Below are 137,683 nucleotides of genomic sequence, written 5' to 3'. Positions count from 1 at the left end.
GAGATGATGATAATAATACCTGGATCTTATCTAGTGCTTTTCATCCATAGATATCAAAGTGCTTTACAAAGCAGGCCAGTGTTTTTCTCCCCATTTTACAGATGGATAACTTGAGGCACAGAGCGGGTAAAGTGACTCGCCCAAGTAGACCAGTGGCAGAGCAGGGAATAGAACCCAGGTCTCTTGGATAAACAAGATAAAGCTCCTGTTTCTGCCTCTGCAATAACATGACATAATGGATTTTCAAGGCATAACACTTTTAGGTGTCATTAGGCTGGGTTTAAATTTTTTTCATCTTGGGCAGGTGTAATTTGTGGGGAAAACTTGGGTAAGGAGGAAGAAATATTTTTGTCCTAAATTGACTTAGTGTAAACTCTTCATCCCAAGGAATCTGTTTGAAACTGCTCAGTGGGTTAGGATGATAAAAGGAGTGCTAGAGAAACATGGAGTAGTGGGCAGAGAGCAGGTAAGCTAGTCAAAGGTGCATGATAAATTTATTTGCATAATAGCTCTGCAGTTTATTAAATGGATAAGAACCGCATTACTGGTCAGACCAATGGTGCATTTAGCCCTGTATCCTGTCTCTGACAGTGGCCAGAGCTGACAGAGCTTCAGGGGGAGTGTACAGAACTGGGCAGTTCTGGAGAGATCCATCCCTGTCTTTCCCTTCTAGCTTCTGTCAGTCAGAAGTTTAGGGTCACCCCTAGCATGAGGTTTGGGTCCCTGATGATCTTGGCTAATAGCCATTGATAGACCTATCCTCCCTGAACTTATCCAGCTCTTCTGTGAACCTAGTCATTCTTTTGGCCATCACAACATCCCGTGGCAGAGTTCCACATGTTAATTGTGTGTTGTGTGAAAAAGTATTTCCTCTTGTTCATATTAAACCTGCTGCCTATTAATTTAATCTGGTGACCCTTGGTTTTCGTACTGTGGGAAAGGGTAAATAACATTTCTCTCTCCACTTTTTCCACACCATTCATGATTTCATAGCCCTCTATCACAGTGGTTCTCAACCAGGGGTACACATATCCCTGGTGGCAGGCAGAGGTCTTCCAGGAAGTACTTCAGCTCATCTGGATATTTGCCTAGTTTTACAACAGGCTACATAAAAAACACTAGTGAAGTACAAACTAAAATTTCATATAGACAATCACTTGTTTATGCTTCTCTATACACTATACACTGAAATTTAAGTACAATATTTATTCCAAATGATTTATTTTATAATTATATGGTAAAAATGAGAAAGTAAGCAATTTCTCAGTAATAGTGAGCTTTTTCATAGCCTCAGTCTCCTACTGCCAGCAGCTGAGAATCATTATGGGACAGATTCAGCTGCCCTTACTCAAGCCAAATAATATCCTAATCTGGGAGATGTCCCATTGATTTCAATGGAACTATTTGTAGATAACGGTACTAATCAACATGAATAAGGGTGGAAAATCTGCCCTGCTATGTTACAGTAAATGATCATGATGATTCAGAAGGGGTGCAGTATGACACGACAATTCTGGTGCACCATACATCTAGTTTTGGAGATTTCTTCCATTGCCTGCCGAGCTGTCTGTCCTGAACCTTATACTTGGCTCTCTATGGCTTAGTGAACAGTGAATCCTAGTTTGATTTTTGTATTCTTTATACTAGGAACACCATCAGTCTCTTCAAAGGGCGCGGCTGGGAGATTGGAAAATCATCTGGGTACAATGCTAGAAAGACCATGAGTACTATAGATACTTCTTCCAAAATGCCCCTTTCAATCATTTTTAACTCCAGAACTAAACAGAAATTCACACAAAAAAAATCACAAAACATGTTGGTCTTTTATTTACAGAGAAAAGGGATTGAAAAATATTGAACAAATCATTAACATAAACAATGGAAGTCCATAATGTAAACCAGTTTTTGGGGAAGAAGGGATCTGGCCAATGGATAGATGCAGCGGTAAAAATGATGTCAAGATACACATTGACTTGTGTTTCCTAGGGCTATGGGGGGGGGGGGGGGGAGCTACAAGGGCAGCTCTTCACTGGCCATATTGTTTTCTCCTGGCCCTTATATACCTAAATGTTCCTTTTAATGTATTTTCTATTTTTTTTAGCTGTTTGTTCTCTCTTTCTCCCATCGGAGGCTAGACCTGGTTTTTTTAATTACATTAGTTGAAAAGAGATTTTCAAAAACATAGGTGGTTATGGTTAGGTTCCCAAGTAAGAGGCCTGATTTGCAAAAGTAATGAGCACCCAGCAGCTCCCAATAGCTTTCACGGTGCCTCAGCACTTTTGATAGACGGGCCACTCAATTAAGTGCCTAAATATAGATTTAGGAGCCTAACTGTAGGGATCCAATTTTAAAAATCTTGGCCATTATTCTCAGAGAAACTTTGTATTCCTTAAACTATCATAGCTAACTACTATATGCTTTCTTTTTCCTCTTTTAAATTAAAAATATATCTGTGTCATTTTTTCAGTAAAAAGGAAACTTCTTACATATATATGGTGAAAATGTATATGGCTAGCAAAAGTTGAAGAAACGACTATGTTTAAGAGGATAATGATCACAGATCATAAAAAGGCATTTAAATTCATTACCTTTTCCAAAAAGTTATTCAAATAGTATATTTGGGGGGGGGGGATAGCTCAGTGGTTTGAGCGTTGGCCTGCTAAACCCAGGGTTGTGAGTTCAATCCTTGAGGGGGCCATTTGGGGATTTAGTTGGGGATTGATCCTGCTTTGAGCAGGGGGTTGGATTAGATGATCTCCTGAGGTCCTTTCCAACCCTAATAATCTATTTTAAAAAAAAAAATTCATTTAAAAAAATGTTTTAAGAGGTTAAAATAAAATGCTGTTTGTATACATAAATGCTTGCCTGATCTCTGGTATTTTCTTTTAGATTTAGCTTATTTCTTGGGATTACACAGTGAAGAGAAGTGTGTTGATCCAGAGGAGGAAGGCCTGGATGGGGATAGGAGACCAAAAAGAATGTAAGGAGGTAGGAGACTGAGACTTATAGGGAAGGGGGTATGATGAGATGGCAGGGGACCACATGGAACATGGATTTTTCCTAGGGGTCTAGGGTGCATGTGGCAGGGGATCTAGTAGGACAACAGACTGGCAAGGTGTGGAAGGAGGATGAAGTGGGTACTGGGATATTTCCTATATACTGCAGTGATTGGAGCTCTGTACATAAGTTAGACATGTGAGTGATCTTGAAATGGGAGCATGGGATAAAGGGCACGGAGGGAGTGCAGAGGATAGGGGGAGGTTGGGTGGGGAGATAGAGAAATGCATGGAAGTTGGAGAATGGAAGGCAGTACAAGGTCTTGGGGGGAATAGAGGGGAGAGTGTGAAAAAGGGATGGAGGACATGGAGGTGGAAGCAGGAGACAGAAGGACATGGAATGGGCTTGCAGGAGACTTAGGGGGCATGGGCAGGGATTTGTAAGGCCTGGAGGGAGTGCAGGGCGCCATGGGGAGTAGTAGAGAGGACTGAGAAAGGTTTATCTAAACTTTATATCTTTAAATGTTCTAGATATGGGGTAAAATTTTCTAAAGCACATAACTAACTTAGAAACCTAAGTTCTATTTTTTCAAAAGTCACTTGGGCACATAGGAGAATCAGTCCCATTGAAAGTCATAAATGCTTTTGAAAAAGTTACTCATCTTTAAGAGTAGGGTTAGCTTTGCTTTGGTGGGCTGGATAAGATTTGATGGAGCATTGCTTATCTCCTTTTGGTACTCTGTGAGTTTTCCTGGAATTTACTAACTCCTCCCCTCAGCCCCGATTTAAGGTTACAGGTGTGATTCTATTAGTTCAGCTAACATCATAAATTCCTTTCTTAAAACAATCTACAATTTCAAAAACAAAAAACCCTGTTAATGCTAAAAAGTCTTGAAATGAGCAGTTAAGAATTCCAGCCATTCCCCACTGCCATATAATCCTCTGTCACTCACTGTCACGCCACTCATCTTGAACGCTGCATCCTAAAATTTACGAAAATATATGCAAAAATCAAAACAGCAAATTAATGGATTATAAAATCCCATTTCCTCTTCAGGGTGTCCATTTCAGATATACCATAAAACTAACACATACAACAATTTACTGATGACAAAATACTATACATATTTGTTAACAGAATTGAAAATACAAACTTTCAAGTTGTACATACGTGTACATAAACCTGCAACAGCATAGAATCAACACAATTCATAACACCAAATCAGGTCTATCATTCCATTTCTATACACACAAATATTCTCCTCCTCAACCAGTTTCATCACAGTACAGGAAAACTGAACTTAATGTAACCTAGGACTGCATTTCCTGTCAACATCTACACTCTACATAAAATATAAAATCAGTTTTATACATTTTAAAACATTGTTCCACTACAGAAGAAAACAAAGGGGAAAGTTCAACTTGGGTGAATGATATAAGCAAAGTCGGATGATATAAAAAGATGGAGGATGAAGAACTTTCCCAACAATGGCAAAAGTCCATCTTGAATTGCATTCCTAAGCAATGAATGGCAATCATGAGAAATCTGTTTACAATGCCTGTAAAGCATAGATCAATGCTCAGGACAGGAATCTTTACAACTATCATCACAGTAAAGAGACTTGAGCAAAAGGATGTCTGTCCCAAGACCCAAATAGTATTCAGAAAAGGGATGGAGTTTTTCTGAATGAGTTTGACTATGAAGTGACCTCCCATCTTTGTTTCTAGAAAAGAATCAGGAATTACTCCAACTACTGCAGCCAATGTGATTGCCATTTTCAGGTACATATTTATCTTTGGTATAGTTCTAGGTCTGGCAGTATTACAAGCCCTGAAGTTGTTCAGTGTGGGAAGTTTATGAACAGAGACTATTGTACAAATGACTAGAATCTGAACCTTGGATGGTGATTGAAGTCGAGCACCAACTTCCCTACAAAACACAGGGTCACATCATGTTGCAGACCTGGGAGGGAAGAGAAAGGTAGCAGGAATGATCAAGGCCCTAGAAAATCTCTCTCATGAAGAGAGATGGAAAAGATTGGGAATGTTAATGTAGAAGGGAGACAAATATAAAAGGGTCATGATAAAACTATATAAAATAACACATGGTCTAGAGAAAATCGATCGGGAACTTGTATTCTCCCTGTCTTGTAACAAAAACAAGGGGACATGGGTGGCAGATTATCCCACATCTGCCTAATGCAGTGTTCTTGCAGCTTCCTCTGAAGTTGTTGGAGACAGGATACTGGATTAGATGCACTTTGGCTCTGATCCAGTATGGCGATACATTCATTTAGCACAAGTCCATTTTTAATGCCATTGGGCAGTTAAGTGCATTAAACAAATATTTTGTAATTAAGTTGTTAATATTTTCATTCCATAAGTAGTACACTTGTGGGATATCATTATAGATCTCAAACAGTTGCTTCTTTCTCCCAAACTCTGAAAAGTGAAAGTAAAAACTAATCCTCAAATCATGTTCTTGCTCCCCTCTCTTATATATTTCTCATAGTTTAATTTTTTTTTAAACAAGAAATAAAACCACCCGTGGGGTTAGCCTTGTAACAAGTTTTTCCAGTCTTTGAAACAATTACATCTTTGTTGATGAGAAAGTTAAATCCAATACCCATAAGTATTTATTTTCATGTGAAGCCGATTAACTAATGATGCTGAAGTCTAAATTTCTTAACACAGCTGATGCCATGGACTGATCAGATTGACCTCTGAGTCATGTGTCTTGAATTTTCAAGCTGCTAGCATTGGGCCAAATATTCATGCCCCCAAAAATAACTCTTAGCAATTGTATTTTTTAAGTCTTCCACAGCACAGTCCTTTGCATTTAAGATTAAGTGGGAGTTTGAGCCACAGGGGAGGAAAATATGAGTGTACTGTAATAATGCACCTGTCCTTTTAAATTTAGAATACGTATAATTTATGCTAGCTTCTTCATTTGCTGCAGAATTCAGTAATTGATCTGACTTTTGGTAGGAGCCTCTGTCTTTGTTAAAGTCATCTTGCACTATGCTCCTGGTCTCAGATTATAACTGGAGGCAGCAGCATCTAAGGATATTCTTCCAAAGCTTACTTTTATTGGTTGTGAGAGAACTTTCTCATCTTTCTTTTTGACGATTAGTTAACAATGTATTCCTCCTACTCCCTAGCGCAAGATGGCCTGGCTGTGTGACATTTTGTACCTGCCACTGCCAGGAGCCGAAGGGGGCTGTGCTATGCCCAGCTTGCTGTGGGCTCTGTAAATCTAAGCACTGAGACTCACTTAGGTACCTTTATATTATTGGCTTCATTGGTTGTATCTGCATTGCATAAATATCCGCACAATACTGAGTACACTTCCAAAGTTCTGTCCTGGCAAACCTTAGCCTGATTGTAAAACCTGGGAAGGATTTAATGGGAGCAGGTTGCTCAAAAATCCTGTTGCACCTACTTTGCATCTACGTTTGCATTATATACTTTTTTAAAATAAGTGCACAGAACCACAGCATTTGCTTGTTCTTAAGTCTTTGCTAGCTGAACTGACATGTGATAGAAGAAAGTGACTTGTTCTGTGATTCTTTACCACTATTACCTGACACAGTGTCAGAAGTTGACTGAATTTGAACCAGGGTTAATAAAAGATGTTCCAAAACTTCAACCCTCCACAGGCCTTTCAGTTTGATGAGGTGGAATTTTGAACCCAACAAATCTTAACACAGCAATGAAGTACAGATCAAGTCATTAGTTCATGCAACAAGGAATTAAGCTGGAACCTGGAGATATTTAAAAATCATTTGCCTTCATTGAGAAAGGAGAAGAATAACCATGAAATCATTCTTAGAGAGTTTGATCAGCATTTTGATGCTTAAAATAATGTAATACTCAAATGGATGTTCTTTTATGAGCGTGCAGAGGCTCAGAGACTTCATGGAAGCCTTAATAAAGGCACAATATGAACAAGCATAAGAACATATCAAGGATTGTCTAATAGTTGGAATTTTAAACAAGGTAATTTCAGAAAAATTAATTGTGTCTGAATTCACTCTGAAATAGGCCATGCAGTTGATAGTCTGATCTAGGAAAAGTGCAAGTTAATAACAAGGGTGTCGTGGACAGGGCCGGCTCCAGCATTTCTGCCGCCCCAAGCAAAAAAAAAAAAAAAAAGCTGCGATCGGTGGCAGCAGTTCAGCAGCAGGTCCTTCGCTCCTAGAGGGAGTGAGGGACCTGCCGCCCCCGAATTGCCGCAGGTGCCGCCCCTCTCCCTTGGCCGCCCCAAGCACCTGCTTGTTAAGCTGGTGGCTGGAGCCGGCCCTGGTCATGGAAGTGTGGTACAAGAAGCAGCAAAGAAAATATTCCCATAGGGAAGAGAGAAGTACAATTAAAAAATACTGCTTAGAAGCACCGAGTCCCTGAAAAGTGGGAGGTATAATGAAGAACACATCCAAATGAGGTGTACCCAACCAGCAGAGGCATGTGCAAGAAAGGTAAGAGAGAAGGACATTGGGACCATGTCAGAGGGATGAAAATGATAGCTCAAGCAAAGATGAATGATGCTTGTTTCCTGGCATCAGCATCCAAACACACCATTCTTGAACAGGATTTGTATGCTAAATTTAAAATTGATTCAGGTGTTGAGGTGTAACACAGGTTTGTAAAGAGACTTTTTAGGAGGTGTTCACCAGTCATAAATTGGAACAGCTCTGGGTAGTGCTCAATAGACCCCATGCACAGATAAGATATTTGGTATAATTTAAAGTCCATACTACCTACAAAGGCAAGGAAGTATGTGTTTGACGCTTTGATTATTAATGTGGCCACTGCAAGTTACTACAATCATTGAGGTGGGCCTCATAAAACACAAAGTAAAAGCTGGAACCATGTTTGGTGAAAACTACCTGCTTAAACTAGTGTGGATTGGACTAAAAAAAGGGCCTTTCCTTGTGTGTTGAATGCAGTCTGGAGGGTTCCAATCTGCCTTCTTTCCACAGTACAGGAGGGACTGGATAGGAGAGGAAGGAATAGTGTACTTAAAGCACTGACAGAGTGATGTGCTCCTATGGGGTCTGTCAGTGTCAGAGAAAAAAGGACTATACCATATCTTGAAGGTGATAGAAGCTGTTTGACACAAATAAATATAGAAAAATGTATGCTACAAGAAACCCCACCATAGTTCAAAGAGCATGTGATTGATAAAGAGGACTGGGGGCCAGATCCAGAGGAAGTTACAACTATAGTTGAAATACCGTGATCTGAAATGATGAAATTTATTCTTCCTCTGGTAAATTTTTGGAGCACATTCCACAAAAGCCCAGTCTCCTTATTAACTATTTCAAGCAGACTCTGTGTGGATTTGGGAGAAAGCACACGAAAATTTGGTGGATCTAAATTATCTATTGACCACATCCCTGGAACAGGCATTTGATGATGTTTCCAATTCTACAGCCGTTTCAACAGATGCCAGCAGTTAGAGTTGTTGGCGTTCTACTCCAGTTTCAGTGAGATGTTTAAAATCCTGTCGCATGTTGTTCCAGACAGCTTTCTGACGCCGAGATCAAGTACGCACAACTAGAGAGAATGATTGACAAGTCTATGAGCATGAGAGAGATTCACAAAATGTTTGCAAGGTTTTGATAGCTTCAAGATTGTGACAGATCACAACTTACATGTTCTATTAATAAACAATAAAGATTTCGATATGATGCTCCTTAGATGTCTAAGACTGCTCATGCATTTTATGAATTTCAAGCCTCTTTCTGAATATGCACCAGGGATGTCCTTAGGGGTGGCTGACACCTTATTGAGGAGCCCTATTAATCACCCATATTCTCCGGAGGCTTGGTACGATTCAGTGGCATCTACCTGTGCTCCTGTATCTCCTGCTAGCCTCAGCATGTGAGTTAGGACTGATTAAAATATCCACTAATGCTGATACACAACTGCAAACTATCCATGATTTTAAGAGATAGCCCAGCCTGTGATTTTTATGCAGAAATTCTAATTACCTATGGAAATCTCATTGTAGTCCTACATTCCTTGCAGAATAACATTATTAGAAGCACCAGGACCTTACAAAAAGCTGGGAGTGAGCCTGAATTTCCTTGTAATAACTCAGCATAGAGCAGGACCTAAAATACAAGGTGGAATTCTGTAAGTCTTGCCAAATGACCAGAGACACAGCTCAAAGGACCTCTCATAACCACCACTTTGCCAGATAGACCTTGGGAAAGGATAGCACTGGGCCAATGGGAAGGAGGAGGCATGCTTTTCTGGCATTGACTTTTTCTAGATTTGTGGAAATTCTGCTTCTTAGTAGACTCATAAGTCAACTGGGCATGGAAAAGTTCTCATTTTGACATTCTGGAAGAAATAGTCCCTGACTCTGAGCTGCAATTTGCAGGGTCTGAATTCCACACTTTTGGGATGCAATATGATTTCAGGCATATTATTTCCAGTCCTTACCACCTATATGGGAAGAGGCTGAGCAGTTCAGTTTGCCAAGAGAATTCTAAAACGAAAGGACTCCACATGATCTTGATTGAACCATAGGGCAACTCCCCCTTCAGGAGTAGCCCAGCTCATTTGTTTATGGGTTGAAAGTTCAGAACAATTCTGCCACCTTCAGAGATAAATCTTCATTATGTGTGGCCCTGCATTAAGAATGTGAGGCTGATATGCCAAGTCTAGGAACTCTACCTTCTTTAACCATCTGAACGTACCCCAAAGCCTAAACCAGGGGATCCAATCCTGATCCCAGTCTGATGAAGAAAACTATGGACAACAGCAGCTGTTATTACTGGATGTAACTGCAAGCTCAGAGCCTACTAACCACTCAGCATTGCTACACAAACAGCTTGCTCCACAACACTTCGGATTGCTTTCTGGTTTTGAATTCTTCCTTGTTTAATGGAATTTTCCCTCTCCTTCATTTTATGGCTGAGGTGCTGGTCACCGTGAGGCTGTACTTGATCCAAAATAGCACTTGTCAATTTAAGATAATATTTTCACCAGCTCATGTTTCTGAAGAGTAATCTGCATGTTAAATAACACGTGATTTTATTGGTAGCAGGGACTAAACATTTTGACCTCAATTGCTTGCTGCTGTGGTCATTGAACCCTCCCATACAAATGAAAGAGACATGCAGAAATGGCTACATGTTATGTCCTAATCCCTGACCGCCTAGAATGGACTCAGGTATAAAATAATATACAGTAAAGGCCAAATCCTAAAGTTTTAATCTGGTTTTATTCAATCCTTACTCAGGCAAAGCATGTTTTGACTTCAGTAGGAGTTTTGACTCTAAGATGGAATAAGGATTTTAGATTTAGGGCAAATACATTTTAAATTATGAAATTAATAATTAATAAAAAAACAACAACGTGCAGAACATAAGACTAAAATATCCTGTTCTCAAAAGACCCATTGTCATCCTGACAGATTCACAATACCATTGAAAAAACATTTACTTCAGTGGAGCCACACTGATTTACACTAGCTGAGAATCTGTCCCTTTGCTGTAGATAGACTTAGTTTTCTGCTTATTGAAATCCATGGGAGTTTTGCCGTTGACTTGAGCATGATCAGTTCCTATATGCTGTATAGCTAGAGGGGAAGAGCTGTCACTCCAGATCCTTAATCCTAGAACATGAAGAAGAGCATGTGTTCCAGCAACATGATGAGAGCCCACGCCCAAGGGTCCACATGTTTGTAGCATCAAGAGATTGTGAACACTGAGAATTCACACAGGAATTGGTTTGTGACTTTCATGCCAACATGCTTAAGGTAGGTCCTGAGATGTCTGTCTATGGATATTGAGATATTATTAGAATTTTACTATTTGATCCAGGTATTTTAGGTATTTAATCTTTTTTTTTAACAACATGTTCTGCATTGCCTGGGAGCCAAGCTCCAAATAAGGCAGGCAAACTCCATACACACAAATGGAGAGGTTTCAGTAGCATTTGGAAACACATGCAATCTCTCAGAATAGAATTCACCCGCCCCTCTCCCCTTACTAGAGTCTTGTTTCATTTTGGAAAAGTGGACACAGAGGGTTAATTTTCAAAGCATTGCCCGAGAGGTACACCTAACCTTTTCCAACTTTCCTGGCAGAGAAGGATTTGGGTGTGTAACTCCATTTTGAAACTGTACCTCATTGAGCATGACTGTAAATACTATCATATATTACAGAACAGCCCCAAACACTCTTGTTTGTAACAGTGATACTACAGTATTTGGAACACTCTTAAAAACTGTAGCTACTGTACATTGGGGCTATTACAGTAAATAAAACACAGTAATTTTTAATAGAGGTATCTAATGAAATGACACAAGAGAATGAGGTAGCTTTCTATATAGTGTACAAGCCAGTGATCACTGAGAAATGTTACCAGATTATTTTTGGCTACTTTGGTACTTTTGTAGAGATGTGGTCTGCTAGATTTAGGGTATGTCTACACTACGAAATTAGGTTGAATTTATAGAAGCCGGTTTTATAGAAATCGGTTGTATACAGCCGATTGTGTGTGTCCCCACATAAAATGCTCTAAGTGCATTAAGTCGGCGGACCGCGTCCACAGTACCGAGGCTAGCGTCGACTTCCGGAGCGTTGCACTGGGGGTAGCTATCCCACAGTTCCCGCAGTCTCCGCCGCCCATTGGAATTCTGGGTTGAGATCCCAGTGCCTGAATGATGCAAAACAGTGTCGCAGGGGGTTCTGGGTACATGTCGTCAGGCACCTCCCCCTCCGTCAGAGCAACGGCAGACAATCGATTTGCGCCTTTTTACCTGGGTTACCTGTGCAGACAACATACCACGCCAAGCATGGAACCCGCTCAGCTCAGCTCACCGTCACCATATGTCCTCTGGGTGCCGGCAGACGTGGTACTGCATTGCTACACAGCAGCAGCTAATTGCCTTTTGGCAGTAGACGGTGCAGTATGACTGGTAGCCTTCATCGGCGATCTGGGTGCTGGCAGACGTGGGGCTGGCAGACGTGGGGCTGCATTGCACACAGCAGCAGCCCCTTGCCTCTTGGTAGAAGATGGTATATTACGACTGGTATCCGTCGTCATCGTACTGCAGTGGCTGTCAATCATGGGCACCTGGGCAGACATGCTCAGTCCTATCGAACTGTCTTGATGATGATGGCTATCAGTCGTAGTATGCTACTTTCTGCCAAGCGCTCAGTATTTTCTGCCAAGCACCCAGAAGATGTCAAGGGCTATCAGTCATGCTGCACCGTCGTCTGCCAGCTTAAGATGTAAAAAATAGATTTGTTCTGTATTCATTTGCTTCCCCCTCCCTCCGTGAAATCAACGGCCTGCTAAACCCAGGGTTTTGAGTTCAATCTTTGGGGGGGGGGGCATTCTGTGTGACAGTTGTTTGTGTTTCTCCCTGATGCACAGCCACCTTTGTTGATTTTAATTCCCTGTACCTGTACGCCATGTCGTCACTCGACCCTCCCTCCCTCCCTCCGTCCGTCAGATACTAGTTTCGCGCCTTTTTTCAGACCAGATGCCATAGCACTGGGATCATGGAGCCTGCTCAGATCACCGCGGCAATTATGAGCACTATGAACACCACGCGCATTGTTCTGGAGTATATGCAGAGCCAGGACATGCGAAAGCAAAACCAGGACCAGCCGAGGAGGCGATTGCAGTGCGGCGACGAGAATGATGAGGAAATTGACATGGACATAGACCTCTCACAAGGCACAGGCCCTAGCAATGTGCAAATCATGGTGTTACTGGGGCAGGTTCGTGCCATGGAACGCCGATTCTGGGCCCGGGAAACAAGCACAGACTGGTGGGACCGCATTGTGCTGCAGGTGTGGGACGATTCCCAGTGGCTGCGAAACTTTTGCATGTGTAAGGGCACTTTCATGGAACTTTGTGACTTGCTTTCCCCTGCCCTGAAGCGCCAGAATACCAGGATGAGAGCAGCCCTCACAGTTGAGAAGTGAGTGGCGATAGCCCTGTGGAAGCTTGCAACGCCAGACAGCTACCGGTCAGTCGGGAATCAATTTGGAGTGGGCAAATCTACTGTGGGGGCTGCTGTGATCCAAGTTGCCAGGGCAATCAAAGACCTGGTGATATCAAGGGTAGTGACTCTGGGAAACGTGCAGGCCATAGTGGATGGCTTTGCTGCAATGGGATTCCCAAACTGTGGTGGGGCGATAGACGGAGCCCATATCCCTATCTTGTCACCGGAGCACCAAGCCACCGAGTACATAAACCGCAAGGGGTACTTTTCAATGCTGCTGCAAGCCCTGGTGGATCACAAGGGACGTTTCACCAACATCAATGTGGGATGCCCGGGAAAGGTACATGATGCTCGCGTCTTCAGGCACTCTGGTCTGTTTCGAAAGCTGGAGGAAGGGACTTTCTTCCCAGACCAGAAAATAACCGTTGGGGATGTTGAAATGCCTATCGTGATCCTTGGGGACCCAGCCTACCCCTTAATGCCATGGCTCATGAAGCCGTACACAGGCAGCCTGGACAGTAGTCAGGACCTGTTCAACTACAGGCTGAGCAAGTGCCGAATGGTGGTGGAATGTGCATTTGGATGTTTAAAAGCGCGCTGGCGCAGCTTACTGACTCGCTCAGACCTCAGCGAAAAGAATATCCCCATTGTTATTGCTGCTTGCTGTGCGCTCCACAATATCTGTGAGAGTAAGGGGGAGACATTTATGGCGGGGTGGGAGGTCGAGGCAAATCGCCTGGCCGCTGATTACGCGCAGCCAGACACCAGGGCGGTTAGAAGAGCACAGCAGGGCGCGGTGCGCATCAGAAAAGCTTTGACAACGAGTTTTGTGACTGGCCAGGCTATGGTGCGAAACTTCTGTTTGTTTCTCCTTAATGAACCCTCCGCCCCCCCCCCCACCCGGTTCACTCTATTTCCCTGTAAACCAACCACCCCACCCTCCCCTCCCCCCTTCGAGCACCACTTGCAGAGGCAATAAAGTCATTGTTACTTCACATTCATGCATTCTTTATTAATTCATCACACAACTAGGGGGATAATTGCCAAGGTAGCCCGGGATGGGTGGGGGAGGAGGGAAGGAAAAGGACACACTGCAGTTTAAAACTTTAACTCTTATTGAAGGCCAGCCTTCTGATGCTCGGGCAATCATCTGGGGTGGAGTGACTGGGTGGCCGGAGGCCCCCCCACCGTGTTCTTGGGCGTCTGGGTGAGGAGGCTATGGAACTTGGGGAGGAGGGCTGTTGGTTACACAGGGGCTGTAGCGGTGGTCTCTGCTCCTGCTGCCTTTCCTGCAGCTCAACCATACGCTGGAGCATATCAGTTTGATGCTCCAGCAGCCGGAGCATCGACTCTTGCCTTCTGTCTGCAAGCTGACGCCACCTATCATCTTCAGCCCGCCACTTGCTCTGTTCATCCCGTGATTCAGCCCGCCACCTCTCCTCTCGTTCATACTGTGCTTTTCTGTAGTCTGACATTGACTGCCTCCACGCATTCTGCTGTGCTCTTTCAGCGTGGGAGGACATCTGGAGCTCTGTGAACATATCATCCCGAGTCCGCCGTTTTCTCCTTCTAATCTTCACTAGCCTCTGTGAAGGAGAAACATTTGCAGCTGGTGGAGGAGAAGGGAGAGGTGGTTAAAAAAAGACACATTTTAGAGAACAATGGGTACACTCTTTCACGTTAAATTTTGCTGTTCACATTACACAGCACATGTGCTTTCGTTACAAGGTCGCATTTTTCCTCTTATATTGAGGGCCTGCCGGTTTGGTGTGAGAGATCACTCACGTAGTGCCAGGCAACAGATTTCGGCTTGCAGGCAGCCATGGTAAGCCACAGTCTTTTGGCTTTTTTAACCTTCTTAACATGTGGGAATGGTTTCAAATAGTAGCGCCCTCATTTCCCATACCAAGCACCCGTTGGGTTGGCCATTTAAAATGGGTTTGCAATGTAAAAGGAGGGGCTGCGGTTTCCGGGTTAACATGCAGCACAAACCCAACTAACCACCCTCCCCCCACACCCAATTATCGGGGATGATCACTTCATCCCTCCCCCCCACCGCGTGGCTAACAGCGGGGAACATTTCTGTTCAGCAGAGCAGGAAGGGGCACCTCTGAATGTCCCCTTAATAAAATCGCCCCATTTCAACCAGGTGACCGTGAATGATATCACTCTCCTGAGGATAACAAAGAGCGATAAGGAATGGATGTTGTCTGCATGCCAGCAAACACCGGGACCATACGCTGCCATGCTTTGTTATGCAATGATTCCAGACTACGTGCTACTGGCCTGGCGTGGTAAAGTGTCCTACCATGGCGGACGGGATAAGGCAGCCCTCCCCAGAAACCTTTTGCAAAGGCTTTGGGAGTACATGAAGGAGAGCTTTCTGGAGATGTCCCTGGAGGATTTCCGCTCCATCCCCATACACGTTAGCAGACTTTTCCAGTAGCTGTACTGGCCGCGATTGCCAGGGCAAATTAATCATTAAACAAGCTTGCTTTTAAACCATGTGTAATATTTACAAAGGTACACTCACCAGAGGTCCCCTGTGTGCCCTCAGGGTCTGGGAGCACGCCTTGGGTGAGTTCGGGGGTTACTGGTTCCAGGTCCAGGGTGATAAACATATCCTGGCTGTTGGGGAAACCGCTTTCTACGCTTCCTTGCTGCTGTGAGCTATCTACATTATCTTCATCCTCATCTTCCTCGTACCCCGAACCCGCTTCCCTGTGTGTTTCTCCAGTGAGGGAGTCATAGCACACGGTTGGGGGAAGTGGTAGCTGCACCCCCTAGTATGGCATGCAGCTCCGCGTAGAAGCGGCATGTTTGCGGCTCAGCCCCGGACCTTCCGTTTGCTTCTCTGGCTTTGTGGTAGGCTTGCCTTAGCTCCTTAATTTTCACGCGGCACTGCTGTGCGTCCCTGTTATGGCCTCTGTCCTTCATGGCCTTGGAGACCTTTTCTAATATTTTGCCATTTCGTTTACTGCTACGGAGTTCAGCTAGCACTGATTCATCTCCCCATATGGCGAGCAGATCCCGTACCTCCCGTTCGGTCCATGATGGAGCTCTTTTGCGATCCTGGGACTCCATCACGGTTACCTGTGCTGATGAGCTCTGCGTGGTCACCTGTGCTCTCCACGCTGAGCAAACAGGAAATGAAATTCAAACGTTCGCGGGGGTTTTCCTGTCTACCTGGTCAGTGCATCTGAGTTGAGAGTGCTGTCCAGAGTGGTCACAATGAAGCACTGTGGGATAGCTCCCGGAGGCCAATAACGTCGAATTCCGTCCACACTACCCCAATTCCGACCCGCTAAGGCCGATTTTATCGCTAATCCCCTCGTCGGAGGTGGAGTAAAGAAACCGGTTTAAAGGGCCCTTTAAGTCGAAAGAAAGGGCTTCGTCGTGTGAACGTGTCCAGGCTTAATTCGATTTAACGCTGCTAAAGTCGACCTAAACTCGTAGTGTAGACCAGGCCTTAGTAAAATCACAGAGGGCTCCTTTGCATGTTGCCTTATCTCGGTGTATATAGGGACTTTACATAGTTAACCCATTTTGCTCTTAGCTTCCTATATACAGTGTAGTGATTTCAGTATGCAGTAAAAATATTTACATATCTCAAATGAAAAATTAATATACTTTACCATAATGTAGACATTTATATTCAAGATACTTACTGTTAAGGGACTTTAAATAATATTTAGTAGTTCTCAGTGACTTACAGAAATGTTATGATAATACCATATCATACTCATTGTACAATTCATCAGTACTTTTCCCAAATGCAAATATTAATCCTAACTGGATCTTTTTTTGTTTGTTTCCCCCCATATTTGTTTTCTCTATGTAGTATACTGTTAGTAGTAATACATTATAACAAGTGCTTTGCACTTTTGAATTGCGTCTTCCATCTGAGCTCAGTGCACTTGACAAATGTTAATGAACTAAGCCTCAAGCAGTCTTTTGAGGGAGGGGAAGTATCATTATCCCCCTTGTATAGGTAAGGAAACTGAGATGGGGAGAAATTGTGACCTATCCAAAATCACACAGGAAGTCTGTGCCAGAGAGGAAAACAGAACGCAGGCCTCCTTGATGCTCAGCATACATACAGATGGAGCAGGCTGAGAACTACATGTTGTAGACTTTATTTTTTCCCTTTCATTTCCGTATATAATGGCTGAGCAGTGCCTGATGCCACCTTTGCCCTCCCAGGGCTGCCAGATGCTGGGTTAGACCCTTGTGTAAGTTAGAGGCTGCTCTAACGCTCACTGGCTGGATACAGCCCCTAAAGGGCTGCTTTGCCAGCTGGGGATTGCCAGAATACAGCAGCACTCCAGCTATGCCTGCTCTCTCCTTGGCTTGCTCCTGAGATATCTCCTACATTGTGGGAGGGGGACAGAGTGGTGCAGATCCAACTCTGTTAGCTGAGTATCACCCCCCCCCCACGCCAATCAGGAGAAGCCTAATTTGCCCAGAGGGGCACAAAGGGGCCATCACGTGGGCCAAGTTCTGTCCCAATGTGGCTGATAAAACTGTGCATCCAAGCATAGTCTATGCAGCTAGTATACGTTGCCATATAACTGAGTAGACCGTTTGTAGGTATGCTGCTGATTGATTGTTAGTCCTGTACACCAATAAAATAATCACTCCACTGCTGGATTACAAAGAAATGATTTCCCAGAGCCCTTTAATGCTGAATCCTCTGCATCTTGCTCCCTTGAGTAGTTTCCAATGAAGTCAATGGACCTATGTGTGGGAAACCAAGCAGGAGTTGGCCCCTAGGATATTTAGTTGCATGAAAAGCACTCTGGTAATAGTCAGTGACTGAGTCAGGTGTTGCAGTTGGGTGGGTGATGGGTCTTTGGTGGTGGTTTGAAGAGTGAACCCTCCCCAGACTCACCTGGCAGCGTCAGCTCCTGTACCACGGGGCGTGGCCTGGCCCCCCACTCTGGGCATTGAGACCTGGTGTATGGGTTCACAGCACCATTCAGGTTTGATCCCATGACAGAGGGGCAGCCGGGTCAAATTTGAGTGAGTGGCATTGCATCCTGGGGTCACAGTGCCACATGACCCTGTGTGCCATGCTGCAATGCCCAGACTGGGGATCTGGGCCAGGCCCTATAGGACAGCAGCTGCTGCTGCTGGGTGAGTGCGCAGTGGGCTTGCTCTCCAGCCCTTTGTGAAAATTTGTATCTTACACCTCCTTTTGTCAGTTGCACAATATGCTTGACAAGGTGCCTCTCATAGACCTAAAGGCTGTGGCGGGAGGCAAAAAAGTGAAAGCGGTTGGCCTCCGTGCCCTCCATTAGCTCTGCCTCTGGGAATAGTAATGTTGCTGTCTGCTGCCTACTAAAAACACACTCATGATTACTGCATCACACAGATCCTGTCTTGGAGTAGCAGCAAACAAAGTAGCTTTACTGCTTGTTTGTTCTCTTCTGAAAACCTTCACATTCTGGCTCCAAGATGGTGCACCCACTCAAGCCCGAATTTGAGCCTCCATATTCAAAAAACTCACTTCTTCCAATAATAAGATGCCTGTCTGCAGATTTAAAATAAGCAGCAAGTTTATTTGATAAACCATCAGTGCCCTTTAAAAATCAAGTATAAGTTGTGCCTGCACCAAGTACTGCAGCCTTTCTTCCCACCCTGCTCTCTTTTTCTTGTCTTTCCCCACGAGGAGAATTGACAGCTGTGGCCTCAAACAGGGTGTGTCTTGGATGCCAAGTTCCGGGATATCGTTCTCACAGTGGCATTTGAGGTCCGTGATAGGCTCTTTGGCATTGTCTCTTGGCAGCTGTGAGGCTGCCTCTGAAGTTGTGTCAGGTCAGCCTGCTTTGTGTATGGCTGGGCCCCTTGCCGATGAGATGCCCCTTACCCTACCAACTGTAATTACTTCCTAATATGGTATAGCAGATCCCCATACGAGACTCTGATGATCAATAGGGAAGGATCCAAATAGCCATATATGTTTCACCTTAGATCTATTCAGTGCTTTTAATGTTACTTCAGATGAATGAATTGCCTTGCAGCTAGCTTTGCTCACTTTTCAGTGCAAGACTCTGCCTTAAGTGGATTCTACAGGAGGTTCTGCAACTCAAATATTTATTCATTAGAAATTTTCTGCATCCCAAGATCACCTCACTGTTTACTCAATACACAATTAAAAATAGATAAATAAATATTGCCAGCAATTGGCAACACAGTTTATTAAGCCTGCTCTCTGCCACCCCCCAAACTACCCCCCAAACCAATCCCTTCTGCCCCAGCTGAATGCCCAAATAAGGGAAATGCTAAATTAAATGAATGGAACTTTCACTGTGCTCAGAAAGTCATCAACAAAGGCTCTGCTTAACTGTAGGAGGAAGAGAGTGCCAGAGTTGGCACCCTTCACTAAGAATGTCTTGCTATCTCCCCCTAAGGAGTTCTCAGCAAGTCGCAGCCACGACAATGGAAAGAGGCGCTGTTTATTTTTTACTCTGAAAAACTGGCCTACAATGATGTTTGCGTCTACAACTGTTCATTTGTAATCCGCCATAGTATTATGGACAGTATCTGATTTAACTAGACATAAATTAGGAACCCTACAGGATCCTTTTGTAAATGTGTGTATATACATGTGTATCCTCATGTGTGTTTTGATTCTCCTCTCACACCAGTTACACACAAACACACATTTACCTGTGTCAAGCTGGTGTAAGTTAGCCGAGAATCAAGCTAGCTGGAGATATGGGGGCACACAAACTTGTCAGAATAAAGGGAGCTAATTCATTAAACTAATCAAGTGATACTACTCCAAATTTCTCAGGAAGTGTTTGTAAAGAAAACCTTAGAATAAACTCAGACATTTATTTACTATAGAGGAACAAGCCTACAGATGAGGAGAGAGAGAAAGTGAGTCATCTGCGGAGGTTTGCAATCCACAGACTGAAATTGACTTTAAATAATTATGTAGTTCTGTTAATTATCCATCTCCCCAGCCAGAACTCATGGGGAAAAAAGGTGCACACACAGAGTAGCAATGCATCTGATAATTTGCCTACAGAATACAAACGTGTCCTGATAGTCCAAAATTCTAATCACTGCAGCTCCCATTGACTTCAATGGAAGTGCTGAGTGCTCAGCTGCTCTGAAGCTCAGTGCCAGATTTCATCCCGAAGGATCTCGCAGCATGTCTGTGTTCAGATACATAGACTAGGAATCATTTTACTACTATGGGGGAGGATACATTTTTGACCAAGGACAGTGAGACAAGGAAGAGTGCTGTCAGCCACACAAGCAGTCCTATACTCAGGTTTTAGGTCTCATCCTAAATATCCTCACATGGTAAATGGTACTGAACTTTAATGTATCTATAGCAACTCAGAATAATGAAGGTCTGCTTCAATTTGAGCCATTTGGTTCCAGGGAGTGTTGGTATTCCGAAACCTGATGCTTAGCTGATATAGTGTAGTCATCTAACAGAGAGATCTAAAGCATCACCGGACAAAATAACCCAGTGGGCTCTACCTATATCATAAATAAGCAGATCACTAAATTGTTTCTCTAGAATGTTAATATGGTGTTCTATTAAACTGTCTAGCTATTCTATTACATTTTACAAAAATTATAACTTTCAGAAAATGACACCTCTTTGAATTACTTGTGAATTCCTTTGAATATCTTCTAGTTCTCAGGCATCATGTGAAAGCCTACAAGTTAAAATTAAAAAAGTGAAAGTGCCTAAAGTGGATGATGCAAGTTACAGCTAATGCTGTAATTGCTGTTAGTGTAAGAGCTTTTTCATGGCTTTTTTGCCTTAAAAAATCTTAACAGAAGATCCTATTAGTAATAGGAATTTTTTAAATTATAACAGAAAAAATATAGAATTCAAGCCAAGAAAACCAAATCAAGTGAGGTATTTGGCACATGAATTATTGCGAAATAAATAGTGAGGACAGGAAGCATAATAATACTTAGTATTCCTGACACTTTTCATTATTAAAGTCCTTTACAAATATCAATTAATTAAGCTTCATGACATCTCAGTATTATGACAGTAAGTATTATCCCCCATTTACAGATGAGGAAATTACAGAGTTCTGCCTAAGGCCACAGAAAGATCCATGTGATAGCCTGGCTTAGAATTCAAAAAGCCCTGGCTTTCAGTTGTATGCCCAGAGAACACTAGAATATGCGTCTCACTCTGTGCCCCTCCTGCTTTGCCTGTGGTGTATGGAATAGCATACAGATCTATATTCCTTGCATCTGCCCCATGTTAAAGCTGTCTGACATACACTTTTCAGCTTGTTGATCATATGACCAATAAGTGTGAGAAGGTAGTGTCTTCAGCACAGTCATGGTCATTGGAAGTATTTTCCACTGGGGTGGTAATTCCAGAGATCCAGATAAGCTCTCGGTGGGTAGGAAATGGCATGTTAACAAATACATCACCCATTTTTCCTGGAGGTTAGCAGAAAACCTCATTATAGTGAGGTGCACTTGAATCCCTCTGCTACTGTTGTGAAGTTGATTCCCTGGCACGACCCTGACTGAGAGAATTCAACTTCAATAGGCATTCTGTACCTGGAGCTTCTACAACTCAGGGCCACTGGGGAGGAACCAGAAGCTGGCTTTTGGGCTTTTCTGTCCAGGACTGTTCCTCAGTTCCTCACTGACAGTCACACTATAAACAGCCACTATATGTTTTGCATCCTTGCCCATATGGAAGTAATGGTCCTGATTACAACATCTCAGCTCCCTTGTTGCAGCATTTCTCTCCTAAGCACTAAATAATAATATTACCACCTCTCTCTTATATAGTACTTTTCATCTGTATATCACAAAGGTGGTCAGTAGTCCTATTTCTATTTTACAGATAGGGAAACTGAGGCATGGTGAGGCTAAGGCCCAGATTTCTAAAGGTATTTAGACATTGCTGCACTCAGCCTTGCAATGCTGAAATATCATTTAAAAAGGGATTTAAGCACCAAAGGAGCCAAAATCCCATTGCTAGCTGATGGGATTTAGGCTCTTATGTGTCTAAATCCCTTTTGAAAATAAGATTTAGGCACCTAAATCAGGCACTGCAATGCTGAGTACAGTGGTGTCTAAACAGCTTTCAAAATCGGGCCAGACTGAATTGCCTAAAGTCACTCAGCCGGTCAGTGGCAGAGACAAGAATAGAATCCAGGTCTCCTGAGACCCGGTCCAGTGCACTCCCTGTATTATGACAGACATTTTAAAATAAGATGCTGTAGCAAACAGCCCATGCTGCGTTTGGAAAGCCAGCATGTTCAATTTCCTCTCTTTCTTGGAAATTCCTACTTTGGACTAAGGAAATGAGGCATGATCTCTTTTATCCAGATTTCAGTAACTAATATTAGGTATTCACTTCTGGTTTTGTCAAGTCTGAGGTAGATCTAGCTTTTGGAGATGGAAAATGCCACCACTGAGAGAGCTTCTCTCCAGTTTTTTGGGATCCTCTATGTTTATAAGACAGTGCTGAAATTAATGGGTGACTGGAGGTCTGCTGTTGTCTGACTGCACTGAAAGGGGCTCTGCCTAAGGTAAAGGTTATTCTGGTGTTGGCTGTTCAAACGTTCTCCTTTCTCCCACCCACTATCTGGGATCTGAGATGGAAGGGAAAACAAAAATCCATGGGCCTCCTTCTGAGCATGTTTTGGGTAGAGGGAAGACAGAGTAAAGAATCAGGGTAAAAGATGGAGGAGAGGTTGAATAGAGCCATGTGTGGGAAAGGGGAGATTGAGAGAATGAGTGTCCTAGGAGTAAAATTGGCCCTGGTTCTAAGGAAAAGGGAGAGATTATTCATTTCCCCCCCTCCTTTTTTGTGGGATTGTGTGAGCCTGACCTGGAGGAGGTCAGCACTCTTTAGGGGAGGCCTGCCGCACAGTTTGGCAAACACTGCCTGGTGATTACTCACAGAGAAGTGAGGCATTCCTTTAGTGCTGCTCAGGCACTATCCCCCCACCCCCCAACTTGAACTTAGAAGAGAATATGGGGGAAGAGGTGAGGTAAAGCCATGACCCAAAGTCATTTTGTTAGTGAAAATGTACTAATGGGTGAACATCACAATTTACAGCAGATTCTGCAAACCCCAACCAGTGAATACCTCTCAGTCACACCAGTAGGCCCGTTGAATTCAATAGGGCCTTTTGCATGGGTGAGTGCTATTCAGCAGGAGTCGGGGCTGCAGTTTGTGGCCCTTTATAATTGACATCACTTTTGGGTTATAGTGCACACAGTTGTGAGTCCAGTTCTGAATGTCTTACAGGAAAACAAGGTTTGCATTGGTCAGTAAAGATTTAATTAGTGGCTTTCCCCTGTTCTTGCAAGGAAGGCAGTGGATTAAGCAAGCAGAACATTACTGTAAATGGATATCAACATCAAGAAACAGTTTCACACAGTTGCTCTTGGCAGAGAGTTGCACAGCTTAAAATCAATGTTTCATGGTTCTTATTTTCAATCAGTACAAGTCCACACGTTTTGTCAATTCAAGCAAATATAAAAAAAATTCCCAGGGATGGACTAGCGTACAGCTGTGCTGGGTTCTGGTGCTGCCAGTGTTCCCAGCTGCTGCTGCATCAGAGTATTTATTCCAAAATAATGCCGTAAGAATAATATAAAAACCAAACACCGCACAATAGTTAGTTTAACAGGCCCCAGTTCAGCAAAGCACTTAAGCAGCTATTTAAATTTTAGCGCATTTAAATCCATCCATAGTCAGCAAATCACTTAGGGACGTGTTTAAGTACTTTGCTGAATTGGGTCGATAATGCTTATATGTCGGGGATTTTTGGAGCAGCAGGAAGAAAGTGAGCCTGATTCATCACTACCTAGCATCTTGTAGTCATTTACTCCTGTGAAAAGTGGGTGTAAAAGGCCACTGTGTCAGAATGGTAGCCTCTGTGCACAGATATCGATGACTACAGCAGGTGCAAAACAGGGCAGAATCAGACCACACATTGTCTCAGTTCCTGACAGTAACTATCTGCCTGTGATTGTGAAAGAACGATTGGCCAAATTCAGACTGATGTAAGTGGTTGCCAGTTCTGAATTTGACCCTAATGTAATCCAACTTTCCAGGCAAAAATATACATCAGGGAAACTGGAAGATTATATTTTTTTCTGTTTATGCACAAATATGTATTTAGGATAAAGTTTCTGGTAATGAAACACATGATGTTATTAATATGAATGACTAGTTATTCATACACTATGCTATGTACAGTCATGATTAAGTCTGGATACAGCTGCTGAGAAGCTAAAGTACAGCCAGTGTTAAGCAGGTACTTGCTAGGCACCAGGGACTGCTTTTTTACAATACTGATTATTTATTATGCACGGTGGGATATCTGCACTTTGGCTGGCTTCCCTGTAGTACAGAACTGACAACATTACTATTTGCAAACACAGGCTTCACTCAAGTGGCACTAAAAAGAGAAGAGGTGGGGCAAGCACAGCTTTAAAAAGGAATGGGGAGTCATTCCCAGTTTGTATATAAAGAGAAACTATGTTTTAGGAGGGATAATACCTATAGATAGCTACCCCCAAACTCATTTAAGGTCCGTGGTGGGCACTTTCACAGCTTTTCTGTTTTTAAGATTTATTCCACAGCTTTGCTTGTTGCAAGGAAATTTGCAGTGATCCTCGTGAGCTTTGCTTTTAAGCTGTGTTAAATTTGTGGCAAGGGTGTCAGGCATTTCATACTTGACTTAAAAAAAAAAAAAAAGAAGAAAAGCGAGAGAGAGAGAGAGAGGAAACATTGTGTGTGTGGAAGAAATCTTGCTGGAATTTCCTCAAAGGTTGTAGTAGGGACTGAAGTGACAAGAAAAGCAAGACAGGGATAAAAAACTGTGGGGGATTGTGAAAAGATGTCCCATTGCATAAAGCTGGCTGTTGTAGAAACACTCTGGGAATACACATGTTCATCTTGTCGTGGATATGACTGAGTACATGCAAGTTGCTCTCTATTGACAGTTCAAAAAGCATAAGATTATGTTTCTCGTACTTACTGCTTTTTTGCCAGTATTTTTCAAAATTGATTTTGTTAGCCTCTCAGCTTTACAGCACTGGAACTGTCCCAGGGGATACCGATTGGGGAATGAAAACTCCACTTGTATAGGTAAGTAAGTGACTTTTACTTTAGACCATTCAAATGTTAAGGGAAGCTGCATTTTTTTATCCTCTTACTTGAGTTTCATGTGCTTTTGGTTTTTACGTAATGTGTATGCGTTACTATGATTGGCTCGATAAATCAGCTTTTATATATTTTTGTTTCCCACAACTAACAGGACTGCTATTCCTTTATTTTTATACCAAAACTAGCCAATGCCAATTTAGCTATCTGAAAGCAATCTTTAAGAGAAAGATTAATATTATTAGTAAAGAGATTTGAACTGTCCCTGGTTACCCCGTTCTGTTTTTATATGTGTCTCTGTAATGTGTGTGTATATCCACACACACACACACACACACACACACACACACACACTGATACATATATAGACAAATACATATGTCTATATATGTATTATTCGGTGTGTGTGTGTATATATATATATATATACACACACACATACATATATAGAGAACTTTTTTTAAAGATATCTAGCTTACATCTCATGCTACATGAGTCAAGGACCTATTTGGTATCATGTTATGCTAAAAGGCACTGGTAAAAATGGATGTCATGGTAATATTAGTTTCATCTTAGTGAAATTAAGATTTATGAACTGGGAGCCCTTTCTCCTGACAGCCTGAAGTTGAGGACAGAACTTTAAGATTGTGGAAAGGCAGAGCCATTGCTGTATTGGGCTATATGGCAAGGGAGGGAGGAAAAATTCTGGAAGTTTTCAAGGAGGGAACCCAAATATTAGAAGCTAACCCCTTTCCTTGGTTTTCTAACAGGAGTATTTGTGGCACCTTAGAGACTAACAAATTTATTAGAGCATAAGCTTTCGTGGGATGCATCCGAAGAAGTGGGTTGTAGCCCACGAAAGCTTATGCTCTAATAAATTTGTTAGTCTCTAAGGTGCCACAAATACTCCTGTTATTTTTGCGGATACAGACTAACACGGCTGCTACTCTGAAACTTGGTTTTCTAGTGTGTCAGAAGCTCTGACTCAGTTCTTGACAAGATTCCAGTGATTTAATAACAGGTGCCTCTTGGTATGTTCTGCCAAGAAATGGCAACTTGTAAACAGAACACAAAAGCATTCATGCTAAATGTCTTACTGTTAAGAGAAAAGGAGCAAGGCATACAAGTACAAGGTATACAAATAATAAACTTACCTGAAGGCTTTTCAGAGACTGAGGTGCATTTCATCACTCCTTTGGGAGTTCAGTATGATGCGTAAACACATTGTATGGGCCTTATTGTGTTCTCACTTACACGAGAATAACCCTATTGAACTGAAGGATGTTTCCTGGGTATAATTTAGAGCAGACGTTGGCCATTGAAATTTAAAAGTCTATAAAGATGCATTCTTTCTTCTTTTTCTTGCAGTTGACTCAGTTGCACCTTTACTTTATATTTATTAATCTCCAGAAAAGTGAGAAATGCTTTGCTATCTCCTCTTCTCTATAGAGAATGAGAGACACTCCATTCTATTTTTCATACTGTACTTGGAGAGATTTCTTTTTTAAACACCTCAACCACCAGAGCAGCTGGCGAGTAGCTCAGCAAGACACTGAGGAAATAGTCATACAATCTGTAGCTATAAAGTAACCTGGTAGAAGTATGTATTTTTTGCAATAGCTAAGCCTACGAGTAGATTATGTGATCACGGGTGTTGTATGATGTCAAGTAACATGTTGCTGTTCAGAGTATATGGAAATTGAAATGAAATGGGCTGGAATCTGCCCTCAGTTATAGCCTATTGGGGTTGCGTGGGTGTTATTGAGGGCAGAATTTGGCACAGCGCATAGCAGTGAAGAACAACACTTATGTGGAATGGCTTTTGATCTTTTAAATCCCTCTCTTTATTTTCTTCTGACACAAGATTTCAGTTGTGTGACTGTAGAACTGTTAATGTTTGAGTCCCTGCAATAATTACACAAATCTGATTAGCAAATAAAAGGTGCTGTGCAAACATGTGCCGGGAAGCTGAGGGCGGATGCTGAAGGCAACTGAGGGGACAAATGTGGAGAGTGGGTCTCATGACTCATACTGGAAAACTGTGAACAATGACAATGCTGGATAGGACTCGACAAACATCTTTGTCATCTGTAGGTCATAACAAATATACCGATTATTAATCAGTGCTACTGACATTGTCTGTTTTCCTGTTAACGTATCAGCATCACATCAGCCATAAAGGCCTTCACCAAAATGAGAAGGCAACAACTCTATAATTAGTGGTTTTTGCAACAGCTCTCTCTTTATCAGAAAGAACACAGGCTTTTCTAGATTTGTTGTTAAATTTTATTACTACTGATTCGGGGCTAGCTTGGGATATCCTTATTCACACTGTAGTACTTTACTCCTTGAATTGTTTCGTTGATTTCAAGGGATGTTCAAAGATCAAGGTGCTACTTATTATAAAGTTATCATAATCTGGCCCTAAATATTTTAAAATAGCTTTGTAAGGCAGTTTATTTGAATCCACCAAATCAATGAATGGCCCTGCCCCCTCAAGTGAGGGAGGGGCCACAGAACCCAGAACTCCATAGATTATTGGGAACAAGCAATAAAAAACCAGGGACACCAAAACAAGGGCTTATTCGGTCCCTGGACCAAATCTTCTGAACTGTAGGGGAGGAAGAGGAAGTTATATACTTTATTCTGTAATTATAAAATTATATCACCATTTACAAAAAATTAATGGTTTTAGGCCCTGAACCCTTGTGGGTAGGGAAGCACCTAGTCAGATTGCAGGACTGGGGCTTTAGTTACCAGTTGGTAACTCATCTGTCTCTCTCCTAGATCTTAGTGAATACATGTAAACTTTCACCTGTACAGGAAAAGCAGTTTCAGCCATATAGGCGTTGTGCTCCTTTGTACCACAGTCAGAATGCATACCCAGTGTCAGGTTTCTAGAGGAGCTTTACTTCCCAGCACAGTAGACGATCATTTACCTGCATCACTCATATTTTTGAAAGAGCTGCAGTACATATGCTTCTACAGTTGTTTGCTTATGTTTAGTAACCTTCTGCCAGCCATGCTAGTTAAACATTTCACCTTCATAATGCATGATAGGACATTTGATGGGAATCTTGAAAATACTCAACAGAAGATATTTTCCACAGGGGTCTTATCCAAAGCTCAGTGAAGTCAACTGAAAGACTCCCACTGACTTCAGTGGGCATTGGATCAGGCTTTATATGAATAAATACCATCTTTACGGATTAAAATTTGGAGCATCGTTGAAAATTGAGGTATGAACAAGAAGTAACCAGGAAATATTGACAAAGTGTCCTGTGGCACCTTATAGACTAACAGAAGTATTGGAGCATAAGCTTTCATGGGTGAATATCCACTTCGTCAGACGCAGTGGGTATTCACCCACGAAAGCTTATGCTCCACTACTTCTGTTAGTCTGTAAGGTGCCACAGGACACTTTGTCGCTTTTTACAGATCCAGACTAACACGGCTACCCCTCTGATACAGGAAATATTGGAAACTAATATCACATCTCTCATGGGGCCTTCTCCTGGAAGGTGCCAAGTGCTCTCAACTTGCATTGACTTCAAGGATAACATTTCTTGTCTAAAGGAACTTTGGATGGTGTTTTACTAGGGACAGGTAAGTCAGGCTGATAGAATGAAGCTATCTTAGCTTTCCTTATCAGTATTTTGTTTGGTGAGGAGTAGCAGGCATTAGTGTTGTGTCCAGTTTTATGTTAAGATTTTCAGAAGTGGACAGTGATTTTGGGTGCCTCAGATTTTAGGTGTCAAGCTTGACACACTTTAAAAAGGCCTGATTTTCAGAAAATGCTGAGCTCTTTCAAAAAAAAAGGGGCAAAAATAACAATGAGATTTACCTTGGAAAAAGGCAAGCTAATAATAATAATAATAAAATTAACAATGCGTTCAGTAACAGAGAAATAAGGGAAGTAATGATTATTGGGTGAAATTTTTCAGACAATTTTTTTTGAAGAAAAATGCAGATTCAGGTTGACTGAAACATTTAGTGAATTCTTGCTGAATTTGCCAAATTGTTTTGGTCAAAATTTTTTTTTTTTTTTTAAATTGACACAATTAGTTTGTGTTTTTGAAATTAAGTATTTCGATTCAGAATAACTTTTTTGTTTTAGAATGGTAGTTCAATTTTATTTTAAAAAATAAACCCTCAAAAATAAACCTGCATTTTGGGTTGTATGAAATGTTTTTTGTTTGACGCCAAACAATTTTTTTTTAAAAACTTTTTTGGCTGGTCAAAACATTTGAAAAAATTTCATTTCATGTTGCCCTGAAATGATTTTTTTAAATTTTTCAGTTCAGCCAGTGATCCAAAAAATTGATTATTTGCATAGCTCTTGTAGAGATGCATCAAAATTGGATGTTTGATTCAGAACACCTATAAGGACTGCGTATCTGACTCTCTGGATACTAACTTGCCCTTAGAGTTTATTTTCCTGATCCATCCCCAAATTGAAAATAGCCTGTTTGCCAGTTCTGGCCCAGACATGGCCACGCTCTTGAGATTTGGGTCCAAGATTGAAAAAGTTTAATGAGTACAGTTTCTCTCTGTGAGATTTCTGCCATTTTCAGTTGATAGCCCTTAAGAGCAGCTTGAGAGATTTTGCACCATTGACACTGAGCCCAAAATCTGATTCAGTTTCATACCCAAACCACAGCTTAAATTCACTCTGCTTTCAGATCCAAAGACCACCTCCTTGGCCCTACTCCACTGAAAAAGTCCAAGGATCGATAATCTCTGTATCATACTTACATGGCTCCTGTTATCATAGTATATCAGAACCTCCTGATCTTTAATATATTTATTCTCACAACACTCCTGTGAGGTAGGGCAGTGCTGTTATATCCCAGTTTTACAGATGGGGGCCTGAGGCACACGGAGACTTAGTGACTTGTCTATGGTCACACAAATAGTCTATTGCAGAGCAATATAATATATGCATGTAGTATAAATGCATTAAACCTGGGTCTCACTGGTTCCAGGCTAGCACCCTACCACTGGACCATCCTTCCTTTTGGGAGCAATGGACAGGTGATATACATGTTTGCAATTATTATTATAGCAAAATCAGGATTCCTGTAAGTGTGTTAGGTGCTTTAATGGAAAAGATATAAGCTCATTGGGGCAAGAATCACCAGGGTATTGCTCATGTCTCTTAGATTGGCCACAAGTACTTTATTGCTGTGGGTGCTGTAGTAGATGCAGTCTAGATGTACAGTTAGCAGAACTATCAAGCTTATCACAGCTCACTGTGTTATTGCATATATTTGGAATAGCCTTGGACATGTGGTGTATCTGTCAAGAGAAGCTGGTCAAGGGTCCACATGTCAGAGGAAGGTTAAGAAGCTGACTCTTGGGGTCTTTTTACCAATGCCCAGTAGAAATATTAGCCTTGATCCTCCACTGCATCTGAGCTCATGTGTAGGGGGGTGAACATTAGGGAGCTCACTATGGCTCCCTGATTCTGGATTGGCAGACTACAGCATGAATTAGAGAATCTAGGGCGACTTATACCAATAAGGTTCCCAATGGAGCTGGGGAGGATCGGCAAGTTGCCTGTTTCTTTCCACTAACCAAATGTCCTCCTCTGCTTTGCCAGTGTCTTCTCCCCCCATGCTGAGTGGAGGGCAACTTGTGCAGCTTTATGCCAGTGGGGAGTCTCCCTTCCACTGGAGATTTCTCTGTGGGTCTGAATGGCACACAGTAACCCAGGTAGAACTGAGAATCTGGCCCATAGTCTTTTACAGATGGACAAGCAGCACGCTTGTTTGTTTTGCTTAATTAGCTCATCAGAATTGATTTTGACACCTGCTCCTTCGATTCCACCAGCCTAAGACTCAAGAGGTCGGTGTTACAGTCTCAGATTGGCATGCCAGTTTCTGCTGCTACTTCATAGTAGTGCCATTTCTTTTTTCATTTCTTGCTCTCCTTAGGCCTTGAAACAGTACAATTTTAGCCTAAGAGGTCACCACTGGGATTTTCTTCATCCTTCAAATGAATTTTATGTTTTTGCTTGTTGATAAAATTGTGGTGGTGACTAGATATAATGGGCTGAATTAATCTCGGGTGGAACTCCACAGGAGCCAAACTTCAGTAAGGTCGCATTTGTAAGTAAATGAAGGCAGACTGACTCACAGCCTTCACACACACACACTGCTTCTCTGCATCCCTGCCAAGCATGCTAATGCTTCACCTTCTCTGAGCAGAGCATTTCTCAGGACTCTCAATAAACTGGAATATTTGTATGTAAGGGCATTGAGCACTGCCAGCATCACGATGACATGATTCATCGTTTTCACCGATTCTCAAGGCATTCTCTGCATAAAGAAGTCTTTGACTACAGAGCAGCACCTCATTCTTCTATTTAGAGCTGCCTGTCAGAGCACTGCAGACAGCCTTTGTGTTCACTAAGCCCATTTCTTTCACAGGGAAAAGTTCTCATTAGTTGTTGCTGGGATACATAAAGCAGCTCCGGCAGGATGTCAGCTGCATTTCCCTTTGGCACAAATAGTGCAGGTGAAGGAGAATATGTATGTTGCACCTGGTGGGCAGTTTTAGGATCAGTTTCTCCCAGAGTTTAAGAAATAACCTTTTTACTTCTTAAACTTTGCACAGAGAGGAGCAACCATATTCAGTATTGGGCTATCGTCTGTTTTACTGCAATACGCTGAGAACATACACAGAGACCCAATACATTCAGTAGTACCCCTGTGTACTACTGGCACCTCATCTTTGCCATTGTAATAAACGTTCTCTGATCGCAGAAGTGGGTTACTAATATGCCTCTGATTTTATATTCAACAATTATTCTTTAACTATAGCATGCTTTCAGTTAAGGTGCTTGTTCACTCATCAGGGGGATTTTCTTTTTCATGTGAACTTTGGTGGCGATGAAAGGTGCCAGCTTGACAGGCATAAATTCTGAAATTCCCTGTCTGTCCGCAAAACAAATACAACAGAGGGAAGTGTAAATTCCCTCACCCTGACCAGCCAGTGTGCCCTTACCTGGAGGAACTATTTCTTAGGCCTGGTCTACACTAACCCCCCCACTTCGGACTAAGGTACGCAAATTCAGCTACGTTAATAACGTAGCTGAATTCGAAGTACCTTAGTCCGAAGTTACCGCGGTCCAGACGCGGCAGGAAGGCTCCCCCGTCGATGCTGCGTACTCCGCTCGCCGAGCTGGAGTACCAGCGTCGAAGGCGAGCACTTCCGGGATCGATCCGGGGCACTTCCGGGATCGATCCGGGATCGATTTATCGCGTCTTAACCAGACGCGATAAATCGAACTCAGAAAGCCGATTGCTTACATCCGGACCCGGATGTAAGTGAAGACGTACCTTTAGATTCATCGAGTTTAAGGCCAGGAGGTACCAGTAGATCATCTAGTCTGGCCTCCTATATAACACAGGCCATTACATTCCACCCAGTTACCCCTGTTTTGAGCCTAACAATTTGTGTTTGACTAAATTACATCTTCCAGAAAGGCATTCAATCTGGATATGAAGGCATCAGCAGATGAAGAATCCACCACTTCCCATGATAGCTTTTTCCAGTGGTTAATCACGCTCTCTGTTAAAAAATTGTGCCTAATTTCTAATTTTAATTTGTCTGGCTTCACCTTCCAGCCGTTGGTTCTTATTATCCTTTCTTTGCTAGAGCTAAATGGTCCTGTAGCCCATTAGCAGTCCCTCAAATGATCCAGTCCTTGCAGATGGGAGTTACAAGAGTTGCTCTCATTAATACTAATGAGAGTGACACTCACCTATACTCCCCACCCCCTCTAGTGCTCCTGTGAGAGAATACACCACCAAAAGTCGATTCCTTGAAGAACAAGAGGATAAGTTCCATTCATAGTGCTGGGATGAGTCATCAATTATATGGTATACATGTCAGCTGGTCATGTCCGATAGAAACACTGGTTTCTGGGAGGGCACATTAGTACCAATTTTTTTTGGTTGTTGTCTTATCTGTTGCTCACAGGTGCTTTTCACTGGTACTTAATTTGCTATGTCTGGTATATGATGTAGTTTGGCTCTTAACCCTCTAGACTGAAAGTGTCCAGTTAAGTGGTTACTCTGATAAGACAAATTACTGCATGATTCAGAGGGTTTTGGAATAGATATTTGATTACTCAACAAGAATTTTAAATCAGCTTTTTGCTGTGTATTCTCAGACTCATACAAAGCTTGTTTTTACATTGTAGTAGTGTGGCATTTTATTTAATGTCAAACAACATTATGTTTAATGACTAAAGGCTTGTCTTTGCTCTGTATATTTGATGGAAAATAATATTGAAATTCACTGTAGCTTAGCTTGTAAACATTCCTCTTTGAAACGCTTTCTCTCCTTTTATTCTCTCTGCATCAACTCCTTAGCCAATCTCAGGGCTGCAGGCAATATGAGATTGCAGGGTGAGCCCCCCTCAAACCCTCATTCTCCTTTGGTATACACGGATTACTCCCTCTTTGCCAACAAACAGGCAAACATTTTTCATGGCAATAGGCGGCACAGCCTCAGAAAAGCTATGACTGGCTGCTGGCTACTTGTAGGGTGATTTACTTCACTCAGGAATGGAAAGGTTGCAGCAGAACAAATAGGAGCTGCTGCTTGGATCATCAACCTTGGGCAATTGAAAATGCGTTGCATGCAGCCTTTATCCACCCCTCTTGCCCACCTTTATCCACCCCTCTTGTGGGGCCCAGCTGAGTAGAGCTTGGTAATGCAGGACAGTTGCCATATTCTTGATCCCTGTGTGGCACAGGGTGGCACAATAAACCCATCCGAGCTAATGTATCCCTCGTTGCTTCTGTTTTAAATAGAGACAGGTAATTAAATCACAACAAGTGAAAAGTACTTCACTTAGGAAGGAAAAATCAAATGCACAACTACAAGACTGGGAATAACTGGCTCTGTGGTAGCACTGCTGAAAGGGATCTGGTGATTATGGTGGAGCTCAAATTGAATATGAATCAACAACGTGATGCGGTTGTGAAAAAAGAAAATATCATTCTGGGATGTGTCATATGTAAGACAAGGGAAGTAATTATCCCACTTTTCTCAGTATTGATGAGGCGTCAGCTGGAATACTGTGTCTGATTCGGGGTGCACACTTTAGGAAAGATGTGAATAAATTGGAAAGAGTCCAGAGGAGCGCAACAGAAAACACCATCTTGGCCACTATGGATGTAGAAGCCCTCTACACCAACATTTCCATACAAAGATGGACTACAAGCCGTCAGGAACAGTATCCCCAATAATGTCACGGCAAACCTGGTGGCTGAACTTTGTGACTTTGTCCTCACCCACAACTATTTCACATTTGTATACCTCCAAGTCAGCAGCACTGCTATGGGCACCTACATGGCCCCACAGTATGCCAACCTTTTTATGGCTGACTTAGAACAACGCTTCCTCAGCTCTCATCCCCTAACGCCCCTACTCCACTTGCAGTACACTGATGACATCTTCATCATCTGGACCCATGGAAAAGAAGCCCTTGAGGAATCCCACCATGATTTCAACAATTTCCATCCCACCATCAACCTCAGCCCGGACCAGTCCACACAAGAGATCCACTTCCTGGGCACTACAGTGCTAATAAGTGATGGTCACATAAACACCACCCTATACTGGAAACCTACTGACCATTATACTTACCTATATGCCTCCAGCTTTCATCCAGACCACACCACACGATCCATTGTCTACAGCCAAGCTCTAAGATACAATCGCATTTGCTCCAAACCCCTCAGACAGAGACAAACACTTTATCAAGCATTCTTACAACTACAATACCCACCTGCCGAAGTGAAGAAACAGATCGACAGAGCCAGAAGTCACCTACTACAGGACAGGCCCAACAAAGAAAGTAACAGAACGCCACTAGCCGTCATCTTCAGCCCCCAACTAAAACCTCTCCAGCGCATCATCAAGGATCTACAACCTATCCTGAAGGACGATCCCTCATTCTCACAGATCTTGGGAGACAGGCCAGTCCTCGTTTACAGACAGCCCCCCAACCTGAAGCAAATACTCACCAGCAACCACACAACAAAAACCCTAACCCAGGAATCTATCTTTGCAACAAAGCCTGTTGCCAACTCTGTCCACATATCTATTCAGGGGACACCATCATAGGACCTAATCACATCAGCCACACTATCAGAGGCTCGTTCACCTGCACGTCTACCAATGTGATATATGCCATCATGTGACAGCAATGCCCCTCTATGTACATTGGCCAAACCGGACAGTCTCTACTCAAAAGAATAAATGGACACAAATCAGACATCAAGAATTATAACATTCAAAAACCAGTTGGAGAATGCTTCAACCTCCCTGGTCACTCAATTACAGACCTCAAAGTTGCAATACTCCAACAAAAAATCTTCAAAAACAGACTCCAACGAGAAATTGCAGAATTGGAATTAATTTGCAAACTGGACACCATTAAATTAGGCTTGCATTACACAAAGTAAAACCTATTTCCCCATGCTAATTTCCCCCCCCCCCACTGTTACTCACACCTTCTTGTCAACTGTTGGAAATGGGCCATCCTGATTATCACTACAAAAGTTTTTTTTCTCCTGCTGATAATAGCCCACCTTAATTGATTACTCTTATTATAGCTAGTATGGCAACACCCATTTTTTCATGTCCTCTGTGTATATATATATATCTTCCTACTGTATTTTCCACTGCATGCATCCGATGAAGTGGGTTTTAGCCCACGAAAGCTTATGCTCAAATAAATTTGTTAGTCTCTAAGGTGCCACAAGTACTCCTCGTTCTTTTTGCTGATACAGACTAACATGACTACCCCTCTGAGAAATGATAATAGATTTAGGAAATCTGGTCTATGAGGAAAGGTTAAAAAGGCCTGTTTAGTCCTGAGAAAAGACTGAGGTGGACCTGTTAACAGTCTTCAAGTATGTAAAAAGGACAGTAATTGTTCCCCATGTCCGCTGAAGGTAGGACAAGTAGTAATGGACTTAATCTGCAGCAAGGGAAGTTTAGGTCAGATATTAGGAAAAACTTTCTAACCACAAGGGTAGTTAAGCTCTGGAATAGGTTTCTAAGGGACAGGTTGGACAAACACCTGTCAGGGATGGTCTATTTGGTCCTGACTCAGCACAGCAGGGCTGGACTTGATGACTTCTCGAGATCCCTTCCAGCCCGACCTTTCTATGATTCTATAATTTGATCCTCCCAAATGGCAATACTGCTGGCACTCAAATTAAAGGTCCAAATCCTGCAGCCTTTATTCATTTGAAACTCTCACTGACAGTGATGAGTGTTTTGACTGACAAAGAGCTGCAGGGTTTAGTCCCAAGCATCCTAGATGCAGCTTCCTAATAGCTATAACTATCCTAAGGATCTGCTTAGCAACATGTTGGAAGGAAACTTTTGTTGAGGTTGCTCTTTTGTCTAACTTATTTCAATGCATGTACGCCATGAAGGGACAATGAATCTGCTTGACCTGGCCTAACACTGACGTTTAGGGGACATTCACTGTAGCATTTTGCAGAGTTCAATGTGGTAGGCTAATAACCTTCATGTAGAGGTTTAGGAAGAAGGAAAGGAAGGCTTTCTTTGCAAAGGATGCATATTGAAATAAATGATATACAAAAGGACAGCATGGTAGGAATCTGTCTCAAAAGACTGCTATCAAAATCAATCATATAACTGGATGTTTCAAAAGAAAACGTTTAGAAGAAATTGAGGAGAGGGGCTTGATATATAATAATTATTACTAAGCTTTCTGAGGAAGTAGCTGTTTAGCTAGAGACTTATGAAGTCCCCACTACTGTAGCATGTGAGCACCTCACAAACAGTAATGAACTTATCCTCACAACAAACCCAGGGTCTAGGAAAGTTATTATTCCCATTTTGCAGTTGGGAACTTAAGGAACAAAACAGCAGTACTTCCATTGTATAAAGATGGCATAGAGCCAAAGTAGCAGTTCTGTGCCTCTTCCACCCAGCCCCTAGCAGAGGGGTCCTGTCTGAGGGATGAGTGGCATGACCAGGGTGAATCTTTGCTCCAGCTATCTCCAGTTGCCAGAACAGCATATTTGGGCATCTGGGTGTAAATTAGAGCAGTCTTTAAGCGACTGTAACTACGCTAGGGAGTTAACAGGCCTCAGAATCCAGGGGGATCATAAAAGTGGTATAAAAAACCATGTGTGCCCCATGCCTTCTAGAGCTGTGCTAAGCACATTTCAAACACTGCTCAGAAGCTGGATCAAAATTTGCTGTTTATTTTCCTTCAGTGTGCAACATATTGAGAATGAAATAAGATGGGGCACTTTTGCTCATAGTTCCTAGATCTGAATGCCAGGGCTTACTTAGTAGAGTGTCCCTGGCTTTGGAATTCAGTTCTCCCATTGGTCTGACAAAGTGAGAGTCCATTCACCTACAGGGCAGAGTACGTTGCTCATCTGTTTTTCAGACTTTTCCCTAAGTGCTTATGGTGATGGCTGGATTATCTTTAGGGCTAATGTCATCCAGCATAATATTATGCATAAAATATATGTAAATTTGTCCAGTGACTGATGGGCAGATTTCATGAATTTAAAATAAAAAAAATGATGCCACTGATTCTGTCACTAGATTTTGTTTGGTAAAGAGTAGGAGGAAGTACGATTTTATGGTTCTCTTTTGTTTTATGTTGCAGAGTTCCTCTGTGTAGCCAGCTAAACATGTTGGCAATCCGCATGTCAGCTCTGAACAACATACTGCTGTGTGTTTCACTGTATATTTGAGTAAAAGGCTTATACATGGGTAGAAGGCATTTCTTGTTTTTCTCTATACTGGGCAGCTACAGAACTTTTGGGGTGGGCTTTATGTTCAGTTATTATTATTTGTCATGTACATACTGCTGTACGGCTCATGCTGTCTAACTTAGGGAAATATAATACACCGAATAACAGTTTAATAAACAATAGGTGCAGATGTTGGAGCTCTATGCCAGGAGTTTTTTTAAGGAGAAAGGGAAGTTGCTTGTCACAAGAGAAGTGGGAGGCAGTTCAAACATGGGGGCAGGATGGCATGATAGAAGGTGTGAAGCAGAGATTGAGGGAAGAGAGTTTGAAGAGAGCAAGGGGAAATGAGTTTAGATCTGGGCTATGTTTTCAAAAGTCTCAATTCAGCCTTCACTTCTGCGCACAAACACTTGTAATCACCCTTTTTGATGCGTTATCCCTTATTCGCATAAATTCTAGAACTTACAAATGCAAAATCCAGTTTCATGAAGTCGGTGCTTAGTTTGCACACACAGAGGGGGTTTGTATTTGTAAAGTCTGTTGTTTTTGCGCTAAAGTGATAGTGTGAGAAACCTGTGCACAAAAATGATTTGTGCACACACAGTAGTGCACGTCCCAAGGGAAGCCACATTTCAAAATGTAAACCTGATTTATTTTACCCACTGAGGAGCAGCTTTTCCTTCACAGCCCAGCAGCTAAGAAAAGGATTGGAGCACCTCCTGACATAGTTACCTTATACTGATGGTTCTGATTCATACATATCTGAAGCACTGAAAGTTGCTGCCTCTATGGTATCTGCTGTTGGTGCCTTTGTGCTTGAAGACATTGGGGCAGAGATTACACTCTTTAGTGGCTGAAATGGAATTACTGAGGAAGGGGAATGTAGAAGCCAATAAAAGTGGAAGTAAGATCGCCTGTATTGGATCACTTCCACGTAAGCGAGGCAGTTTATTTGCAATTAAAAAAAAGATAGATTTAATGCTGGGTTTGCTCCACCTAATTAATTGGAGAAATTGTTCAAGAACAGCTGAGTTTTGTGAAAAACTTGAACCTTTGTTATGGTGCAAGGATCAAGGTCAGTTTCTTGAGCTATCTGGAGAGGAAGTGCAATAGCTGTGTCCCTGATTATCGAAAGCACCTTAAATCAAGTCTCTCTACAGGTATACTGCGATGCATGACTAGGAGTGTTCTTGATCATATTTGAACTAGAGGAGTATTCACACAGCCTTCAGTGAATTCCCAAAGCCCTCTTTCAATTTGCACTGGGCTAAAATTAAAATTTGGGGTGGGTTCTCCAGGTTTTCTCTTGTTTGGTTGTTGCAAAGTCTAGGTCAGGAATATAGAAGGAAAATCCTCAGCAACCTATGCAGTGACTATAATTCTCTGAACTGTATTCCTGACTTCTTAGGAAAAGATGAGTTCAGGAATCAGTGTCCTTTTTGTCTTGCAATCAATTGCAACCCTTTTCAAATGCTCTCTTGCTGCATTTTCTGTTTGTGTACATTCTTGTACTTACCGTGTTGATAAATTGCCAAAAAGAAGCCTTTGATATGCTTTTTTCTCCCTTCATAATGGACAGAAAAATGGATTTTATGCAGGGTAAAAGTCATTAATTAAGAGCACCTTATATGTCTGTACCAGTTAGCTTCCTCTGATGTACGCTAACAAATACATAAGACCCTGATGGTTCTAAGCGCTGAACACCTAGTGAGTGTTGCCATCAGCTGCATTTGATTTCAGTTGGAACTGAGGGCTCTCTGTATTCTGTGGATGTGCTCCTCACAGGAGTGGTCCCTAAGTGTTTAATTCCTTTTCCCATATATACCCCCAAATAAAACCTGCTCTTCAGGAATGACCTTATTTTCCAAAAGTCCTTCACTCTTGTAGCTGTTGCGTCAAGTCCCGATAAAACAGCATAAATACATCAAGCATTTTGTTGATTCCTGAAGGCTCTAGACTAATCTGTCAGTTAGAAGTCAGCGTTTCTAACTGATTCACTGGTTGCACTGGACTGGTGTTTGGTTTGGGCTTGTTGCTCTCAGAACTCAAAGGGTCTGATTTTTCTATGCAAGACTCAGCTGAATCCCAAATGTACTAGATGCAGTTTGAAATGGGAATGCCTTGACATTCAGGCATGTTTTACGATGCCTACTGCAGAAGGGGAGGTTGTGGGGGGAGAACTGGCAGGGAGAAGTCAGGCAGCTGCAGACCGAGGTAGTGTGTCAAAATTCATTTAGCAAATTATAATGTCAACCTCAGAAACAAACAAGAGCAGGGGACAAATACATTCCTTTTTGCCTGTGAAGCTACTGAACATTAGTTTAGAATGGAGAGTTGTTAGTTACAATGGATAGTCATTAGATAGAAGGGGGATTTCCCTGGCTTGTCCCTTACAAATAAATCACTGAACAAACCCCTTGTAGTAACAAAGAAGCTATATAATATGATTAATGGAATGTCATTCTGTGTGGTCACTCTGAAGCCTAAAATGTCTGAGTCAGTGTGCAGAATGAAAATAGCTGCAAGTACGGGTTAGAGTTCTTTTTGTTCAAAATATCACCAGGTTTCATGGCCTGTTACTGTCCAATTTTGAAGTTCTCAGCCATTTTGATTACGAATTACACCTGTGCAGCGTACAGCTAGAGAGAGGCATGTATCTATGCCATGCCAAGAGTCCTCTAGACCATTGTGATAGCAGAGGTAACAACCAATCACCACCCTTATTCTACGGCTAGTTTGCATTTCAACAATTTCAGCACAACACAACCCACTCACAACAACACAACCGGTACACACAATAACCCCAAATACACACATGCCCTCTCTGCACTACACACCCTTCATTTGCCTCCATGCACTCCCAGCACAACACAATCCACACACAAATCAACACAACTCTCTCAGCACAACACCCACAGTCTCCCACCTCACTTATACTTACCATAAGCTTGACTGACAAAGCCACAGACCCATTGCTAATGATACCATATAGTCATCCTACTCTTTTAATAATGGGAGATTAAAAATCTGTAGTTAACACGTTATAGTATTGACTAGCTGAGTCATATACATGCTTTCTTTTAGTATTTTGTTATGTTTTGCTTGCTGAATTCTCCTGTATGTACTTGTATTTCAGATATTGATGAATGCCTTGAAGGTGGTCTAGGTACCTGTGGCCAAACCTGTGTCAATGTTCCAGGGTCCTATCTGTGCTCCTGTTTGCCTGGCTACACTCTGGATAATGACAAGTGGTCCTGTTATGCTGATGGTAAGATAATATTTTTAAATGGCTGAAAGGAGCGTTAACATTTTATCTATCAGTATCGCATCAGTTCACAATGTGAAAACATTCCAGGCTAGTCTGCTCCCAGCACTGACTTGACATAACTCAGCTACTGGACAAGGAGTGGGAAAAAGTCATGTGCTGATTAAACAACTGCCACAGCTAACATAAAATTGAAGTGGAAAGTGAGCTTATTGGAATGGGCCCCTGCTCTGGTGTTAGCGTGACAGTTCACACACAAAACATAAAGTGTAGTTGTGGTAAGAAAAATGAGCATGTAAAAATGAGTCCTTCTTACTTAACAGACCAGCTCCCTGTCTCTGTGCAGAGTCATAGCATCCATCCATTCACGCATCCCTCTCCTAACTAACCCTCCTAATATTATCCCTCCCTCCCCAAAATCATGGCACTAACATGACATTTGCTGCCATCACATTGTTCACTGTCTGTATGTTCTACCCCTTTCCCTTATACGCTGTCTGTCTTGTCTATTTAGAATGTAAGCTCTTTGGGGCAGGAACTGTCTACTCTTTTGTTTGTAGAGTCCTAGTTCAATGGGATCCCAGTCTTGGTTGAGCACTGCCTTAATAAGCATGATTAATAATAACTTCTCTCATGTCCAATACTGTAGTATCTGAGCACTTGTGACCAAATCAAGTTTGAATACATTTTACTCCTGGTAACTTCCCAGTGCCAGTATAGCTAAGGAAGACTGAACTGGATTGGGTCTGGCTCACAAATCAACAACAGAATTGTTAGCTCTTTTCTAGCTTTAGCATCTTCCTCACACTATTGATGAAGTGTGAGCCAGAAAGAAACAAGCTTGACTTTTGGATCCCAGGCTGAGGTCACAAGGCTACAAGCAGCACAGACAGTTTAAAAGAAGCATTTTTATCTTATATTTACTTGTCCAGATCAAATGTACATAGTTTACACCAAGGAGAGGAAAATAATGTAGCCTCACAATGCCATTTGTGCACAGATGCTTTTCGGAGAACAGTCCCACATTAAATTGAAAATGATACCAGAGAACATCATTATTTTTATAAGGGATAGTTTCAATGTTTAAAACACTATTCCAAAAGGGCTTCTGGAGCTGTTGTTTGGGTAATTTTCTGTGCTTCTTTGTAAGAATAATACGAGTATCAAGCCCTAGTCCTGTATCTTTTATATCAGATATAAACAATCTGTATCAGATATGATATGTGGACAGTCAAAGGAGAGGTGGCTTTTCACTTCAGGGGTTGTCAACATGGGGCAGAAGCCTTGCAGCTCATATCTCCATCTCTGGATATAAATTATTCAGTAGGAAACCCATCAAACAAAATTCCTTCATGTTTTATAGATTGTAAACACTTTGGGGGCAGAGACTGTCTCTTTCTGTCTGTTTGTACAGCACCTGATACAATGATGCTCCAAACTTCATTGGTGTCTCTGGATGATAACATAGTATAAACATTAAATAACAACAACAACAACAACAGGGAACCCAAACAAAACAAAATTCCTCAATGTGTTCAATTCCCCTTTAGTTAGAGCCCTCAATTAAACTACTGTTGTGAGAAATTCACTCACTGGAGAGGACAAAAACAAAATATATGTAAACTCTTGGTCAGTGGAGTAATTGGCAAAAATGCAAGCAGTACAGCTGTCAGGTTCCTGAGACAAATCAACCTTGCTGCAGTTCAACATTCATTTACCATTTACGTAAACCAAGTCTACATAGTTGAAATAGTCTCACATGGATTTGCGCAGTGCAAACAGCAGAAAAAGAGAGTCACTAACATCCTAGAAGCAGCTGTTATAATTGGGTAATACCTTGAAAACTCCAAGTACAAAACAGCCTATGATACAAATCAGTGTGCTGGTCAACTTCCTCATGTACAACAATAAACCAAATTTTGCGTTCCGGTCAAAAACTGCTGCCTAACCTGCTATTTGAAAGCAGAATCAAACTCAGAATCTTGAGGGGTAAGGAGTCCCATTATCTTGATGGGAGGTGGATAAGGCACAGAGTTTTATTTGTCTACCTTCACCTTGCAAGTGTTATGCATCTTGAGGACATCTAGTTCAAGTTTATAGGAATGATGACAACTGAGTTTAGAACCAAAGCTTATGCCTAATATTAAAAAGAATTTTTAAAAAAGTTTATGAAACTTATTATTGAAACTGATGTACTTATTCATCCTTGTGAATGTTAAAAGTACGTCAGTGAAAACTGGTGGTAGGGTGTGGGTTTGAGGGATTTAAAATTTCCCCTTCAGTATTGGAAACTAAACCGAAGAGGTGAATGGATGACTATTATAGCTGTAATATATATATGGGGGTGATTCCCATGTTACACATTTCAGGATAACTTTATTAATAGATTTCATAGAATCATAGAATATCAGGGTTGGAAGGGACCTCAGGAGGTCATCTTAGTCCAACCCCCTGCTCAAAGCAGGACCAATTCCCAACTAAATCATCCCAGCCAGGGCTTTGTCAAGCCGGGCCTTAAAAACCTCCAAGGAAGGAGATTCCACCACCTCCCTAGGTAAAGCATTTCAGTGCTTCACCACCCTCCTAGTGAAATAGTGTTTCCTAATATCCAACCTAGACCTCCCCCACTGCAACTTGAGACCATTGCTCCTTGTTCTGTCATCTGCCACCACTGAGAACAGCCGAGCTCCATCCTCTTTGGAACCCCCCCTCAGGTAGTTGAAAGCAGCTATCAAATCCCCCCTCATTCTTCTCTTCTGGAGACTAAACAATCCCAGTTCCCTCAGCCTCTCCTCATAAGTCATGTGCTCCAGACGCCTAATCATTTTTGTTGCCCTCCGCTGGACTCTTTCCAATATTTCCACATCCTTCTTGTAGTGTGGGGCCCAAAACTGGACACAGTACTCCAGATGAGGCCTCACCAATGTCGCATAAAGGGGAACGATCACGTCCCTCGATCTGCTGGCAATGCCCCTACTTATACAGCCCAAAATGCCATTAGCCTTCTTGGCAACAAGAGCACACTGTTGACTCATATCCAGCTTCTCGTCCACTGTGACCCCAAGGTCCTTTTCTGCAGAACTGCTTCCTAGCCATTCGGTCCCTAGTCTGTAGCAGTGCATAGGATTCTTCCGTCCTAAGTGCAGGACTCTGCACTTGTCCTTGTTGAACCTCATCAGGTTTCTTTTGGCCCAATCCTCCAATTTATCTAGGTCCCTCTGTATCTGATCCCTACCCTCCAGCGTATCTACCACGCCTCCCAGTTTAGTGTCATCTGCAAACTTGCTGAGAGTGCAGTCCACACCATCCTCCAGATCATTAATAAAGATATTAAACAAAACCGGCCCCAGGACCGACCCTTGGGGCACTCCGCTTGAAACCGGCTGCCAACTAGACATGGAGCCATTGATCACTACCCGTTGAGCCCGACGATCTAGCCAGCTTTCTATCCACCTTACAGTCCATTCATCCAGCCCATACTTCTTTAACTTGCCGGCAAGAATACTGTGGGAGACCGTATCAAAAGCTTTTCTAAAGTCAAGGAATAACACATCCACTGCTTTCCCCTCATCCACAGAGCCAGTTATCTCCTCATAGAAGGCAATTAGGTTAGTCAGGCATGACTTCCCCTTGGTGAATCCATGCTGACTGTTCCTGATCACTTTCCTCTCCTCTAAGTGTTTCATAATTGATTCCTTGAGGACCTGCTCCATGATTTTTCCAGGGACTGAGGTGAGGCTGACTGGCCTGTAGTTCCCCGGATCCTCCTCCTTCCCTTTTTTAAAGATGGGCACTACATTAGCCTTTTCCCAGTCATCTGGGACCTCCCCCGATCGCCAGGAGTTTTCAAAGATGATGGCCAATGGCTCCGCAATCACATCCGCCAACTCCTTTAGCACCCTCGGATGCAGCGCATCCGGCCCCATGGATTTGTGCTCATCCAGTTTTTCTAAATAGTCCCGAACCACTTCTTTCTCCACGGAGGGCTGGTCACCTCCTCCCCATACTGTGCTGCCCAGTCCAGCAGTCTGGGAGCTGACCTTGTTTGTGAAGACAGAGGCAAAAAAAGCATTGAGTACATTAGCTTTTTCCACATCCTCTGTCACTAGGTTGCCTCCCACATTCAGTAAGGGGCCCACACTTTCCTTGACTTTCTTCTTGTTGCTAACATACCTGAAGAAACCCTTCTTGTTACTCTTAACATCTCTTGCTAGCTGCAACTCCAAGTGCGATTTGGCCTTCCTGATTTCACTCTTGCATGCCTGAGCGATATTTTTATACTCCTCCCTGGTCATTTGTCCAATCTTCCACTTCTTGTAAGCTTCTTTTTTGCGTTTAAGGTCAGCAAGGATTTCACTGTTAAGCCAAGCTGGTCGCCTGCCATATTTACTATTCTTTCTACACGTCGGGATGGTTTGTTCCTGCAACCACAATAAAGATTCTTTAAAATACAGCCAGCTCTCCTGGACCCCTTTGCCCTTCATGTTATTCTCCCAGGGGATCTTGCCCATCTGTTCCCTGAGGGAGTCAAAGTCTGCTTTTCTGAAGTCCAGGGTCCGTATTCTGCTGCTCTCCTTTCTTCCTTGTGTCAGGATCCTGAACTCGACCATCTCATGGTCACTGCCTCCCAGGTTCCCATCCACTTTTGCTTCGCATGCATCTTCCCCCTCTTCATGTGCTCTGACCAGTTTCAGACACCTTTTAAACATACACACACAAACTACCTTTAAAATGTTTATTGCTTTCCCCTCCAAATGTGGTTTGGTGGCAAATTAATTATTAGGCAGCAGCCTGATATGCAAGACATTTTTAAAAAAATGAAAGGCTGAATTATGACTGACATAGTGAAGCTCCTTCTCTCACCAGCATATCAGTCAATAAGCAGTTGCTTGTACTACCTGAGTGAAAAGAAACATGTACTGCTTGCAACGCTGCACATGCCAAACTGACCCTGTTTGGTCACGGTCAGGGGGTTATCATATCTCTCATCCCTTCTGACTCTGGCTAGAGCCTCTAGGGCTGTGCTGTTGGGAATGCATGGTGATACTTTTCTATCAGGGTAGACAGCCTCTCTGCTAAAAGCCCTCATCTCTGAAAAAGAAATCCACAAACACGTTGAGGTATGGAAATGCACAGTTAGGGCACCCAAACAACCTTAACTCTGCCCTACAGGGGGAATCATGAGGGTAAAATAAATCTAACAAGACCATAAATTGGTTTAATGTAAATTGGTGCCACAGACACACTAATGTACAAATCAAAGTCATATGGCTATTGCATGATGTCACTACAGGGCAGAGTTAAGGTTGTTTGGGTGCCCTAACTGTGCATTTCCATTCCTTACCTTTAACCTCAGTTCTGGATTCCCTGAGTTTAGGATATTTGCAGCACTAAGTTAGTAATGTGCTCTCAACCCTAACTTCATCTTAATGTGGATTGTGTCCGGGAATTAATGGTAATAACTAGTGGCTGCACGAGTCTGTATGTGCAGCTCTTTCCTGGTGCCCATGAGCTACCTATGCTCAGACCTGGCCAGTCTCTGCTACTCCGCACCAGGACCTTCATCCCCCAGCGTGGAGATCTGAAAGGACTCCCTGGTTCTCTATTTGTGGTTAGGGCTTGGACTGCTCTAACCAAAGAGAGAGTGATCTAGGAGGATACTAACCATACAGGTGCAGCCACTCAGGGCTAGTCAGTGCTGTAGCCATCTCTCTCTATGCTCAGGAGATGGGGAGCCCCCATCACTAGCATACCAATGGGCCAGCAGCCCAGCTAGAGCATCCCCCAGCTGCTGGTAGGAGGCAGCCAGATCCCACTCCCACCCCAAGGCAACTGGTGGCAGAGCCTCAAAAAAAAACCAGAAATCCCTGAACAACAGCTCAGGGGGAGCCCGCAGCCAGCAGGAAAATAAGAATTCCTGTGTTCCTAAAGCTTGTTCTATGCTGCCCTATCAGGTTTATCAAGAGAGTTGCTGTTGTCTGTGTTATTAAAGAGCTCCATATTTATCAAATATCCAGATTAGAGCATTGAATCATTTGTATGAAGTCTTCAGATTTCTGGGCCCTGAGAGGTATGCTATAGTAGACACGTAGGCATGTCAATTCTTGAAAATCTTGGCTTTACTCAGTAATTGCTTTATTTTGATTTTCCATTTAGTAACATCGTACCTCTCACCTGCTAAAGCTCAAAGATGGCCCCACACAGTTTGACTGAGACCCAAAATGAGGGTCACCAAAAATAGTATTCATCCAGGAAACTTAAAATGCTGTGGGATTCCATCTTTCAGTGTAAATAACTCTTTCTGTGTTCTCTGTTTCATGAGTCTGTAATTTTTTATTCTGTTGATTTTCAACAATAAAAAGTGAGGGGGCATCACATTTGTGTGAAACATAGATAACCCTGGGACTAAAATGGGTGGTGACCCTTTGAATGCAGAACATTGTGAGGTATGAGTATTATAAGTTCCTCCCAACTCTGTGACGGGCATAGTGCTGAAAAGAATTTAGTGTCATGAAAGAAAAATACCTATGTATGACCACATTTCTTCCTCCCCTTCCCCCCCAGATCCTGCACCATTCCTAATTTTTAGCCATGGAAATGCCATCTTTAGAATTGACGGAGAGGGGACCAATCACGAACGGCTAGTTGCCAATGCTGGCGTATCAGTGCTCATAGATTTTCATTACAAAGAAGAGAAAATGTATTGGGTGGACTCTGAAAAAGGGCTTCTGCAACGAGTGTACCTGAACGGCACAAAACAAGAGGTAAGCTGGTAATTGCCATGGGATTCTCCAAGAAACCATGTATAATAACACATCTGATGTGAGGGGCTACTCTTCAGATACAGTGGTGCAATTTCTGATTACAGATTTGCAATTGTAGCATTGAAGTGTGCGTCCCTGGCACACTAGCCTTGGCAGCAACAGGGAGGTCTGTGTTCAGTGGGCTACCCCACTGGCATTCACAATACACGTGATCTCTTTAATAAGGTGAGGGGATGGTGATAGAATAAAGGCTATGGGGAGGAAATGCAGACAAATCTAGGTTTGTTGTTCTCGCAGACAGTACTAATTTCTACCAGCTTTAAATATATCACTGGAATTGTGGGATTTTCTCAAATAGACTTTTTCAGAAACCCAAGCTGGCACGGCTAGTATGAAGAGAATGTACGTAACTCCCCTGACATTTTTCTTGAAACTACTAATTGAGACCTAAGGTTACATGAACACTCCTTTCAGCATTACCTCTCTTGCTCAGAAACAGCTGTGCTCTATATCTGACTAAGGTTGTGTGGCAAAGACAAAGGAACTTCAGCACTTCCAGACCCCAAGATGCTGCCAGTTCTGCAGTGGACTACAATGAACACCTCACAGGTGAACTCCTGTGTCTACATGCAGCCTCATTGACTTATCCTGCATGTATGAACTTGAAGGATTAGGGCTTTTTCCAGTGTGTGAATGGATATTTTATAGCTTAGGAAATACAAGATAAATTTAGGTAAAAGAAAATCTGGGCAACTTTGGGATACCCCTGCCTGATTTTCATTTGAGAACAGCTCATCCTTGCTTAGCATGACTTAACTCAATGGTTTGTGCTTAAAGATGTAGGTGACAGGAGGAGAGAAATGCAGCACAAATCAAGGTGATTAAAGAGCAAGCAAGGAAATCCAGTCTCTGTGGTGCCATTAAAAAGAGGCCAGCCAGTGGATTTAAATGGAAGCCTCAATGTGTTTGCAGGTCACTAGTTTGTTTGGTGACGACTTCCGGATGGTAATTTGGGTTGGGTTTTTTTTATGTTTTTAATTTCTGTTTACAGAGACTACGCTATGTTGAAAAAGGTGTTGCAGGGTTTGCCATCAACTGGATAAATCAAAATATTCTTTGGGCCAACCACCAGAAAGCAACTATTGAAGCAACTGACATGAATGGAAACAATTCCCGAGTCCTTTTAAAGGACGTAGGTCATCCCACAAGTATTGCTGTTGACCCTGGGAAAAGGTAACTCTGCCTAAGTTTATAAATTCTTCGAATCAGTCTCAAAATAAACCAAATGTTCTGATGGCTTCTTGTAGGCTAACAGAACAGCTTGCGTACAGTATGTTGATCAAATGTCAAGTGATTGTTACAACTTCCCCAAGAACACAATAAAGATAAATAGGGTGGCAGGTGGCAGCAGCGTACTGGAGTCCAACACAGAGACTGACCCCCCCTAGTTCATCATTAAAGTGGAGAGAGAGCTCTGATTGCAGGGGAGGAGATGGGGTTAGGTCAGGGGGAAGAGGAATGAGGAGGTTATTGATTGTCAGGGAAGGAGCCAACGAGGCCTCAGTTGATGGAGGTGGAGGACTTAAGGGGAATGAGCTTGATCTTCATTTGGTAAAGCAGGAATGATGCCTGAAAATGCTGAGAAGCCCCAATCTGTAACACAATTCGTATTAAACATATAGTACTTACCGTATATACTCGTTCATTAGCCCGTTCGTTTATAAGCCGACCCCCCCAAGATGGATAGGTAAAAATAGCAAAAACTGTATGACCCTTTCATAAGCCGACCCTATATTTCAGGGGTTGGCAAACTTTGGCTCCTGGCCCATTAGGGTAAGCTGCTAGCGGGCCTGGACATTTTGTTTACCTGGAGCGTTCACAGGCACGGAGCCCCTCAGCTAATGCCATAGTGGTTTTCTTTGTTCCCCTCTTTCTATTATATTTGCCTCCAATTTTGGTCAGCTTGTATACCGATTGTAAAGCTACTGACTGCTGTTACTGTTCTATAAATGTTAGTGTGTTAGACTTGATAAGGGAGCTTCTCTAGGCTCAAAACAATTTACATAGAGAGCCACTCATAGTTGCATCCATGCAGGGAGATTTGGCTGGTCTGAAGAGATATTTGTATTTGTATCATCGCCCTGAATACTCTGTGCTGACTTCTCTTAACTGTGTAAAGCTCTTTCATTGGTAATTTTTAAAATAACAGCAGAGGAGACATTGAGGTACTCCATATTGATATGGCAATAAAATATTTTTGTTGGCACTTTTTATTTACAATGAAGCCACTCATCACCGCTGTTGATTTTAATGTTAAGGCTCACGTGTCCTCCTCTTTTGCACTTACACACTAACCTTCTTTTCATGCTAACCAACAATATCTATATTCCTCACAGGGTTGCCATTTGAGTATGATTTAAAAGGCTGAATGCCAGACTACTTATTTCTGTACTGAATGTCACATTTACTGATTTGGAAGTTGTCACAAGTCCTTGTACCCTTTCAGCCTAAAGCCACATAGAAACATTTTATGAATGGAATAATGAAAATATATTTGCTAAACTGTTATGAACGCTGCAGACAGACTAAGGTGTATATATACACCTATGTGTGATCAGCTAGGGATTTATTTTAAAGCATTACTCACATGCTGCCGTGTCAGGCTAGTTAGCTATTAATAAACTGTTTAGGTCCTCCTAGAAGTCTACTTTCTTATGTATCATTTTTATATTTTAGCACAGTCTGCTTGTCTGAAAGTCCTGATGGTGCTATTTTAATATTAATATAGTGAAGTCAAGCAGTCAGTGAATTAATTTCCACAGGGACAAACATATGCAATGTCAGAAACTAAGAAGAAATATATCTTCCTGGAAATGTGTACAACTCTCAAGTAATGAAGATCAGCATGATAGCTAAATTAATAATCATATTTTTCTCAAGATATGCTTGGCTGGTTTTGCTACAGAATAATAATAAAGCAACCTTTTTCTGCATTCCTCTATTTCCTGTGTGGAGTTTAGACATGATCAAGAATCTGTAGAGGAGGCGCTGTTGTCTAGGGGTACTGCAAGGGATTGTGAGTCAGGCAATCTGGTTTCAATTCCTCCCACTAATTTGCTATGTGACTTTGCGCATGTCACGTGGGCCTGATCCAACTCGTGCTGAAATTAATGGAAGTTCATGTGATTGGACTGGGCCTTTAATTGTTCTATGTTTCTCTGTTTCTCCACCTGTAAAATGGAGATTATAGAATTTAACCCACCTTTTAAAACATATTGGTATCCTGAGATAACAAGCACTATAAAAGAGCGAACGATTATTATTGCCGTGTTTGAAAATTGCTATAGTAGCCACCTCATATTGTCCTTACTAAAACATTTTTTTCATCTGTAGTTAATAATCTGTATCAGATTGACCTAGCACATACCACAACAATTAGATTGTAAACTTCCAGGTGCAGGTACTGAGTCTTCCTGCTGCATTTGTATAGCACCTACCCAGTTAGGCCCTTTCTTGACTATGGCCTCCGGGTACTCCCATGATATAAATAAGAATCAGGGCCGGCTCCAGGCACCAGGCAACCAAGCTGGTGCTTGGGGCGGCACCTGGAGGGGGGCGGCGCGGCGCTCGGGCACCCGGGGAGAGCGGGGCCACAGCCGGGCTCGCCGCCCTCCCCCCGGCACTCTGGCCGCCCTCCCCCCCGCGCCCTCCCCCCGGGTGCCGGGGGGAGAGCGACGAGCCCGCCCTGCGCTCTGGCCGCCGGGGCTCGCCGCCCTGCCCCCGCCAGGGCTCGCCGCCCTGCCCCCGGCGCTCTGGCCGCGGGGGGGGGGGAGAGAGAGCCGAGCCCCCGCCGGGGCTCGCCGCCCTGCGCTCTAGCCGCCGGGGGGAGAGCCGAGCCCCCGCCGGGGCTCGCCGCCCTCTCGCCGCCCTGCCCCCGGCGCTCTGGCCGCCGGGGGGAGAGCCGAGTCCCCGCCGGGGCTCACCGCCCTCCTCCCAGGGCTCCGGCCGCCCTCCCCTCCGGCGCCCTCCCCCCGGCCGCCGGGGGGAGAGCGGAGCCCCCACCGGGGCTCGCCACCCTCGCCCCGGGGCTCCGGCCGCCCTCCCCCCGGCGGGAGAGCTCGCCGCCTCCCCCCCCCCCGGGCTCCGCCCCCCCCCGGGGGGGGGGGGGCGGCGGCGGCGGCTTTTTTGCCTGGGGCGGCAAAAAAGCCAGAGCCGGCCCTGATAAGAATAATGATAATACACAGGCTTTGTGGCTTTATTATTTTGTACATTTAAGAAGCATTGTATTTCTTTCAAATTCAGTATGATTTTACACTTTTGGTCTGAATGGGATATTTATGTCTAACAATTTCAGTGCTATCAAACCAATGCAATGTGATAATACTTTTTGGAATTTCTGTGTGCAAACAAAGAAAGAAGCAAACAGAATTTTAAAAAAAACCCTAATCCTGTAAAATAAAACAACTATCCATATATTGTTGGAGGAACTGTGGCCAAGCCAGGTCATGTGAAAATATAGGCCCTGATCCTCCAAACCTCAAGGAGAACAAGTAATTTTGCACAAGTGAATAGTCTCATTGGGCATGCGTAAGTGTGTGCAGGATAATGGCCATATTTTGACTGTGCCCTAATATTTAGATTAAAAGAAATCAATAAAATAGTAGAACGGGTATTTTTCAGTTAAGTTCCTGTAAAACAGATTCTGGATTGAAATTGCTTGGAACGGAAGAGCAGTATTTATCCACAGAAGAGATACAACATAGCCAGAAGCAGTGCAGGCTTTCCCTAGTCATGTGCCTTTTCCCTGACTTGCAGGCATCCCTGTAGGGATGACAGGTTCCTGGTGACAATACTGTCTTCTCTGTTGGGGAGAGTCAACAAGGGTGTTGCTAGATCACAACTGCACTTTTGGAAACAATGTTTGGTCACCACTAAACTGGATCTTCCTTGGGGAGTTTCTAGTGTCTTGTTGCCTAATTCCCTCAGCCATCCAGTCCCCTTGAAAACATTTTTAAATGTGAAAAAAAATCTAAAATGAATCTTAACACTACAGTGGTTGCCGTTGGACAGTCACCAGTTGTTAAAAGATACAACGCAGTAACCAAAGTTATTTCCTATCTTAAAGGTGTCCTGAAAAGGGGGAAAATAAGGTGTTTGCCCTATTTACTTTTTATATATAAAGAAAGCCAAATATTTCCCCCCTTTATTGTTTAAGGTTTTATTTTCCTGCTAATTATTTATATTAGACACTCAGATCTTGTCTGTTCTGGAAGTCTCTGTAGTGACTGAAGAACTTGTGAAATTATGATATAATGGGAGAAAGATGCAGAAAGCTAAGAACTGAGTGCTGATGCTGTTTTTAGTCAGACTGTATAAAACTCCTTTTTTATTTGTAATTGTTGACATCTATTTAACTCCAATAGCTAACGAACATTTTGGAGAAATGATGGTCACCCATTTAATTAAAGTGAGAGAGAGCTCACAATGTGTAAACTCTCAGACCCACAACTGCTCCTCCAGCAAAACCAGGGGAGACTAGACTTGGCACTTCTGATACATCTGCAGTTACAAAAAAAAGTAGGAAAGGTATTTTAAAAAATGTTTCTGATAAGCAACAAATGTATTAAAATTATTTGCCTAAATGACAGAGAGCCTTTAAGCTTGCAAGTCTCGAAGGTCTTTAAGAGATGTAAAGGATAATGGCAACAGTATGTCAAGAGCAAGACTCAAATCCACTTAGATATATATCTTTTATGGACTTTCAAGTGATACTGCACAAGTACTGAAGAAGGGTATTTTGTAAACATTCTGTTTCTGGTAGACAGTTTCTGCATATCTGACTTGTCCTTCATGCAACAGATATCTTGGTATTACTCAACTTCTGAATTAGATATTTCTGTTCTGGGAGTACTGTGATTAAAAATGAAGAATACTCTAAAAAGGGAGGGCTAAACAGATAATTTGCATCAGCTGCTGCACTATCTTGCAAATAGTTCTTTCAAAATATGACCCTTTTTTGTCTTTAGGTTTGTATTTTGGTCTTCAGACGGTGCTCTTTCCAGCGTTCACAGAGCAATCCTTGATGGAACTGACATGAGAAGTGTTTTCAGGACCACAGAAAAAATAAAGACCATCTCACTGGATTTTATTGACACAAGACTCTTTTGGATCCAGTATGATAGTGAGGAAGATGTTTCACGCATTGGATCATGTGACTATAATGGTGGCTCTATTCATTTGCCCAAACATTCTGCCCAGTAAGTTTTTCTGTGTTGGATAGAAGGAAACTAAATATTTTTTAGGGTTATATCAGATAAAGACATCCTCTTCCCCCTTCTTCTTTGAGTCTGGAAATAATAAAGATTGTAAAGTACAGACAAAATGGCACAACATTTTCAGAATAACCAATATATAACCAGAAGATGATAGGAAAATAGAACAAACAACCCATTTTCATTGCTGTCTGAATAGTACTCCTCCTTGGCACTTTTCATCTCCTAAGCTTTTAGCAAATGACAACTCATTAATTCTCAGGACTCTCCTGTTAAGTAGCTATGTATTATTATTAGCTCCTTCCTGTATATGGAGAAACTGAGGCAAAGAAGTTATATGATTTGCCACAGGTCACAGCAGGTGGATTCAGAGGACAACGGAGGAGTGTGGGCTTCCAGCCTGTGCTCAGACCACCAATCATGTCTTGTCTTCCTCTTCTGTCTGATAGTCATATATAATCTTGCTGTCCTCTTCAGCTGCTGAATCTGGAGGCTTTCCTGACCCTGGCAGCACTAGATCTACATACTGTCCAATTCTCTGCTGATTTTATTGCTGTGGTCAGTTCCAGAGAAACAGAAATAGTGACAATGAGCGTCTCCGTCATGTACGGTCATCATAAGCCTTGTCTACACTAGAGAATTTTGGCATTACAAGCACTTGTGACATTGAACACACTCGAGTGCTTGCAATTGTGCACATTGCTTTTGCTTGGAGCAAGGCTCATCTTTGCTGCATTCTACGTCAGGTCACTCTGCAGTAATGCACTGACCGCAACATGGACAGACAGTTGCTCTCCTGTAATTGCCAGCACTGTACCACAATGTTCCTTTTACCCTTCCAATGGCTTCTTCCTGAGGTCTGTATCAGCACACATCTATCTCTTCACACTGTAGGAGGTGCTCAGGAATGGTCCCCCTCACCTATAGACCTCAAGATGCTAGGGAAAACCCCCTCTTTCAGTACCAACTGTCCCCCATGGCCCTGGTATATCAGTCCCCCCACCAACTCCCCATCCTGCGTTCCAGTCAGATACTACCAGCCCTACCCCCTCTGCCATCCTGTTCACTTCCTGAGAATGGGTTAATGCCCTCAAATGATGGACACTTTAGGAGCTGTACAAGACTGAGCTCCTTTTGCATACACTTTACAAGGTGTGGAAGAAAGACCAGGACTGTGGACTTTAGGAAATCTATATCTCCTGTATTAAGGCACCAGTCCTGGGGATCTTCTAGGAACTGTGGGATTGTTACCTAGGGGCTAGATTATTAAATGTATTTGAGTGCCTAAAGATGCAGATAGGCACCCAGTGAGAATTTTAAAAAGAACCTAGGCACCTAACTCCCATTGATTTCAATCAACTTTGAAATCAGTGGGACTTGGGCACTTTTGAAAATCCTACTAGGTGCCTATCTGCACTTTAAATATCTGGCCGCTAGTGCTTCTGCAATGGTACAGGATTACGGTGTGGACACATTGCAATAATGCACTTGAAAAAAGGATGCCTACTATGGATATCCTGCATCATTGCAACTTACATCAGTAGAATCACACCAATGGAAGTTGCAATGGTACATTTCTCTGTTGTAGACAAGGTTTTATCACATCCTGGTATACATGATTTACTCCTCAGACAAACTGCCTTAGAAAAATTGTGTTTTGTATCAACTGCCCTATGTCTGGTCCAGAAAACATATCTGTTAAGGCTCTAGGTCTGGAAATTGGGAGGTTTTATGCAAATAAAGTGCCACCTAATTGTATGTTTCAGTATGTATAATCTCATTTGCATACAGTTACCATAAAATCTAAGTTTCTCTGCACACTGTCAAATCTCTATGAGTTGCTCCCATTGAATTTACCCACATCCCATCAACCCAGTCTCTCTAGCTCCCCACTTCCTCCTTTGAGTTTCCCAGTGTTCTCTGGGGCAATATTATTTCCCCTTGAGCTCTGGAAGGGGCAGAGTCTCCTTCTTCTTCCTCCCCATGTGAATGTTCTGGGAAATGGATGCCAGCATACTGCTCTTACTAGCCATCTGTGCAGAATTTCCAGCCTCTCTCTCGCTCCTGAGAGGCTCAGGAACCCAGCCGAGGGGGCTAGAAATCAGGAGCCTCTCAAAGAAATGGGGATGCTTAACAGGCATTGTTCCTTCCACAAAGGCACATGGCATAGTGTGTTGTCCGTTTTAAACCATGGGTTCAATAGAGTTAGCCAGAATACCAGGACTTTCTCTGTGAAACAGGGCAGTCCTGGTCAACTAGTCACTCAAGCTGCAGGAGTTGTTAGTAATTGTTTGGCTGGCCCCACTGTGTCTGCAGTATGTTGTGTGCTATGTTGTGAGCAACAGTATATTGTGTCCATAGTGACATTTCAACTGTCATGCCATACCTCACAAACCATTCAATCATGTGTTCACAGGTTTTAATTTCTGATAAAAAGTATATCAGGGTATCTGAAGCAAACATGGTTGATCTAGATGTTCCATGTTTTCAGGAGACATTAAGCAAATGATTAAATAGGGATGAAATCAAATGTTACTTATTTGTTATTTCCTCTACACTCCAGACACCGTTTATTTGGCATATCTCTGTTTGCTGAGCACTTCTACTATCCAGACCCGAAAACTGACACGATCCGGAGAGCCAGTAAATTTACAGGAAAGATTATAGTCACAATCAGCCTGAAACCATCATTTTTGCCACCTGCTGAAATAAAAGTGGTGCATCCATTTAAACAGCCTGGTGCAAGAACAGATGCTCGAGATTTTGGTAAGTCACCATATAATGACATGCTTATGTGTATAAGAATATTGTCACACACTCCATTTAATTTTTCAGGATAGAATTTTTTTCAGCAAGAGTTCTGGCCCCTTTGAAGTTGATGACAAAATTCCCATGGACTGCCCTGGGGCGAGGGTTTCACTCAATATGCATGACTTTAACAGGAGCTTCAGTTAGGAAGTACACAGAGAACAATCTAATTCTATTAATTGACTAATGAGGAACATCCACATGAATTAATTTCTGTGTGTGTGTGTGTGTGTGTGCGCGCGCATATCCCTAAGTATATCAAACATGCACCTTGGCTACTCGCCTTCTAGGCTAACTTCCTCAATTCCTGTCCCCTTATGGACCTTTTATTCTAAGGCATAATTGAAAACCTTGCTATCAGTCCTAAGTTGTTCTGAGAAATGTATGAAATGTCCAACCAATAGTATGTATGTATGTCTCAGTCCCACAGTGAAGTAACTGGATTAAGGGTCACACTGTTTACTCTAGGACTGATATGGAATTCCTATAGAAACTTTTAAATAAGAAGTGTGAGTCTGTGTGATTTACAGTAAATCACCTCAAAGTGTGATCACACCATGGGTATTTTACTGTGGGATCAGAAGATGAATATAGGTGAAGGGATCCCCACCGTTGCAACATGGCACCTAAATACCACAGTGGTGGGTACACTATAAATGCCCAGAGAGGAGGAAAAAACCAGGGTCTGTCTCTCCTCTGTCTTGCACCTTGTGTAGTCATTTATACCTACCCAACTGGGTGTGGATGGTTATTATTTAGATGCAGTAGCATTTTGCACTTATTTTGTACAAGTGTATAAGCAACTACACAAAGTGCAGGACAGTGGAGAATCAGGCACCGGAGAGTGTACTATGGCAGTGGTCCCCAACCTTTTTCGTCCGGTGGGCGCCAGACGACGAGCCACGGAGGACCATGGCGGCGGACGAGCATCTGCCGAAATGCCACCGACAAGCGGCAACATCAATAGGCGTCGCCGCCGAAAATCAGCAGCATTTCGGCGGTGATGCATCTAGATGACGCTGCGTCTCGGCGGCATTTCGGCGGATGCTCGTCCGCCGGCCAGTACGCGGGCGCACTTAGATGCCCTGGCGGGCGCCGCGTTGAGGACCCCTGTACTATGGTAATTCCAAAGCTCCTGTGGAAGGTGAAGAACCATGAGATTCTGAGCAACTCAGGTGGTGAGGAACATAGAGTATTTCTTAACAAAAATTATAATGTAAAAAAACCCTCTTGAAACATAATTCGGAAAGAACCCCATGACACTTACTTATTAACTTCATATCTCTTATCCATCTATTGAGCCTCCTCTCCCTTCACTCCATCCGATGCCATATTTGGACCCACTCTCCCCTCTTCTTGTACCATGGAGTGGTAGAAACCAAGATCTTCAAGAGGTATCTCCTGTGGAAATATCTAATTTTCACTTCAAGCATTTATTCTGTTGCAGTAGGGATGCTAGCAATTAAAATCGAATGGCAAGTGCTTGCGTGAAAACAAAACACACAGCCATGACCTTAAGGAGCCTGTCCCTTTATTCAGAGATTTTTCCACTGCTCTGTACAACATGTTACTAGCAGACTGAATCATTCCCTTTGGGAAAAAAACACACAGTCACCGGACCAGGGTAGATGTGGTTCAGAGGGTGAAGCATCTGCATATTGCTCAACGTGATACAACTAGTTGACCCAGGTTTGGAAGGTACTGCATAATTTCTCCTAAATCCTGAGCTGGTATTGACCAATAGGGTGTGTCTGCATGTGCATGTGGTAGGGGTGAGGGGAGAAGAAACTGGCTAGTTCATAATTGCTGACACAATGAATGCCAGGGGCTGTCAGCTGGGTTATAAGCGTTCCCTTGAGGCAAAGTACATAATGTAAAGCTTATCAATGCTGGGAACTTAGCTTTTACTCTTCTCATCGGAGCTTACATGTATTCGCCTCCCCTCCCACCGAAGAGTACAGACCGCTTTTCACTGTCCACGTTTCAATTGAAAAAGGGTTTCCCCCCTGCTTTTCTTAGTGGATAAATTGTCAATGTTTTGAAATGTGCCATGCTGTCTGCAGCTTTACTGCAAGGATAATTTGGTAGAAGCATGAAAGTAAGTGGTGCTTGTAATGCGTTTTTTCCCTCTCCCAAATGGCTTCTTATAATACATGAGGAGAAAAAGAAGCTTACCTTGCCCAATCCAGATGAACTCTTTGGACTTTACATGTGCATTGCTTAGCTTATCCAGCCCAAGAACCAGGATTGAGAAGGTTAATTAGCCCGAAGCACAAATGAGATTTATAAGGGATCTTACAACAGCGCAACCTGGAGATGAGAGCATGTAGGCTCTAACTGGATGCTCTGTAGAGGCTAAGTCAATGTTTGCTGCAACACAGCATTAAATGTGAATCATCAAACCTTATTTAAACCAGAAACACAGATGGCAAGTAAGTTCTCCTCAGGTACAAAAGAACCTGACAGGAAATGTTTAACTGCTACAGTTCCTGCCAAAGATCAAATTTGGGTTATATGCTGCAGGCTTTTTTCATTAGATGAATGCCTTGCTTGGGAAAGGTCCTCCACTATTGCCTTTTTATTTCACAGGGCAGTCTTGAGCTTGTCATGAATGTTTGTTTCACAACTAACAGGACATTAATTTGGCTTTGGGTTTGAGGCAATGTACTCTCACAATGTCATGATGTAAATACCACAACCTTCTGATGCAACAGCTTTGTTCTGTGGGGCAAAGTGTGAAAGGTGGAAGGCGTTCTTCCCACATGATAAAGAATCTGAGGTAAATAGCTTCAGATTCAGCTGCTGATAAATGTATAACCCCTCTGGAATACTTGCCACTTCTACTTACGGTTTATAGACTGTCAGCATTGACCTGACATCTCAAAGACCGATTTCTCCTTTAATTATCTTTTTTTCCTGTAAATACTGTTCTGTTTAAAGGGATACTAGTGTCAGGCAAAACTTAGCCCCAGTTTTAGGTTTTATTGCTAAAATTTTCAAATATGGGTATCTACATTTAGGTTCCTAAATCCATATATAAATCTTTTGATTTTCAGTGGTTCTGAGTATCTGTAACTCCCATTGATCCTTAAAGCAGACATGGTTAAGAAAATGGCCTATATGATTCATTCATGAGACCAATAGAAATATTTCCATGATATTTTTTTATAAAAGTCCAGTGGAAGCAGTTTATAGTGTTGCTAATCACTCTGAGACAAGCAGCTCAAATTTTGACACTTCCAACCAAACCTGAACCAAAAACCTCTTTCATATCTGATTAAATAGTAATTCTTGATGTGCTTTTCTACCAGTTGGCCAGCACTTTCCATATTACGGCTGGGTAGAATAATGCATGTGAAATACAATAGTTAGGCTATTTTCCATGTGGTTGAATTCAGAGGGTGAATTGGAAATAGAGCACACGAACAAGCTCTCTTGTACTTTCTCACCTGTGTGGTCGCATGAGGGGGGTTTGCTGCATGTGTGTGGGTGGGGGTGGTTGCATACTCACGTTCAGCAGCAGCAGTAGCAGCAGCAACAGTACAGCTATTCTTTGCCCGATAAAGGGTCAGGCAATCCCAGAAGAAGATTAAGGAGATTAAACCAAAAATAATAGTTTGGGAGACAAAAATAAGCTTGTGAGCACTGGGTCCTAGTTACAGAAGCACCAGCTGCTGCAGGGAGCTGGGCACAGACAGCTCAAGAAGCCTGAAAACCCCTCCCCATAAAAAGGATATTTGGATAATTGAGTTTTGTTTGAGGGAAATTCAGGGTGGGTTTTTTTTGGGTGCTGTTTTCTATTTGTTTTGAAAGCATCTTTCTGCATCAGGTGTAGGGTCCAATACATTCTACAAGTTCTATGGATGTAGTATAATAAGCAAGGATGTATAGCACTTTAATTCTAATGATCAAGGAACTAGGGTCCATATTAGTGACAGATTTTTTTTACCAGCTTCAGGCAATGTGTTTGTCTAAATAAAATGTTGCTGGGCTCAGTTAATCTATCCAGACAGTTTTTCGGAGCATATGAGGCATAAGCACCCCTTACTGAAATTTAAAACCAGGGTCACCAACTGGCCATAGGTAATGTGAAGAAAATGACCTCTCTTTATGATGCAGTGGCATTTACCATCTTGTTATTTTTCCTTCTCATTCTTTCTCTCTATTATTCTATTAGAATGTAGCCATTGTGACAGGTCATGATTATGGAGGGAGAGGTGATCTTACAAGTAGGCAGTGGGGCCAGTCTCTTGGAAATATGAGTATCAGGAGAGAGACTTTGGACTGTACTCTATATTCTGTGTGGAGCCAGTACAGGAAGCAAAGCCTTGGGTGATGTGTTCACAACAACCTGTGTTGTTACACAAAGAGGCTGCTGCATTTTGTCCCAACTGGAGGCTTAGCTAGGCATGTGGCTTCATTCCTAGCTTCAAGTTCATAAATACATGGGTCACGGTGGTTGTGCTATTTTCTGGTCAGTTGCATATGGAAGTAGGTAGGGTTTTGCCAGGGCTGTTTGGGCATCCAGTAGCATTACAGTCCAAAGGATCCAAGGCTCTGGACTGAATTAACTGTCTGGGGGCAGATTCTATAAGCCAGATCTCTAACATTTGGGTCTTTTGTTGTAAATAACCACATTTTCTTGGCATAGTGCTTCCATGTCTTCTGGGACAGAACTTGTGATCAATCATTTTGTAATTGCACCTTATCTCTATTCGCTACCCATACGCCAAGATCTATCCTGTTCTGTAGTGCCTACCACTGACTCTTTCCTTTGAAAAGGTTCCATTCAGTTATCCACAGGATTAATTCTTGGCTTTGTTTTCTTATCTCTAGACAGTCTCTGAAAATAATGCTTTCCAGGACACAAAAAGGATAAACGTTCGGAAATCTCCTTAATTTCTGCCTCTCTGAATGTTCTGTGTTTATTAAACTAATTAATTCCTTTACATTCGTGATGGGGAGCTGATTTTCCTGCTCTTCTCTTTTGGTTTGAACCATAATGATACTCAGATATTTAGGAAATAAGAGCAGATTTTCTCTAAGCAGATTCACTGTGTGTCCTGGGAAGAAGTTGACAGCATACACTATAGTTCTTATCCTATTACAGATGGTGTTTTCTCTGCTAATACAGGAGCATCTAAGGGCATGATCCTCCCCCTGCAGAATGTAACTCCCATGGATTTGACTGGAAGTTACCTATATCCTGCAGAAGGAGAATTGGGCCCCATATATTCCTATTCACCATGCACAGCTTCCTCTTATTCCTTACCTGGCTTTTGCTTTGATTTTCCTTGCAAATTCTGGGGATTAGTTAGTTATATGGCACCTGAGGTAGTTTTTAGATATGGTAGCCAGATACATATATACTAAATATCTAACTGCTGTATGTGTAAAAAATTGAATTTTCAGAACAGTTTTTAGAAATTCCTACCACTTTTTATTTCCATTCAGTGAGTGTACTTGTTGTCTTCTTCTTTGAGGACTGCTGTTTTGAGGATAAAGCAGTATACTTCCAATAAAGAAGCAGCGTCTCCTCTAGTAGCGTACCATCTAGTATTGTATAGTGCATGTCAGTTTAAAGTAGATCCCATCCTTTATGCAAACTGTGTCCCAAAATGCTTTACTAAGTTAACTATGGTAATAGAGTTAAAATTAAATAAATGCAGAAAGAGAGATCTTTGTCTATTTAATAGGATTCACAGGGAACCAATAACAACAGTATTTGGCAGCAAACAGAAGATTATTTGAAATTGAATCACAATCGACTCTGCTTTTGTCATCTTGAAGTTCAGCTGCTAGCTTAACTCGGATACTTTTTTCCTTTGTGTTCTGCAGTAGTTGTTATTGTGGATAAGCTGCTGTAATAAGGTCTTTAACCTTCCCTCTGTCTTTGGCTCTAACGTGCCAGAGGCCGGCATTCCTTGTTGTTGATGCTGTGCTATGTCATTTAGGAAAGCTGCTTTGGCACTATCATAGGATACGATTCTGCCCTCTGTAGGCCCCATCCACATTTATAGACCCGGGACAACAGAGGGCAACGAAAATGATCAGGGGGCTGGGGCACATGACTTACGAGGAGAGGCTGAGGGAACTGGGCTTGTTTAGTCTGCAGAAGAGAAGAGTGAGGGGGGATTTGGTAGCAGCCTTCAGCTACCTGAAGGGGGGTTCCAAAGAGGATGGAGCTTGGCTGTTTTTAGTGGTGGCAGATGACAGAACAAGGAGCAATGGTCTCAAGTTGCAGTGGGGGATGTCTAGGTTGGATATTAGGAAACACTATTTCACTAGGAGGGTGGTGAAGCACTGGAATGGGTTACCTAGGGAGGTGGTGGAATCTCCATCCTTAGAGGTTTTTGAGGCCCAGCTTGACAAAGGCCTGGCTGGGGTGATTTAGTTGGTGTTGGTCCTGCTTTGAGCAGGGGGTTGGACTAGATGACCTCCTGAGGTCTCTTCCAACCCTAATCTTCTATGATTCTATGACCTTTACTGGCAGCTGATTGCCCATTGCCATTCCTGTTGACATGTGGCTGTCTGGCCTGGCTGCTTGCATTGGCCAAATCTTTTGTGAAATTAGGTTCTTGCACAGGTGTGTACCTCCCATCTGTAGAAAATGGCAAAACCTCATTTTACAGATTGTAGTTCCTTTAAGCACACTCCCCCGCCTTGTCTCCCTATGCATGTGCCCATTGTGTATACTGTTATAGTGGCGGATCACCTGCTCTGGTGTCTACTCTTAACTCCTATTTATTGGCAAGAACAATCCCCCTGCACTTGCAAGGAAAAAAGTTGTGAGAGTCTCATCATAAGTAGCGCACAGTAGATAAGATAAACGAATCCCCATTGTCCAAAGTGACAATAAACATGACAAAGAAGACAATTCACCACAAACGTTCCATAAAGTCCGGGCAGCAGAACAAAGTAAATGATTAATTATTAGTCATATATAAACAACAGAGAGGAATAAAATGATAATTAGCATATGAAACAGGATGCAATATCATATGCACTGTTGGCAAGGTGATAAGCTCTTTGTAAAGGGACCATTCTCCTGTACATGCACAGATAGGGGGAGACAGCAAAGTGGATCACAGAGGCAGACAGTCCTTTTCTGGTTGAGGGATCATCTTGCATTTGGCCCAGATGTGTCTCACCACTCTGACTTTGCAAACCAACAAAAATCATCTTGTGAGCCTCTGACTATTTACCACGGGTCTCCAGCCAAACCAGTTCTGCCCTTTCTCCTGATGCCCCCGGGAAGTACCTGTGTTGGCGGGTGGCCATAAATGATCCTACACAGTCATGGCTTTTAGCCTGCCCCCACTTTCCTGTTGGAGCACAAGGAGCTTCATTTTTAGATAGTAGCTTGCTGACTTGATTTTACCAGTGGAAAATGACATGAGGTTATTTCCCTAATTTGTGGAGACGACTGAAGAGAAGCAAGAGTTAGAGCCCAGAGCATCTCTGCTCTTAACTGGCAGGATTAAAATAGCCTTCCACCAGAAGAAGCAAAACTTTAAAGAGAAGGAGTTTCCTTAGAATTGGCAGATGAATACAGTAGAAACTAACTAGACTTGGAACCTACATACTGGAGATCCTGCTTCCCTCCTCCCACAACTGTGATGGGTGGAGGCACTCTAGCTGGACTCATGGAGTAAAGGTCCAAAATAACCTCTGTTTGTTGACTGTCAGTGCATGCTTTGGGGGTTATTTGGAGGAGAGGAGTTTAGCATGAGGATAAATATAGTTGGGAGTTGTTTTGTGCCGGGTGGTTAGTTGATGGGTTTATTTTGATTAAGTGTATTTTTAACTTGTGGCAGAGGCAGCCTAGACTATTAGATATTAACATCAATCTCAGTACGCAAACAATCAGCTTCATCGGTTACTTTAAATATCACAAAGCAGTAGCCGGGTAAACTCCGCATGGGTTCCATTACTAGTGTGGCTCCCTGGACTGTCTGGAAGAATTTCAGCGGTCTTTAAAGGGCTTCTGGAGTATTATTACTGTTTCTAAGGTGATCCTACTTAGTAGGCTTTATTCTCTGTTCATGAAAGAAGCTTCACATTATTTGTCATAATGATTATTGAATACTAAACATGCACATAGCACCATAATCTTGGATGGCTTCACAGTCCCTTCCCCAAAGAATTTTTATAGTCTAAATTGGACAAACATAGAACATGAAAGTAACAGATGAAGGTTGTAGGGAAAGGAGCAATAAAAGTTAAAACAAATACAAATGTCAGTTTATACAGCAAGAGTTCTGCTGTTTTAAAAGACAGACTGAGGCAAGGCAAGCTTTAGATTGTAAACTCTTTGGGGCAGGGACCATCTTTTTGTTCTGTGTTTGTACAGTGCCTAGCACATTGGGGTCCTGATCCAGAACTGAGGCTCCTAGGTACTACCACAATACAAATAATAATAAATAATAATTATTATTAATGAGTAGACAACACCAGGGTGGAAATCATTGGTGGAAAGCATGGTGAATGGGTTTTGAGGCAGGATTTGGAGGAGGAGATCAATGATGCTTGTGTCCTTCTTTCTCACTGAATATCATGGGTCTGATTGTGCAGTAGCTCCATGTATGAAACTGTCTTTCAAATCAATCTGACTTCCACATGAAAAGTGACTATGAAATCAGGTTCTGTATGTCAAGGTGAATTTTGTATTTTATAAATCAGTCTCCATCCTAGAAAACATTTACTCTTCCAGAACACAGATCCTGCCATCTGAACAAAGAAAACTGCAAGAGAAGCATCTGCAGGGATGACTCCAAGACCCATCGGTGCAAGTGTTCGAATGGATTTGTTTTGAGTAGAAATAGGCAATACTGTGAAGGTAATATATGGTTCAAAACATGGGATGGATGGGGCAGCTGGATAAGCTTTCTCCCACACTTTAACCTTTTCTCAAATCTTGAATTATGTTTCTTTTGGAGGTTCTAAAAATTTCAGTTTACTTTCTTTTTTTCCTTATATTTCATTTTCACATGTCCGGGTTCTGGTTGAATCTAGAAGCAGAAGTACCAAAATACCTCAAGAAAGTCTGTTCTTTGTGAAATGTTGCAGTCTCAGTTTGGATTAGTCAGATGATGTTCAGATAAATGTGCATAATTTTGTGTGCTTATAAGAATTGAAATGAATCAAACTCCAAGGGTAAAATGGTCAAAACGTGCCTAAGTGATGTAGGTACCTCAGTCACATTTTCAAAAGTTACTCAAGCGCCTAAACCTCTTACTTTTCAAAATTGTACCTCACTTGATTTAATCCAAATTAAACAGTCCAGTATTTTTCTTTGAACTTTTTTCTTTAATTTGTAAAACTTGTTTTAGGGTAAAATTTATAAAAGCACACTAATCATTCAGGAGTCAAATTTATAAAGGTATTTAGGCCCTTAAAGATGCAGATAGGTGCCTAGTAGGATTTTCAAAAGTGTCTGAGCAGGTTAGATGCCTAACTCCTATTGAAATAAAATGGAATCACTTTAGAAAGTGGAACTTAGGATCCTAAATCATTTAGGTGCTTTTGAAAATTTTGCCCTAAGTCACTGAGGCATCTAAATACCTTTAAAAAATTGGCCCTTAGGCACTTAAAATTTGTACCCTTCATAATTATAAATCAGTACATTATCTAGCTTGTTTGAACTCTACAAGCTTTCTTTTCATAGTTTATTAAGACCAGTATATTTGACAAAAGAAATATCCTATCTTCAGTAGAACAACTAAATAAGAATTTCTTCTAGAACCTTGTTACTTTGCTTTATTAATCCATGACCTTGCATGTATTAAATATATAATGACCCTACTGTGTCATACAATTGTTTCTCTTGTCAGATGTCAATGAATGTGCTTTTTGGAACCATGGCTGTACTCTGGGATGTGTAAATATCCCTGGCTCCTATTACTGTACATGCCCACGAGGTTATATTCTGCTGCCTGATAGAAAAACATGTCATGGTAAGTAGCTGCAATACATAAACATTTGAGGACTGATCCTGGAATCCTCACTTACACAAACCTAGTGTTTCCAGTGTTGCTACATTTCTCTCTTCCAGCCCTTTAATATGTAAATTACATCAGCTTAGACTCAGTGAACCAAATTTAGAGGTCATGTTTGAGGAAGTATAAGCAGTGCTTAATTTGTGCCAGGACTTGCCAGGGCTGAGCTTCTCTTCCCACCCCCCACCCCCCGCCGCCGCCGGCACCTCTATGCTTGGCAGTTCATAGCCCTGGCACCTCTGGGCTTGCTCTACCAGTTATGAATATAAAAAAAAATTGCTTGAGCCCCAGCACCTCTTTCATTACAAATTAAGCACCAACTATAAATTACATATGGATAATCAAGTGTGAGCCTCATGGAGCCTACAGGAGTTAACTAAGCATCCAAATCTTAGGATGTTTACCTAAACCAGTTCCAAGCTATGAACCTCAACTTTTGGGGTTCTCCCATCCCTGGCTGTGTACATACTTTTGCAATGTTGACAATGGGTTTTTGCAACATTGGTGATAAATATCACAAAGCAATATATAAGGTAGAGAATGTAGGAGGTAGTGAATTTTTTTATCTTGCTTGATCTTAAAGAGATCTTTAACAACCTGAGAGAGTATCCATTTTGAGATAATGATAATTAAGGTAATCATATAAAATAATATAAAACTCACCAAAATACACAGAGATTTCACTTGTGTGGGTAGGTAGGAGTCTTGTGGACTTTGGACTCCCGATTTATTTGGAGAACTTTTCCTGAACAGTTTTTCAAATGATAGCAAGTTTGAGATGATTTTGGGGAAAATCACAAAAATTTCTAGCAGTTAGGTTAAATTACAACATCCTCTCACTTCTCATGACCATATACGGAAGTGATTATATCCAAGAAATCTCTTTTTGAGTGATTTTTGTTTTATTTTGTGAGGTATTATTTTCCATCTACTGAAGTATTCTGTAAGTGGTATAACCCTAATATAAGACAACAAGTAACACATATTTAGAACATAGCATATGTGAGTAGGAAAGATGCCAAACACTCTTAGCCTAAATAAACATATGTTGTGTGCTTATCCGGCTTCAAACAGCTTGCAGATAGTACAATGAACCATAATGTTTAACGTAATATAGATTCTCGTGGTTGATTAATAATGGAAATAATATATTCCCCAAAGCATGAAAATTGAAATAACACCTCCATTTCATTCCCCAGAGATAGAAAGATTTTCTGACGTACATCATTGTGAAGCTTAGCCAGTCATTTCTATAGATTCACATCTATAGTATACAACTATAGTTCCTAGTATTTTTATTATATGAAATACATATAATGCGTACTCTTGGAGTAAGTATCCAATATGCTCTGATATATCAAAATGGAAAGTAGGATAATTTCTTTTTCTTGGAATATCTTCTATAAATTGATGTTCTGATCATCACCTTTGTAGTTTGAAAGGTTAGGAATGCTGCTTTTTTTGGTTTTGTTTTTCTGTGTAATATTATCCTTTGTTAGACCCTTCACATCTTCTGGCTGTGATGTGAAATGATCTCTTTATGACACACTTTTCTAGATTTGTTTCTTAGCAGGGTTATGAATTTGACAAGCTCATATATTCCCAGTCAGTTGGTCTAATGGGATATCGTTTCCTGAACGTTTTAAAATTTCCCTTTTTGCTACTCCAGATCTTTAGAAGCACTTTAGTAACTGATCTGGATCAATTAAGTAATTTCAACAGTGTTTTATTCATGTTTGATTGGTCTAATTGTTTAGTCATAGTTCATTCATTTAGAATTGCCCAGCCAAGATGGAATTTGGCCACACAAATATTTCTTTTAATTTTTATTCCTAGCCATGATTCTATTCTGTTCTGTTCTACGTAGGTTCTTATACCATACTCATAATCACCATAGTATCTGAGGCCCATTGGAATCATTGAGGATCCGAGTCTAAGTGCCTCTACACCCATTTCTGTGAGGCAGATCTAGCTGCTGACTGTAAGACTTGGGAATATGAACACCTAAATCCTTACTGTATGTGGGAACCAGAAAGTAATTTTGTGTCCCTAGCCAATTTGGTCAGGAAACAAAGGTGAACCCCACCCACCTCAGTGCACATAGGTGGGATAAAGCATCAGGCATCAGCTTTATTAGCATAATTGTGGGGTAAACAGTGTTTTAATCCCTACCAGGTGTTGAGAGGGGTCATTATGAGAGGACAAAGTTTTACATAATAACCAGCAAGAGGGAGTTCTCCAGTACACCCACATCTCCAGGGCCGGCGCAACCCATTAGGTGACCTAGGCAGTCGCCTAGGGCGCTACAATTTGGGGGGCGGCGACCGCGGCAGTATTTCGGCAACGGGACCTTCCACCGCCTCAGTGGGGGGCGGCATTTCGGGGTGGGAGCTTCCGTCGCCTAGGCCGGCAGAAAAGCTGGAGGTGCTCCTGCACATCTCCTCTGTCTTTTCTGGCTGCTCTTGGCCCAGCAGGAGAAATGCCTGTAGAGGGAGGGGTGAGTGTCCCTCTCCCAGGACTGAGCCAGCCAGGACTCAGAGAAGCAGTCCTCCTGCTGGTCCCCTTAAACTCCCAACCCCAGCTGATGTGGGGTGGGGGATGCAGGGTGTGACATGTGCGAAATGCTTTGCAGATCTTGTAAAGAGATTTTGCATAAGTTTGCTCACAACAGCCTGTAACAGGGCAGCCTGCCTCTTTAAAGGTCTGGAGGCCTTGAGCCAGCCCTGTTCAATCACCCCCATCTGTGCCATAATTAGCTGCCTCCCAGCCTGAGGGGGAGGGAAAAATAAGGTCAGCAGATAGCCTGATGAGCACCTGGGTCTCCTAGGGCTGACAGAAGTCAGCTGCAGGGAGGAGCTCCAGGAAACAGGTTAGGCTCTCCTGGAAGCCGGGAATTCCAGAGAGCTGTGAGAGCGATTCCAGGGAAAGCAGGCCGGGAATGGTGCTCTCTGACAGAGCAGGGAAGATTTAAAGGTAGTGCAGGAAGGGGTGCTGCCCTGTGAGGGGAAGGCTGAGGGAACCTACATCAGAGGAGGAGACTGAGGCAGAGAGTGCCTGCATCACTGTGTTTGACCAGGAGGGGAGATGGGACAGTCATGCCTGTGGTGCAGTCTAATATGTTCCTTTGTTGAGACCCTAAAATTATGTAACCGTCCATTCAGATTTACACAGATACAATGTTCCTTAGGTTTGTCATGGAAAACTGTTGGAAACATGGGCTTGGAAAGTCTGTGTGGTTACCAGTACAACTGGGCTCTTTAACTGACTTTCCCTTTGTGCTTGATTAGGATAAGCATGCATGTGTATTACGTCCCTTCAGTGCTACCTGTGCTGTGTTTGTTTTCAGACAGTGGTTGGAAAATGCCTTTTCTTTTACATGCTACACTTACCCATGGGAGAAAGAAGAAAATTTGTTTAAAATAATGTGTCTGTGGGGCAGCATTGTCCTGTGAAAATTCAGTGGTACCTCTGTTGCCCAGGTGTATTTTAAAGGGGTTTCATTTCACCACTGTACATGCCACTGTTATTTTTCACAGGTTAGCAATTTGGGTGTGTTCTGTATCTCATGAAATCTCACCCTCACAGCATGTTACTATTGGCTGCTAGTCTGGGCACTCGTCCCCAAACTGTCCTGGGCTTAGTTGTGGCATTTAGGCATAGGCAATGAGGCACTGATCTATCCCAGGAGTAGCATGCTCCAAAAGGCATAAGCCCATTTTGGTGCCCGGTGGGATGGGGGAGGCTCCACTGTGGTACTGTAGGATGGTACAGTCTGCTTCCCTTGGTGCATCTGGCCTGCTTGGGAGCTTTTGCTCTGCTTCTCCGCATCTCCATTTGGATGAAGTGTGCACCTCGGGGCACACAGAGGGAGAAGCAGTTCCTATGCTCTGCTGAGCTCAGGGACTGCGGTTGTGACAGGCCTTTGCCTGGAATGCAAAGGCTTAGGGAGGAGGCCCTATTGCAATCTACCCCTCTCTTTGGATGATTTATTTTGGTACTATCTTACATGCAGCTACTTGGGACTGGAAACATTTTCAACACTGCTCATCACTCTGTCAATCCAAGGCACCTATCAGCTTAGTATTTAAGTGCTGAACAGTGATATAAGGTGAGAAGAAGATAATCTGCTTCTGAGACAGGCAACGGACCAAGCATGGATTAATTTAACTCCTAGATTACTGCTATAACTTCTATAATACAAAATGACTCCCACCCCATACAGTGCGCACATAATCACAATACCAGCACATTCTCTCAACTAAGCAGAGAGATGGAATAGTGGAAGCCCACACAGTAGCCTGAAACTTTGATGATTCCCTGCTTATTATATAAGTCTCTTCATTCTAAAGCCATAAATTCCTATTAGGGTATTAATGTAAGGTCAGTTTCTAGACCTCTTTCAAGGTACTTAAGAGGTCAGAAAAATGCATTGCAGAGCACAGTTGTCTTGGATAAGGAATATTTACAGCAGCTATGTATCATTCAAGCCAGCAGACACAGAAGCATCGGTGGGAAACCTGCATTTGTTCCAGTATCAGTCCTCCCAACAGATGTTACCATATGGCACTAAGGCAGTGTAAAGAAACAAATATGTTGGCTGGAAGGAGGACATCTAGGGCTGTTCTCTTCTCTAATTACTTGAAAGGAAAAGAGAATTAATGAAGGAAACCTAAAGATGCAGTTGGCGCTGTCAACAGTTGTGATGGAAAATCCTGTCAGTTCTGTGCTTTCTGGAAAGCCTATTTTCTCCCACAGGAAGTAATGGCAGAATTTACCATCATGGTATTCAAGAAAAAAAGGAATAGTTTTGTATTTATTTATAAATATACGCATATTATGAGCCTCCCTGAATTTACCAAAAGAATTGAAAGAATCATAACAAGTCTTCTGCCCACAATAGGCAGTATAACGGTTACTGAGACTGATGACAATTTACAATTCCTTACCAAGACAAAATATCTCACCTTCCTTGTGTGCCTGGAAGATCAACAGTTAAGACTCTGGTGAACTGAGAGAATATGTTCCAGAGTCAGAACACTGCAGTTCCAATCACTAATGGTTACATACAGGCTCTGTCTGTCTGGAGGAATTACCACAGTGGGTGTAGCAGTATTTAAAGAGACAAACAGCACCTTAAGTAACTAGAACCCCACCATATTAATTGGATACTAGTGGGATTAGCTGCTAATCTGGTGATTTTTGTTCATATGCACATGATTGAATTAATCAACAATATACTGCAAGGAAGAAATTTTCCTTCGTGGCATATTGGCAAGGAACTTAAATTTTTTTTTATTTTCCCCCCTCTCTTCTTTGGATCAGTGATCAAATGTTGGGAACAGGTGATTGTATCCCATGTGATCAGTTTCTTGTGATGGCTGACTGGGGGAAGGGCATGCATTGGTAGCTCTAGGTTTTTCCCACCAAGTTCTTTTGCCTTTAGTTACTATTATTATTTATTGTTTGCATTACTGTAGCACTTAGAGTATACCTACACTGCAGCTGAGAGAGCGCTTCCCAGCCGGGGTAGACAGACTCGCACTAGCTTTGCTCGAGCTGCTGAGCTAAAAATAGCAGAGAGGACGTTGTGGCAATGACAGAGACTCAGGGCAGCGGGTGACTAGCCTTGCATCAGTGTCCACCATCCATGGCCCAGCTGCCTTTGTCCCTTTATCCCAAGAATCTCCAGTTGACTCCAGGGAAATGGAAGTGCAGCCCCCCTTGATGTAGTGCAGCAGCTCGGTGAGTCAGCGTTTAACCCTTCTATTGTCTTCTGAACACTCAGCTGTAAGCACACCATCAGACAGCCTTCTGTATTTGCAATCGAGACTGAGCAGAAGAGGTCTGTTGCATGACTGCTTCATGATCCCAGGAGCATAGCCAGATTTTGGCAAATCTTTGGTGTGAGGCCAGCAAAACTGTGAACTTGAGTAAAAGTACCAGGAATGACCACATATACCAGCAAATAGCAAAGAAGCTGATAGTATTGCAAATTTAGTGGAGTGGTGACCACCGCAGGGAGCAGATTAAGTGGTTTAGGACGGAGCTGACAGGAAAACCAGGAACAAGAACCGCACCTTACGCAACTCGCTGACGACATGTCCGTTTTATGAAGAGTTTGATCAGGTGCTGGGCACTGTGCCAAGCACAGAACCAACTGTGATGCATGATGACCTGGTCAGCCAGGACGGTGCTCTCCTGGCCCCAGAATCCAGCATGGGGACTGTTGGGATGGGAGTCAGCAGCAGGTGCTGAATGAGGACAGTGAAGTGACTCTGTCGCTGAAACCAGTCCCAGAGGAGGCTTTGGAGCAGGAGCAACAGCAACACATCCAGAGGCCATACTCTGAGGAGCTGTTTGATGCCTCAGCCTGCTGTGGAGCTTGCAGCAGACACAGAAGGAACAGAAACTGCCCTGAGTGTGATAAGTTTCTGGCTCCGTTTTAATGTTTGTTGATACTGTAAGGGGAGGGATTTCCATTCTATGAACCAATGCAAAAGTTATTAGAAGCCCCAGCTGGCACAAGTATCTGCTAATGTCAGATTGTCTGCCACCAGTGGCGTGGCTCCCTCTTCCTCCACCACGTGGCATTCAAAATGGTGACCAGAAAATGCAAAACTGTAAAAACACCTTGAAAGTAAATATTTATTTGAGAACGTACAAGTTTTGGCTAGGGCATTCCTGTTCCTTAAAATAATAATTGTACATTGCCATGTCTGTAAGGACGCCGCTCTGTAACCACTCAATGGCGTAACAAGCCACCTGGAAACCGTGATTCTAGTCCATTTTCAGCCAAAGGCAGTCCATAGGTGACAATCATTTGTGCCAAATGTGATGGGGCTTTGAAATTTTGTACAGAAACGTGGCAAGAGGCAGAGGGGTAAGGAAGATGGCTGTGCAGTTCTGGGTGTTTCCACGCAGGCTAAGCCTTGTGGAAGCTAATGCAGCCTCCTGTTGATTTCCCTCATGCTGATAGTTGCAAACTTTTCCTGAAGTAGGAACTCCAGATAGGTAGTAGCATTTTGGAGAGGAGAATATTTTCCAGGGCCACCTCGGTAGCTGACCAGCCCACTCCACTCATAGATGAGCTATTCAGTCACTACATGTGTGAATATTTCAGTTGCACACTGCAGGTTTCCCACCAGCAGTTTGGGATAACATCTCCCTTTGGCAATCAGCCACAAGAACTGTTATGTCCTCCAAAATGTGGAAGGCCTGAAATGATAGAAAAAGCTTTTGCAGAATGGCCACCGATGGGCACCCACCTGCACCAAACCCAAATAGTTCTGCAAGTTTTAGAAAGCGAAAAACAATTTTGCATTTTTAACTTACCATTGTCTATGCACTTCTTTCACTGCGATTAACCAGGCTGTGTCCAGAGGCCTTCTGTGATCTGAAGTATCCCTCTCACAAAATATTGAAGTTCAGTTGGAAAAGTAACATTTTATGTCTTTGAAATCAAAAAGGATTTTTTCTGTGCTCCTGCATTGAGCTGTATGAGACAATAATCCACTGTGTCTTGTCCTATTCCAGCCCCCTCAACATCTACTGGCTGCAGTACCTCTGCAGCTCGCCCACACTGCAACAGGAACCTGAGCCAGTGTATCTTCATGAACCATTCCAAGAGGAAGTGTTTCTCTGGTGAACTTCTGGTTGGAATTCTGGACAGCATAGGTGCCAACTTTCTCTGGCGCCCCCCCCCCCGCCTCTGGCCCCGCCCCGACTCTACCCTTTCCCCGCCCCTTCCCCACCCCCATTCCAACCCCTTCCCCAAAGTCCGCACCCAACTCTGCCCCCTCCCTGCCTCTATTGGACCCCTTCCACAAATCCCCGCCCCGGCCCTGCCTCTTCCCCGAGTGTGCCGCCTTCCCCCTCCCTCCCAGTGCTTACCGCACAAAACAGCTGTTTCGCGGAGCAAGCACTGGGAGCTAGGGGGAAAAAGCGGGCATGCGGCGCGCTCAGGGGAGGAGGCAGAGCGGAGGCAGAGGTGAGCTGGGGGGGGGGGGCGGAGAGCTGCCGGTGGGTGCTAAGCACCCACCAATTTTTCCCCGTGAGTGCTCCAGCCCCGGAGCACCCACGGAGTCGGCGCCTATGCTGGACAGGGCCAGTATCAAAGATAGAGGAACTTGTGGCTAGAGGAAAGGCATGGCAAGAGGAAAGGCTCAGGCTGGCTGTACAGCTTGAGGACAGGGTTTCGGTGCAGTTCTTGGAACAGGAATGGTGGCTAAGGGAGGAGGAGAGAGCTCAGCAGAAATAACTGTTTGAGCGGTTGATACCGCTAAAAGCAACAAGAGTGCTGGTTTCTTCTTCGAGTGATTGTTCACGTCCATTACACATTAGGTGTGCGCGCGCCGCGTGCACGAATGTCGGAAACTTTTCCCCTCAGCGGCTCCCGTCGGGCCGGCAGGGTCCCCCTTCCCGCCAGAGCGGCGCCCCGCTCTAGCGTATATATATCCCTGCCGGCCCGACCCTCCCTCAGTTCCTTCTTACCGTCCGTGGCGACGTTGGAACAACTCTATCTCTCGTCTGAGAGTGTCCCTTAGCATAGTACTTAGTGTTATCTTACAATTAGCAGTTCTTTAGTAGCTAGTGTTAAGCTGCAACCCCTGGCTATTTAGAAAGACTTAAACTTCTTTGTGTCAGGTGTTTGGTCAACCCCGGCACCGGCCCTGGGCGGCGGGGCATGCCGCACGCCCAAGGCTTTAAGGCTTGTGCCACGTGCCGCAAGCCTATGCCATTAAGCGATCCACACGACTCATGTCTCCGTTGCCTGGGGGAAGCACACCAAAAGGAGCGCTGCAAGATCTGTAAGGCTTTCAAGCCCAGGACTAAGAAAGAGAGAGACTTTCGCCTTAAGCAGCTGCTCATGGAGACGGCGTTACAGCCCTCCACTTCGACGGCACCGTCAACCTCGGTGCGGAGTGCCCCGGCATCGGTCCGTGATCCGACGCCGGCGGGGCATCCTAAGCCCACGGCACCGAATCAGTGGGAACACCTCCGGCACCGGTCATCTTCGCCGGCAAAATCGAAGGGCCAACCCAAGGCCCGAGGACGTTCCCCGCATAAGAGGGTAGCGCCCGCGAAGACCTCAAGTGCGCCTAAGGCCGTTGCGGCCCCAGCACAGATCCCGGTGACAGTGGCTCCGGCGCCGAAAGGCCCGTCGAGCCCCGGGATAGGCGCGTCGAGTGAGGAGGAAGGGCTGGAGGAGCTTTTGGAACAGCCCTCCACCCCGGACACATTTGAGGCAGCAAAGGCCCTCATTGAATTGTCCGCTGAGGGCACCCTCCGCCGAGACTGCCATCCAGAGGCAAGCCGGCAATGGTGCGCCCATCACGGTCACCATCTCGGCACCGTTCACGGCGCCGGTCCCGGTCGAGCTCCGCCTCGGTGGACTCCCGGCTTCCCTCCGCGCAGAGAGCCGCACTACCGTCGGGCCCTAATAAGCGCACGGCACCGACCCAGCAGCCCTGCTCGAGTAGGCACCGGGACGTGTCAGTTACGCGATCCCCGAGACCGACCACCCGCAGTCGTTCCCGGTCCCGGGGTCACCGGTACCGATCCAGGTCCAGGTCAGCAAGACGCTACTCCCAGTCCCGGTCACGGAGGCACTACTCTCCGACCCCGGACCGGCACCGTTCCACGGCACCGCCGTAGCCTTCCAGATCACCGTCCATGGTTTCGGAGGCAGACTCGGGCCGGTCCAACAGATATGCCCACAGGGCACAGGCCAGTAGGGAGCACGAAGCCACTTGGCACCCACAGTGGGGCCAGCCAGCACAATGGCCATTCTGGACCCCTTGGGCCTACCACCAGCAAGGCCCCCCGTCCAGGACCTCGAGATCTGGCCCCTCGGGACACCGGTCCCGCTCTCCGCAGTGGCGCCCACCCTCTCGCAAAGAGGCCACCGTCTCCAGGCCGCCGGAGCGAGAAAGGGCTGACTCGGCACCGAGCCCGGCACCGTCTCAGACCCACGTCATGGAATGCACTCCAGAGGAGCGCCCAGCCGATGAGGAGTTGCAGGAGGAGGAAGACGTGCAAAAGGCCCTGACCTCTTCCTCCTCGCCAGACGAAGCCGTGGCGGGCACAACAGTGTCCGGCCCTCCCCCGATTGACCATCGGGCGCACCAGGAACTGCTCCGCCGAGTAGCCCTCAATTTGGGGTTGCAGGCAGAGGAGACGGTTGAGCAGGAGGACCCCATGGTCGACATTCTAAGCCCGGAGGGCCCCTCCAGGATCGCGCTCCCGCTCATAAAAACGGTCCAGTCCAACTACAAAACAGTATGGCACACACCGGCCTCCAGTGTACCAACTGCAAAAGGCGTGGAGAGGAAATACTTCGCCCCATCTAAAGGGTTCGACTTCCTCTTCTCTCACCCAACACCCTGTTCGCTGGTCGTCTCTGCGGTCAACGAACGAGAGCGACATGGCCAGCAAGCCCCGGCCCCCAAGGCCAAGGAGGCAAAACGCTTGGACTTATTTGGGAGAAAGGTCTACTCGTCTGGGGGCCTCCAGTTGAGGATCGCTAACCAGCAAGCGATTCTGAACAGACACAACTTCAATTCTTGGGCATCAGTCTCCAAGTTTAAGGAATCCCTGCCTCAGGGCTCACAACCCGAGTTTGCGGCTATAGTAGACGAAGGGAAGGCAGTAGCCAAAACCTCTCTACAGGCCTCCCTTGACTCCGTGGACGCAGCTGCTAGGACAATCGCGTCAGGAGTGGTAATGAGACGCTCGGCATGGCTACAGGCTTCCGGCCTTCCCCCAGAGGTGCAAAACACCCTCCAAGACCTTCCGTTCGAGGGGTCAGGCTTGTTTTCGGACCAGATGGATGCCAGACTACATAGCCTCAAAGACTCTCGAGCTACCCTCAAGTCGTTGGGGATGCATACCCCAGTGACACAGAGGAAACCCTTTAAGCCCCAACCTCCGCAGAGGCAGTACCACCCTTGTCCTAGACAGGAACCGTACCGCAGAAGGGGCAGGGATAACAGGCGTAGACGCAACAACACGCCTAACCAGGGCCAGAATCATGGCCAAGGCAAGCCGCAGCCGAGAAACAAGCAAGGGTTTTGAAGCTGCGATCGAGGACAGCGTATCAAACTCTATTCCGGATCCCCCTCTGTGTTTCAGGGACCGCCTGTCCCATTTTTACCGTGCTTGGTCACATATAACATCGGACCGCTGGGTCCTGCGCACGATGGAGGCGGGCTACACCCTTCAGTTCTCCTCGCCCCCTCCCTCCCACCCCCCATCCCCGTCCCTCTTCAGGGACCCCTCTCACGAGCAACTCCTCATGCAGGAGGCGCGGACCCTCCTCACAGTAGGAGCAGTGGAAGAGGTTCCTCCGGACCTAAGGGGGAAAGGGTTCTACTCCAGATACTTCCTCATTCCCAAAGCAAAAGGGGGCCTCCGTCCCATTTTGGACCTACGCAGACTAAACAAATTTTTGGTCAAGACACGTTTCCGTATGGTCTCCCTTGGCGCTATTATCCCATCCCTGGATCCGGGGGATTGGTACGCAGCCCTCGATATGAAAGATGCGTACTTTCACATCGCCATCCGCCCGGCCCACCGGCGGTTCCTGCGCTTCACCATCAACCAACACCATTTTCAATTCACGGTCTTGCCCTTCGGCCTGGCAACGGCCCCGAGAGTGTTCACAAAATGCATGTCCGTGGTGGCAGCTTTTCTTCGGAAAAGAAAGATGGGCGTATACCCGTACTTGGACGACTGGCTCCTTGCGGGCCAGTTGGAGGCCGAGGTCCGCTCCCACGTGACGTTGGCACTACAGGTGTTCCGCAAGCTCGGTCTACTGGTCAATGTGCCCAAGTCATCACTGATCTCCACGCAGAGGCTGGACTTCATAGGGGCAGTCCTGGACTCGGTGGCGGCACGGGCAAGTCTTCCAGTATCGCGGTTCTTGGCCATTCAAAGGGTCGTAAGCTCCATCCAGCAATTCCCCACGACCACAGCCAGATGCTGCTTGCAACTCTTGGGGCACATGGCGGCCTGCACACATGTAGTCAGACATGCCCGCCTAAGACTCAGGCCATTACAGTTGTGGCTGGCCCAAACATATCGCCCGAACAGAGACCCCTTAGACCTGGTGGTGACAATCCCAGCTCGGGTGTCGAACTCCCTCCGCTGGTGGCTCGATCGGCAGCAGGTTTGCGCAGGGGTCCCTTTCGCCACCCCGCAACCCACTCTGACGTTAGTAACAGACGCGTCGGACCTGGGTTGGGGGGCACACCTGGGGGACCTGCGGACCCAGGGCTTATGGTCCAGGGAAGAAAAGTTGCTTCACATCAACCTGAAGGAGTTAAGGGCGGTTCGCCTCGCCTGCCAGACCTTTCACGCTACCATAGAAGGCCACAGCGTGTCAGTTCTGACGGACAACACTACCGCCATGTTCTACATAAACAAGCAGGGCGGGTCCCGATCCTCTCCCCTCTGTCACGAGGCGCTCCTCCTATGGGACTTCTGCATAGCCCATTCAGTCCACCTACTCGCAACATATCTCCCGGGGGCCCAAAACGGGTTAGCGGACCGCCTCAGCCGGTCCTACCACATGCACGAGTGGACGTTGAGACAGGACGTCCTGCATTTAATCTTCCAGAGGTGGGGGTTTCCCCAGGTGGATCTCTTTGCCACCAAGAGCAACAGCCAATGCCCTCAGTTTTGTTCATTCCAGAACCTCAGCCCGGGCTCGTTGGCAGATGCCTTCGCGATTCTGTGGGGCGGGAGCCTGAGGTATGCCTTCCCTCCATTCCCGCTCATCCACAGGGTCCTCCTCAAGACCCGCAGGGACAAGGCAACAGTCATCCTCATCGCCCCGGCGTGGCCACGCCAGCACTGGTTCATGACCCTGCTGGAACTGTCCGTGACCACCCCGATCGCCCTCCCCCTCCATCGCGACCTCATCACGCAAGACCGGGGTCGCCTACTCCACCCGAACCTACCGTCGCTACATCTCACGGCGTGGTTTCTCTCTGGCTAAACGATACGGAGCACAGGTGCTCCCACCAGGTCCAACAAATTCTCCTTGGTAGTAGGAAGCCCTCCACAAGAGCGACCTACCTTGCCAAATGGAAAAGGTTCTCCCACTGGTGTGAGCCTCATCACATACAGCCTCTGCAGGCCTCAGTCCCATCAATTCTGGACTACTTGCTGCACCTCAAGCATCAAGGGCTCGCCCCCGCCTCAATTAAAGTGCATCAGGCTGCCATATCGGCGTTCCACCCTGGGGAGTTGGGGATTTCGGTGTTCTCCAACCCCACAGTAGTCCGATTCCTCAAGGGGCTGGAGAGGGTGTTTCCCTTCTCGCGCCCGCCGGTCCCTGCGTGGAACCTCAACCGGTCCTGACTAAACTCATGGGGCCGCCCTTTGAACCCCTAGCCTCTTGCTCCCTCATGCACCTCTCATGGAAGGTAGCGTTTCTCGTGGCCATCACATCGGCTAGGAGGGTATCGGAATTGAGAGCCCTCACTTCGGAACCTCCTTATACAGTTTTTTATAAAGATAAGGTGCAACTGAGGCCACACCCTAAATTCCTTCCAAAGGTGGTCACGCATTTCCATATGGGACAGGACATTTGTTTACCGGTGTTCTTCCCTAAGCCCCATTTGGACCCAAGCCACCGCAGCCTGCATACCCTTGATGTCCGTAGGGCCTTGGCTTTTTATCTAGAACGGACCAGGCCATTCCGCAAATCGACTCAACTGTTCATTGCCATTGCGGAGCGAATGAGAGGCCAACCTATCTCGACGCAACGCTTGTCAGCATGGATTGTGCTTTGCATACGCACATGCTATGAGCTCGCCAACGTACCAGCCCTGGAGATCAGGGCTCACTCAACTAGGGCCCAAGCGTCCTCGGCGGCTTTCTTGGCGCAGGTTCCACTCCAGGAAATCTGTAAAGCGGCCACCTGGTCGTCGGTGCATACGTTCACAGCCCACTACGCGATCCATCATCAGACCAGAGAGGACGCGGTGGTCGGCAGGGCTGTTCATTCGATCAATTATTCCTTGACTCCTACCCTCCTCCAATGGTAAGCTTGTGAGTCACCTAATGTGTAATGGACGTGAACAATCACTCGAAGAAGAAAAAACGGTTACTTACCTTCTGTAACTGTTGTTCTTCGAGATGTGTTGTTCACGTCCATTACACTTCCCACCCTCCTTCCCCTCTGTCGGAGTCACCGGCAAGAAGGAACCGAGGGAGGGTTGGGCCGGCAGGGATATATATACGCTAGAGCGGGGCGCCGCTCTGGCGGGAAGGGGGACCCTGCCGGCCCGACGGGAGCCACTGAGGGGAAAAGTTTCCGACGTTCGTGCACGCGGCTCGCGCACACCTAATGTGTAATGGACGTGAACAACACATCTCAAAGAACAACAGTTACAGAAGGTAAGTAACCGTTTTTTCTGCTGCATGACCCACACCACGGCGTGAGTCCCCTATGTGGTACCAAGAGATGCAGTCCAGAAACAGCTTGCAAAACGCCATGGCTGGGTGGCCCATGCAATCAGGCTCCATGAGTGGCTGGGCAAGGCATGGAGTGCCTCCACCTCTCCCCCGGTGCCAGGTATATGGTGAATGGGGGCCCAAGGGACATGTAGTGGTAGGGGGTTTCTGTCTTGTATATTTGCAAATTTGACACCATCAGCTCAAGATTAAACAAAGACTGTGAATGGCTAGCCAACTACAAAAGCAGTTTCTCCTCCCTTGGTGTTCACACCTCAACTGCTAGAAGAGGGCCTCATCCTCCCTGATTGAACTAACCTCGTTATCTCTAGACTGATTCTTGCCCGCATATTTATTCCTGCCTCTGGAAATTTCCATTACATGCGTCTGACGAAGTGGCTATTCACCCACGAAAGCTTATGCTCCAATACATCTGTTAGTCTATAAGGTGCCAGAGGACTCTTTGTTGCTGTCTTGTATATGGTTTCACTGTTTGCACTTGTTCATGCACTTTTTGTTTTTGCTAAGGTTCTGTTGGTAGTGGTGAAATAATGGCAGCTGGCCTGCCTGGCAGTGGGTGAATGTACTTTTCAAATGCATATTTATAAATAAATCTTTTTATTTTATCAAGAAAGTTTATTGCTGTCACTGCATCACTTCAAACACTTTGTATTTAAAATAATAAAGGTTCACCTCTGGCTTCACAAAGATTGTGAAGAGCACCGCAAGCCATAGTAATGCTCACAGCATTGATGACACTGGAATCCAAGAGTATGTAGAGGTCTCTAACAGGATTTCACTCTACCAAATGCATTCACCAACCATTCTGCACCTGCTCAGAGTGTAATCAATGCATCTTTTGCCAGGGCCTCAGAAGTCAGGTACAGTTTCATAAGCCAAGACAAAAGGGGGTACACAGGGTCCCCCAGAATAACAGTGGGGACATTAATTCTGTTTATGACAATGTCATTTGGTGGGAATAGTGTCCCAGTCTATCCATGAACGCAGACTCCCAGTGGGCAGAAAATTATGCCATTATGAACTTTCCCAGTGCAGCCCCCCTGTTGACATTCATAAATTGACCTCTGTGTCCACAAGGGCCTGCATAACAATGGAGTAGTACCCTTTGTGGTTTATGTAGTTGTGTGCTCCTTGAGGAGTGCAAAGTATGGGCACATGAGTTGCATTAATGGCCCCGGTGCTGTTTGGGAACCTCATTCTCTCAAAGCCAGCAATTATTCCAGGAATATCTTTTATGCCCACCAGCTAGGGGTAAACCAGATGCCTGATTGCCTCAGAAACCTCTGCCACAACTTTACCCACCATTGACTTTCCAGGACCAAACTGGTTGGCAACAGATGTGTAGCATTCTGGGGTTGCTATAACTGGAAGCTGGCTACCTGCTTTCGGACGGGCATTGGCTACCCTCATGTGTGTCTTTACACTGGAGGATCAGGGCAAGCTGCTCGCAGAGCTCCAGAAATGTAGCTTTCTTCATACAAAAGTTCTGGATGCACTGCTGGTCATCCCACGTCTGCATGATGCTGTGGTCCTGATCCATAAAAGCCAGTCTACGTAGGGGACTTCAGCAGCTATGCCAAGTGTCATGAGCAGCATCAGCCAGTTCGAGTCTGCCAAGTCTGTGTCCTCTTCCTCCTGCTCCATCATTAGCTCTGTCAGATGCCTTTGGTGGGTCAGAATGCTGCCAAAACATCCACCTGAAACTCACAGAAGCTCTGCCTAAAGTGCAAGCAAGAGAAGTTCTTCAAATGGCGCCCCCTCCATGTTGGTGGCTCTACTAGCTGGAGCGTACAGACCAAAATGATGGCTCAGCAGGATGTGTGGGTTGGCTGTTCAAACTTCCTGTAATGTACAGGGTGGACAGTCAAGTTTTCTCACAGTTCACCATGGTCAAAGGGCTAAAGCCTCCACATTTCAGGAGGGCGCTAGGGAGTCTGGGACGTGGTTGGTTTGACTCAGTTCTGCGTGCTGCAGTGTGGATGCCAGAGCCCCAGATTTGAACCCAAGTTAGAAAATTCTTAATGTAGGGTTGACAATCAGTGTAGATGTTCAAGCCCTGGTTTCTGTAACCCAGGGTCCACTGACTCGAGTCCTGCTAACCCTGAGCTTATATTCCAGTGTAGACCTACCCTTAGGGAATGTCTACACTGGAATAAAAGACCTGTGGCACTGTCATGGCTGGCCTGGGTCAGCTGACTTGGGTTTGCAGGGCTCAGGCTGCAGAACTATAAATTGCTGTGTAGATGTTTGGGCTCGGGCTGGAGCCCAGAGTCTGGGACTGTCCCTCCTTGCCCAAATGTCTACACAGCAATTTACAGCCCTGCAGCCTGAGCCAGCTAATCCAAGCCAGCCATGGGTGTTTTAACTGCTGTGTAGACATACCCTTAGAGGCTCTAGCTGAGCTCAGGGCTCCGTTGAGATAGGCACTGTGTGTACAGAAGTAAGAGATGGTCCCTGTCTGGAAGACCTTATAATCTAAGGTCCTGATTCAGAAAGGTACTTAAGCACATGCCTTGAGGAACATGCGTAGTTCCCATTGACTTCAGTGCTTAAGTGCCTTTCTGAAGTATGGCCTAATGACAAAACAAAGAGTGGGAGAAAGGAATGTTGTTGTCCCCATAGTATAACGCACTTTACAGATGGAGAACTGAGGCACTGAGTAGATTAACTACTCATGGCCACACAGGGAATACAGGGCAGATCTGGGAATTGCACCCACATCATCTAATTTTTAGTTCAGTGCCTTACCCACAAGACCATCCTTCTCTTCAGATTAGCCTTCCTCACAGTTTCAGAGCCCCTGTCCCTGTTCAGTTATTTGGTCATTTTCACATGCAACCAGTGAGTGTGTCTTTAATTGCTGCTACTTTGCTGACACCTCAGTAAAATTTTGGAAAGTTTAAAATTACAAGGTACATATTAACAACTTTAGAGCACAGCAACTATTTCAACTTTCTCCTTCATTATACTTAATAGAGATTTTGAAAAGCAAATAGAAATATTATCCTGGCTGTGTCCACACGTGAATCTTTGTTGTGCCTTTTTAAAAATGCTGATTAACCTTTGTCAAGTTAGTATATGTTTTTCTTAATCCTTTTCCTTTTCAAATTACTATAGAGCTCATTTCCTGTGCAAATAATCACACTGAATGCAGCCATGGTTGTCTTGAAACATCTAGAGGGCCTGTTTGCTTCTGTCCAGAGGGATCAGTGCTCAGAGGAGATGGCAAAACGTGCTCAGGTAGGTATATTAACATTTTTTTTGCTTTAATGGGTGCAAAAGTCTGTGTTTATTGCTGGTGCTGAGCAACAAAGCTGGGTGATGGTGTTTCACACTAGCTTTGTGCAGCTGTCAATGACTGTGCAAGACAGCTGAGAATCATGCTCTTGGATTGGATGAACAGAACTCATCTGCACCAATAAACATTTCTTGCCAGCGGCATTTGAACCTCCGCAGGCCGTATTCTGCTGGCCCCTTTTGTAAATGCTAATCTGGACACTCCACAGACATTTGTTCCAGAACACACTCATTAATAATTTCCCCTTGGCAGAGTCTCTCAGGAGGCACAGCACAGAGAGTACAGCTCAAAAGTTGAACAAGGTGGTGGTGGTGGGGAGTAGCAGAGGTGACTTTACAGCTCCCTAGATTCTGGGCTGCTCTAACTTACGACAGCCTTAGCTCAGCTGCCTATGGGCTGCTTTGTGGCCTGAATAGCCGTAGTATAAAGCGTTTTTGTTACCTACCTTCCCCTGCTGACACCTGCTCCCATTCCAAATGTGTCTCCTAAACCAAGGGCTGCAATGGGGGGGACAGTGTAGGGCTACTTTGCTGGCCCTGTGAAGTTTCTGTGTCACAGGAATTCCCCCAGGATCATCGTGCCCCCTTTACAATTTCTCCATATTCTGGAGTGTTACAGGACCCATGATCTAGGAAGGATCGAGGGGGTGGGGATAGTTTTAGTCAGTGTGGCTCAGTTGAGTCAGAGGGTATGTCTACACTGCAGCTGGGTGCGTGCCTTTGGACATTGTGGCACAGGCAGTGGCTTGGTCTAGGTGCTCAAGTACAAGACCAACCAACCCCCTGGGTCTGTCCTTAGGTGGCTGGCACGTGCTGCAACATCCACCCTGGTATTTTTATCGCTAGCTCGTGTGGAGCTAGCGCATGTCTGTCTACTCGGGCTGGTAGACATGACCCAGCTGTAGTGCAGACGTATCCAATGATACCACATTCTCTATATGGCCATGTATGGGAGGAATGGTCTCTTTTGGTGTGGGTAGGGCTGTGCGGTGATTTTTTTTCTTAAATCTAGTAAATCATTTGCACTCTTCATTCTCCCAACAAGGTGGCATGGGCTTAGCAAATGAAACAACGAAACATGTTGTTCTGGCCTGTCAAGTTAGAAGATCAGTGAGTTTCATTGCTTAATTACCCTCACCCATTTCACCTTCTGGTGAGAGAATGGCTTTACTTTGCTGTACCATGGGACAAAGCACAGATATTCAGTGTCTGATGGAAGTCGTTACTTTCGGTAGATTTGACTAGAGTTCTGTTGAGTAAAATGAGCTGACTTAAATAATCAACACATGGAAGCTCTGTTCATATGTCCTACTGCTCCTGTTGTAAATCTTCAAGAAGAGATGTAACAGAAGGAGATGATCATGTTCACCCATGTTGGTAACCTTTGGCCTTTAACAATAATGCTGACTTCCTGAAATTTTTGGCAACAATAAAATCTATCTGATAGTTTAAATCACAATTGTACGGGTTGTTCTGTTGCTGATACTTGTGATTTTTATAGTGTTTTATATTATAACTACAGTTAAAATTTTAAAAAATGCTCTGTTTAAGGTTGTACATCTCTGGATAATGGTGGATGTAGCCAGATTTGTACCTCTTTAACTCCATCTTCCTGGGAGTGTGGTTGTTTTCCTGGATATAAGCTGCAGGGGGATAAAAGACACTGCACTGCTATAGGTCAGTATTGAAGTGTTCCTGGATATTCCTGGCTATATGACAAGAAAGGTATAACAACTTTTAAAGGGGATTGGGAATTTGAGGAATATTGGTAGTTTGGGAAAATAAAACATGGTGAAATATATCACGACGTACATAACTACCTAGTTCAGTTTCCCTTGCAACATATTGTTCCTTTTAGTCAACTTCAATAGTTCATGAGGGGCCCCATCCTTCATTGTGTAGCTCTTGGGTGGGGGGGATTGTTGTGCCCCACAAGTAAATGGGGAGCCGTGTGTGCAGCAGTCTGCTGATGTGCTACCCAATGCAGAATTGGGGTCTAGGTTTTTATATGTGGGGACTGGGCAGGGCATGGCCAGCTGGTGGCCCTCTATTGCAGAAGTTATTTTCACCACTGATCCAAAAAAGCCCAAGTTTGTTGACATGCATCTCACAGTGCAAGGCCCATCTATTTGGGGTGAGGACAGTGGTGGTGGGCAGATAGTAGATTGGTTTTTGGAATGAATCTTTACTTTTAGATTTTTGTCAGTGTTAGATGTTATGTATTATACATATGTCCAGAGAGGTTGTACTGGATGCATTTTATAAATTTAAAAATGAATAAGTTGCATTGTCAAACACCAGGCATATGACATATGCACATCTGTACTGTACCATTTTACTCTGTGCATGTCAATCCCAATCTGCAGTCTTTACTATTGCAGTGCAAAGCTCCTTATGGTCCCGCACTGTCCAGTGAACTGGATTCTATGGTGGTGCTATGCTATACAGTTTATAAGAGGAAGGATTTTCTTGTGGCTGAGTCACTGGACTGGCACTGAAGATGAGTGGGTTCAATTTCTGCCTCTGCCGCAGACTCTGTGTGCCCTTGGGCAGATGACAAGGCTCTGATCCTGCAAACACTTACCCACGTTTACTTTTCCTCTCCTGTGTAGTGGTAAGCATGTACATGCTTGCAGGATCAGGACCTAAAGCGCGGTGCCTCAGTTTCCCCACCCTTTCACCCTTTGTCATTCACTATTTCTATTTAGATTATAAACTCTTTGGGGCAGAAAGTGTCTCTTACAACATGGTTGTACAGTGCCTCACACAATGGTGCCCGAATCTTTCTTGTAGCCTCTGGGCAATCCTGTAATGCAAACAACGACAGCAGCACTAATTAATGTATGTTGGGGGGATTAATTGAGACTGTCAGACTAACTGCATTGGTGAAGTAAGTGAGATTTAAGTCCAGGACCCAAGGGTAAAGGCTAGTTCAATAAACTAAAGCACTACCAAGCTCCCCTCCTTTGCATTGTAAAATGCTGATTTAGGGTATGTCGATGCTGGAATCGGAGGTATGACTGCAGCTCAGGTAGGCGTACCCGTGCTAGCTTTAATTTAGTTAGCGTGGCTAAAAAAAGCAATGAAGATTCAGTGACACAGACCCCTGTGTGCGCTAGCAAAGCAAATACTTACCCAGGGTTCTGGGAAGACTTGTACAGTCTGCTCTGAAATCCATGTGCTGGCTAGGTGAAAGCTAGCACGGGTATGCCTACCTTTGATTGCAGTGTTGACGTGCCCTTAGTGGTGCCCACAATATGGGCTGGGGAGGGGGGCGGGGAAGGAGTGAGTATGGCTTAGGGTCTGTGTTCTGTATTTTAACACTTCCCTTTCTGTTTCTTTGTTAAATAAAAGACAGTGTGATTCAGCTTGTATATACCTGGGCCCAGACTTTTAGCCTTTCCTGAGACAAAACTTCTATTAAAACAACAAGGAGTCTGGTGGCAACTTAAAGACTAACAGATTTATTTGGGCATAAGCTTTCGTGGGTAAAAACCTCACTTCTTCAGATGCATAGAGTGAAAGTTACAGATGCAGGCATTATATACTGACACATGGAGAGCAGGGAGTTACTTCGCAAGTGGAGAACCAGTGTTGACTTCTATTGACTTTTATGGGATTTTGCCTGAGGAAAGGACTAAGTAAGGACTTCATGATTTGCTCTGCGTGTGTGCAGCATATCTATGCAGTCAGCTGTGCAGAAGAGATAAGTGCCAGTTTAAAATTTAGCAATAAAAGGAAAAGAGGTAATTGCTTTCAGTGATAGACAATTAACTTTTTCCTTCTTTACTGATGAGATCTTGTTGATGTTGATCGCTGATTAAGATGACGGAAACAAAAGAGCAAGGAGAGACAGAGAGGAGAAATGTGCACTCTAATTGCTTTTTCACACATAAATCATCTTATCTACACATTACTTTGGGCCTAGAAGAATTAACATGCATGCAAAATTTCATTAACAGGCCCCAGGCCATTTTTGTTGTTTGCAAACGGCCAGGACATCCGCCGCATCAGTTTTGATGGAACAGATTACACAAGTTTACTCGACTGGCAGATGGGAATGGTTTTAGCACTGGACTATGACCCAGTTGAAAGTAAGGTAAGGCATTAAAAATGAGAGGATTTTGAAGTGTTGTGAGGACAAATGGATTGTGCTTCCTTGTACCTTAACCTTTTTGCTGCCAGTGATCCAGATAACATGCTGTGCTGCTATCATTCCGTTGAATGTCCAGCAACACAGTTGGTGTGGTGTTCTGTCATGAGTAGGATGATAAACACAAGCCCACCGGTTGAATTTGACCCTTCAGTTCTGTCTCCATTAGTTTAATGTGGTCCATATGCCAAAATGGCTGGATTTCCCACATCGTTTTAAGCATGACTACAATCAAGAACAAAGAGATAAGGTGGATCTCTTATATTGGACCAACTTCTGTTGGTGAAGGACATGCTGTCTAGAACAAAAACATTTGTATAATCAATTGATTTCTCACTTTAAACTTCAGAATCATTTCCTGGAAATATATCAGGTGCTTTTATTGAAGAATCATAGAAAATCCAGGCATCTTTACCACTGATACGCATCAAAACCCATACCGTATGTAGAGGCTCTTTTAACAAGCATTGCACCGAAATCTCCTAGTAATATTAAACCAACTTTCTGCAAATGTGGCGGGCTTGTTAGCCATTTCAGAATGTGGTCCTGATTCTGCCTGGTGCTCCTTCTGGACCCAGGAGTCAGCCCACATGGAGTAGCTTGCCAGATTAGGGCCAGTGAGTTCTGCCTCATCTCAGTGCTCTAAGCTTGGTGAATTTGGAAGAGGGGTGGTTGAATGCTGTTTTGTTAAGCCTTGTATAATAGTTTTCTCCTTATAATGAGACGTATCTACACTGTTCTCTAAGGTAATGCAGTATGCTCAAGTTTATCTGAATACCGTGAGGGATGCAGATTTTATTTGGATAATTGGGAGTTCAGAGAAATGAGAGGGCAGCTTCTCGCCCCAGTCCCCCAGTGGTCTTCCTTGCTGTCAGAAACAGCTAGACAAGGGATAGACTTTGCTGTTGTCACAGCACATGGGCAGTAACAACAAGGCAGCAGACTCCCTAGCACCTGGCTCCGGTGGCTGCTTGGCTTGGTGCGCACATGCCCCAGCATTACCTCCTGGGGGCTTAGGGAGCAGCATGGAGGCTGCGCAGAAGAGGGACCTGGGCACCTCGGTGCTGCATCAGCCAGGGCCAGAGCTATAAAACTGACCCAGTGAAGTGTAACTCCATGGCAGAGGTGAGAGGAGGCAGTGAGGAGGCAGCGAATGTGCATATAGGCAGCTGGGCACAGGTAGCAGGGGCAGGAGCGGTGCCAGGGTTTTTGCCGCCCTAGGCGGCAGCGCTCCTCCTCAGAGCGTTCTGCGGCGGGGGTCCTTCCGCTCCGCGTCTTCGGGGCGCTTCGGTGGCGGGTCCCAGAGCGAGTGAAGGACCCGCCGCTGAAGCGCCCCGAAGACGCAGAGCGGAAGGACCCCCGCCGCCGAATTGCCGCCGAGGACGGCAAAATGCCGCCCCCCAAATCCTGCTGCCCTAGGCAACTGCCTAGGGTCGCCTAGTGGAAGCGCCGGTCCTGGGCAGGGGGCTTCCCTGGGAGGGTTGTGAGGTGGCAACTGGGCAGGGGTTTCACTGGAGGGTTGCATGCTGGCAGCTGCGTGGAGTGGCTAACTGGGAGGTTGCACGCAGGCAGCTGGTTCTGGGTAGGGTTGCCAACTGTCTAATCACACAAACCCAAACACCCCTGCCCTGCCCCTTGCCCCGCCCCTTCTCCGAGGCCCCACCCTGCTCACTCCATCCCCCCTCACTCACTTTCACCAGGCTGGGGCAGAGGGTTGGGGTGCAGGAGGGGGTACAGGCCCTGGGCTGGGGCCGAGGGGTTTGGAGTGTGGGAGGTGGCTCCAGGCTGAGCCTGGACCAGGAGACTAGGTTGCAGGAGCGGGTAAGGGATGCAAGCTCTGGGAGGGAGTTTGGGTGCTGGAGGGGGCTCAGGGCTGGAGCAGGGGGTTGGGGTGTGGGAGGGGGTGAGGGGTGCCGGCTCCAGACGCGTGGTACTTACCTCAGTTGGCTCCCAGTCAGTGGTGCAGTGGGGCTAAGGCAGGCTCCCTGCCTGCCCTGGCCCCATGCCACTCCCAGAAATGGCCAGCATGTCCCTGCTGCCCCTGGCGGGGGGGGTCAGGGGGTCTCAGCGCCCTGCCCCTGCCTGCAGATAACACCCCCACAGCTCCCATTGGCCGCAGTTCCTGGCCAATGGGAGCTGCGGAGTCGGTGCTCTGAGCAGGGGCAGCGCGCAGAGCCCCCTGTTCCCCCCCAGGGGTCGCAGGGACGTGCTGGCCCCTTCCGGGAGTGGCATGTGGCCAGGTGCTACTGGACTTTTAGCAGCCTAAAATCTCCCAGTTTGGCTGCAGTAGCCTCCAGGAGTTAGAGCCTGATCCTTCACTACTTTCAAGCAAAATACTCATTGAAGTTAATGAGAGTTTGCCCGAACTGAGTTAAAGGGTCAAGAAAAATCTAGTCAGTGCAAAGGCATTTATGTTGTTAGCATTTGCAGTGAAGTTTTAGTTTTATTTTGTATGCAGTTTTGCAGTTCGGGATACAATTCTCTGCTGATACCAAATATAAAATGGCTTTCCCCCCCCTCCTACGAATGGTGGTAACCATAACTCTAGACAGTGGAGACTTTAAATTTTTGGCTGAGACCTTGCAAGGTTCTCTGCGTAGGCCAGACCCTTGTGCCTGCCTGCAACCCCATTAGAGTCGGGTCCTGGAACATCTTGCAGGACTGGGGCCTGTTATTTAAGAAAATAACAAAGACAAATGTGAAAAGAGGTGAAACAGGAGCAAATTATATCCATCCCCCTCCACACACTTGCTTTCATTTACTTAAATGATCTGGCAACTAAATATTAACACATTTCTTTCTGTCTCTTCCTTCTCTTGTTTCATGGGCTGTGTTTCACTTTAGGAGGTTGTTGTCTAAAAGGGAACCATGATTATTCAGGAAGTGGTATGTAGGACACCTAAGATTTACTGCTAAGCATGCTCAGCCTGCAGAAGTCATTCTGGTTGAAGGATAAGTGCCTGTTTGAGCAATAATCACAGGTTACCGTTTTATAAATAAGTGAATAGGGATGTTTCCAAAAAGAAAATTCATAGTCAGAGATGAAACAGTAAGATCAGGGAAATTGGACAGATATTATCTGTGAAATAGTTGGAAATAACTCTTATGTTTCCTCTTAACAGATTTATTTTGCACACACAGCCTTGAAGTGGATAGAACGAGCTGATCTGGATGGCTCAAATCGTGAAAAAATTATTTGTGAAGCTATAGATATACCTGAAGGTCTTGCTGTGGACTGGATTAACCGTAAATTGTATTGGACAGACAGAGGGTATGCTCTTCTCTCTGCACTGATGCCAGAGCACATATAACCTTGTCATAAGATATATGGAATAACTGAACTGTAATATGGGAATAATTGAGATGTTACTCTAAATACAGTAGTGTTTTATCTAGTGACTGAAAGTCATTACTGACTGAAAACTTAGCATCTGAAAATCAATGTCAAGGGTGTGAAAGTGTGTAAAAAAAGAACAATTCTCTGTGATTCTGATATTGTACTTCTCATACAGGCAAAATTCCCACTGATTTCAGCAGGAGATTGGTTTTTGTGAGAACCAGGTGATCAGGCTCAATTGCAATGAATGTAGAATATGTGGTGCATATAAGCATCAGGAACACTAGTATATACTATACACATGGCACATCTTGGACATACCACAGAACCTTTGTCTCCTTAATCACAGACCTGCTTGAGTTAAAGGAGTCTCTTCGTTAACTCACTGTCATAGAAAGGATTATGTCCTCTTTATGGCTTAGTCACTAGTGGATAATATGATCACACATCTGAGCCAGCACATTACACTATTCACACAGGGAAAAAAGGCCCATCTTTGGCAAAAAGGCAGTGTTGGATTAGAGCAACACCTTAGTGGTTATATGAAAGATGAAGGATGGCTACATACAGGGCCGGCTCCAGGCACCAGCCGACCAAGCACGTGCTTGGGGCAGCACCTTATAAGGGGCGGCCAATGTTGGGGTGGCAGGGGGCGCTCGTGGTGTTTTTGTTTTTGTTCGCGGGGCGGCGCTCAAGGGTTTTTTTTTTGTTTCGGTGGCGCGGCGCTGGGGGGGTGGGGCGGGGGCTTCGGCGGCGCAGCACTGGGAGGGGAGCGGGGGTTTGGCTGGCGCGGCCCGGCGCTCCGAGAGTTTGGGCGGCCCGGCGAGGCGCTCGGGGAGGGGCGGGGGGTTGGGTGGCCCGGCGAGGCACTCGGGGGGGTTCGGCGGCCCGGCGCGGCGCTCGGGGGTTTGAGCGGTCCGGCGCTCCAGGGGTTTTGGGCGACCCGGCGCTCGGGGAGGGGGGCGGGGGTTTGAGCGGCCCGGCGCGGCAATCGGGGGGTGGGGTTCGGCGTGCTGGGAGGAGCGGGGGGTTCGGTGGCGCGGCACTTGGGGGGTGTTACGGTGGGGCGGCGCTCTTCTTTTTTGCCGGGGGCGGCAAAAAAGTTAGAGCCGGCCCTGGCTACATAGCATGACCAACATTTTACTAGACAATAAAAAGTGATTCTGAATATGCAGATATCTTACTCCTGTATGTGCTGTACCCTGAATAGCAGCTTCCTCAGTCTGTGATGTATATACCCAGGCTATTTTTGTTTGTGAACTGTCTGGAAAATATGTGGATCAACTTCCTGTGTAAAAATTAGTAAAGTTCCTATGCCCTTCCTTCAGAAGGTATAGTTCATGGATGGATTTGTACCTTTCACACATTCTGAGCCACTGTTTTTTTCTCCCATGCCTACATTCCTCCTTCCATCCTGACACTACTGGCCCTTTCCTTGTTGAGTCAGCTAGGAATGGAAGGATGTAGGTTTCCTTTCAGTCAGATGTTAATACTATTCTGACATTTGTTCCCCTGGATAAAATTTATGAGAGTAAGGTTTCTGCAATCTTTTCTGGATAATATACAGGACTGGGAGTCAGGCCATCTGTTTCCGTCTCAGGTTTTCTGTGTTTGCTTGGGCACCTCACTGACTCAGTTTCCCTGTCTGTAAAGTGAGGATAATGATATGTACCTGTCTTTGTAAAGTGCTTTGAGACCTATGGATGAAAAGAGCTGTATATGAGAAAATTATTTATTACTTTTGTCCTTTAACACTTTTCCTCATTCAGGAGCTTATTTTCCCCTTGATTCCAATTAATGTTCTTAATAAACAGATGTCCAATTCTCTACCTACCCCAAAAAAATGAGTTTAAGATTTCCTGCAGAGAGTAGTCTGCCATCATTCCATTGGACCAGATAATGGAGCTATGACATGAATGATTAAAACAATGAGCCAGTCAGTACTGGCAGGATTAGCTTCTGTATTTGAAATGCCATTCATTGCACTTTATGGTCAGCTAAAGCAAATGACAGTTTAAAAACTCAGTGAGTATATTTTGCTAAAGAAGGGAATGAAGATGATAGCAGTAATGGCTCAAATTGTGTCCTGTATATTTCAGGAAGTCGTACATTGGGAGGAGTGAGTTGAACGGAATGCACAGAGAAATGATCATCAAGGAGGACATCTTCCAGCCCCGAGGGATTGCTGTTCACCCACTAGCTAAGTAAGAAGTAATAGATACTATTGATCTAAGAGTAGGTGGTGAGGAAGGTAAATATTAAAGCTTTTTTCCCCCTTCTCTAATTAGGAGGCCAGTGTTCAGGTCCTGCCTTTGTCCCACATAAACTGAGTTTGTTGATCTCATCCTAAGATACTTGTCCACTTCCCACTGTTGGAAGTGGACTGCCCAGTGAAACAGTAATTGGGGGTGTTGAGAGGGAAGATTGATGGAGTTGAGTGGGAGAAGTTTGCAGAGCACCTGACATCACTTGGCTCTACCCAGTTCTATCAGTTCTTCATTGTCAATCAGCACCCAATTCACCTTGGAACAGGAAGAAAACAGTAGATGACTTTTTTTTCTTCAAGGAACTATGACTTTTATTGTAAAGAGACACACATTTGCCTTTGGGACACAGTGTGACCACACATGCCAGCTCTCTGGTTTTGTGTGGGTGGGCAGCTGTAGCAATGGGAATCTAGAAGCAGTTTTTAAAAATACTTATGGCTTCTTTTTCACTGCTGGGCTATTGTTGAGTAATTACAGGAATTATTTTATTACTATGCGTTTTGTACAATTAGCACCTGGCACCGGGGATAAATTGTATATAAATAAAACTAAGCAAATACATATATATAGTTAAAGTCACCCTCACTGGTAAATGTTGTTAGTTAAAAAGGATTGTATCATTTGCAGGACAACATATGCTGAGCCTTGAAAGGAATTTTATTGCAGTTATCATACTCACTTTTAAGTAACGTTGCCATCTTTGAAGTCAGATCCACAATAATCTACTGGATGTGAAGGTGCACGAGTATAAACATGTATCTGCACTTATATCTTAACTACATAGCTACTGGTGCATACATAGTATGTTGATAGGGACATTAGAACTACCAAGCGATAGATTAGGGTTATTGGCGAAATCCTGGCCTCATTGAAGTTAATGGCAAAACTCCCATGGACTTCATCTGGGCCAGGATTTCACCCTGTCTGTAACAGGATGGTTTCTAAAACCTGAATTAGTGATGCAGGTTTTTTCTGAGTCATTTTGAGGTCAGGTCTGTTTATCCTGCAGGAAAGTGCACTATAATTACCGCTAAGTGAAAAGAGTAGGTGGACCTTGTTAACTCCATCCAGGAAATAAAAGATTTTGGAATATTTGAAAGTTAAGATGGAACAAGGGTATGGAACACAGAAGGTCTCTAGGGAAAACACTTAGGAACACCTGAGTTTGGCGAGCTAGTCATAAGTTATCAGTGGCAATAAAGCAAAATCTCAAATTGAAAGTAAGATTGACCTATGTATAGTGTGTCACAGGACGTCGGAGTTTTATAGTCTTGTTCCAGAAAAAGCAGGCAGAAGTCCAGGCGAGTTTTGATTACTGTTGACAAGATGATTATTTTTGAAACAGTAACTGATGAATCACTGTTCAAAGTTGAAGCAAAAGATATATTGGGGAGGGGCAGGTATGGTGGGGTCTGGAATTAGAGCCTAGTGAACATTTCCCTGTTGAGAAGTTAAAGGCTAAAGAAACAACACAGAACTATGGTAGTTTCCATGATGGTAAAGGTCAGTATTAAAGATGAAATTCAAAGTCAAACAAGAGTATCAAGAACATTGTGGAACAGATGATACTTTCCATTAGCAGTCTTTTGATGTCAGAGGAACTGCTTGTAGGATTTGGGGCCTATATGAGTACATTTAACAAAGGCAGATAACTTGGCCAAATTCATCCTTGATGTAACTCCACTGAAGTCACTGGGATTACACCAGGGAAAATCTGAGGCCCAAAAATGATTAGTGATTCTGCATGCCTTAATTTTTAAGTGCCCAACTTGAGTCACTTTAAAGGGGTCTGATTTTCAGAAAAAGTTGAGCCCTCAACCTCTGAAAATCAGGCTTCTTTATATCATCTCGGTTGGGCACCCATAAATTGAACATCAAGAATCTTTAGTTAGTTTGAAAAATTTGGCCCAGGGCTCATTATTGGTTTCTTTTAATATATAAAACAAAATAGAAGAAAATAATTTCCTTGCTGACTTGCTTACTGAGATGTGCATTCAGGATTCCATGTGTGCCCTGTAACAGCTGTTCCTATCACAGTGCCTAAAGCAGCAATCCCTCCATTGCTGTAGGGTGTTTTATCATCTGTTGCAAGGGAAATGCAGAACCCTAAACTCGGTAAGAAGCAGATCAAGGAAATGGTTTTTCAAAGATTTTATTTTAAACTGCAAAAACAGAATTATGTTCACAACCACACATATATTTAATGTAATGATCTGGGATCTTAAAAACAATTTTTAAAAGATCAGTATTCTAAGTATTTGTTTGCAGGATAGGTGCCTTATGTATTGTCTGCCATGTGCCTGACTTGCTACAGTCAGTCTGTGATGAAAGAATTCCCCAAAACAAGATAAATGTGAAGGGAAAACATATTTGCTTACTGACTCCTTTGTGTTTTGCTCACTAAAGGAGATTATTCTGGACCGACTTGGGGGTCAACCCACGGATCGAAAGTGCTTCCCTACAAGGCATTGATCGTCTGGTTATAGCTAGCACTGACCTGGTTTGGCCCAGTGGAATTTCTGTCGACTGCTTAGCTGACAAGTTGTACTGGTGTGATGCTAAAAAGTCTGTTATTGAAACTGCAAATCTGGATGGTTCTAAACGCCGAATACTTACACAGAATGATGTAGGTGAGGTTTTGGGGTTGATGATTACTTGTTATGTATATGTCTCTGTGTGTATGTTAATCTGAATTATGGGCCAGATTCTTCACTGATTTACATTCTGTGTAGCTCAGTTGAGGTTAATGGGATTGTAGTAGGTAAGTCAATGCAGAATTTAGTATATTTAGCAACACCTGTACCAGAGACAACCCTTATTAATCACCCTCTAGTTGTAAGAGACCACCCCAAATCTATTGCACAGAGTTCTGTGCTGCCTTCCCTAGAAAATCTATCCCATTAAGAAAATGATATGTTGGTTCCTTGAGTCATTGCTTCACTGCATACATACATCAATGGAATTACACCTATGTAAGTGAGAGGAGAAAACAGGCCTTTAGATTTTAAGCTCTTTGTACCAAGGACTATGTCTATACAGTCTTCAACATGCAGATGTCTCTAAATACATAATACATGCACTGCAGGCAATGGAAAGATAATCTTTGCAAGATTCTGGTGGCTATTACTGCTCAGCCTTGCTGTGATTTGAGACAAGAGAGGATCACCTTGTAAGCTAGAACAGAAGCCTCAGCAGAGGATAACTGATAGTCTAACACATTTAGAATAAACCACATTTTAGTGTTTGTTTGTGTGTGTATATATAGCAGTGATTGCCCTTGGATGCTGTCACATTGTTGACAACATATATTTTGTAACTGTGTAGTCAGTCTACAGCAGTGTTGCCCAAAAGGCAGGTCATGGATCAATAGAGGACTGCCGTCTGGGTTCAAATAGACCTCCGTGTATAATGACCACACTATCACCGTATTGTGGTAGTGTTGTTCTGCCAGAGACCACATTAGGCAGCCATCTCATAGCACTTGGCTGCTTTTTTCCCCTGGTGTGGCTTGTGTTGCTTCTTCTATGCCAGATTCCCCATTACTGGTTTGCAGGGCTGCCTGCAAAGAGGGGAGGACTCTCCAGTCCCTTGGGTACCAATAGGGCTGAAGGGAGTGCCCTTCTGGCATTCCTTTCCCCTCCCCGCCCAGTGCTACTCTGGCCTGTCATTCCTCTTTGTCCCCTCTGTGATAGATTTGACAATGAAAAGTACAAACTGCGTAAACTCCACTTTGCATCGGAGTCAGGCAAGCTGAGCTGCAAAGCAAAACCTGACAACCTGTTGTAAGTTTCACTTTGTTCTCCAGTGGCTGTCGAAGGGGTAGCATCTCTCGGGGAGGGAAGCAAAAGAGAGGACGAGAGAAAGGAACATCAGAGGAGAGTGGAGGAAAAGAGATGGATCTGAGACACTGGTGTGTGTATTGGGAGACAGAGAGGTGACATCAGACATAAGAGTGTGTTTAGGTTGGTGAGCATCAGACCTATGCATAGGAAGGGGAAAAGAGATACAGAGTGACATCCTGGTCCTGTTGAAGTCAATGGGAATTTTGCCCTTGACTTCAGTAGGGCAAGTGTTTCACTCTTGGTGTTTTATGGCTTAAAAATGGGACCAGGGGGAGGGTTGTCTAAAAATTTATTTTTTTCTCTCTCTCTCCCTCCCTCTCTCTCTGTCTGGTTTATATAGGGTTTTTGTTTGTTTTTTAATTGTCTCTGTCTTAAAATGTGTGGTCTCAGATAGTTTGTGTGAAGTATTGTATGTATATAATTGTATATTATTTTTAAATGACATACTTTGATAAACACTCAGCTGGACCCATGAACATTTTAAGATTAATACATTGCACCCTGGACAAATATAACTTCAAATCTTCCCAGTGGTATCTAAATACTTATACATACTTTGGGTAAGTATGCATTCTTATTGCACAGGTGCCATCTAGTGTCGCTGTAGTTACAGCTCATATGTGAATAATGAGTAGAATGTACCAGCATCCGGTGACAGCTGCGTGCAAGGCAGATTAGGTTTTCCTAGATTTGTTCCATCATTCTGACTGTTTTGTAGTGTGAGTAAAAACAAAGATGCAAGCACCTGTTCTAGGGGACCAACGGTAAAGGCCTTTATTTGTTTATACAGTCCCTATTGTGTTTGGAGATGCGTAGTAATGGTACATACTTCTACATGATTATTGTAGGATGGATCCTTTTTTCTTATTTTTAATGGATCATTTTCCACTTTATTTTTGATTTTTAAGTTGTGGTCAAGTATAAGTGAAACTGTGAAGGCTAAATTACTGATGTCCACAGTGGGATGGGAGGATTGTGGTCTTCCAGGGTGCAGGTTATGTGTAATAAAATAATGATTCAATATTTGGATGAAGACATTATCCAGGATGTTGGCTAGTTACTCAAACTTAAACTTCATGAATTGAAGTAAGAAGAGAATCAAGCCAAGGGAGTAGGACTTGAGGATATATGCTCATGGGATAGAAAAAGATTCCTAAATCCCATACAACATTTAAGAAAAAGTAAACAGCCTTGTCCACGTAGGAACATTTCTTCGATATAAATTGAAGTGTGAATTGAAACCAATATGGTTATACCGGTAAAACCCCCTGTGTAGACATACTAATTCTGGTATAAAAGTGGCTTTTTTTTAGTTTAGCTAATGTCACTTGGGAAGGGGGTTAAGCTAAACTGAAAGAAAGACACATTTATCCTGGAATAAGTATCCAAATGTGGGTGGTATAACTGATAATATTTTTCTCATATAGACAGTGTTTTTCCAGTTGGGCAAAGGCTTAAGTGTAAATTGCGTTCCTACAGGAAATACCTGTCACTCAACAGGAATAACTGATGCTACAGGCTGATAAAACGGGGCAAATATCCAAACTCTGGCAAGAGTTTAGAGTTCTCTCCAAAAGCAGTTAAAAATATATGCAGGTCCAGTATATGTGATCTGTCTGTGGGTGCATTGCGGAGAGGATAACTTGTCTAAATGTATAGGGCCATAGAAACCTAACAGTAATCTCTAACTCTGACACTGATACTCAAATAGCTGGAATTAGACAGCTTAGATTTCTTTTAAAATCTATACAACAGTACTTGGCATCCTTAACTCTGAATTGCCATGCTTGTGTTTTGAAGTCATCCCCTTATTCCAATATGAAAATTTAAGCATATGTTCAGTTACCATTAGAGCCCTGCATGGATACAAAATGTATATCTGCAGATATAAATTGGTATCCGCAAAGCTGCAGGGCTCTGCTGGGAACCGCAACAATGAAAGCAGTAGCCTGTTGTGCCGCCGCTCGTGGGAGCCAGTGCCTTGTGCCGGCAGCTCCTCTGGTGTGGCTGTACTGCCCCCAGCTCCACCCCCAACCCCGCCCACTGGGGCAGGCACCAGGCTCACCTGCAGCTGTCTCTGGTCGTGCTAGTGCATTGAGCGGGGCTGGGGGGCGATACAGATATCCCAGAGGAGCTGTAGGTGCGGGGCACTGGCTCCTGGGAGTGGTGTCCCAACAGGCTGCTGCTTTTGCTGCTACAGTTCCCGGTAGAGCCCTGCAGCTCTGCGAATAATGATTTACATCTGCGGATATCTGCATTTGCAAATATAAATTTTGTATCCATGCAGGGCTCTAGTTACCAAGGGAAAAACTGCTACTCTGTGCACTATTTTGAAAATGTAAGGGTTAATTCTAAGCCGTGTAGGTGAATGGTGTAGTATACTGGCTTGTGCATGTACACACACGTGCACAGCACTGTCCCTTATAGGATGGAATCAAAATTGAATCAGCTGTATCACAACTTTGCATTGGTAACAGCTAAAAGAGAATCTTGAGAGGCAAGGGCCTATGCTTTTGGAGTAGGAAGAGCAGGGTGCCACTGCTCATGAACACAGTGACAACCATTCATGGGCCCTGATTTGTTCCATCATAGATACATAAAAGTGCAAGTATGGGTATCTCTACAGTATTGCTGTGTTTCTAGAAAGACGGGTGTGGATACTTATTTTGGTTATGTGCTGACTTGTGTAACTTGAACATGAACTGGAATTGAAGAGTATAATTGCTTTCTAGGCCATCCATTTGATGTAGCAGTATTTGAGGATCACATTTGGTTCTCTGACTGGGATAAGCCTTCATTAACAAGGGTGGACAAGAAGACTGGCCAAAACAGGGTACGTCTCCGAGGCAGCATGCTGAGACCCTCATCAGTGATTGTAGTTCATCCTTTGGCGAAACCAGGTATACTGCAAAAGTTAAGCAGTCATTCCCTTACGGGCTCCTTTTTATGTTCACTGCTATTGGTAAATAGACATTTAGAGGAGGGAATGTTCATCTCTGAAACAGAATTTTCAAAAGGCTCCACATGCACAGTCAGACTGGCTTTCATTAGAATCATGAGAAAACTGTTGCTGTTGTATCCTACCTCTGAAACTCATGGGCATTAGTGGGTTTGTTCTCAGCTGGGTGTGTAGACTTTGGACATGAAGCTCCCCCATTAATGCTAATAGATCTTGCGTCTCTAAAGTCATGTGCTTCAAGCTAAGAATATGATACTTTCTGTAGCACTAACCTGACCAATTGCCTTGAGACCACACTCTTGATATCCATCTATTGCCTTTGTGTAGCATCCTTCTCCTTATACAAATAATAGTGATGAGAAACACCAAAAAGGCATCTGTGGAACCTCAAAGATTCTTTGGTTTGAGGGCCAAACCACTTGATTTTTCTGCAAGGGACAAACTCCATCCCATGGGAAGAGCTTGCAGGCAACTTCATATTGCATCCACCTTACTAAAGTGAGTTGTCCTATTGATTTCAATAAGACTACTTGTGTAAATAAGGCAGTCACAGTTTGACCCAGTGTTTACTATCCCCTGCACAGAAGTAAGCCTTATAGAGGACATTAGGGCTCCATATGCATCCGAAGAAGTGGGCTGTAGCCCACGAAAGCTTATGCTCTAATAAATTTGTTAGTCTCTAAGGTGCCACAAGTACTCCTGTTCTTTTTATTAGGGCTCCAGGTATTCAATAATAAAAAGCATGTATAATATCTGTAAGTATATCTGTGTATGATGGAAAGCATGCAGTTCTGCTTTACTGTCCCACAGTAACACATAGACTTTATTGTACATGTCCCATTTTAACAAGAAAAGTGCAGTCTCTTCTCTGTCAGTTTTTAATTTCTTAACTGCTTCATATCTGCCCTGCCAACAAGATAAGATAATTAATAGTTGAGGATTCTCGGAACGTATGGCTGCATCCTGCTAAGGTGCACATATGTCTCTCCACTAGGGGCAGATCCCTGCCTTCATGAGAATGGAGGCTGTGATCAGATCTGTGAAGACAGATTTGGAGTTGCCCATTGCTCATGTCACAAAGGCTTTATGAAAACCCAAAATGGAAAAACCTGTCAGGCTCTGAATATTCCTGAGACAGCAGCAGGTATCATATTCTTTTAGTCATGAAAAAAAACTTGTCTTCAAAGGATACTGTCAAATAATAATGTAATGTATTTTTCTTACTCTTCACAATTTGTGATAGCCTTGTAGACATTTGAAAACAGCATTTATTTCCCTTTTATAGGCATTTTCTTACTGTGTCACTCCCCTGCCTTTCTTCTCTCTCTCTCCTTCCCCTCTGGGTTTTGAATGGAAGTCAAATCAGCATCTCTCTGCCACTCACCTGCTTTATGAATGTGGATGTAATTTAACCTCTGTGCCTCCATTTCCCCATCTGTAATATATGGATAATAATAGTTGCCCACCTTTGTACAGTACACTGAGATCCACCAACAGAGAGCTCTAAAAAAGTGTTACTTAAATGGTGTCTGCACTACAGATTCTCACTGAGTTTGTAACCCGTTTGATTCTGCATATAGTTCATGTCTGCATGCAAAATAATTTACACACAATTGCTAACCACGTAGATGTGCTGTGTTTTGACTTCATATGTGAGCAGGACTATTACATGATTGTCAGGCTCTAACTTGGTTCTGCAGGGCAAAATTTCCCAAAGTACCTTGACAACTTACCAAAGTGCATTGCACCAGGTGGAAAAACACCAACTGTGCTCTGCCCCTGGCATCAACAGCTGAGGCATTTGGGAAAACTGCTTATATTTTCCAGGAGTGCATTCATACACACTGGTCATACATTGTGCTAAGTGTGGACAAGCCAGTATGGTTGGCACACAGTTGAGCTGGAAAAAATGCTGCTGTGTGGTTGCACTGAATCATGTTAGCTGTGTCTGTGTCAGAGCCTGGATGTGTGCAATATGTTTCTATTAAGGGTAGGAAGGACCGGTATTTAACAACATATTTCAACATAAGGGGCTAGAATTCACAACAATTGTCTCTGAAAATTAAGGCCTTTCCTCAGTGAACTTAAAGAAGCAGCTCCACTAACTCAGCTGCTAAAAACGTACGGAAATCTGACATGTTCTATCCTGTAGGGGGGCAACGATTCACATTCATTCGAGTGATTATATTACAGGGGAGAGCGATGTAGCTAAGCATCTGACAAAGTGCTAGTCAATATACTGTAGGCTACAATTCTTTACTGTCCCCCTCAGGATGGATCAAAGGTTCTTCGCACCTTTAATTTTTATGATTCTGTGTTCTGATATGGTACCCCCAGACTGAAAAAAAGCATCAACTCTCTTCCCTCTTCTCTCATTCCCTATAACATACTGGCTTATACAGTCAGGCTCACCTGAACATGCCAGTATCTTGTGAAGGTGAATTGCTGTGCCTTTAAGGTGAATTGCTGTACCGTCTTTAGGAATTTTAAAAAGTTAAAAAAAAAAATCACACTCTTTTACACCTCAGTGGATGACCACTGGGGCAGTAACATATGAATCTGACCTCTATGGTATTAGACCTTGACACATAGACCTTGAGGTACGTACATCCAATGTTGACAAGTGCAATCTGGGAATTAATTTAATTCCTTCCCATTGTATTTGAGAAAACCAACCACTGATTGGATTTTAGGCCTGGGGGAGCAGGCCAGAATGAGAACAATCTGACTTTTGTTTTAAACAGAAAGCCACAGATTCTGTGACTTGTGAATTACTGATTTATGTATGACTAAAAATCAGAACTTTGAGTCAGTAGACTTCAACCATCTGTTCTACTTTCTTCAACATTTTCAGGGGGTATCTCTTTACACAAGAAGGCAGCACCACAAAATAAAACAGCAACACTGGAAACCTTATACCAAAGGCCACTGAATAGTGGGACATATGGGGATACTAACAATGGGGAGGAGCTACAGACTCAACACTTGTTGATGGCTGAAATCATGGTGTCTGGTAAGATCTACAATTTCGTGGTTCACATGGGTCACGTCTGTTGTACTGAAAGTGAAATTCTGAGCTGGATACAAATTGGTTTATTCAACTGGATCAGAGATGAGTGGTGGAGCTTAGAGGAAGGAGGGATCAATCTGTAATGGTCATGCTGCTTATAAACACCACCAGGGAGAAGAAACAAACATCAAGGTTTAGGTATGGATGATGTGAAATTGGAAAGTCCAGTCAGAACCACCCAAAGGTGGGATCCAGAGGGGCCTGGATTAAATATGGACAGAAGGTTTTTGCTTAACAAGAAAACTGTAAATCACAAAGAACTGGATCAGAAAAACCAAAAAGGGATTAACGGCTTTTCTTGCCTAGACACTTTTATCTCAAGTTAATTGCGATGAACATTTGTACTTTAAAAATCTGTTAGTTTATGAACTACCACTGTGAAGGTCAAAGCCTTTCTTCTTATCAGGCACAGCAGGGGGGAATTGAACTCACGTCTCCCATATCCCAGGAGAGTGCTCTAGCCACTGGGCTAATGGTTATAAAAGAGGCCTGGTCTCCTGCCTGGAAAAATTCATTTTGGTTAAAAAAACAACAACAACAACATGTTAGCTCAACTCAAAATGGATTTTTTTGATTCACCAAAATTTTACACAATTTTGGGATTCAGCCAAATCAGTTGTTCACCCAGCTCTGATGCATTGTAAGGTTTTGCTTACACTGGGAAAATGAGTGGTTAGTTAGTTGTGTTTAAAATTGTGTTAGCTGGTCATTGTTAACCCTAGGGGGCCATGTTTTAAAACTTTGGCTGTCCATGCTTTTGTGTTAAAAATCCATTTGCTCCTTTGACTAACTGAACTAGTCAGTGTGGTGGACTTTGATTTTGTTTGTGCTACAGATCGAGATGACTGTGCTGTGTTAGAATGCAATGTCAACGCCCAGTGTGTTCCCCTGGAAGATGGTGCTGTGTGTCAGTGTTTGAAAGGATTTACCAGGGAGGGTAAATCATGCTATGGTAAGAGCAAGAATTAAATAAAATGTTCCAGAAAACTATAGAATTGAAAAAGCCATCTGTCTTTTGTTGCATTGACATATCCACAGCATGAGCCATCCCAGGAAGGTCGACAAGACCGCTGTGTTTAGACACATCATTTCCATTGAAAAGGATAATGAACAGAGACCATGAAATGGAATGGTTAATTATTACATCCATTATTTCCCCTTGAATCATGAGTGTGAATCCTATTATTATCGACGAGTATGACAAATTCACCGCAGGTGTAACTCTTCTGACTTTAGTTCTCTTAATTCATAAATATTATACCAGGGATGAATTGAGTCTGTTGTAGGAGGAGGGAGAGAAACGATGTGCTACAATGCCCTTAGCAATGGAGGATGCAGCAGAATACCGAAGAAGCTCTTCTCATGAATGGCCCCGTGACTCTCCTAGAACATTGTGAAAGAGATAGCTCAAGTGTGTAAGTGGCAGCGTTATCAGACGAGAAGAGAGTTCCCCTGGAACTCAGTGTGGAATGCGAAAGCAAATAGAACCCACTGAACATTCATGCTCATGTAGTAGCATTAGTGTTTATCATTTCTGCAGGCTGCAACCACTAAATATGCACACTTTAACAGGTGTAAAAGTTTAGCAGGAGCGACAGATTAAGACTATGTAATTAGAGATGAGGCCAATAAGAGTGGATATGGTAGAGGTTTATAAATAATTAACACTACAGAGAAGGTAAATGGGGCAGTCCTACTTGCCTTTTCACCTAATGCTAGAACAAGGACACATCCAATGAAACTGGAAGACAACAAGATTGATAAGAGGAAATACTTTGTTACCCAACACATAACTATCCTAGGGAACTCATTGCCACAGTATGTTGTTGAGGCCAAGGGCTTGGCGGTAATCAATAACACTTTATATATTTAAATAAAGAACATCCACACAACATCAGCAGGGTTAAAAAAAATAATCATCAGACATAAATCCTCATGCTTCCCAACATAAGCCAACCACTGGGGTTGGGAAGACACTTCTTCTCAAGGCATGTCAGTTGTTCAGTATGATTTTGTTTGTACCTCCCTCTGAAGCACCTGGAACTGGCCATTGTTCCTGACAAAACAACTGTAGATTGTTCTCACTATTATTGCAATTCTGTGTTCCCATGACATGTCAGACATTCTATTCACTAGAGAGCAGAGATAACAAATACAAATTATGGAGGCAATAGAAACACAAATATAATATATTTATTTATAAAATGCATCTAATTACAAAAAGCTCAAGGCACATAGATATTATAGTCAATGTATAATTTAGAATTGTGGATTCTCTTAAGGTTTAATGAGTCTAATGTAATGTTTATATTGTATAATTATGTGAGCTCCTCTGCCTGTCTCTTTCTGGTATTAGAATGTGCTCTTGGGTACTCTTGTGATGAGACCAGCTATAGCACAGTGCTCTTAGCCCATTTGTGCTCTTGCATAAACAATAAATAAAAGCACTTTATCTTACCACAAAGGTAAAGACAAGGTAGACCTTAGAAATAAAGCACAGGCAATCATTTGACTGTAAAACACCAAGGACACTTGCAGCATTATTTAAATAATAATAATTGGGAGGGAGAATAGATATTACTTGTTTCATTGAGCTATTGTTTTCACTTTCTCTTAACCCTTGTTCCTCTTTTCAAAGTCTACATTCCACTTCATATCGTGCTTCTGGAGAGCAAGAAAGGAGGCAGTTTTGAGATTAGGTTATATACTCATGATTCAGGGAATTTGTCACTTAAAATAAATGGAAAGCCAGGCATTGCAGGTCAGAGGGGAGGCCAAGTGTGGGGGGAGAGAGAGAAAGAGAGAGAGTGAGTGTGTGTATGGTGCACCCTCATGGGACAGCCTTGAAGCTGAACATTGCAATTTCAGAGATAAATACATTATCGTGCCTGGTTCTACTTACAGTCCTTTTTTGGCACAAATAGAAATTTACTCAGTCAAGTACGTTTTTAAAGAAATTTTGCACCACAACTGAGATCAGCAGGGGGTGCTCAAGCTTGATGCCCCATGGTATAAAAGAGAGGGGCTGCTGGCAGAGCATTCTCCACCTTTACTTTAGAATGCTCACCCACCGCCAGGCCAAAATAGCCTTGCACATACTCTGCAAAGCCCATCTGTTTGAGTGGGCTTTGGGGGACAGCTAATGTGTTTGAGGGTGCCTTGTGGGAATGTGTGGTGGTGGGATTTAAATCATACTGATCACATGACATGGGCATCCAGAGCTTTCGATCATGGTGCCCTTTTGGCTGAAGTTCTTTTTCTTTTAAATAAAGATCAATCAATAAATAAGCCAGGTATTTTCAAGGAAACCTAAGGGAATTAGGCATCCAGTTGAATGGGAGTTAGGTGGCTAACTTACTTAGGCCTTGTCTACACCCAGCCGCTAGTTCGGCGGCTGGGAATCGAAGTTCCGGGTTCGATTTATCGCGTCTGGTCTGGACGCGATAAATCGATCCCGGAAGCGCTCGCCGTCGACTGCGGTACTCCAGCTCGGCGAGAGGAGTACCGCGGAGTTGACGGGGAGCCTGCCTGCCGCGTGTGGACCGCGTCTGACCCGCGGTAAGTTCGAACTAAGGTATGTCGACTTCAGCTACGTTATTCACGTAGCTGAAGTTGCGTACCTTAGTTCGAAGTTGGGGGTTAGTGTAGACCAGGCCTTAGGCTCTTTTGAAAATCCCAGCCTCAATTTATGGCTGGAAATAAGGACACCTCACACCCTCTGCTCACTCTTCCCAGTATTTTAGAAGCAAAAGGATTGGTCTATACTACAGAGTTAGGTTGACGTAAGGCAGCTTACATCGACCTAAATATGTCAGTTTACACACTACAGCCTTGGTCCCAGGGCCGGCTCCAGGTTTTTTGCTGCCCCAAGCAAAAAAAACCAAAACCCGGAGCGCTGCCCCTTGAAAAGTGCCACCCCAAGCACATGCTTGGAACGCTGGTGCCTAGAGCTGGTCCTGCCCTATTAAACCGACATCATAATTCCACCTCTACTGGAGGCATAGGCTTATGTCGGGGTAGATCAGGGTGATGCAATGTCTGCGTAGACACTGTGTTACTTACATCAGCTGTTGACCGTCTTTCTTGTCTACTTTCATCAATGCTGAAGCCGTGAAATTGACAAGAAAGCCATGGGGTGGGTGGGGGGCTCCAGCTGGAGCCCAGCTGCCCCGGGCTCCCCGTTCCCGGACAGGCTGCGTGCTCCCTGCTCGGAGCCCGTCTGCTCTCAGCCTCCCTGCTTTCAACCCAGCTGCGCCCTCCTGGGCTCCCTGCTTTCAGTCCAGCTGTGCCCTCCTGGGGTCCCCACTCCCAGCCAGGCTGTGCCCCCCACTCCCAGCCAGGCTGTACCCAGCGTGCTCCCTGCAGGGAGCCCTGGTGCTTCACGAGGATCCCAGCTCCCCGCTACTTGGAGTCTGGCTGCCCTCGGGCTCTTGGCTCCCTGCCGCAGCCGGGCCCCTGGTAGGGAGCTGGGAGCCTTGGTGTAGCCACTAGGCCCCCCGCGGGGAGCAGGAAGCCAAGAGTCTTGGTGCAATTACTGCAGTGGTTGTAAGTCGACCCAACATAGGTCGACTTATCTTTCTGTTGTAGACGTGCCCAAAGTAAAGGTACCAGGATAGTTTGAAGGTGGATCTCATACGGTCATTTCTTTTCTATCATTTCAACATGTTACATGTTGCTCCACGAATAATGCATCCCTTGGCTCCTAACATTGTTTTTCTCATAGATGTTGATGAGTGTGCTCTTAACGTGGACCGCTGTAATCGACACCTATCGGACTGTATCAATACTGAAGGTGGCTATGTCTGCAAGTGTCTGGAGGGCTACCGTGGAGATGGGCTTCATTGTTACGGTGAGGGGGAGTGTGAGGGTGACGGGGGGAGTGAGAGGCAGTGACAGAATGAATGAGGAAGTAAGAGACGTGTCTAATGATTTGGATCGGCTATGTGTCAAGATGCGAGAGTTGTGTTAAGCGGCCATAATGATCTATTCCACTACTTGGTTGAAAAATGGCATTGGAGCCTGCATACTAATATTAGACTAGTAAGCTCCCCAAGGCGGATGACATTTATCATCTCTACTTTTTTGGCTCTTTTCCTACTGTTTGATGTGTGGCAACATCAGCAGCTGATCAATATGCAAAGCCTCTAGTTGTCAATGGATACTTCCCCTGGGTGTTTACACTTTGGTGGCTATGCTGGGGGGAAAATGGGTGAACCAGTAGAGATTTATTGGAAATCATTACCATGCATATAAACTAAAGCAGGTATTCAGTGTGTCATAATACTCCTCAAATAATTCTAGGTTAGTTTAATAGGCATGAGCTTCAGGGTGTTGACATTTACAACCTGGGTACATTTAAAGACGTGTTAATAATCAGATCCACTGATCCTACTGGCCAGAACTTGGGTTGTGACATCATGTCTTCAGTTCATTTCCTATAACTTTTATTTTTTCAAATCCATTTTTAGCATTAAAGTAGGAATGAAGAACGGGCTTGTTATCAATATTAGGGTAATAAAAAGCATGCGTAGGGCTTTACATGAGTCTTCATTTCCCTTTTGCACTTTTAAATTATTTTTTTCTGGTCTTTTTTTCTCTACAGCCTGATCAACGCCCCATTAAAATCAGTGGGACTTTTTCCATTGACTTCATTGGGCTTTAGCTCAGGCCATTAGGGTAGAACAAGATTGCTAAAAAAAAATCAAGACCAGAGGCAGGCAGAGAGCCTGTGGGAGTGTGGAAAATGCATACATGAGTGGTAACCTTTACCTTATAGTTCAGGTCCCTTTGATATGTACATAATTAGGCAGTTCAGAACTGTTGCACATCTGGGATTGCAGTTATACCTAATAAAATTATTTAGAAAAAGTTAATTCTCTTTCTGAAGAGCATCCAGGTTTTAAAACCACAGTATCTCAGCTACTTTTTTCAAAACTTCATAAGTAATGAGATCCTGATGTGGATAAATAAAACTGAAGCTGATCTTGACTTCTATAACCTTATGAAGAGATGGAAAGGAGTGTCTTCAAATGGATACCATATTCTGGTTTTAAAGCATGCATAATTTGTCATGTAACAATAATCAGAAATCTGCCAATATGTCAAGGGAGAATACAGAACACACCTGTATTGTTTTTTTGCACTCACATAATTCAGAATATTTTGTTTTAATTTTGTTTAAAACACCACTCTGAGTTCTCCAGGATACTTTGGGCCACATCCTGTAGCCCTTACTCAGGCAAAACTCCTGAGAATTTTATATGAATCGGGACTGCAGGATTCAATCCTTTATCTCAGTTTTAGTCTGGCAAAATAGGGTTGAGTGAACCTCAAAAGGCTCAGTTTACCTGATCTTTCTGGAGTTTATTTGAAGTTCACATGACGTAACCAAACCTTTAGACCGCAAGACTTTTTTTTTTTTTTTTAAATGTGTCCTTGTTTTTAGCACTGCTGGAAGCAGTAGCTGCTGGCTTCTTATCCACCTTCTGATCTAACCTGTGTTGCCTGATCTATTGATTGTGTGCTAATTATATTGATTACTTAAGAATTTCCAGTTAACACTGAGGTTTGGGAGGTTCTCATCCCAAGATCTGGTCAAGTATTATTAAAATTACTGTTCAGCTGGGACCCGTGACATGCACAGTTGCAACACTCACACTTAGGAAAAATCTTCTGTATTTGTAATAGTTGTATTAACACAGTTAGTAAAGTTACAAACACACCAACCCAGCAAAGTAGATAGCGATAACGCAGAATGACCATCTGTGCATCCATATACTCTCACCATCCCTTGCATAACAACCTGAAATGTTAGTCATTGTCTTCCTCCTCCTCCTCTTCCTCCTTGTCATCATCACCAGTGGTCATCATTCTGACTTCTACCAAGAGTTACATCTTCCAAGGCACGCAGGCCGGAATTCAACTTTTATAATGTGTTATGCTGACACCACTATGTCTAATGCATATTCAGTAGGGGTTTCATCCCCTTTTCCTTATTTGTATCTCCTCTCCCTACTAATGTTGAAGTGTCCTCCCATAGGTTATTAGTTTGTTAACCTCAACCCTATTAACATATACATGAATTAGTTATCATGGTATTCTTGTGGTTGGACATCTGCTGATGTTTCTCATTTTAAAATATCCCAGGCTGGTATAAACAAGCATCTTGTGGTTGCCTGTCAGCAGTTTAGTCATTACAGCATTTTATCTTGATATCTTATGTTCTAGGCTTACTCTTGGTTAGCTGCTTATGCTCAGGTTTTTGAGCCTTATAACTTGTTTAACTTAGGAATTGTCCTACAGGCCTGAGGCTTGTAGACTCATTGCATTACTGCCTTAACTTAACTAACCTATAGGCTACACCTGTTCACAGAAGGTGAACTCCAACTTCTACTACCCCCCTGGTGGACCGGTGCTGGTGCTAGCAGTGATGGGAAATATTAAGAGAAAATGTCTTGTGTAGGCCAGGCCTTAGGCCTTCTCATGCATGTCTTGTGCTCTCTCTGTCCTATAATTTTATGGGTGAAGCTTCTGCTTCTCTTTCCAGTGGAGGATCTACTGTCCTTCTCTCAACACTGTCCTCTGAGGTGCAGGGATGGATAAGCCTACCTGTCCTCCTTTCACAGAGAGCACACTTTATTGCTCTTTCATCCCACTTGCTGCCAAGAATATTCTGTGGAGGGAAGCTCTGCAGCATTCGTCCCAGTGCCAGTAGTGCTGAGCCATTGCAGCCTGTATAGAATGACACTCAGAGGCATTCATTCTTCTAACTGCAGACTGTTTGGGTGACAGATATCGATGAATGCAAGCTGGGGACACACACATGTGGAGAAAACACTGTCTGCACCAATACTGAAGGAAACTACACTTGCACTTGCATTAATGGTCTATCTGGAACTGGGGACAACTGTACTGGTGAGTAAAGTTAGTAAATAAGCCAAATAACCTGGTCTCTAAGTAAGGAAGGTTGAGTGCTCAGATAGATGAATCATCCTGGGAAATTCAGAAAGTGCTGAATATGTCAGGCAGCCTGTGAATCCAATTAAATTGGTTCTGGATGCTGCTGTTTTGCAAATCGCACCTCCCCAAGAAGAGGTGGGCTGAGGAGACCAGATTTTGGTTTTACAAAGCTGGGAATGGTGAGCATTTGATTCCATTTGTTGGAAGCATCAACATTCAGGGCCAGCTCTACGTTCTAAATGTAATAGTGTACAGCTAATAACCACTGTCTTCCATAAGAGCAGATATAGTTCTCTGTTGGGGTAATACCATGTCCCTCTTATGAGATAACAAAGACTCACTATGCCAAGTCATTTTTCAGGCTCTCCAGGGGTTCAGCCTCTCTGCAGAGGGCCAGCACAAAGCGTTGTGGCTCAGGGGATACAGCACTAGCTGGGTCTTGAGGGGACTGGGTTCTAGTCCAGGCTCTGCCACTGGCCTGCTGTGTGACCTTAGGCAAGTCACTTCACCTCCCTGTGCCTTTGTTTCCTCATCATAAAATGGGGATAATAATACTGACCTTCTTTGTAAAGTGCTTTGAGATCTATTGGGGGAAAGTGTTGTATAAGAGCTAGGTATTAATATTGTTTAAGTCCTCAACTAGAGTATAAAGAACAGATTTTCAAGAGTGCTCAGCTCAGTCACCAAAATAAGTGGCCAGATTTTCAGCAGAGATGGGTGTGTTGGCTGCTAAACTCTTTTGAAAATCTGGCCATCAGTGTCACAACAGGAGCTGGGTTTCATTGATGTGCCTAAATGGGAGCTGATCTCCTTTGAAAATGTGGCTTTAAGTGTGCTGGTCCTCTACCTAGGGGTGAATTTTCCTCTTGCTGGTATACAGTCCAGTGACAGAAAACATTCTGCAAAATTCTCCGAGACCCGTCTGTGCAGAAAAATGAAGGAAATTATGACAAAGAAAGTGACCAGCAGATTCTCATCCCCTCTTTGCAAGGATTTGATTTTTCAGCAGTTTTAGCTGTAATTGAGAAATGGTGACATTAAATAATATATGACTTTATGCCTGATTCAGCTATGGAAATAGATAATGTTTTAAAAATCCAAAGCTTAAGTTTGCTCTGGTTGTTTGTGTGGTGGTAATAGAAGAGCATCATAAACCATAGAAACAAAGAAAGGACTGGTATGTATTGTATCTCCACCTTAACAATGTGCAGATGGGCGAATCACAGTCTGTTTATTGGGGTTAAAGAATCTTACTTACAGGGCCAGCTCCAGGCACCAGCTTAACAAGCAGGTGCTTGGGGTGGCCAAGGGAGAGAGGCGGCACCTGCGGCAATTCGGGGGCGGCAGATCCCTCACTCCCTCTAGGAGCGAAGGACCTGCCGCTGAACTGCCGCCGCCGATCACAGCTTTTTTTTTTTTCCCAATTGTCGCCGCCGATCGCGATCGCGTTTTTTTTTTTTTTTTGCTTGGGGCGGCAGAAATGCTGGAGCCGAACCTGCTTAATTATTATCTTGCCTGGAAATGCTGAAGTTCTGCACCAAGCGATTTTGCCAGTTTAGCCAACAACTAAGACATGCATGCGTGTGAAATACTGTATTTCAGAATCTGCTATGCCTTCTACCACGAGCACCAGTGGTGACAACATTTCCTCTGAACAAGATGGTTTTATGGGCTGCCCTCCTTCATACGAGTCCTACTGTCTTCATGGCGGAGTTTGTATTTATGTTTCAATTCTACAAGACTATGCGTGCACGTAAGTATAGACCTTTGTCTCATCTGTGCCGATGTATGCCATCCTAGAGATACTGTGATGGGCATTTCCCCTCAAGACAAACAATGAAGTATTTTGCCATATATGTTCTGTGTATTTCCTACAAACTGTCAGCAGAGCCTGCCCTTTATATTCAGTTGATATGTGATGTTCACTGTGTTCCCAAACATTGCAGTTAACAGTAGCATTTGATTTCTTCCTTGAGTGCTTGATTCTTTTGCGTATATTTGCTTCAGAGTCTAGAGGTATGTCTACACTGCACACTCCTGTTGGTGGCATGTGGAGTACATACACTACCTGCCCCCTATAGCATAGATATACATGGCAGTGAAGACAATGAGTTGAGTAAAATAAGGAAACACCTGACCCCTGTGGGTATGAACCCTACTCACCCAAACGGTGCCTCCCCCAGCTACACTGCTGTTTTCAGCCGTGTAGTGTCCTGTGGCCTCTTCGCTGCTGGAATCTTTCCCAGCCGCAAGGAGAGACAACGGCACAGAGAGAGGCTCCATCAGTTCCCCACTGCCGAGCCTTTCCCTGCTGCCCTCCCCCCGCCACAGCCTTTCACTGACACATTTAGCTACACGCCACAGTGTGAATGCAGCCTGCTTTTTTCTGCAGCACGTAGCTACACCTACCCTACACGCCGCCGCTAGAGGTGCAGTGTAGACATAGCCGTTGTAGGGTAACTGGCCAAACCAGGGTGCCCACAGCATAACAGTTGCTTTTCATTTCTCCTCCTACATATGTATTTATATATTTTTGTATGCATTTTTCAATAATAATACTTAGTTATCCACACCCCTGCCAATCACGTGTCCTCCTTGGCCTTTCGGCTTCTCCTCTGGGTTGGTTTGCTGCAGCCATCTGTGCAGGGGCGGCTCTAGGTTTTTTGCCACCCCAAGCATGGCAGGTAGGCAGCATGCCTGCGGGCGGTCCATGGTCCTGCGGATTCGGCGGCATTTCTGTGGGTGATCTGCCAGTCCTGCGCCTTCAGCGTACCCGCCACCAAATTACCGCCGAAGCTGCGGAACCGGCGGACCTCCCGCAGGCATGCCGCCGAAGGCTGCCTGACTGCCGCCCTCACAGCGACCGGCAGGCTGCCCCCCGCGGCTTGCCGCACCAGGCACGCGCTTGCTGCACTGGTGCCTGGAGCCGCCCCTGCATCTGTGGTGCTCTGTGATGGGAGAGGACACCTCCATCCATGCCCTTTCAGACCAATACCAGCCTTTAGCGCCTCCACTTAGAGATTGGGGGATTTTTTCTCTCTTTTGGGGCAGTCTGTGTGAAATTATCAAATACAACAGTCCTCTTAAAAACAAGGTTCATTAAAAAAAGAAAAAGAAAATGGTAATAAAGCAACAGAAATGGTTTGCATATCAGACCTCATCTGAATTCTTTCCAAAGCCCAAGAAGGCAGGGCTCTCTTTGGGGGGTGTCTATGCAAACACTTAGTTTGTGGCAAGCTGGGGTGTACATCTACCTTGCACTAGCCTGGTGTACACTAAGGCTACATCCTCACTACAGGGGGGGGGGGTCGATTTAAGATACGCAAATTCAGCTACGCGAATAGCGTAGCTGAATTCGACGTATCAGATCCGACTTACCCTGTTGTGAGGACGGCGGCAAAATCAACTGCCGCGGCTCCCAGTCGACGGCGCTTACTCCCACCTCCGCTGGTGGAGTAAGCGCGTCGATTCGGGGATCAATTGTCGCGTCCTGACGAGACGCGATAAGTCGATCCCCAAGAGATCGATTTCTACCCGCCGATTCAGGTGGGTAGTGTAGACCTAGCCTAAGTCTTCATGTGGGCCCTGCTGCCGCACACAGATTGTTTGCGTTTAAAACTATATACTATATGGCAGAGGGCTCCCTTTTTAATGATTATTTTTATATTTGCACACTAGATGGCAGTATTCCCTCATTTAGACTGTATAATTCACATTGAATACAAGAATGTAGTTGCGGGGGAGGGGGGAGCTATTTGTTTAGTGATGAATTGCACATACCAAATATAATTTATTTTAATTTGATTCAAATGCTCATATTAGAGAGTGATCCATTTGGCTTGTATGGAATTCATTGTGGTTTTACATCATAAATGTATTAGCAACGTTCTAGATCTAGTGCGTATTTGTCATACCTTGTGACAGAAACAAGGTGCATGGTCTTAATTTAGTAATTAATGTTTCCATAGCATTTGAGATCATCAGCGAAGGGTGCTATAGGCCACATCCTACTTGCTTTACTCGTGGGTGGTTCTGTTGACTTCAGTAAGCCCAGTTTGTTGAGTAGGATTTGGGTCCACATTATTAACCCTAAAAGAATTTTAAGAATCTAATTTACTTTTTGCTGTTTATGTTGCATTGTTCCCATTTTGTATTTCACTCAGCTTGGATAATGAAACTAGGTTGGCAAGATTTCCTTTTATTTTTCAGTTTCTAGTCAATTTCATGAACTTTTTTGTGTGTCTCTGGGTTCGCAACACTGAAGGGTGATTTAAAAAAAAAGCAGCAACTGTTCATTTAAAATTTAAAAAGATCCTGAAGATATTTCTATCCATAGAAGCTTTTGTAATGACCCTTCTTCCTCTTCCCCCATTGCTTTTAACAAAAAAAAAAGTTTGAAAATAAAACCAAATTATTCAGCAAGATCTCATTTTCAAACTGTCTTTTATAGGGAAAAAATTGAAATTTACCTGTTGGAAGATGCTACTTTGAAAATCTTAGAGGAACATTCCCTTATGGAAAATGCCTATAGAATTTAATAGAAAATAATTGTTTATAATTTTTTAACCATCTCATAGAATTGAATAAGGAATTAGATCCCTATTATAAAATTCTATAGGATGTTTCTATAAATAACATCTCGCTATTAAATGGTGGTTAGAGAAATTTCTACAAAAACCTATTGGTTTATTTAATCCCTGTTAAACTTTACAAGGGTACTCTTCCATAAGGGTTGCACTTGATGAAGCAACACCAAAGGTGATTAAAAGAGTGACATTTTTCTTTTCCATCATTGGTTACCGTGTGTGCTCATTTGCTTTTTGATAGCTGTGTGACTGGTTACGTGGGGGAGCGCTGTCAGTTCAGCGACTTGGAATGGTGGGAACAGCAGCATGTGGAGCAAATAAAGAAGCGGAACGTCACAATTGCAGTTTGTATAGTTGTGCTGATCCTGCTGCTCCTCCTGGGATCTCTTGCTGCTTACTGTTACAGGTAAAACTTTCAATCACAAACTTACAACACAAGTCCTAGGTACCAAGAAGTTTTTGCATATAACTAATGGTGAAGTATAGGGGCTATGCCAGTTTACAGCAGCTGAGGATCTGGCCCCACATGTATTTTGCTATTTTTTTCTTTTCAGTAATTTATCCTATGAATTATTCACATTCCTTAGGCATCTGAGCTCCTCTTCCTTGCTTGCAGTACACACATTGACATTAATGAGAGTTACATGTGTCGAGGGAGAAGGAGAGTAGACCGTATTAGGTTTGAAGAGGATCCATAATTTGTATTGATGTGGGAGTTCAGACGCATGCCCTATAATGCATATTTTTTCCCTAGGGTTTCTCTTCGGTAGTCCAGAGCTGCAAAGCAATTGGTAGGGCTTTGCCTCTTCTGTGATAGCAATCCTGTTAGGCACAGCCCCCCAAAAACCTGAGAATTTTCTTGGCATGGGAAGATTGGGTGTGTTCTCCGTCTATCAGCAAGGCTGTGCAATGATACATGTAGCAGAGCATGTGGAAGCAGCAGCTTGCCAGGTATTAGAAGCAGCAGCGACGGGTGTGAGTCTACGGTGTCTCAGTTGGGAAAGTTCTCCCATCAATCTCTAATGACTCTTAGGGATTGCACAGGGATGTGCTGAATTTTGGTGGAAAAATGCCCTATAATCAATATGTTATTTATAAATACACTGTTCCTATAGATGACAGAAGGTCTCAATCTTGCATTATTGCAACCCCCAACTTGCCCGTGTGTCACTGAGAGCTGAGAAAGCAGGATCAAACTCTAGGAAAGGAATTCTCATGCAAATACCTGTATCTGTATTTAAGGACCTCATCACCCAACTGTTCTCAGAGGCTATAGTACAGTCTTATAGGTTGTACTTTGAGAAAAATACCCAGCAGCCAAATCAAGACACCCTCCTCCTGCATAGATCAAAAAGAAGGAAATAAACCTGCCTACTAGTGTGTGTGTGTGTGTGTGTGTGTGTGTGTGTGTGTGTGTGTGTGTATGCGTGCGTGTGTGTTTTGAAGATCAGAGTCCATTAGACACAAATAGCCACTGAAGTTAATGTCATCTTTTTCTTATTTAATTATTCATAGTATATTAGACCAAAGAACTGGAAGTGCTGCCATATTTCTTATGTTCTATTGACTGATTTTATAGCCCTGGATTTAAACCTAATTGCAGGTTGGCCTGTTTTCATGATTTGGGATTCAAAGCCAAGTCAGCTGAATTATGTATATAGAATAAATATACAGAGTTAGGGTTTCTTAGACTCTTTGTCTCTTTAATTGAAGCTGTCATTTTAACAAAGTGAAAGATACAGCTGGCTTTAAGGTGCAGGGATATTCACTGATACACTAGATTTCCCCCCCTTTTTTTCCTTTTCTTTCTTAGCTGCATTCTGTTAAAAACAAAATCTTTGTCATTTTGCCCTGATTTACTTTTCTTCTTTACCAAATGATTTTGCTCAGTGTAACTGTTTACTTCAACAGCAAGTTTTCAGTTACATGCTTGACTGGCTTTGTACTACAGCTATTACTAGCCCAACTAAATCAAAATGAAACTACTGATCTAAAATACCTATTTAAGTGGAGCCTAGAAACCAATATTTGGATTGAAATTGGTGTTTCATCTTTTCTCGTAGCTGAGTATATTTTGAAACATATTGATTACATTCCATAAACAGATTGGTAACACTCCTACTCTCCCCCCATAAAACACAAACTCCTATCTCTTTGTAATTGCAAGGATCTAAGGCAAACTACATTTATTCACTTCCAAAATTTATAATCGAGAAAGCAAAAGAACTGATGCACTGTGTCAATGTGTTTAGTGGATATGGTCAAATAAAACAGAATTATTGTTGTTAATAATATTTAGCACCTTACATTTTTATAGTGCTGTAGCTGGATAAGCCTCATTTCACTTCTGTGAGGCAGGGAGGTATTAATATCCCTATTTTACAGGTGAGGAAAGGTGACTTGTCCAAGGTCACAGGACAAGTCAGTGGCACTGCTGGGATTAGAATTGAGAAGTTCCTGGTTCCTAGACCATGCTCCGTCAACTGGTGTCACTGTCTCTTCAAATTGTTCTCAAAGTTACACATGGAGATCCTCAAACCTGCCAAGTTGTTTTAGCATGTGGTGTTCTGTATGCTTAAAAAATGAACAATAGAATTCAAACAATCCTGTTAAGTGGGATAGGCTGTTGTGAGCACATAGTTCCTGTGCGTGAGTTTTGCAGTGGACCTGAGTCACTTCTGGAACGGTCAGGCACTAGCTCCCTTTGACAGTTGTCTGTAGAGTGCCAAGTGGTTCACATGTGGCTGCATGAAATACTATCTCTCCTCCATCCTGTCCCCTGTCGGGGATTTTTCTACATTTGAACCTCTCGGGGTATGTCACTCTGGGGGAGAGTCCTTGGCTTTGGAATTAACTTTCTCCAGTGATATATCAAAGCCTAGATTTAGGGTGCAGGATGCAGTGCAGGACACATCTTCTTAGTCTCATGTTTAGTTTCTAGGGTCAGTAGCTAGGGCCAGGGAGGTACTTACGACAGACCCAACCCCACCATATATAGTATCTCCACCAGAAGACAATTTTTGGTTTGTATTTAATTTTTATAAATGTGACAAAATATGACAGTTATGGGCATGATACAAATAGCTAATTAACAAGGTGAAATAAAGAGGGAAATTTCCATTTAATCTAATAAAGATCAGTTGGTAATTGGCATTAAAAGTAGAGCTTATCAAATGCAGTAACTCAGTATCCACTAGAGTTAATCTGGAGACATCTCCCAGGTTAAGTTTAGGAGAGAGCATGGGTGACAGCTGAAGTATTAACTACTCTAGTTAATGTTTATCAGGAGAAAGGCTGTGTGTGTTTTCTAGTAAATGTATTCTGTCTGTGATCCCAATTCAGGAAACCACTTAAGCACCCGCTTAAAATGAAGTGGGTATTTAAACTCTGTTCCTCAATAGGGATGCTTTTCCGAAATGGGAGTCATAGTCATTTTCAGTCTCGACTATAGTGATCATTGTTCAACTGCTAAAATAGTGTGTTTGAATTGTGAAATTGACCACTTAGATCTGATTACTTCTATCTTTTTTTCTCCTCTTAATAATATTGTTGGCTTTTTTTCAGAACTAAACAGTTTTCCTCTTATATAACTATCCGTGGTAGACTTACTCCAGGCAATGTTTTAGTTCTTAGAATTTTGAGTACTCTAGGTTATTAGTAATATTTACTATATGATTTTCTGAACTTTTGTTGATGTCATTCATGAAAAACAATGAATAAAAAGTAGGGCTGGATTTTCAGAATTGTATATGCTCAAATAAGCATGCAAGAATGTGTGCATATTTACTTCCCTGACTTGCACAAACAATTACAGTGACTGGACAAACTGTCATAGCATTTGTGCATGAGTAGTCCTGAGTACCTGGCCTTTAATAAAGAAGAAAAAAGCCAAATTTGTAAATCAACAAATATTACAATAATAAACAATATTATATTTGTTTACTATTCCCTCCCAAATCCTCATCGCAATTGTTATTTTTATAAACTACATGATACTGAAGGCACATTGTCGCAAACATTTTACTACTGCACCTACTACTGTTTGAACCATTCCACTTTTGTCAAGTCAGGACTTTTTAACCACACATCTGTAATTAGTAGTATTGTACTAATTGGTCTGTATGAAAGAAAACAAAATACATCCACTCATTTGTCAATATTAGCAAAATATTACCCTTCGCCAGTAAAATAAAACATAAAAGTAAAATGGCATCTGTTCCTCCCAATGACAATTAATTTGTCTGGGCTTTTGTTCTGTTGCAGAAGTCAGAACTTTTATAAGAAGAATCCATATGCAGAAGCGATAAGAAATGCCAGCAGCAGCAGCAGTGCCGACAGTGAGAACGTGACACCTACTAGCAATAAGTCTCGGGTAACTATATTAATATGGAAGTAGGAAGGATCAAAGGGTATTAGGGATCCACTTGAGATTATCCATCAAATAATTCTCATCTTAACTATATTAAATAACTGCTAGAGTCATCAAATACTTTGCTGTGAACCGTAGTTCATCTTACCTCATTGTTATCCCTCAAAGTTCACAGCTGCCTGAATGTATTGCAACCATTAGCCGGTGTTATTGTTAGCTTTGAACACAACAGTTGGAACTGTGTTCTAAATTAAGGAAATGGCAATGTGATGACATGGCATATCACTGAGTTATTTTCACAGGAAAGTATGCCCTCCCTGTAAAAGTTTTCTTGGAAGCCAAGTATTCTGCATGCTAGGCGAGATGTCGAACTTTATATTTGGGTTTGATGCAGTTAAATACCTTTGTATCAGAAGCAGCCTTGGAAAGACAAACATCCAATCTATTATAGCAGCTTGGGGGTGAGAGAATATAAAATATTCTTCTAACCATTTTTTCTTGATGCAGAAGGGTCAAGTTCTCTTCATGGTCAGACTCGTCCAAGTGTGTTGAAGTCACTGGGGTTGCACCAGTGTAATAGAGATAATTTGGCCCCATAAAATCTACATTATGGGCTTGATTTTCATTTACACTAAGGCTATTTTATACTGCTCTGACACAGTAACCGAGCCTTAAAGTGGTGCTAAATTACACACTTTGCAAATATGGATACACTGACATTTGCTTTAAAACCCCTTTTTACTGCCAGGGTTGTGTAAAGTGGCCTAAAGCCTTCTCTACACACACAAATTATACAGCTTTTCAGTATAATTAAAGCAGTACATTGCCCCCCTACCCCCACCTCCCGCCTCTGTGCAATGTGGATTCAGCACTTATATAGTGGAATAGTTTATTCTTGTATGGGAAAGGCAATAAGCTATACCAATATAAGGTAGCTGTATTGCAGTATAACTGTGTCCACACTACAAGTTGTATCAGTATCACTATTTCAGTTAAAAAAAAAATCACATCCCTTACCTACATAGTTATACCAGTACAAAAACTGTGTATAGACCAGGCCTTAGTGTAAAAGAGACTCATGCCCTAAATGTTTTTTTTTAAATAATTGAGATATTAGATTTAATTCTAGATTTGATCTTGAATAAAAATTCCCTATCTTGAAACTATTGCACCAAGTCTCCGAGTCCAGAGAGATTCCGTTTACAGGCCTTGCCAGGTTTGTTTGTAAATTAATACGTGTGAGGGGCTGGAAGATTTTAAATAGCATGTAACATGTATCTGCTCTGAAGATTTTTTTAAGCAACAGTAAAATGACATTTTGCAAATGGACTGGATTGAAGGTCTGGCTGTGTTTGCAAGTGGGTGGCCGCTGAAACTTGCGGTTAAACATATGCAAGGCATGTTGAATGGACTTGACCATGGTTGCAGCATGAAATAATTCTTTAGCTGGTGAGGCCTCATGCTCCTGTGGACCTTTTATTACCCGCATTTCAGTTGCTGAGCCAGTCGGCACTTTGTTCCTGCAGGTATCAGATAGCAAATGCGATGAATCTGAGCCATGCTGGCATTTGTTCATGGGCAGAGAAGAAAAACACAGTTTGCAAAGTAGCTGATGTTTGGGAAATCAGAAACATTTGTTGGAATCGAGAAAAGCCTGTTGGCTTGGATCTGTGTATTAGGAGGCCTCTGGCTGATCAGCATGGCCCTCACCAGCATTTGTCCCTGCAGTTAATACCAACTGCTGATGACGTTTGCATTGAGTATGGGGGTAATTAAACAGCTAAACAATGAACTGAGTCAACAAAAACAAATCCGACCTACCTAATATACATTCTAGTGATGAATTTCACCACCTACATTCTTCTACTGGGGGTTGTAAAATATATATTTAATAAAGTGACTCATTTCAAATGACTTGTTAACGGCTCAGCAAGTAATCACTGCCCCACTGCTATTACTTTCTCTTAGAAATAGTAGATTACTTTTGCATCATGCATTTGATTTGCTCAGTGATGATGTAGCCATGAGGATTAAGTACCATGGCATCTTCACCCATACTTGGGATGGGAACAGCATCATTGCCAAGAAAAGCACTGGACAGTAATCCACTCCTACTGTTCACTCGGAAGGATAAGCTTTGTGGGTTTTATTTAAAAAGAAAATTCAGTTACTTTCTGGGGCAGAGACTGTCTCTTCATCTGTGCCTGTATCGCTCCCAGCACAATAGGCCACCAATCCTGGTTAGGATCTTTGGGTGCTACCAAAGAGTAAAGGGTTAATAATACTATTTAATAATGAATTACTTAAATAGTGGGTGGATCATATGCTATGATAATACACGTAATAAATAATGCTAATAATGCAACCTGGAGCTGTAAACTGTTAATGAGATTCGCCCCTTTCCTGGCAAACAGTCCCAGTAAGCAGTGTTTGTGTAGCTAAAAGAGGGTTTTGGGGAATGGAATCTCCTCTCTGATCTCTGGGCCAGGTGCAAGGCAGCTTCTGTGCCTTGTCCCTATTTGGGCCCACCCGCACTCCCCCAGCTGTGAAATACGTGCATGCAAGGGGTCTAACGTTTCCCACCAGCTGCAATCAATTGCCATGGCGTCAGTTACTGGAACTGCCTGGGTAAAACGGTTCAGTTACTCCTGCCCCCTATGCCAATGTCCTCTCTCTCTCTGCCTCCATCCTTCCAGCTGAGGGAGAATGGTTGCAACTAGCCTTGTGCAAAACATGGCAGTTTGCTGCATGTGGGGGTTATGCCAACAATTCCTTCACTTTCATGCTAAGGGGGTTCACAGCCTTGAGTTTCATATAGACTTTCAGATTCAAATAAACACAAAACACACAAAAAACCCTCAATTGAAGCTGTCAGTTTTCACCATGTTTTTGTCAAACCCACATTAAGCCGTGTATTTCGCAATCATAAACCAGGTCAGGTTCACTCAGGAGGTGTGGGATCCTTGGCAAACTGTTAGATGAGCCTATTCTGGGCTTTAGTTTGTTCTGAGACCTGTAATCCAGCAAGTTTAGCTCTACTTTGCATTATGTTGCAGATATTTGAAAGGCTGCTTCAGAGTCCACCATATGCCTGTTACAACTGTAGGTCTGGAGATTTTTTGCATGTGAATCAATGCCCAAATATGCATATTAGATAAATATGCATTGTCTTATTTGCATAAATCCATCATTCCACCCCTCAACCCCCACCCCGGCCAACATCAGATATTGCTCTAATTTCTCCCTCCATACCTTCCCTCTGGCTCCCATCTCTGAACATCCCTCTTCCATTTCCCTCCCCTCTTTTTTAGGTATCCCTCACCATCAGTTTCCCCATTCCCCTTTATCTCTGTCTCCCACCTCTTTTCCCTCTTTTCTTTCTGGTTCTTCCCCCACACTGCCCTGTTGAGTTTCCCCATCTCCCTTGGGGCAGTCTCCTAACCTCCAGAAGGGGCAGGGTCTCCTTCTCCCTTATGCCCATGGAGTATGTGCTGGGAACTGGGAGTCACTATCATGGTTTCTTCCTAGCCTGCTCTGGAGGATTTCCTCGTTCTCCTGTTCTGGGCTGCTGCCTACTGGCCATTGCCTGCAGACCTGGCTCTCTGTGCTGCTGAGCAGCTGGTGACTCACTCCCCAAAGAGAAGGGGAAAGTAAGGGGCAGATTTTTACAAGAATGTAGGTGCCTAAAGATGCAGATACACATCAGGAGGATTTACAAAAGTGCCGAGGTGCCTAGCTCTGAAATCAATGGGAGTTAGGCCCCAGGTCCCTGGGAGAGGGCTGAGCCTGTGGGCTGATTTCAGATGCCTTCTCCTGGGCTCCCAAAAGGCTCACTGAAAAACTGCTCAGGAACCTAGGAGCAGGCACTTCCAGGGAAACTGGGAGACTTAACAGGTGTGCCTTCAGTTCAGCAACTTAATTAGCTGGATAGAAGGGAATCATGCTGGAGGACATTAGGCACTTTTCTCCACCATATGGGCTGAGCATGCTGCCTGTGCAGCACAATGGCTATTGTTTATGAGTGTGGCTCACTGTATGTTACTCTGAGAAAAAACAATAGATTGTCTACTATATTTGTGTGTATTTTCCAGTTCATTGTTGTGATGGCACGTAACAGTCACAGGGAAGGCAGAGCTGTCAATCTAATGGACTGTGAGACGACCGATCACGGTCACCCCTGCCCTTCGGAGTCCGGTGAGTAGGATTTTCTTTAATCTTTGGCAGCAGCTTTACTTGGAAAAATCTAACAGCTATCACCGCAGAGTGTGTCCTTGTATACAGCAGTCAGTCAGCGTTACAGCACAAAAGAGGTCATTCCTGGCCCCTTAGCGAGGAGACAGCATTACAATCCGACAGCTTCTCAGACAGCTTGGGGTTCTGATGTAAATATCCTGGTTGGCAAGTGCAGTCTTCATCTCGCCAGAGATCTCGTTTGTTGATGTTCAAGAAGGATCTTGCTTGAGAGAGAGGTAAATTGCTATTCACAGTTTAAATAGTTCCAACCTACAGTGGCAATTCAAAGACAAGGCATAAGTGAGCCACATCCTGCAATGTGGCAGTCAGTTCTGCCAGGAGAATCATGAGGAAGTAAGGAGCCTAGAAGTGCTCCTTGAGCCAAAAATACTCAAAATGTAGTGGGTAGTGATCCTTTCAAATCCCCTAGTTTTTGCCTGAGCAGATGCGATGGCTTTACTCAGAAACACACTGTGAACTTTGTTCTTTTTTCCACAAAAGCTGTATTTCTTTATTTGTTATGTCATTGAGTCTCTCCCAATGACTTTGTGTTATTCAGTGGGGATTAATGACATTTACATTTCGATTAGGGAGTCGAAAGCTGCACTGAACATTGAACTCTTAATGTCCATTTGCATTCCCTGGCCCTGATTCGCCACCATATTGGAGGGAAGCAGGTGCCAGGGAGCTGGTAGAGGGTTCTTGATTTCAGGGTATAACCCTGGCATAAAGTCCTTAACACCAATAGAGTATGAGTCATAGATGGAGCTCAGCTCTGCCATGCCCCTATGACATTAGCCCATCCTTGACATGCTCCCTCCAGCCCCTTACACCAGGAGCAGGAGGTAGCTGGTGTAGGAGACAACTTACACAGGGGTCCCCCATGGGAATCCAGTGCCAGTTTAAGGCCACTTGGCACTGAGTAAGTATCACTTACATCACTGCATAATGCCCACTCAGTCCTTGACCCCTGCTTAGGGTTACCATATTTAAAAAATAAAAGAAGAGGACCCTCCACGGGCCCTGGCCCCGCCCATTTCCCCACCACCAGCCCCGCCCCAACTCCGCCCCTTCCCCGCCCTAACTCCGCCCCCTCCTTCCTCCCACTCCCAGCCACAGGGAAAGGGCTGCCCGAGCGCTACCGGCTTCACGGTTTGCCGGGCAGCCCCCAGACCCTGCACCCCCGGCCGGCGCTTGCCCAGCGCAGCTGGAGCCCGGGAGGGGAAGCGCCCAGCCGGGAGCGCAGAGTCTGGAGGCTGCCCGGCAAACGGTGAAGCCGGGAGCACTTGGGCTTCGGGCAGCCCCCTTGCCTCCGGACCCTGCGCCCCCAGCCGGGCACTTCCCCTCCCGGGCTCCGGCGGTGCAGGGTCCGGAGGCATGGGGGCTGCCCGAAGCCGGTAGCGCTCGGGCAGCCCGGCTCTTAAACAGAGCCGGGCTGCCCGAGCGCTACCGGCTTCGGGCAGCCCCCATGCCCGGCTCTTAAACAGAGCCGAAGAGTCGGGGAGGAGCAGAGCCGCCGCGGCTGGAGGCTCTGCTCCTCCCCTGACTCTTCAGCTCTGTTTAAGAGCCGAGCTGCCCCAGCGCTACCGGCTTCGGGCAGCCCCCGTGCCTCCGGACCCTGCGCCGCCGGAGCCCGGGAGGGGAAGTGCCCGGCCGGCGGCTGGGGTCCGGAGGCAAGGGGGCTGCCTGAAGCCCATAGCGCTCGGGCAGCTCGGCTCTTAAACAGAGCCGAAGAGTCAGGGGAGGAGCAGAGCCGCCATTTTCCCGGACATGTTCGGCTTTTTGGCAATTCCCCCCGGACGGGGGTTTGAGTGCCGAAAAGCCGGACATGTCCGGGAAAAAGAGGACGTATGGTAACCCTACCCCTGCTGACACACTCCACGTGGTCTGTTTAGTGTCAGTGCTGGTGATTTTGTGATGTGCGCACACATTATCCATTAGGAGCTGGGCAGAGACCAGTACTTTCGCGCAGACGTCCAAATAACCAGCCATCGGATTCTGAGAATAATAGCACTGTGTTTGTATTTATTTAGCACTTCCATGTTCAAAGCACTGTACAAACATTAACTTTTGAAGCCTCCTCGCAACACCCCGGTGATACAAGCAAGCAGGCGTTTTCTGCGTTGTACAGATGGGGCAAGTCTGACCTTGGAAAAGACACTTTAAATCAGCCGCAGTCCTGGCATGGAACCCAGAAGTTCCTGACGCTTGTGCTTTTTCATTTAGAGCATGCTGCCTTTCAGCTGTCAGCGGGATTCATTGACGTCTGACCAGGGCTGGATTTGAACTGGCAACCGATGGAGGAAAGGCTCCATGTACTGCACCAGTCCTCTCAGTGCTCATATTTAACTCATGTCTACAGCAATTAGCAGGGAACCAAATTCTCTCTGCAACGATTTATAAACAGGGCCAAATTTGCAAAGGTATTTAGACACCTAAAAATGCAGATAGACGCCTAGAGGGATTTTCCAAAGAGCCTAACCAGACTAGCATTTTTAAATCCTCCAATTTTCCAAAGCATGAATGTTGTGGGAGGTGGGGATTCTAGTGGGTAGAACAGGAGACTGGGAGCTGTGGCACCAGGGTTCTGTTCCCAACACGGCCACCTATTTGATGAGAGCCCTTGATCAATTCATTTAGGGTAAAGTTCACCCCTATGCTAACAGGAATAGCAGATGAAGGAACATAAATCCACACCGTGTAGAGTTCAAGCATAGGAGTTTATTACGCACAGCGCTGGCAGAGTGTCACCTTGCTTATTAGGCTCAGAGACACTGTCAATCAATTGATTACAATAGAATATATGGATTTTCCATGGGCGGGGGAAAGTGACGGGGTAGGCAGTTCCACACCCTGGGATAGGTTTTGCAGCAAGACAAGATAGCACATTAGCCAATGGTTAACAGGTTACATAATGTCTCCGCCCATGGTTTTAAGTTAACAAGTTAACATTTAATTAATACTTTGATAAAATGTATTAGCATAAAATATAGATGTTGAATTCTGATTTGGGGTCCATAGGAATGAAGCAACTCCTTTGATTGTCCAACAGGTACATTCCTAGGGGATAAAGCAAAGAAACAGTGAAAGTATTTGACAATAAAGATTGTCGCCTTTGTGTTTTAAGGCAGGCATTGGTCCCTGGGAAAGGGAGGTGGGAGGAGGCCATATCTTATACTGACATGTTCCAACCCTTCATGAACTCAAGGTTGGAGTATGGGAAGAACATCTCCTACAGAAGAAACGCACAACAGAAACAGGGCTGCTTTGTTCTATTTGCAACTTTGCATAAGACACAATATTCAGTTATTGCTCCAACATCTGGCAATTTTGCTGACCAGGCCTATCTTAGCAAGCAAGGTTATCTTAGTTTATTCTGCTTCTTTTAGCTAATCACTATTTGCTAGGCCTCTGGTCTCTTGACCAAACTCTGGTCTTTGGGCCTGTAAAAGAGCTAACACAATCCATATACCAGGTTGTTATATAAAATGCACATGGATTTTAACCCTTCAGTAGACACCCCCAGTCCAGTTAAACTGCCATGCTTCTGTTCTGTGGAAGATTAGTAGTTGAAAAGTCATATTGAGGGTGAAGTGGAGATGGGCTTCCACATGGACTCCTGATATGCTATCGTGGAGGTGGGTCAGTTGGGGGTGGGCTGGAGGAGGAGCAGGGTCATGGTGACGGGGACCCATGGCTATATGCATACTGTAGCCACAAACACCTAAGGAAGACGTGTGCAAAGCTGACCAGCTCAGATCCTTTGTTGGAGTACTGGCTGCAGAAAGACTGCAGAGCTGCCCTACGTAATGCACCAACGTTGGGTGGTGAATTCCACCCCTAATCCCTCTTCAATTCATTGTACAAAGCCTATTTATTCAGGCTGTGCGTGGGCGAGGTGAATTTACCCTTTGATTTCTCTCAGTTTCACCATCTGTAAATGAGAATAATACTTAAATGCTTATCCAACTTTTTAAGTTGCTTTGATAAGCTTAGATGAAGGACTCTCTATGGTAGGGTGACCTGATAGCAGATGTGAAAAATCAGGACAAGGTGTGGGGGGTAATAGGTGCCTATATAAGATAAAGCCCCAAATATTGGGACTGTCCCTATAAAATCGGGACATCTGGTTACCCTACTCTATGGGAACAGAGTAGTACCATTCATTATTATAGGCACAGCTAGTAGTATTGCCTATAGACATGAATGCCTGACACTTTCCATTATAAGACCCTGTTCTCAGTTGCTTATAACTTTGTCCAACTTTAACCATTTGGGCTGAAATTCTCCATGGCAGCTGTCTGCCTTAAGGTTGTGTGTTGTTTTGCTCATGTGAAAATTAATTCTTACACCATTTCCTTGAAGTGCTCATATTCCCATGCTTTATAGCAGGAATCTGGCCAAGTGATTTGAAAAATTGAAAAATTGTTTCTTAAAATCTAAAAATGCCCTATCTCAAAAAGGATATAATGGAACTGGAAAAGGAAAAGAAGGGCAACAAAGATGATGGTATGGCTTCCATAAGAGGAGAGACTAAAAAGATTAGGGCTGTTCATCTTAGAAAAGAAACGATTAAAGGGGATACGAGAGAGGTCTATAAAATCATGAATGGTATGGAAAAAAGTGAACAGAAAATTGTTATTTCCCATTTCCCATGATACAAAAAAACAGGAGACATCCAATGAAATTAATAAGCAGCAGGTTTAATACAAACTAGGTAATACTTTTTCACAAAATGCACAATTAATCTGTGGAACTCATTGCCATGGGACGTGAAGGCCAAAAGTATAACTGGGTTCAAAAAAGCTAGGTAAATTCATGGAAGATTGGTACATCAACAGCTATTAGCCAAGGTAATCAGGGATGTAAGTAACCCCATATTTAGGGCAACCTAAACCTCTGACTGGCAGAAACTGGGAGGGGAAGACAGCGCTGGATCTCTCAAAAATTGCCATTTCTTTACACTCCCTCTGAAGCTCTGGCACTGGCCCCTGTCAGAGACAGGATACTGGGCTAGATGGACTAGTGGTCTGACTCAGTATGGCTGCTGTTCTGGTCTTATGAACAGGGCCGGCTCTGGCTTTTTGGCTGCCCCAAGCAAAAAAAAGAAAAAAAAAAAACTGCGGCGCGGCCGGAGCGCAGGTGCAGGGGGACCGGCGGGGGGGGGGGGGGAGAAGGGGAGGGAGCGGGCAGGAGAGAGAGAGAAGGGGGCGGCCAGGGCTACAGCGGGGGCGCTGCTACATGGCCCCTCCCGCTGCGCTGCCGCCTGCCGCGAGGGCTCTGCTCCGGTCTGCGGGAAGGGAAGGAAGAGGATTGCCCTGCAGGGTGCTCCGGCCCCCCTACAGGACGGCCGGAGCGGAACAAAAAAAAAAAAACAAAAAAAAAAAGCGGCCGTGCCGCCCTAGGATTGGGCTGAATGCCGCCTCAAATAATCTGCCGCCCCAACACCAGCTTGCTCAGCTGGTGCCTGGAGCTGACCCTGCTTATGAAGTTTCTTGCTAGTTGCTATCCGTGTTCTCAGATGGCTCTGAGTAATATTTATCCATTTCGTCCAGCATATGCACAGCTCAGCCTGCAACAAACAACAAAGCAGCACAGATGCTAGCAGAAGAGGAGAGAGAGCAGGGCTGCCGGCAACATCTTCTCAATGGTAGGAAGCCTCAGCTTGGTGAAGCAGAGAAGAGCCCTCACCAGCTTCAGTGGAGCACCAGCCCCATTACGATGTTGGAAAGTGACCTTCACTCCCCAGCACCATCCAGCCTGTTAATGCAGCCCGATTAAAGGGCCCGAGAACTGAGCTGAAGCTGGGGTAGTATGGAACTGAAACTTACAAACTGAAGCAATATTTTTTCTTTAAACTGTACATTAAAAAAAATACCTTGCCAGTCTTTCCTTATCATCTCTGCTTGGAAGCATTGCCGAGATGAATATACCAGTGCTAAATAGTCTATTACATTTTTAATATCACTGTAAAGGTCCTACTAATTTCAGTACTTTGCAGCTAAGAGGACACTGGACGAGAACTCACCCCAGGTGGTGACCATTAGAAACAAACATCTTCTGAATGATTTTATTGTTACTTTCGGGTGTTTGCTTTCTTCATATACATTCAAAAGTCATGAAAACAAACTAGGTAACGGGTAACCAGGATGACCATATGGAGAAACTGCAATTCTGTAAACTAAGATGATGCAGTAGAATCAGATAAAATAATTTCTTCATTAAAATACTACTCAGGGACACTGTAGGCCGGATGATCCTCTCCCCTACACTAGTTTTATACTAGGGTACCTCCTTTGACTTCGGTGGAGTTACTCCTGATGGATACTTGTGTAAGTGAGAGCAAATTGAGATCCTATACTTTTAAGATTTAGCTGGACCTTAAGAATTTTTGTGTAAATGAGCATCAAATATATCCAGCAAGGGAGATGTAGCCTGTGGGGAAAGCTACGTCATTTATAAATCTTCCTATCTAAAATCTTCAAAGTCCCCTCAGATGATGAAATGTTTTGTTCCTGGGATGAGAGAATGGGCCAGATTCTTCTCTGGTCTACTAGTATAAATGCACTGGAGTTATTCTCACTTTATAGTGGTGTGACTGAGAGTGAAATCTGGCTCATTATGGATGGGTCTGGCGTATGGAAAGAGTTCCAACCATCTGCCATACCAAATACACACATTTAATAAAAAAACATAGGAAAAAATCCAGTTTGGATTGATTTACACAAAACCAACTTGTTTGTGCTGCCACATTAAATCCATGGGATTGAATGTAAACATATAAGAGGATTTATTTTTATCATTGACATCCAAGCAGCTATAATTTACTTCTAATTAATTCTAAACGAAGGTTGTAAAACTTAACAGTTGTAAAGCTTTGTTTTATAGAGTTGTCACTTAGTTGTTTATGATCTCAGATTATTTGAATTCAGCTTGTTTGAATTGCTGCGATTGTTTTTAAAGTATTTGCAAATCAGCTGTATTATAGTATGAATATTCCCATGTGCAGCTCCACCCCTCTCATGCAGACATCTGTTTGCTCATCAGAATCAAACCTCCAATGTTTTTGAGGTTTGTCCTGCACTAATTATGAATCCTCATCTCTAATACCCACCGAGTTGCCCATCACTATTAATAGTGTTATAATTTCTGAATCTAGATAGCTGAAAATGTTATTCTTATTCACATATATGTGCAATCCTTTTTTTAGAATTCTGCTAAAAAGGCAGGCTATATTTCCCATCCATTTCTTAAGTCCCTAGACTAGTGATTGGAGAAGCAAGTACTCTAAGCAGTTTCAGGGCCGAATCTCCTTTCACTTATACCAGTTTTATAGCTGGGTAACGCCACTGACTCCACTGGTGTAAGCAATAGGAGAACTGAGCTTGTGGTATCTGAATTCACAAGTATCCAATCACCACATCAGCTCTGATTTCAATGCAAAGTTATGAAACATATCTTTTATAAAAGGTTCAGAAATGTTAGATTTGTTTCATTTCTACTCTGAAATATTCCAATGTGTTTGTAACTGCCATTAACATTAATTGCAGTTACACACACCCACATGAACAGATGGACTCCTCTATTTAGACTGAAGTGATTTGAAGAGTGTTAGAACACTAAATAATATACAAGAGGGGACAACCCTTGTGTTGAACCATACGTACTCAATATGTAGATTGGACTGTAAGGTAAATAGCTAAACTTTGAACAGAGTAGAGATGGAACATAGTCTCCAAGTGTGGATTTGTATCTGAACCCAAACTTCCCAAGACTTTGCAGGGGTATTTGTTTATGACAGTGATTTCGCTTGTCTCGGTATAAGAACAGAGGGCAGACAGACAAAAAGGCCTGATTCAGCGAAGCACTTCACATACTTAGGTTCCACTGACCTCAATGAGACTTAAGCATGTGCTTGAAGTCAAACATGTACTTAAGTGCTTCCTTGAATAGGGATTGACAGTTGGATCTAAACTTCCTCTGTCTTAAACTGTTCAGTTTCTGGGTTTGGACCATCTCTAAAACAAAAGTGTTTCAAAGGCCTTAAAAATTGTACAGTTTCAAATCCATGCTTCACAGTCTTTTTGCCTTAGTTTTGTATAAAGTATCTCATTTCTAATTTGGTAGCTTTCACTGGAGAGTTTTGAAAGTCAAAAGTATACATTTTTACAGTGGGGGTACTGGTGACTGTAACATTAACTTGTTTGTTTCCTCAACTCACATAGATCTAAACAGAAAATGCTTTTTAGTGCTAAAACCACAAGGAAAAGAAGTATATATAAATATAATATATTTGGTTTATTTGTATGTTTATAAAGTTTGTGATTTATAAAATAAATAATTCCTCGCATTTCCATTGTTTTGATAGAACAGAGTGCAAAATGATGGCTTAGATTTAATACATGTCACATTTACTGATAATCCAAACGGGTACAGCATAGCTGCAAAAACTAATGTGTATGTACAGCATGCACAGATATGGTTCTTCTCTGACTGTTTAAAGGATAATCCTTATTAGTGTAAATCCTCCATACCTCAAGATTAGATCCCAGCCTTAGCAGAGTATCAAGTAAGTGTTCAATGGGCAATGTGGGATTTTAGCTATACAACTCTCATAAGCAGTGAGAAGCTGCATGACTAATTCCCCATGTACTCTGCTGAATATTTACTCCTTTCTGTGCACACGAGAATGTTTCTAAAATGATCTTTGCTATTTATATGTGTAGAAACATGACTGATGGTCTTAAGCTACATTTTCAATGGAGTCCAAGGTGTTAGCCTAGGATTTACATTGAAGTTAATGGGAGCTGGTGAATGGGAAGTATAAAATCCCACACTGGCAGTAACATGGTTAAGGAGAGCTGGAGAGCCCAATTAGCCCATTCTGTGGCACCTGGAGGGGAGACAGGTAATTAAGGATTAGACCCAGCTGGGGAGAACCAGACTGGATGGTTCCTACAAAGGAAGACTGGAAGGCCAATAGGGGAGAACTTAACATAAGAACATAAGAAAGGCCGTACCGGGTCAGACCAAAGGTCCATCTAGCCCAGTATCCTGTCTGCCGACAGTGGCCAATGCCAGGTGCCCCAGAGGGAGTGAACCTAACAGGCAATGATCAAGTGATCTCTCTCCTGCCATCCATCTCCACCCTCTGACAGACAGAGGCTAGGGACACCATTCCTTACCCGTCCTGGCTAGTAGCCATTAATGGACTTAACCACCATGAATTTATCCAGTTCTCTTTTAAACTCTGTTATAGTCCTAGCCTTCACAACCTCCTCAGGTAAGGAGTTCCACAAGTTGACTGTGCGCTGCGTGAAGAAGAACTTCCTTTTATTTGTTTTAAACCTGCTGCCTATTAATTTCATTTGATGACCCTCAACTGAGAGTGGAGAGCTGCAGTAGGTAGATTATACCCTGGGGCTGTCCCTGAAGGAGAGGGCAGCAGGAGCGAAGGAGTTCCAGGTGACTGCCAGAGAGGCTTAAGAGCTACTTAAACATGGACCCTTCCTCTGCAGACTGGTGAGAAGCCACCCAGGAAGCTCAATCTCCAAGAGGAGAGGACCAGAGGGTGTGATTGCCAGGAACAACCTGCAAGAGGGGCATGGTAGGAAGTAGTCCAGTGGAAAAGCAAGGGGTTGGGAAAGATTGATGCCAATGTCTTTATATGTGGTCCCTGGTCTGGAACCTAAAGGAATGGGTGGGTCTGGGTGCCCCTGCTTACACCCAGCAAGGAGGTTTATTAAGGCCTAGAACAAGCGAAGATGATACTTGAAGATGCCAAGGACTGTATTACCTTCATCTAGGGTGATTGACATCCTGATATATTGGGCTCCTTAGAACCTTGAGAGGGGAAAAGGCTACCAGTGACTTGGCTAGAGGGTTGCAGCAAATGGGCTAAATGGCAATTGGTCCACCAATGAAGGAGGGTAAACTGAGGCAGAGTTGTTGTGTCATCTGGTTTTCCCACAAGGGTGTGCTGAAGATTAAAGGCTCCCTTCAACACAGTCACATGGCTATATCACCTCTTTTCTTACCTGATCAGCCACTGAATGTGTCAAAATCCCATTGAAGATAATGAGAATTCTGTGAATGGAGCAGATGTAGAACTGATCCCTAAAAATATACAGGTAAACTTAGATTTTTATGAGTTGAAATTAATATGTGTCACGCTAAGTTTTAGAAAGAAGAATTTTAAAACAAAAAGTGAAAAGTGACACTAAGATTAGATACAGAGAGATTTCTGCATGAAGAGAGAAACGTTTAGGAGTATAATCCTGCCTTTATTGAAGTCATTGGAAAAACTCCCATTGATACAAGAGAGTGAATTTCGATTATAGGCAATGCAGGTAGTAACACTTAGAGGCAAGGTTGCCTGACACTTTCCATTATAAGATCCTGTTTCTAGTTACTTATAACTTTGCCAAATGTTACCGGTTCAGGCTCAAATTTTCCATGCTGGGTGTCTGCCTCAGTTTGATTTTTTTTCTCCTAAAAACTTCAGCAAAAGTGGCTTTTCAGAATGAGATTAGGGGGGAAAACACATCGTTTTGCCCATGTTAAAAATATTCTACAACCGTTTCTTAGAGAAGCTGCCTTGCTTTCATCCTTTGGAACAGAGACTTGAAATTTGGTGGTGTGGGGTCAGCTTGGTCTTAGGGATGTACCTTTTGCTGCACTGAAAAATTGCCCATGTGTTGAGCCAAATTTGCATATTCTCAGTAGTGAAACTCAGTGGGGTTTGGCAGGTAAATTATCTGAAGATTCTATCTGCTCTGAACATGCTTCAGGCACTGAGCTGGGCTTTCTCTGCCATTGCTGCTCCTGGTAGTCAGGAGCCTGTCAAGTGAGAGGCACTGAGAGAAAAGAGACTGTGTATCTCCTGTGCTCTCAGGCAGTGAGGAGCAGGAGTAGTAATCAGCCTGACTCAAATACTCAGGAACTGGGCTTGGGGAGATGGCAAGGAGAGGGGGAAGGAATGGAGGGACTGTTATGTGGAGCCGGAGTATAAGGAGACTGGGCCTGTGGTTTGCAGCTGTGGTGGGAGGGACTCAGATGTGGAGCCAAGGAGGGTAGGTGGGGGTGGGGACCAGAGTTCACTCTAATTTTTCCCACACATGTGGAATGAATTTTGTTATGTGCACCAATATGGAGGTGATGTGTGACACATAACAAAATTTATGGGGTGGGGGTGGGGCTGAGGGGTTCAGAGTGAGGGAGGGGGCTCAGGGCTGGGGCAGAGGGTTGGGGTGCAGGGGTGTGAGGGTTCTGGATGGGGGTGCAGGCTCTGGGGTGGGGCCAGGGATGAGGGGTTTGCAGGCTTCCCCGGGGCTACGGCAGGGAGAGAGGACTCCCCTCCCCTCCCCAGCTCTCTCTCCTCGTAGCAACACCTGGGCTGGGAGGGAGAGGTGCCTCTCCCTGCTGTGGCAGCTGCGGGACTGGGGCAGCGGGATAGGCACCCTCCCCTGGCGGTGGCAGGTCTGGGACGGGGCTGGGTTCGGGCTGCCCGCCTCCCAAAATTTCCAGTAAGGCCCCTTCCGCAGCCATGGAAGGTCCTGGCCAGGCAGGTTCCCTGAACACCTGCATGGTGCTTAATAGGCTGCTGCGCAGCCAGGCGGCCACACAGCTTACAGGGAACTTAAATTCATAGATTCCAAAGCCAGAATGGAGCAGGTCCTCAAGGAATCAATTCTGAAGCACTTAGAGGAGAGGAAAGTGAGCAGGAACAGTCAGCGTGGATTCACCAAGGGCAAGTCATGCCTGACTAACCTAATTGCCTTTATGAGGAGATAACTGAGTCTGTGGATGAGGGGAAAGCAGTGGACGTGTTATTCCTTGACTTTAGCAAAGCTTTTGATACCGTCTCCCACAGTATTCTTGCCGGCAAGTTAAAGAAGTATGGGCAGGATGAATGGACTATAAGGTGGATAGAAAGCTGGCTAGATCGTCGGGCTCAATGGGTAGTGATCAATGGCTCCATGTCTAGTTGGCAGCCGGTATCAAGCAGAGTGCCCCAAGGGTCAGTCCTGGGGCCAGTTTTGTTCAATATCTTCATTAATGATCTGGAGGATGGCGTGGACTGCACTCTCAGCAAATTTGCAGATGACGCTAAACTGGGAGGAGTGGTAGATACGCTGGAGGGTAGGGATAGGAT

At 43.9% G+C, this 137,683-nt stretch overlaps 1 protein-coding gene across 1 annotated transcript; it reads left to right on the top strand.

Annotated features, from left to right (window-relative positions):
• Window positions 1–24,957: 24,957 nt before the first annotated feature.
• EGF (epidermal growth factor) lies at window positions 24,958–131,310 on the top strand. Its single transcript, XM_065405365.1, has 26 exons — window positions 24,958–25,084; window positions 41,006–41,137; window positions 47,699–47,898; window positions 48,950–49,131; window positions 53,925–54,155; window positions 56,734–56,936; window positions 65,692–65,817; window positions 66,812–66,934; window positions 84,575–84,697; window positions 86,306–86,431; window positions 88,717–88,853; window positions 92,030–92,178; window positions 94,344–94,448; window positions 96,918–97,141; window positions 101,086–101,253; window positions 102,307–102,456; window positions 104,167–104,325; window positions 105,218–105,334; window positions 109,106–109,231; window positions 112,174–112,296; window positions 113,944–114,094; window positions 117,169–117,333; window positions 121,191–121,299; window positions 125,388–125,490; window positions 125,578–125,589; window positions 131,096–131,310. Exons 1-26 carry the CDS (start codon window positions 24,958–24,960, stop codon window positions 131,308–131,310), a joined length of 3,786 nt encoding a protein of 1,261 aa, XP_065261437.1.
• The last annotated feature ends 6,373 nt before the right edge of the window (window positions 131,311–137,683 follow it).

Source organism: Emys orbicularis, chromosome 5 (assembly GCF_028017835.1).
Source record: "Emys orbicularis isolate rEmyOrb1 chromosome 5, rEmyOrb1.hap1, whole genome shotgun sequence".
Lineage (NCBI taxonomy): Eukaryota > Metazoa > Chordata > Testudines > Emydidae > Emys > Emys orbicularis.
Note: the sequence above shows the minus strand (reverse complement) of the source record. Positions and strands in the feature narration are given on the sequence as shown.

Bases quoted from the DNA above. Each gene is read 5' to 3' on its own strand.
- EGF (XM_065405365.1), top strand. From the start codon at position 24,958: ATGTTTCTCGTACTTACTGCTTTTTTGCCAGTATTTTTCAAAATTGAT. The intron at 84,698-86,305 runs GTAGGTATATTA...GCTCTGTTTAAG, and splicing joins AGATGGCAAAACGTGCTCAG to GTTGTACATCTCTGGATAAT. The intron at 121,300-125,387 runs GTAACTATATTA...TGTATTTTCCAG, and splicing joins CTACTAGCAATAAGTCTCGG to TTCATTGTTGTGATGGCACG.